The sequence below is a fragment of the Parasteatoda tepidariorum genome, chromosome 5 (genome assembly GCF_982258835.1).
Source record: "Parasteatoda tepidariorum strain Cologne lab strain chromosome 5, Ptep-v5.0, whole genome shotgun sequence".
Classification (NCBI taxonomy): domain Eukaryota; kingdom Metazoa; phylum Arthropoda; class Arachnida; order Araneae; family Theridiidae; genus Parasteatoda; species Parasteatoda tepidariorum.
This window is the reverse complement of record NC_141759.1, coordinates 58,391,599-58,502,295: the sequence shown is the minus strand read 5'-3', so window position 1 is coordinate 58,502,295 and position 110,697 is coordinate 58,391,599. Positions and strand designations below refer to the sequence as shown.

The 110,697-nt window shown below is 28.4% G+C and overlaps 1 protein-coding gene across 1 annotated transcript; it reads right to left on the bottom strand.

The window, feature by feature from the left end:
* Positions 1–9,156: 9,156 nt before the first annotated feature.
* Positions 9,157–70,067, bottom strand: LOC107456971 (uncharacterized). The gene is made up of 4 exons (XM_021146400.4): positions 69,571–70,067; positions 43,224–45,398; positions 11,327–11,484; positions 9,157–9,728 (listed from the first exon to the last, which is right to left on the bottom strand). Exons 1-4 carry the CDS (start codon positions 69,578–69,580, stop codon positions 9,573–9,575), a joined length of 2,499 nt encoding a protein of 832 aa, XP_021002059.3. The 5' UTR covers positions 69,581–70,067; the 3' UTR covers positions 9,157–9,572.
* Positions 70,068–110,697: the final 40,630 nt, after the last annotated feature.

Here is a 110,697-nt window from a genome sequence, read left to right as displayed (position 1 = left end):
TTGAAACAGTTAATGGATATAAAAAGAAAGCGTATTTTCAGTTCATCTGGGATTCTTCTTTTGAATAACAACTTGGTGACTGAATTTTTTTAAAATAATCCATGACAAGTAAAAGTTCCAAAACCTATTTTAATAGCAACTTTCGGAAAACAATCAATAACCCTAAAAATGCATATTTAGAAATTCAAATTTTTGGTCCAATATTATTGTTCAGAAAAAGAAAAATAATAAAAATTTTGTAACTAAAATTAATCTTTATTTTTTAATTAAATTAACTATAATTTCTTTTTAAATCTGAAGATTTCCTCTTTTTAAACTTTTCACAAGTATTCGATTTCCTTGTAGAATATTCTATTTCTAGTAGAATATTCTATTCTATTTCCTGGTAGAATATTCCATTTCCTATACATGAGTAAAACTAAAATTTTTAGATTTTAAAATACATTCATTTTAAAATGTTTTATTTAACTACATTATTCAAAATTCGGTGAAATAATGTTTGCTAATAAGTTCCTTTTGATTTTTGTCAGAACCAATCTACATCGTTAGGAAATTTAAAGCGCATTGAATCATAATATTGTTCAAAGACAGTTCGTTTATAATACGGTGCTAAAATTTATATTTGATTTGATAATATTAATCTGTGTCACTTGAAACTAATACAATTTAATTTAAAATTTTATCAAAGATAAAATACATTTTCACGGCATTATGGTTCAAGATCGTTCAACACTGCACATACACACAGTTTAATACAATACATTATTAAGAGTACAGTAAATCTCCATTATGGTTCAAGGTACAGATAATGCGATCAATGTTGAACCAAAACACAGTTCAATTTAATATATTAAAAATATTTATTCATGTTCATGTATTCTGATTCAGGTTCATATATGATTCTATACATATATTCATGTATTCTATTTCATAATTCAAGGTATGGAAATTATGTTTAATGATGAACAAAAGCGCAGTTAATTTTGATGCATTATTAAGGGTACTGTAAATTTTGCATTTATTATCAAGGTACCAAAATTATGATTTAAAGTTGAACCAAAACACAGTTCAATTTAATATCTTATTAATGGTACAGTTAACTTGCACTGTATTGCGATTCAAGGTACTGATATTATGTATCAACTTTGAGCCAAACGACAGTCCAATTAAATAAATTATTATAAGTACAAGAAATTTTGCTCTATATAATGGTTCAAGTTATCGAAACTGTGGCTTAACTTGAACCATAGCGTAGCTCAAGTTTTAACGTCATTAAGGGTATGGCACGACGTAGTAACCATCAGAGCTAATTGAGCACTTATTAGTACAGTTAATTTCTACCGTATTATGATTTAAGGTACTGATCACATGGTCAACTTGGATTGAAACACTGTTCTTTTAAATGCATTATTAAGGGTGCCATAAATTTACAATAAACTACAACTAAACTTGAACCTAAACGCAGTTCAATTTAATGCATTATTAAGGATACAGAAATTTTGTATTATATTATAGTTCAAGGTACCGATATTAAGTAAAACTTGAATCAAACACAGCTCAATTTAATATAGTTAAGGGTGCAGTAATATACTATGAATTAGATCTCAAAATTGAATAAATTTTTCTTAAACTGGGAAGTATTTTAGAAAAATTCGATAAAAGTTAGACTTTTGTTGGGGGCATTTTCTTAAATTTGATCTTTGCCACATGTCAGGTTTAAAATCAAAAATAGAGTGTTATCAAACGAAACTAAAACAAAGGTTTGCATCATGTAGTCACAAGAAGCAAGTAGGAAAGAAAAACGCCTGTAAGTCTCGTGAACTCGATTGAACATTTCATTTCTAATCCATGCTCACTATAGAATGTTATTTGAAGAAGCCATTTTTTGCATCACTTGCGTAGACTTCCATTGTAGAGCTTCTCAAACATTCACTCTCAATTTCCGGCCTTCAGGAAATCCATCTGACTTTTCATTCTATTTCTTTATTACACTCTTTTAAAGCAACCTCTTCTTCCTTGTCTGTAAAAAAAAGACTGCCATTGAAGACCGCCATTTGCATTCGAGGAGCTAGTATCAGCAGGCGCCACCTATTGACAATGACTAAATGACACTACATTTTTTATTATTGGTTTTGAAGTGGAAACTCTTTACGCTGCTGAACAATGTCTTCGTTTACGATGACACTTCCGAGAAAGGCTTATATACGATGTCTTTCCGTTTAACTTCAAATACTGATAAGAGGATTATATATTTTTCAGTTTTTCTAGATTGTTCCTTTCTTAATAACCATTTATTTTTTTCACAAAATGAATATACATAATAAGTGTCTTTTTTTTTTCTTTTTTTTTTTGCATTTTATACTGAAGAGCAATATTTAGCTGACTCAACACTATTTTACTATCCATCTTACATAAAAAGAAACCAAAAAATATTCCCAATCCCAAAAATCTAAGGTTTTGAAAACATAAAATAAAGATCTATTTCGTTGTATAACGAATTTATAAAGGCAATTCAATTCTTCTTTGAAAGAAACTTTCAAAAATGCATGTTAAATTATCTTATTTATAAGCCGATAAACCAAGGTGAATCGATTTGAAAAGGTTTCTAATTATCTTAAAAATTGCGTATCAAATTAAAAAAGTTTCTAATTATTTTAATGTGTATTTAATTAAAAGGTTTCTAATTATCTTAAAAAATGTGTATCTAATTAAAATAATTTCTAATTATAATAAAGAACGTGTATCTAATGAAAAAGGTATCTAATTATCTAAGGAATTGTGATCTAATTAAAAAGGTTTCTAATTATCTTAAAAAATGTGCATCTAATTAAAAAGTTTCTAACTATCTTAATGTGTATATAATTAAAAGGTTTCTAATTATCTTAAAAAATGTGTATCTAATTAAAATTATTTCTAATTATAATAAGGAACGTGTATCTAATGAAGAAGGTATCTAATTATCTAAGGAAATGTGTATCTAATTAAAAAGGTTTCTAATTATCTTAAAAAATGTATATCTATTAAGATTATATTCCATAGCCATCATCTTTACAATCCTTTTAAAAAGAAATTTAAAAACAATATTGTTATTTGAGGACGATAATTAGTATTTAATATTTAAATAACGAAATAGAAAATTTTATAAAAGCCTTGAATTGTTCACAAGAAAGACATGCTTGAAAACAATCAAAAACTGCTTGGTTACTGGGGAAAACTTAAACTAAGAGGAAAGGCGTTAACCAAAATCCCCTATGAGTTTCATTCTATAATCAAACAAGTTTTGATGATTTTAATTCTGCTTTTCTAAATGGTAAATGTTAGGGTCTGAATCTTCAGAATATTAAAATCCCAATTATAAATTTATCTTCAAGAAATACGAGCAAATAGTACCCGCTGTCCGACCGATATTCAAGAATGTGCTTTTGGGTACAAAAAGGTTGGTTATCCTTAGACTAAGTTATACTACCGTCTTGAAATGAATCATTAGCACTATGTCAACTGCAAGGATAGCCTAATCGGTAGGACATTGGACCCATGTCCAAGAAGTCGTGAATTTGATTCCGCCTGTCAAAAACTCCCTGTGTAGTAAATGGCGATTGGTGCACACTAAATCTGCTGGGTCACAAAGTCCTTCATGCTAGAATAAGAAATTATTCCTCTGAAGTGTTCTGAATTAGAAATTGATCATTCTCTGGTTCAGATCAAAATTGCGATCTGTGGATGAATGAGTGGGTCCGTTCTATATACGGGCTGTGATGCTTGCGTGGCTGAATGAAGTCGTGTTCTTGGCCATAGGTGGCGACACTGAAAAACAAGAAATGAGCCCCCTGTTTCACCAAGCAGACTTGCCGATATTAGCAAGGGACATTAGAAACAGCAACAACAGGTGTTAACTATGTAGATTTAGATAATGTTAACTATTCATTAATATTATCTTAAAAAAATTATTGTTTGGAGAAAAGAATTTAAAATCTTTAAAATGTTTTGATTTTGTAAATGTTGTACTTTAAAAAAATTGTGGCAGAATTCAGGACATGTACGTGCTCGTAATATCTATGGAATCGAAAGTGCGGTGGTCGGTCACGGAGCAGTACTGGGGGTAACCTGAGCTGGGTACCGCTCATTCGGTCACTGAGCAGTACCCAGCTCAGTGATCTGGAGACAATCTCCTTCCACTTCAGATCAGTGTCTAAATTGAGAAATTGGCCTTGTGAATGACTGGTGCTGCCATCTCTCCCTAGGATTCTGATAAAAATGTACTTTCACCCTTGCGGTGGCGTAGCATAATTCACAAGGCCAATAGCTGGCGAGCCTGACTTATCCATTACATCATTAAAAACTGCAACAACTACAAAAAAATTGTCCATTTTACTAGTCATAAAGCCAAAGAAATAATTTATATGAAATGTACATTTTAAGGCAATACTTAAAATTTAAACACATTTTTACATTTGCATTTGTGCAATTTTTACATATAAAAGAACTTAAGTTCCCATAGAAAATTGATAATTTCTTGCATAAGAATTTCAAAAACATAGAAAGTATTAACTTTCTATGCTTTTAACGTCGCAGAAAAATTTATAATGAATTTAAATTTTTTTTCAGTGCATGATTAAAATTACTTCTTAGAGAAATTTAACACGTCATTAATCAAAGAAAAGCAATTTAACTATTTTTATTCTAACTTAGCATTTTATTTACATTTTCTAGATTAGCTTTTAGACTGCAAAATATCTTAATATCTACGTTGACATCGCTAAGGAGAATACGTCTTAATGAGAACGAAGAACAAAAGTTAAACTTCAATTGGGGATTCTTTTTAAGTTTACACTTCTATTCTTTTTTAATTTGTCTTCATTGTAATGAACAAAGAATTTTAATCAATTCCAATCTTTTTTTTTTCTTCAAACAGTGATAAAATAGTGCTTATACATTAGAGCCACTTTAAATATTGATCGCTAAATACTGAGAAAGGATAAACTAGAATAAATAAAAGCATTCTATTGACGTTTTGAATTTTGATAATTTTAAATTCATTATAGAATGCTTTTATTTTTATTATCAGAATCTCTTGTGTGTTAACATTTAATGTATCTAGTATACTAAAATAATTTAATTGAAGATACTAGTCTGTTAATATTTTAAGAATACAGATTCTTTTCAAATAATGGAGGACCATATTAGTTAGCAGATTGAACTTAAGTTATGCGTGTTTTGAAATGTCCATTAAACAATGACTCAAACACATTCAAAACTCTTTTTATTAATATAATTAGTGAACTTTTATGCTGTCAAGGAAGTGTTAATAGACTACTGATAAATTATAACTCATATTCACTCTTGACTCTTTTAATTAATGTAATTTACGCACTCTGAAAACAATTTCTTTTCAAATAATGGGAAATCATTTTTATAAGCAGGTTGAACTATAGTTGTGCGTTTTTTTAATGAGTGATAAATTATGACTCGCATTCACTCTTGATTCTTTTAATTAATGTAATTTACGCACTCTGAAAACAATTTCTTTTCAAAAAATGGGAAATCATATTCATAAGCAGGTTGAACTATAATTGTGCGTTTTTTTAATGAGTGTTAAATTATGAGTCACATTCACTCTTGATTCTTTTAATTAATGTAATTAATTCACTCTTGTGCTATCAAAGAAGTATTAAGGAATAACTACTAAATGACTCATATTCGCTTTTGACTCTCTTAATTAATGTAATTTACGCATTCTGAAAACAGTTTATTTTCGAATAATGGGGAATCATATTCATAAGCAGACTGGACTAATAGTTGTGTGTTTTTCTTTTTAATGAGGATTTTATTATGACTAATATTCACTCGAGAGTATTTACATGAATGTAATTTAGACAAGAATATAATTTATGCCTAATGAATATAACACAAATGAATATAATTTATGCCTTATAGTCTCTTGAAACTGCATTAATTTATTAAATAATACTATTAATAGTAATTAATAATCTTAACGCTAACGTAACTTATGAACTTGTTCCCCATGGAGAAAGTGTTCAAAATCCATTGTTAAATTATCACACTAATTCATTTCTGATTGTATTAATTAATATTTTTATTGTATTAATTAATTAATATTTTATCTTGCAATAGTTAGGGTATTATGAATTATGTTCACTGGAGTGATTATATTATAGAGGATTAAACTGATTGGGTATTTTCCTGCATTAGCTACTACTATGTAAATATTTAATTAAAAAAATTCATATGATTTTTTAAGTAGTAATACAGAAGTTTATATAATGTATTATAATGGGGAGGATTGAAACAAAATCTAACAGAGGTGACAAATTAGTTAGTGCTGACGATACTTTACGTTACGAAATCTGACACAAAAACGTATTTTCTCTGAATAAACACATAAATTTTATGATGGATTCGGATTTATGACCCCTAAAATATAAAGGGTATCCGAAATCTGGGAACTGGAGAGTATTTTAATTAATATAATTAACGCAGTGTTCAGTCTAGAAACTCGTATAGAATCACTGCTAAATTATAACTCATAGTCCCTCGAGACAACATTAACTAATTAGATAATAATAACAATATTAGTACTAATGCAGATTGAGATCTTCTATCGACAAAAAGACAGTTAAATTAAGAGTCATATTCACATGAGTTTCTTTTTATAAATATACCTAACTTACGCACACGCGTCCTGCATACAAAGTGTTAGAAATTGATTGTTAAGTTATGACACATATAAACTCTCTGATAACTATTGGGTAATAAGGGGGCAAGAAAAAATGATACATTTTCCCATTAAAGAGATAAAATCATGCAGCAACAGAAGTTAAAGTTATAAATAGTAACTGAAATAAATTTTAGGAACTAGATCATGACTCAAAACAACAAATGATAAAATTAAATAAGACGATAAAATTATCCTTATCAATTTTACGTTTTGTAAATAACGCAACTAAAACTAATTTAAGGGATTTGAATGCAAAACACATAATCAATCAAAGACTTGAAATGGAATAAATTAATATCTAAGGTGAGAAAAATATACTTATTTTATTGAAAGTTATTAATTTACTTCATACGCAAAAAGTGAAATTAGCATTAAGGGGTCCTAACTTTTACTGCCCTAATGACAATCTCTTGGGACCCAGATTGCAGCTAGCCCTTATTATTTTGAGGGTCAGAAATCCAAATTCATCTTAGAAAAGGTATGTTTATTCAGAGAATGTATGTGTTTATGTCTCATTTCGCTACTGAAAATATCGTCTGCCCTAATTAATTAGCATATTTGAAATCAGCCCTTTAAACCTTTAAGAATGAGTCCTAGAACGGGAAGATTCGATCATTAGATCAAAAGGTAATTCGGGGTGGTCAGTTTTTTTTGTGTGCACTGCACACGTTCTTTAGTACCAAATATACCATGTCTCTTTTATGTAGAACATTACCATTGAGTTAAAGAATAAATGCCCAACAACTTTTTTATACGACAATATATTTGCTAGCTTATTGCTCTTATTAATTGAAAAAAGAGTTTATTGCACGTTCCTTAATATTTAATATATTTCTATTCGTTGTGTTAGATGAACTCATTGATCAACGGAGACGTGGTAGCATATATGAACTACGTCTCCAAATTAGTATTCCTGAAGTTATCTGAAACTGCATTTACAATTAGTTTATTGATAAGCTTTAAAAAGATGTTTCTAGGAAACTAAATAATTTAAAATCAATTAAATTTTGATATAAAAAAAATAGGTTACGGACAGAAAATCGAAATTGTTGGAGAAATCGTACATATTCGATTGGAAGAAAAAGAAAAATATAGTTATGCTATTACTGACAATGATGCATGATCAACTTTGGTAATAGGTGCTAATTTAAATAAAAAATAATAATCTATGTATTAAAAAGAAAAATTAATGTAGAAATGGTAGAGGTTTGTAAAAAAATGCCAATCTGTTTTTCTGTCGGGTAATTCAAAAAACAACAGAAGTGCTCCACCATTGATTCCAAGAAAAGTGGCTAGACAACTATTTTCCTTCTATTGCTGATGCTATGAGCTCTAAAATAGAGTTGCAAAAAACTGATAAAAGAATTTTTTTTTAAAATTTTTGCTTACAATATAGCTTTTATAAAAATATATAGCTTACTATACAAAGATGCCAAATATATTAAAATCTCAATTCTGAATTTTTTGTCGTTTATATTAATTTTCAATTGCACGACAGTACTAAAGCCAATGATGCTTAAATAATTTCGCTTGCAACTGGTATTTGAAGCAAAAAAAATTTTACTAACAGTACTAAATGAAACAAAATTAATGGAGCAATGATACTTATTCATTTAATTTTACAGAATAGTAAAAATTAGTCGTTTTTTTAGGCCAAAAATGATTAATTAATTTTGGTAATGGGAACTATTGGTACTATGAAAACTGGTGCACGTTTAATAGGAACCAAATATACTAATATAGGAACAATGTCTTAAGTTTATATATTTGATTAAGATAAAAACTGCATCAATACAGTACAGTTTTAATATAGATGGTACGGAGAGAAGTTCTTACTCTCCTGTAAAGGAATAAGTACCGAAGAAAATTGCTTGACTGTGGTAAATTTTGACTATCAAGAATGATACTGAAAACACTTACCTTTATTTTGATGGGATGATCTGCTAAAAATGTGTTTTGCTTAATCTAATAACGCGAAGTCACCGGGAAGGACAAAATATGTTAACAAATAAAAAAATTGGAGTTTTCTTAGATCTATTAAGTGTGTTTTCATAGGAATTAAAGTTTTGTGTCTGATATCGTAATTTTGTTGACTATTAATTCATTTTTTTCCGAGCATTCATCTAATTTAATAACGAAACAAATCCATAATATTTTCTTACATTTTTAGCCACAAACCCCCTTGAAATATTTTGCTTTGATTTCCTTACAATGAATAGAAATTCACTTCAAGAATTAAAAAAAGAGAAATACAAAATTCATGTACAGAATCGTTTACGAATTTTAAATTGTTGTTTTAAAAATACACCAACGCTATTTTGAAATTGCGCATGGTTTTATCATAATTCAAAAATAAAATTCTTTATATTAAGAGACTGTAATATTTAAATACATTTTTCATTTGCAAATAAAAACACATCTAAAAATAATATTACTTTATTGAAAAAAAGAAAACAACACAATAAAGCTATTCAAAGACATTTCCATTCCATATCGAAGAAACATCAATTTTTAATAACTTGCAACCTATAAACACTAAAATTCCTTTTTTTTTTTTGCACGCCATTTTCAAAATGGTTGCATGTTTTTGAATTCTCACTAGCACGCGAAACACTTATTTAAAATTATCGTTTGCAGTAGGTCAAGATATTCTCGCCTCCAAAAATATCGTTTTACAGCAAACTAAGGAAACAATATACCATCGGATGGATGGCAACACGTGAAAAAATCAGATGTAGCCGAATTAAAGCAGCGGGATAAATTATCCCAGACTTATCGTGAGCAATAACGCAACGATGCATGATGAACGATCGCCAAAATAACCTCGTTTATTTATTTATTCCCCGCCATTTTGACGTGTGTTAGTTCTGATGGGGTTATTTCGCTGGTAACTGGATGTGGATGGATGGTTCGGCATCGGCATCGTTTCTTCACTGTCCACTGAAAATGAAGTGTCCAGTTCGGGAGAATCTCTATCTTCAATATTCTGTGGCTGAAAGCGATAAATTGGAATTAGATATAGATATATTAATTAGATGTAGATGCATACTAAAAAAATAGGAAGAATATTATACTCAATTAAAAACGCTGTGAATGAAATTATGAGTTTGAATGAAGTATAATCGAGATTATCACGGTTACATTAAAACACGGTGTCAATAGTTGCTTTTTGGTTTTAAGTACAATAAAAAATCATCATCATCATCATCCATTAAATTTTTTATCTATGCAAAATATAATTTTTATTGGGTATTTATTATTTTTTATTATTTTCTATAAAAATAATTTAAAAAAACTTTGAATTATAAGATATACAGTTTTTTTTATCATTTTAAAGAATATATTTTGTATTTTGTTACTTTTATATTATTTTAAATGATGCAAAAAACTGTATACCCTAAAATTCAAAAATATTTTTTTAATTATTATTATATAAAATAATAAACTAGAATAAATATTTACTAAAATTCATCTTTTGCATGGTTCGACAGCCCAGGGTGGGCCTTGGTCTTCTCGAGAAGTTAGAGTTCTCAACAATAAAAAATAAAATTCTAAAAAAAATGATCGTAGATACTAAACAGTAAAGCTTTTTTGAGGACCGCATAAAAGTAGTGCTGTGGTCTATAGTGCTCATGATTCACTCAGTTCAATGTAGACTGTTAGAAAGATGTTATAAAATGTTTATTTGTTGTAAATGTTGTGTTTTGTTTGTACCACAAAGAACTTCTATCTTTCAAAAAAGGAATAAAATCTAAAAACTCGAAAGATACGTATTTTAATGGTTGAAACACAAACTTTAACAAAATTACACGTGGCTGAAATAATATTTTTAAAAAATCATTTAACATAAAAAAACATCCTGATATAAAATAGCGCATAAAATGTTTCACAAGTTAATTATAAAACTATTTTATAAGCAATGCGGAATATCTTATTTTAAATTTCAATACAGATTAAATTTAAGTTGTTGTAGTTGTAGTTAATTTACGTCACAATACAGCTGCACGATGGGCTACTGGCGACGGTCTGGGGAGCACCCCTGAGGATGATCCGAAGACATGCCATCACAATTTTGATCCTCTGCAGAGGGGATGGCACCCCCGTTTCTGTAGCCCGATGAACTGCACGCGAAGTCGAGCACTTTACGGTAGAACAGTTTAACGAGGACCAATACCGCACACCCTCGGTCCCTACGCAAAGATATTTAAGTAAGAGAGAGGGATTGCTGTCATATTCCATAATCTATGTTTCTAGCCTCTCAGTCATGTGATTTACTATTTATTTTCAAAATATAAGTTTTTTTTAAAGTTTTGTTTTAATGTATTTCACTTTTCTCTATAGTTTCATGCATAAGATATTTAATATCTCAGTTATAGTATCGCTTTATAAAATAAATGATCTTATTATAAATTATCTAAGGATTGCTAGTAAAGATTGACGAAAAAGCTGAGATTGATGTTATGTTCAAGTTTTTGCACAGATTTAAAATACGTAAATAAAAATTTAATGTCGAATTTATGTCTTCACGATTATTTGTTCGAAAGGAACTATAGAACTATTAATAAGTATAAATATAAAAAAAATACTTACGTTCGGAAGAAATATATTATTGTGAATATATGTGTTTCCCGCAAATGTCTCATCAATATACTCAGGGGTAAAATTCGTAACCCTTTTTTTCTGTCTGTCTTTATTTTTCCCCCGCGAAGAGCTGAACTTAAATTGATGAACAGCAAACACGATAGTTCCTATAATGAAAAAAAAAATATTTATTCAAAAGAGTACTTAAAGGAAAGTAAAGAAGGTTTAAATCCTTTCCATTAAAGATAAACAAAGTTATCTAGGAATAATTAATGTGCCGCATTATTAGATAGATAGGTACTTTATTTACGTCGCACTAGAGCTGCACAATGGGCTATTAGCGATGGTCTAGGAAACACAGAAGATATCTGATGTGATGAAGATATCCTTGAAGATGATCCGAAGACCTGCCATCGCAATTTTGATCCTCTGCGGAGGGGATGGCTCTCCTGCTTTGGTAACCCGACGACCTGCGAGTGAAGTCGAGCACTTTACGGTAGAACGGTTTAATGAGGACCCATACCGTGCACCCTCGATCCCTATGCAGACTGATCAAAGTGGTCACCCATCCGCTTACTGACCGAAGTCAGTGATGCTTGACTTCGGTGCTCTACTGGGAATCGTGTCTTTATAATGAGTCCACTGCGGGATGCTGGATTATTAAAGAGCAACACTAATGTACTTGAGCTGCGATAGCTCAGTGTTTAAGGGATTGAACTGTCATTGTGATAGTTTGGGGTTCGATCCCCAGTAGTGACTTTAAACCCACAAATATCAGTGGGTACTAGCTTGTCTCGAAAGTAAAGACGGTCTGTGAATTCTGATAACAGTATTTGCACAATCCCACAATCATGCCGTTTGAAGCCGTAACCTCCATGACTCCCCTAGTCGTTGAAGGGAATGATTTACTATTATACTTAGCTGCTTAGTCAAGCATCATTACGTATTGTGAAACTTGTCTTAACAATTTAATTATATTCCATTTAGCGCATTCCAGATTACTCTTGCTAAAACACAACATTCTGTAGTTATGTTGAGAGTATTTTTGACATCATTTTAAAAAAACATTAGGAACATTTATACTTAGATTAATTTGATATTTCCTGGTATTGGCTACCGCTTTAGATATTTAATTAAATGTGGATATTATATATGAATAATTTTATTATTAATATATAATGGGGAACACAAATGTCTCGTTTTCCATTATAAATATCAAAAATGAAATTATAAAGTTATTAGGATAAATTACCAGGACTATAGAGTTATCAGGATAATATTTATGTTTAAATGACAAGATATCATTAATTTTTTTTAATTTATATTTCCCAGAATTTAAAAAGTAAAAAATAAATGAACAAATAAATGCTGCAACCACTTTTTAAAAAATCTGTGAAAGTTGTCGTAATATTTAGCTCATTCACATTAAGTTGTTTCTATACATTTTTGCATCATTTTTTTTATACACCGAAGAGCCATTACCTAATGACGACCCTCCATCTATAACAATGAGCTTGCCCAGGTTTTCATGGTTTTTCGCCCAGGAACAATGTTTTCATGGGGCACATTAGGACTCATAATGCTCATAGAATACCCTGATGTCTGTAAGCTACTTGAACATAGTTGCAGACCAGGTTCACCCATTCATGGCAACAGTTTTTCCTGCGAGGGATGGTGTTTACCAACAGGATAATGCAACATGTCATAAGGGTTGAATCGACGAGGAACATACCAGTGACTTTCAAGTCATGTCTTGGCCCCCAAATTCACCTGACCTTCAATAGAGCATTTGTGGTCCTACTTGGAAAACCAAATTCGTGCTGCCACGCTACCCCCTCGCAATGTAAGGGAATTGCAGGACCAGTTGGTGAGCGTTTGGTATCAGATACTTCAGACTACCTATCAGCACCTTGTGGAATCAATGCCACGGTGGGTGCTAGTAGTTTTGAGGGCTAAAGGTGGTCCTACATGCTATTAGCAGGGTGGTCATAATGTAATGGCTCTTCGGTGTATATAAAAAGTGCAATAATGAAAAAAGAAATAGGACACTTGCAAGGAATTAAGTGTTCATATTATAGAGGATTAAACTAATTTGGTATTTTCTGGCGTTAGCTACTACTATGTAAATATTTAATAAAGAAAACTATTCATATGATTTTTAAGTAGTAATACAGACGTTTATATAATGCATTATAATGGGGAGGATAATTAAATAGTGCAAATGATATCTTACGTTACGAAATCTGACACAAAAACGTACTTTCTCTGAATAAACACTTAAATTTTATGCTAGATTCGGATTTCTGACCCCTAAAATATAAGGGGTAGCCGAAATCTAGGAAATGTGGTTCTGATATTTTGGTCAAGAGAGTGGTCTAAGGTTTGCACCCCTTAATGTTGATTTTACTTTTTGCGTATTTCACCGTATCTCTAAAACTCTTTAAGCGAATTGTACACACAGTTAAATTTTTTATCTATGCAAAATATAACTTTTATTGGGTATTTATTATTTTTTATTATTTTCTATAAGAATAATTGGAAAAAACTTTGAATTATAAAATATAAAATTTTTTTAAATCATTTTAAAGAATATATTTTGTATTTTGTTACTAAAAATTATATTATTTTAAATGATGCAAAATACTGTGTACCCTAAAATTCAAAAATATTTTTTAATTATTATTATATAAAATAATAAACTGTAATAAATATTTACTAAAATTTATCTTTTGCATGGATTTTCATTTGGATAAACGAATTTTGTAATCGTGTGCAAAAAACTTTCAATTCGCTTCTAGAGATATAGAGATATACACAAAAAATAAAATTAACATTAAGGAGTCCGAACTTTGGTCCACTCTTCTGATTAAAATATTATGACCATGCTTCCCAGATTGCCGGTACTCCTTACATTTTCGGGGCAAGAAATCCGAATCAATCGAAAAAAAAGGTTTTTTTATTCAGAGAAAGTACATTTTTATGTCTGATTTCGTAACTTAAAATATCGTCTGCAGTAATTAATTATCATATTTGAAGTTACCCATTCGCAACTTTAGGATTGATTTTAGAAGGTGAAAATCAGATCATTAGTTGAAAAGTCATTCAGGGTGGTCCGTATTTAATTTTGAGCACTGTACATTCTCTGAATTAGCATGTCCGTTTTCGATAGATTTTAATCCTTAAAGTATAGAAGGTGATTACAATCTGAAAAATATATTCTAGTAGGTTTGGCAAGAGAGCGCTTAATAGCAATTGCTTTTTTGAATATTTTACCATATCTAAGAAATTATTAAAGAAATTTTAGACATTTTTATGCAGAATTGTATAACTCGTTTATCCAAAGAAAATTTTCTTGCAAAACAAAAATTTAAAAAAATTTTATTATTTAATTTAATAACTAGCGGATATTCGTTCTTCGCCCGGGGTGAATAAAAAAAGGCATAGAATCAATAAAACAGCACTGAGAAACACTACGAAATTATGCTCTAAACCGAGAGGCATATGCCGACATAATTAAAGAACTTGATGGAAGAACCAGGTAAGTGATATTTTTAGGGGAATTAATGAATCAGAAAAAATAACATAATACGGTAGCATCAGTATGAGTATGTTTAATGAAACAGAACTGCTTTTGTCTTTACTCTATTCTTAACATAACTAATCTGCATTAGATTTTAGTATGCTTGCATGATTTTTATTTCAAATTAGGCAGAGGGAAATAAAATAAAATAAAGCAAAGAATTATGAATCCCATTTTTTTCTTAGAATTTAATAAGTATTTTGGAACACGACCATTTCTCTATTTCACCTTAATTTTTCTGTTGAAATATTTATAAGTAATGATTGAAAAAAATTATTTTAATTCTAATTCATTAAAATATTAATACACTATCTTTGCTACCACTGGAAAAAATATTTTCTCAAACTACGTAAAACCAATTGTAGAATTTTTATGAAAACTGCACTAATTATCATAATTCCAGGACTATATATTATCGTCAGTATACACTGCCATCTGTGAATGGCGATTCCTAAGCTGATTCCTCATTAAATTTTCCTCCATTAATTTTGCTTTTTATTACATGGCTTATTTTATTTCAATTAATACATATCGAGCAATGGTGGCTCAGAGAATAGAGTGTTTGCCTTCTAATGAGTATGAACCTGGTTCGATCCCAGCGATGGCTGGTCGATACGAATTCCAAACCAGGCTCGCACCGTGCACAGCGCTGACGTAAGATATCCTGAGGGGTAGATGGAATGGGTAGAGTCCCCTTGCTGTCAGGCTGACCAAGAAAGTTTTCGGGGTTTTCCTCTCCCTATAACGCAAAGGCGGATTAGTTCCATCAAAAGCTCCCCCACGAAAGCAAATTTTTTCCGATTCTTCATCCAGGAGTTCCTCTGTCTTTTGGTTTGGGTCCAAAATTAGAAAACTATGGATATCAACATAGGTAGTCGTATAATCAAAATTGGATCGGCTGTTCGACGACGGTTATAAAATAAAACATCGAAGTGTTTTTTGAGTAAAAGAATGAACCAAGTGCATTTGTCAACAATCATTTGGTAATGAACCTTATGAAGCCCAAAAACATATTTAATTTGACAGTAAATCAATACAACATTAGAGCAAGCATTTTAAATGGGTATTAGTAATTCACCAATTTCTCTTATTAGAAATAAATGCAAGGCGCTATTTTTCTTTTTTATTATTAACGTATATACTTTTACTCTAATTTAAATTTACTTTAATTCTCTAAATTGTCCCTTAGAATCTCAATCTACTCAACTTTTCATATATAGACAGCCCCTAAATTTGAATTTTTGAATGTCCTTCAACATCTTCAGTATGTTCAAGGACCGTCTATTAAGCTGTAAGTAGGTTCATAATAACATCCCAGAATTCTTTATGAGAGATAAATCTGTTCTTCTCTGCTATCGATTTCTTCTTAAGTGTTAGACACAGCATACATATCACGCAAAACTATCACTTGTCTCTGTTGGAGTATTTTATTTAAATTATTCTTTAAATTGGAAACATCTGGTGTTTCCATTGCACCATTTCGAACAAATATTTCATTGCAGACTGCATTCAGATTTTAATTTGTTTTTATCGCTAGTTGTTAAATTTTTGTGTTTAATAAATTAATTTAAGAATATCTTTAAAGTACTAGGGCACAAGCATTTGATATCGATCACATTTCTGAACGAATCTAAATTATCAAGTTGTAAAACTAAAAAATAAATCAATAATCTAAATAAATATAATTAGAAATTTGATTCCCAATAATCCATTTTAATTTATGGTTTGTATCAAAAATAAAATATTTCCAAAATAAACCGAACCTAGTCAAAAGAATTTTCAAATACATGTTTCATATTTTTTGAAACTATTTAATGGATCAATATTTTCTTTCCCTGCACACCTAATAGTAGAATTTGGAGCTTTTCAAAAATAGAAATTTTCTTTCTTTTTCTATGATTGATTTTGTTCTAAGCAAATTAATATTATCATCGTTAAGCAGCCAATCCATATAACTTTTGCGGCCATCAATCTTCAACTCAGTGGACTATGTAATTTTCAACATTACTCAGAAGTTCAAATAAATTAGGGTTTGGTGTAAATTCGGTAGGTAGGTACTTTTCGCACTAGAGCTGCACAATGGGCTATTGGCGACAGTCTGGGAAACTTCCCTGAGGATGATCCGAAGACATGCCATCGCAATTTTTATCCTCTGCAAAGGGGAGACCGCCCCTGCTTTGGTAACCCAACAACCTGAGCGTGAAGTTGAGCACTTAACTGTAGAACAGTTTAACGAAGACCGATACCGCGCACCCTTGGTCCTTACGCAAGCTAATCAAAGTGGTCACCCGCCTGCTTACTGACAGCAGTTAGTGATGCTTGACTTCGGTGTTCTACTGCTGGGAACAGTGTCTTTAAGATCAGTCCACTTCTAGACTCAAATTACTAAAATATGTAGAAAAATGTACAGAGAGTAAAAAAATAACATTCAATAATTAATTCGAGAATTGTACAAGATTAAACTTGAAGTAAAAAGTACCATGAAGCACCTTCTGCAGGCCAAACAAATGCAAATACAGAATAGAAATTTGACGTACTGAAAAAGTACTGACGTACTGAATTTAAGTAATTAAACGAATTCTTTTTGACAGTTATTGCAATTTTAAGAACTTCTTCGTGATTTTGTTCTTATTTTTTTGCTATAAATAATGACTTTTAATCCATTGTAAATTCGCCTTCGTAGAAAACATTTTGTGGGAACTTACCGTTACATAGGTAAAACCACGAAAACTTCCAACAGTTTGTCAGACACAACCAGTATTCTAAACCCAAATGCGATCTACAGGTTGACACAAACGCGTACTCTAAGGATAGTATCGAAAGCAGTATATGAATCAATCATAAATAGGGGATTCAATATTGAATCACGTTATTGGGGGGTTACATCACTATCCCCTCAACTATGAAGACTCTAGCACACTAATGCCTTAGTATTAAATCATATTTATACCAAAATTTTATTGACACCTAACTTTCAAAGTTGGCCGATAATATTAATTTAAAAAAACATCAACCAACGTTCATTGGTTGACAAGCATAAGTGAACGGGAGAATGCGCCCCTTGCATTTAATTCACTTTTATTATCATCATTATTGTCGTCGTTGTTGTTATTATTATCACTATTGTTATTATCATTATTGTTATTATTATTATAATTATTATTATTATAGTTGCTATCATTATTAAGAAAGAGCGGGTTACTACTGTATGTAAAACTTTTTCAACACTTTGTCGTGGTAGCTCAAAGAATAGAGAGCTCGCTTCCCAATGAAGTGATCCAGGTTCAAAAGTTAACGACGGTTGGCCGATTTGGATTCTGATTCGTAAATATCCAATTCTCTTTCGTAAAAAATCTTTAAAGATAGACGGAAGATGGGTTTGAATCCCCTAGTAGCTGGGTTAACCAGTGGCCAAGTCTTGGGCTATATGGTTAAGGGTTTTTCATAACCTAGGTACATGCTCAGGGCTTGGATGAAAGAAAAAGAAAAAAAAAAAGTAGCTGGGTTAGCCGTGAGAAGTGTGGGGCGTTTTCCTCTCCTCGTTACGCAAATGCAGTTTAGTTTCATCAAAAAATCCTTCACAAAAGCTAGTTAGTCCAAATTCTTAATCCGGGATTTCCGTTGTATTCTGGGTTGGGTTCAAAATCATATGGCTAAATGGAGCATTGATAATCGGAAAAATGGATTGGCTGTTCAACCCCGTTAATAAAATGAAATAAAAACACTTTAGACTGTAATTTATAACTTTTCTTAACCGTTTATGCATTTTTTTTTATTTGATACTTTTCGTTGAAATTTTTTACGTTGACGTATTTAAAAGTAACGACAGAAAAACAATATATAAATTCATAAACTAATTTAATTTAAATTCTTTAGCAATTGATAGAACTAAGGGAACTCTTTAACTAATTTCGCACAATTTGTGTCCATTTAAATTAAATAATATATAGAATTTCGTTGTAGTTAAGGGAGTAAAGAGATCATAATTTGCAAACGAATTATGGAATTAAAGTACCCGGATGTCAGCTATTTAAATTGAAAGTTCTTGGAAAGATAAAAAATTTATTAAAGAGAAAATTACCCACTTTACGAAACTTCATTTGAGAAGATATCGTGTTATCATGTGTCATATTTTACAAATTTTATTTTATAATTACGTAAGTCAAGTAAAAGAAATTGAAATAACATCATTTTACTAGTTTCAAAAGAATTTTAAATCTTGCGAATTAAAGTAAAATATTTTATATTATCGGATAAATAATTTAAAAATAAATTCTTTATCTACTAACTAATAATTTTATGATATTCAAATTTTATATAAACTTTATTTAATGCGCAATTTTTTATTATTTTTCTTGGCTAAAAATTATGTTTAGAGTAATTATTATTTTTATTTGTAGTTAGTTTTAAAAATTACATGATGCATAAAAATGTACATGATGCATAAAAATGCATTAAATTTGAAAATTATGCCATTATATCATGCATAAGTCATATGGAACATATTTTTGAAAATTCAAATGGTACATGATATATAAAAATGTATTAAATTTGAAAATTATGCCATTATATCATGCATAAGTCATATGGAACATATTTTTGAAAATTCAAATGGTACAGAATACATAAAAATGTATTAAATTTGAAAATTATGCCATTATATCATGCAAAAGTCATATGGAACATATTTTTGAAAATTCAAATGGTACATGATACATAAAAATGTATTAAATTTGAAAATTATGCCATTATATCATGCGTAAGTCATATGGAACATATTTTTGAAAATTCAAATGGTACAGAATACATAAAAATGTATTAAATTTGAAAATTATGCCATTATATCATGCATAAGTTATATGGAACATATATTTGCATTAAATCTAAATCTTTTATTTACAAACGCATTTTGTAAACATTTTATATTTTGTATTTTAAAAAATTAAATGGGAAATAATTTTTTAGGCCTTAGTTACCGAGGTAACTAAAAATCCCTATTCGGAAAATAATTAATAGAAATGTCATGATAGTTAAGAAATTTTGGTTTAGGTCCAAAATGAAAATCAGAGCTTGACCCCTCTCCCTCCTTCAAAAAGGGCTTTAGTTCCCCTCTTGAATTTACTGAGGAGAAGGGGGATAAACTTGAATAATTATCTAGACAAGGCACATTTTTCGTTAGACATTCCTACCACTGTACGGCAAGTCAGTAAATTCAATCATACCTTATTCTATGTTTTAAATGTTCTGCTTTTCATCTGTTCCCTATTGTTTAATTGTTTGTTTGTTTTTTAAGTTACCCTTTCTTCGCAACTAGCACTGCCATTAGATATCTGCGTTAATACAGTACGAAAAAAAGTATGATCTTAACTACCGGGATGTGGTAAAAATTACCGTGTTTTTGGCCCTAAGGAAAGTACCAAAAAGCTCGGTAAATTTTACCTAAACACTTAGGTAATGATTTTGTTAAAATTAACAATTAAATATGATTTTATTATATGGATAAAATTTAATGAATGTGGCCATTTTATCAGGGCATCCTATCATGAAATATAAAACAATTTATTGGGTTAAATTTACTTTTCTGTTACTTTTGCCAAATATGAGATGTTAAGAACAATAGTTTTGAAGACCAGAAATTCCAGGAAAACGTTACCAAATGAACTGTAAAATTAAATACTGGGTCATTTAAATACCATATATTTAGGTTTCTTAAACCATATATTTTTTTTAACAGAAATGTCATACAATATAGTAATTTTACCAGAATTTTTTTTCTCTGTGTATCATGACAACTGAAGTATTGTTTTCTGTGTAGTTATAATAAATGAAGTAAAGCTAAGCGAATCATGGGTTAGAGTATCATTCAAGACACATGTGGGAGATTTTCGTAGTTTACTTCTCCATGTGAAGAACACGTACGAAAAGCATTCTAAAAATCCAGTTTCCAATCATTACTTAAATGTTTAGAGCGTTCAGTTGTTAAAATTTCTAAATGTTCTGCAAAAAATTTTTTTGTTTAGTTTATATTTTACAGAGGATGAAACTTTATATCCTCCGATTTCATCAAACAACTTTAAATCAAGCAACTTTAGGAAAACTATACAAACTATATAAGCTAGTTTAAAATGTTCAAAGGACTATATCGCTTATGAGCATTTCAAAGACTTTAACCAAAAACATCATACAGGAAAACATTCGTAAAGAGGTTTTGAAATACTCAAAATGTGCCTTAAACAAAAGGAAAACATACGACATTTGTACCAAAAAAAATAAGTCGGTGTCAAGATAGTATATTTCGATTTCATTCGTAGAAATAGATTTTTATTTTAATAGTTTCATTTAATGTAGAAAAATATATTTCCATTTCTTTTGAAATAATGTAACGCATACATGTTGTTTTAAGGGGTCTTTAATGTGTGTCCCTAATCTTTAGTGGCCCACGCCAATGATATTTCAGTAATGTGCTAAATTAATTCGTTCAATTTAAAATAGTTCGATAAGAAAATGAAAAATATCATAGAATGAGAATTAATTTAGATGATAATTAGCAGTGAAAATTCTTTGACTCATGTTTATAAAAAGACTTATTATTTATTCTGTATAGTATGTTAAGACCTAATTAAAAAGACACTAAGAAAGCGAATTTGAAGCACAACAGCATGTTTAACAGACCAATATATAAAAGATATTTTAAAAATTGCAATTACAAATATATTTCAATTGAAATAGATGCTTTAGCTGAGCAAAAGCAATATCTAAATAATAAAGTCTGAAATCGCATTCATCCCTTTGTAATGTAAGTATTTTTCGCACTGTATTTGTACTGCTTCGAACAGTAACAAAATTTATAAAATGAATTGATTCTATCTGGTAATTTAAAAATGAGCTGTCAATGAAATTGCTTTCTGTTAGAACGGGGGCCCTATCTCGTGATTGCTAGACTGTACTCTAATTTTGTCCCATCAATAAGTTAGGTGCGTAAAGGAGATAAGGCGCAACGTTTCTTGTGAATCCTAACAACTCTACTATATTAGAAGATATATAGATATATTAGAATCTATTTAATATATTAGAATATATTGATATATTACAATGTATTTAATTGAATATTTTTTTTATGTCAGTGGACGTGATCCAACAAATGTGACAGCTGTACTATAACAAAAGGGTTAATTTTGAATTTGTTGGGACTTTTGATGAGTTACAGTACATTACATATATTTTTTAATTATCAATTAAATTAGGAATTGATTATGATAATTAAATTATGATAGCTATGATAATTAAATTATGATAGCTATGATAATTAGATTATGATAAGTAGATTATGATAGACTTATTTAGAGCAGAGGTTCCAAAATGGTGTTCCGCGGAACTTTAGAGCTCCGGGGTTAAAAGAGTTCTGATAGTTATAAATTCAATTCTGTAATTAAATTCAAATGTAATTTTCATTCTTTATTTAATATTACGATTGTCTTTAGGAACTTACTTAGACTTAAATACCAAAAATGGTAATTTTTAATAGAAAAATATAAATATTCTTTTAGCAATCTATCGAATAAATTACGAAAAGGATGTGCATTTATAAAAACAATTGCATTAAAATTTCCTCTCGCTTTTCAAATCAAAATAAAACTACTAAATCGTTAAGTAAAAAAATGTATCTTAATAAAAACTCTCTAATAATGATTTTTCCCTAACAACGATTTTTAACGCTTATAGCAGTTCTTTTCGTTTTAATTTTATTTCAAATTCTACTTGTGTTTAGCTTATGTATTTGTGCCAAAAATAATTTCATAACTAGACTAGACACGTCTCCGGAACTGCGAATTTAACCATTGAATATAAGACTTAATTTATGATTATTAATAATAAAACGATGAAAAAAATTCTTTATTCTTATAAAGTATTTTCAAAATAATGTCTGTTATTGATTTACACGCTCGCAATTGTCTTTATTTAGTCAGGATTATAAAGTTAGGATTCCTCACTAAAGAATCTTAATCCCTTAGGATTCCATAGTCGAAAAAAATTGAAAACCCTAGAGCAGTGATACCTAATTGTGTTCCGCGGAGCCCTAGGGTTCCGTGATAGAGTTAAAAGGGCTCCGTGAGTTAGTACTTTTATAACTAACGATGAGTTTTGAAATATCTGATTATATCTAGATCCAACCTATGTTTCATAATTTATTTAATCTAATATTTGCCATTAGGAAATTATTTTAAGTAAAATGCCAATGAAATAGAAATAGCATTTTTAAAGGAAAATACTATATTTCTAATATATTAAACAACTTATGAAAAAAACAAGCATTTTTAAAATATTCCATTAGTGTTTCTTTTCACGCTTTTCAAATCAAAGTAAATAAATTATTTATTAAAGAAATATGTTACTATAATAACCATTTTCAAAAAAAAGTCTTTTAAGCTTTCATTTCGAAGTAAATAATAATCGATTAATTATTTTCAACTTGCGTATATACACTAGAAACAAATTCATAACTAGACCAGATACAGCACAAGGACTGCAAATTTAACTGTCGGACATAATACCTAATTTAAGATTGTCAATGATAAAACGATGAAAAATCTCCATTCCTCAAATTAAATATCCTCTTTTATAGGTTATAACGTTAACAATTACCTTAAACTTTATAAAGTTGGGGTTCCGCCGAAAGAAGGTTGATTATTTAGGGTTCTATAATAGAAAAAATTTGGGAACCACTGCCCTAGAGGAGGTGTGCTTCTCTAATGTAGCTTTAACTGTTTTTCGAAACTCTGTCGCCATGGAAAATAAAAAAGCCACAGTTTAAGTACCTTACACTTGAAGAAATGCGACTTGAAGAAGAAACCTTGCCGTGAAGAATTATCTGGGCTTTAGAGCAGACAATTAACTGAAATATTTTATAAGTCATTATATTTTTTTAAAAATCGCCAATTTGGCGACATTTTTCCTGCTTGATGAAAACTATCAAAATAACAGCCTTATTCTCAGTTTTTGGAAATTTTTATAAGTCCGGGAAATGCAGAATTGGAGTAAGTTTTTAAATGGTATAAAATTAAACCACAAGAGCTTTTCATTTTCACAAAACTGTGGCTTTTCTACATATTGACGTTTTGCGCCATTTTCAAAATAAGCGGAGGCAGTTCAGGCTTTAGAAAGGCTAACCTTGACTTAACAGTCACGAATAACAGGTCCAAACTCGAAAGGCTAACTTTGACTTAACAGTCACGAATAACAGTTCCAAACTCGAAAGGCTGACCTTGACTTAACAGTCACGAATAACAGTTCCAAACTCGAAAGGCTAACCTTGACTTAACAGTCACGAATAGCAGTTCCAAACTCGAAAGGCTAACCTTGACTTAACAGTCACGAATAACAGTTCCAAACTCGAAAGGCTAACCTTGACTTAACAGTCACGAATAACAGTTCCAAACTCGAAAGGCTAACCTTGACTTAACAGTCACGAATAACAGTTCCAAACTCGAAAGACTGACTTTGACTTAACAGTCACGAATAACAGTTCCAAACTCGAAAGACTAACTTTGACTTAAGAGTCACGAATAACAGTTTCAAACTCGAAAGGCTGACCTTGACTTAACAGTCACGAATAACAGTTCCAAACTCGAAAGGCTAACCTTGACTTAACAGTCACGAATAACAGTTCCAAACTCGAAAGGCTAACCTTGACTTAACAGTCACGAATAACAGTTCCAAACTCGAAAGGCTAACCTTGACTTAACAGTCACGAATAACAGTTCCAAACTCGAAAGGCTAACCTTGACTTAACAGTCACGAATAACAGTTCCAAACTCGAAAGGCTAATCTTGACTAAACAGTCACGAATAACAGTTCCAAAGTCACAGCAGTTATAAAAATATATTATTCTCAAAAAAAGCCTCATTTCATATTACGACGGAGCCTTAAAAAAAAAGCTTTAATTGGAGAATGTGTAGCCCTGGTCCAAAAAGTTGAAGATTCCTATTTTTTTTTCTTTGTATAAAATTTTACCCTATGCAATTAAAAAGGAAATTTGATTACAGCATTGACCATTCTAAAGTATCGTGGTTATTTTCTGACGAACTTTTATATGTTCCTGAATTATATAGTTATATTTAAAAGGAGGAAATAAAAATCATTTTGTAAGACTTTGATCACCTTCTGAGGAAAATGTTCAAGTTAAATCGAATACCCTAAGGTTTTGTGGCCGAAAAAGATATTACTAATAATTGGGCTACAGAGACCGGTAAACCAAGGATTATATTGTTCTTGCTGTGATTTCTGTTGAAATTAATACTTGGCGTGAAAGATAATATTATTTTTTTTTTTTTAAAATGTGGATATCTTTTATTTCTCAGACAGAAAAGAAATGATTTTTTTATTTTTAATAGAATTTGAGTTCGATTTTGTTTTCTTTTCAAAGAAAGAAATAAAAATATTATTTTTTCAAATAGATTTAGAATTTATTTCTCTAAAATCTTTGAGAAAATAAATTATTTTTTACTTTTTTTTTTAAATAATATTCTTTTAATAGTTTCCCTTTCCTTTACGAAATAAGAATTTACGAATATGAACAAAGAAATAAGAAATACGCAATTGAATTATTTATAAAAATTATTCCGGAAGTAATTTTTTAAGAAATTTTTTGTACGAAATAAGAATTTACAAATACGATTTACGAAATAGGAAATTAATTTTCCGTTCCAAAATAAGTACTTATTCGTGAATAAGATTTCATAACTTTCCTTCATTAGTTACCACAAAGGTTTGAAAAAAGAAAAACAAATATTTCAAAACTTTTAAAATCATTTTCGTTATTAATTTTTGTCGGCTTTTTTCTGGCAAAACAACATTTTTTTATATAAATCATTCAGCAATAATTTCTATACTATTCTTAATAAATTTAATATTAAATAAAGTAATACATTGAGTAATTATGTTTTAATAAATCACCTGAGATCATCTAATTGAATCACCAATAGTTTTTCTTTCACCTATTTTTAACTTTTAATTTAGTTTCGATACACGTATTTGTAATCAAACCAATCAGATATATACATATAATGTAATAGATTATAAGTAATGTATATACAATATATTATATGCATTGTATATTTTATATTTAATGTAATATTTTAATAGGTCAATGTACTGTTTTTTAAAAAAAAGTTTATATGATATAATTTAATATAATCATCATAATATTTGGCTAGACAGCCCAGAGTGAGCCAGTGCCTTCTTCTGAATTCTGCTTCACTTCATTATATTTCTGATTTTTGTGTGTGAGTTGGATTATAAAGAAGTCAGTCCCCACTACACCCATCTCAATCTGGGTCTACCCCCCTGCCTGCTTATTGGAGGTTTCTAATAAGAATTTTTTTTTAGTGTGGAATCATCATCTATTCAAAATATATGAGCTTCCCAGTTCATCCGGAAAATTTCTTGAACTTTACAAAGTCTGGATCCTAATAGATTTTATGTACTAGTTCAAAGTTATGTCTTCTCCAAACATTGTTGATTTCCATCCCACTAAGAATGCCTCGCTAAATTGGCAATAATTGATTAAAATGGGCATCAAAATTTTAAAAAACTATTTCATTTATTTTTAATTATTTTTTAATTCTTTACAGATATTTGTCAAATGTTAAACATTAAGGAAAAACTATATAATTTGACAAATTATTGCATATTTTTTAACTGAAATAATGTTTTTAAAATGAATAAGCGAAACTGATTTTTTTTTCAATGCCCACCTAGGGAATGACTTGGGCAGATTTGTTGGCCACTCTTTCAGGGCCGCCATATTAGGCGGGCCAACGTTGCTCCCACAGTAAAGACAGATAGTACAGAGAAGGAAAGAACATCCATGCCTTTCCCGGGATTCGGACCCAGAAACTTTCTGATGAAAGAGCAGTTCCCTAACCCCTACACAGGCCGGTCAGCAACGAGTCAGTTAAACAGATTCATAAGTCACATCAGTTAAACCAAGAAAAAAAAGAAAAGACGTTATTTCCTCGTTTATTGGTGAATTCTTATGAAACAAAATAAATAATACTGTTTTTCCTGATTATGAGTAGAATTCATTAAGTTTTAATCTTTTTTTCTTATATTGAACCTATTTTTAGAAATGAAAGATTAATTATGCAAAAAATAATAATATTAATGCAATTAAAATAATTTAAATATTTGATTATTATATTTCACGTGTTATACTTTCACAAGTTAATTAAAGAATATTATTTGTGATTAGTTAGCTAAGAAAATCTTTAATAAATTTTATTGATAAAGAAGATAGAAAAAGTTCAGTGTAAAAAGATTATCTAATTCATACATAATATATGAATTTGAAAAAAAAAAACATTTCTAATTTATGAATTTTAAAATAACTAAAGTTGGAAATCTCATGTGACTCAACGTTTTTGTTATCCACGAACTCATAATTATTTCATTCCTTGATTATTAAAGTATGTAAATATTATATAAACCCTTTAGAAGTTGACACTTTTAACAAATCAATGTGACCAAATTAATGTTAAAAATTATTTAATATTCATATTTTTTTATTAAGATTTCCATATTCTAACAAAAGAACGACGAGTTTTACGTGAAATGAAAATATTACAGGAATAATTAATAGAATTTGAATATGCAAACTGTTTTTTGATTATCATTTTTATTCAAATGCATGAAACTTAGCCAAATTTAATATATTTGATCAACTAAATTTAAATTTCGGCATAAAACTGCTCATTATTTGAGTAAAAGCTCATTATTTGAGAAAATGTATTTCTAAACAAATATTTATCTCCATCTAACATCGATTTAATAGATTTTTTTCTTTCCCTTTTCTAGTAACTTTTTTTTCAAATTCAATAGAATCGTCCACTGATTCTGTTCATACAATTCCTAGCATATTTCAACTCAGTTTGTTAAAACTTTTATTTTTTAATTTTATTTTATATTTTGAGAATTTCATTTCACTGTATTCATTCCACTGTTATTTCACTAAACACTGTCACTTTATTTATTTCACTGGATTCAATTTTATTTCACTCGCATTTATTTCTTAATGCACTTTTCATCAAATAAATACTCAAGTCAAACTTTGATGAAGGCTAGTTTCAATGCAATATGTTTAGAGATTTTTCTCGGAAAACAAATCAAACTTTAGTTCGTTTAAACATAATAAATTTTTCAAAAAAAACCTTCGTTTACTTTGTAAAAAAAATCTGGAAAATATAGAGATAAAAATCAAATTTTTTGTTTAATTGTGTAAGTTCTCGTTCAAAAGCATCGATCAGAATTTTTCCTTACTCTATTGAGTTACGGAAAATACCAGTTCCTTTCTCTAAAGGGACTTTTTAAATATTTCATAATATTGCAATATTTAGTGCTTAAGTATTCACCCGTGTGATGTTGCGGGTAGAGCCCACTTCTAACTCAGCTTCGAGTGGGGTTCGATTTGAAAAATGGGTGCCTGGTCGAAATGCATTTTATCTATTCGTTTCTTAGTGTCCACTTTAATGTACGCTCAGCAGTTTCAGAAATAGAAAAATCTTAATGTCTAAAAAACGGAAAGTAATTTATAAATCTTTACTTATTGCCTGTAAACTTATAGAATCTCTGGCCTATATTTTTCTGTATTTCCATTTTTAATACTCCTTCGTTTTTAATGTTCTGAAATTTTGCATGAAACTCTTGATGAATAATTTCCAGTAAATTCTCATGTTAAAATTCTCCACAGCGTATATCGTGTTCCTTTAATGAAAGCGGTAAGTTCATAGTTAGTAACATTTCTTTATCTTAATGGTTTTGAAACCATTTACAACTGGTATAGTAAAAAAACCGTGAATACAAAAGCATACGATTTTGTAACCATGTACAATTACAATAATTTCAAAACCATAAGTAAGAAGAAATTTAACTTGGTTAATCTAGTTAGGTTATGTTAGGCTTTTCATTTGGTGATGGACATTGGAGTTAGGTTGTGGTTGAGTTGTACTTTTGCCAAAGACGAAGTAAACACGATATCGGATTTGAAAATGTATGTTAGTTTGAAACGAAAGAGCATCCTGATAGTTCTGCTGCCTTCTGGTGACAATAGTAAAGCTTAAAATGTTCTTTTTTCCCATTTAAATTTATCATAATTTTTAATTTAATTCGTAATTATTATAATTCTTATATAAAACTTACTTTTTGTGCAACTTACCCATCATCAAAATAGTTTAACCATTTTTTGGAGTGAAATAGAGAGAAAGAAAGGGAACAGAAATCTTAAAAAATCAGATATTTCGTACAAAATAGAAATCTTAAAATAAATACTTTTTGATAAAAAAGAGTTACTCTCTACTTAATCTTCAAACAAAAGATAAATTAACTACCATAGCTACTTAAAAGTTTTGTCCAAATCTTTGGAACTATATAATTTATACCGAAGTTTTTATAAGTGTACTGTAAGGGAAAGACATTTTTTTCTATTTAAATTTGATTTTGTTTTTATTCGAAATAAATTATTTGTGTTGTGGTTAGTAAATACGTTTTACTTACTCTTTCTTTGAAAATTTCTACGTTCATTTTTGAGAAATAAAAAGTACGCTATGTGAAATAAAATTTTACATGAAACAAAATTTCTTGTGAAATAAAAAATTTTGTTTTTATATGAAATGAAATTTTTTATTTTCATATGAAATAATTTTTTTTAATTTTTATATGAAATAAAATTTTATTAAAATTAAAAAAATACATAAAAAAGCACTATTATGAACTCATTTTTGTACCATTGTATGAAATTTTTTAATTTCAATTCCATCTCCAGCTTTACATTTATGTACAATATTAAAAGCAATCATTATAGAAAAATCGCAACAAATATTTATTTGCAAAAACTTTAATTAATAACATGATAAATTAAAACTGGATTCATTAGATTAAAAAACAAATGAATAAAATAAGATAAAAATAGGATATATTTTGAAGCCACAATACGTTATTATTGGGAACTAGAATATATAATTATTAAATTTAAATAACTTTATTTCATTAAATTATGTTTCATTTTATTGAATTAAAAAGACGCAACAATTGTTAATGCAAAGTGAAAATACATTATAAGTACTAAATAGAAGCATGAAAATGATTAGATTAAAAAACAAATTTATTATTTGATAATAATTTTAACTAAAAATATTTTTTAACATTACTAAATAAATTTGCAATAAAAAATGTAAATAAATAAATATACAGTAAGTGTTAAGCACTTGAATTAAAATTTTAAAATAAGCTTTAAGAGATAGAGCGAAATAAATGATCCCGTATCACCTTTGGGAATCGTACCCCTGACCTCTAGATTAGTAGACTCGATTTTAATTAAATTAAAATTCCTTTTACTGTCTAAAGAAACAAAGCTTTATTTCATATTTTTTGAAAAGGGACACTATTTTTAATATACATTTTAGAATATTTAGGTCAAATATTATTTACTCATTTTTCAAATGAAGTAATTAAGCAGAGCGAGACCGCAATCGCCATGTCTAAGAATAGGAAAATTCCGCGAAAACTGAGCCCTCTTCTACTATAAAAGGCACGACCGGAGTTCATACTTTTTCGGAAGTATTTTGGGATGAGAAATTTGTCTTGTATTACATGTTTCTGGTTTTGGAAAATCATCGTGGAACGAGGCTTAATTAGCTCATCTGGGGTTGCCATCTACCTTGAAAGATGGAAGTACAATGCTATTATGTATTAAGCAGCTCTGTGGTGCTGCCATTTATGTGTGGATGAAAGTTTCGCATTCTAATAATCCAGGGTCACCAATTAGAAAGCGCGGGACACTTGAAATTCTTTCTATGTTGAAGGAATGAAAGAAATAGAGTAGTATCAACGCTGGAATTTGAGTCCCCCATACAACCAATCATGAAATTGAATAGTCCTCTTGGTCAAAGTACTTATACAAGTGAACGGAACTAAGCGACTTCATATGGTGTTAACCATATAAATAATAAACGAAACGTGAATAAACAGTCAATGAATGATTTTTTGCAGCAGTCAATAGTTTGAATACTATGTCTTTTATGGTTATTTGACTACAAAGTCAGCCATTTTTTCCGAAAAATTTCTAACAGCGTAATATTTAAAGTTTTTAAAATAACATAATTCTCATTTTCAATAAAGATAAAAATGAAATAACTTCTTTTTCCAACATCAAGAGAGTATTTTAAATAAATTTATTTTGGGTAATAAGTTGGTGTTTCTTTGATAGTGCAGGTGGTTTTAATTTTATAAAATGAAAGCAACAACTATTTCAATAAATGACAGCTTACAGTTGCAAAACTGAAGATTGTTTACATTGTATTAAAAATTACAACATTAATTAAAGTATTTAAAATTTTCCCTTCATTCCTGTCAACTTAGCTATAAATATTCTGAGTTTTTTACTATATTTTACATTCCTTTAACCCAGAGAATGTTTCAGTCGAATATTGTTTCTTATTTTCGCTATTTTGAGCATTTAAAACAAGAGAAACAACGACAGTAATTGCTATTGATTTATTTTCATGTTTATAAAGCGTAGAATGCAGATATATTTTGTGAGAATTTTTTTTTATTGAAGAATAATAAATAGTGAATACAGAAAATAAATAAAAGGACATAATTTATTATAATCAGCTTTCAAAAACACTTTTCGACATAGCTTCCTTCATTTATAAAGTTCAAGAGAATTTGTATAACGTCAGCTATTTTACAGATTATCTAAGTAATATGTTAAAGTGTTAAAAATTGTTTTATTTTTAAAATTACCTTAGCAATTAATTACATTACCTACACATTACCTACAAAACATTCGTTAAAGTGAAAATTAGAACTTCGCTGGAACAGCAGCAACTTTTCTATAAGCTTAAATTAATATGACCTTATTTATTCAATTTTCAATATCTAAAGAATCAATCTAATACAATGAAACAATTAATATCTTAGTTGATACAACCAATTCTTAATCAATTAAATAACTATAATAAAAAGTATCAAACAGTTTAAAGTGTTTTTACAATTAAGGAAATTATCAAAATTTCCTTAAATATAATAAATAAACGAAAGGAGTAAAGAAAGGAAGTAAGAGAAACTAACTTTTGAACTTTAATGATACGGAAACTGCTAACATGCACATTACCGAAGTAAAATTCGAAATCTCTCGATTATTTGGGTAATGTGTACACTAACGACTTTCTAGCATTAGTCGTACGATCTATATAATTTAATTCAATATCGTAAGAAAAAAATTCTGTACATTTTATTGAGAACTGTATGCTTTGGAGACAACATTTTATTCAGAAACAAAACAAAATATTCTTGTATCATAACAAAAGCGAAAAAATAACAAACTAAATGCACCAAACACTTTCAGTTATAGGATTAAAAAATGCGTTTTAATAAAGTAAGAATGATTTAAATAACTCTGTTTAAAAACGTTCCTTGTCCTTCAACATACCTTAAATTGATAAAAATGATAGAAAATGTATAAAAATTATCTATTTTTTTTATTTTTGTAAAATTCTAAAATAGCTAAAATTCTAAACTACTTCACTCAATATTCCTAATCTTTTATTTGCTAACGTAATTCTTTTGAAATAAAATGAAGAAACTATTTTTATTATTAAGATTGAAATGTAATTTAAATAGGTAGGTCATTTTATTTCCCATAATCTTTAATTTAATAGCAGTTTACAATATTTAAGTAAAAATGAGCTAAGGTTGAAGTCAGGTGCTGAGAAAATTTTGATTAACCTGTAAAAATCTATAAATAACAAGTTTTATAAAAACAACTCTTGTTTTTAATAGTTCTCTTACGGGTGAAAAATTTATGTTATTGTTTTGAGCTTTATATTTATGCACAACAGATAAACATCAGTAAATGAATTTTATAAACACAGCTTATATTGTATTTATTTATTTAATTTCGCATTTAAAGTTTTCTTTTTATTGCATTCTATAACAAAAGCTAGTATTACGAAGGGTTAGTTTATAAATGGTATAAATCGAAAAAAAAATTTTAAAAAAATTAAAATAATCGAAACTGTATTTTGTTGAGGCATGTTATTGCTTCATTGGAAAGCTATAAAAATGTTCTTTTTCAAATGTATACCAGTAATCTTTGTATATTAAATTACGAAAATATCAATGCTATAAAATTTTATAGCGAAATCAACTTAGGAATTAAAAAATGTATTAATTTGAGTTCAGTTAGAGCCGGATACTCATTATTCACATAATTTTTTTCGTTTTTGAGGCTCAAATTGAGACTTATTTTGGGCTCAGATTAAAAAATCTCTTACTAGGGCGGGTTCAGACCTCCAAACAGCTCGAAATCATCTCTATTCCCTTCGGACAAAAAAGAAAAACAAAATGATTTTTCGGATTTGATGGAGTCTTATTATTGTTATTCTGCTATCCTATTCTGCTATCCTATTATTTCTTTTTGCTATCCTAAGGATGTCCGAAAATTCCCTATTTATTAAGCAACTGATTTATATTTTTGAATATTTCTCTGTTTCATTTTATTCCTTAAGATATGTTCTAGTTATTAATTTTTAATTTCAAAATTGTAAGTATTTTTAAACCTTCTCAAAGTTTAACAAAGTTCAAGTTTCAAAAATATTTACAACATTTAAGTTTAAAATTTGATAGCTAAATTCAATGTGGAACTCATTCTAATAATTAAAAAAATTATTCATGACTCTCTCTCTCTATATATATATACAGTACCGCTCAAAAGTATCAGTACACCTAGAAACTTATAAAAAAATGGCAAAATTCAAAGTGTCATAACTTCTTTAAAAATGATCAAAAATGCTTCTGCTTTAGCTCATTTTGAAGCTTAAAATCTCTACTTTTATGTATTTTTATTGTTTTTAATTAATATATTTTGCGACTATGTACAATTACACTCTAAACAATCATAGAAAATTGTATTAATTTTTTGTGAAGTTTGACGCGATGTACGGGCACAAAGAGGTTAGATACTGTTAATTTTTGTTATACCATTGAAAAATTTGGACTTTTAGCTTTTAATTTTAAAAAAAAGTTTAAAAAAACATGTTTTTTGACAAAGTTATTGTCAAATAAAAAAAAGGCTTTTTTTCAGAATTTAATGATTTTTCAGCAATTATAATGAATTTTAGTGTAATTATAATATGATAATTATAGTGTAATTATAATAGTGTAATTAGATAATATAAATAGTGTAATTGTAATAAGAAAAAATTTGAAAACAAGAACGTACATACATTTTTGTTTTCAAATTTTTTCTGAGAAAAATACGAAAAAATAAATTTCAAAATATTAAATTGTAAACGTCGATTCTTATTACATAGTATATTTTCCAAAAAAAAAAAATTAAAATTGTTATAATAAATTATGAAATAATATTATCGAGAAATATTAAATTTTAATTTATTTTAATTAAAAAATTTTCATATCATATTATAATTACACTAAAATTCATTATAATTGCTGAAAAATCATTAAATTCTGAAAAAAAAACCTTTTTTTTTATTTGACAATAACTTTGTCAAAAAACATGTTTTTTCGGAATTTTTTTTTTAAAGTGAAGGCTAAAAGTCCAAATTTTTCAATGGTGTAATAAAAATTAACAATATCTTACCTCTTTGTGCCCGTACATCGCGTCAAACTTCACAAAAAATTAATACAATTTTCTATGATTGTTTAGAGTGTAATTGTACATATTTGCAAAATATATTAATTAAAAACAATTAGAGTACATAAAAGTAGAGATTTTAAGCTTCAAAATGAGCTAAAGCAGAAGCATTTTTGATCATTTTTAAAGAAGTTATGACACTTTGAATTTTGCCATTTTTTTTATAAGTTTCTAGGTGTACTGATACTTTTGAGCGGTACTGTATTTATATAATAATATATATATATATATATATATATATATATATATATATATATATATATATATATATATATATATATATATATATATATATATATATATATATATATATATATATATATATATATATATATATATATATATATATATATATATATATATATATGAGCAAATCTCTAGAACCTTTAACTTTTCGATTAAAAAAAAATTTTTTTAAAAATATATAGGCACACTATTTTAAACCTCCTCAAGGATTGTTTGAAAATGTATGAAATATTAGAAAATAATCGTGAACATCGAAAATTTCGATGCCCTTATAAGTATAAGCAAAGTATTAAAATTTTTGAATTTTCCTTATTTACACTTTATTTTTCATCAAAAATTATTAGTATCATAGATGAATTGAAGAATTTTAATATTAAGTTAAATTTTTATAAAATGTATAAAAAGGCCTACTTTAATTATTTTCAGTCAAAAAATATTTTCAATTAATAAAATATAGGGAAAAAACTAAGTTCTGATATGTTAAATTCAATTAATTAATCATGTGGTTACGGTTTGACAGGGTTACGGTCTGGACAACCTAGGGAATAGATCGAAAACTTTACTCAGATACAACGCAATGCGATGCACACAACACAGAAAATAAATTGGGCAATGACAAACGTGTGATCAAAATTTTGACTGATTTTAACATTTACTTTTTGGATCTGCGTCAGGTTACGGTCTTGACATCGTTACTGCTACCTCACCGAATGACCGAATGACAGTTTGGGATAAATTCGATTAATTTATAATTACTGCAAATAAAAATATTCATCTATAATAATGATACAAGTTTGTTCTACTTTAAATAAGCTTTTGGAATATCACTAACATAAAACTCGCAGAATTGGATTGTATACCTTTTTTTTCAATTTTCGATGGTTACGGTTTAACGTGCCAAAATTTCGCGACAAACTTTAAGTGTTTGCAAACGTCAATATTTACGAAAAATATCATTCAAGAAAATATTGTAGTACAGCTGGTACACTTAATTATGTTTTTAGTGATTTTCAGTTTTTTTTAAACAGAATACATATTGAAAAAGAAATAAAAAGTATGTTAAACTCTCTAAGCGACACTCCTGAAAAGTCGTCAACCGTAGGATTGAAGTAAGAAATGAAGGTCAAAATTAAGTTACTCGCGATCAAAACTGTACGTATCTTAAAGTTAGTAATGCATAGTTACTCCTGTAATTTTATTAGAATTAATTTTCCCTTATCATGTTATATATTTATAAGAAAAGTTTGAAGACACCATAGGTTAAAGGTTCTAGAGATTTGCCCATATATATATATATATATATATATATATATATATATATATATATATATATATATATATATATATATATATATATATATATATATATATATATATATATATATATATATATATATATATATATATATATATATATATATATATATATATATATATATATATATGTATATGTATATATATGTATATATATATATATATATATATATATATACATTTAAATTAGTAGACTTATCCTTCATTCATAAATTCTAACATAATTTTACAGAATACACATATCCATCTTTCATAGGGTGACTTATTTAAAAATCAGAGCCTGCATACAGGAATAGAAAACCGTTTATAGGTTTTATTCTTCATTCATACAACCTTACGAAATTTTAAAGAATACACGTATCACCTGCATTCATTTGGGGTGGTTCTTTACGAACCAGAGCCCATTCCACTTATACAAAAATAATAAATAATTAAATAAATAAATAAATAAATAAACTGTTTATTATACTGGACAATTAAATTAATATTAAGAGGCTACAAATATTAAAAAGTAACTAAAAAATATTTAACTAATCCAGTATAAAAGGTCATACATCCAAACTATTCCGTCCAGTGGCTTTAGGAATAGTTTATCATAGTTATATATATATATATATATATATATATATATATATGTATATATATATAACTATGTATATATATATATAATATATATATATATATATATATATATGTATATATATATATATACATATATATATATATATATATATATATATATATATATATATATATATATATATATATATATATATATATATATATATATATATATATATATATATATATATATATATATATATATATATATATATATATATATATATGTATATGTATATTGATACAATATCAGAAAGCACTCTGTTTTGCGGATATAATCGTGTGAGCTGAAGAAAAGATTATATCTGTTTTTTTTCAATTTTTTTAATAAATTTAATTCTTTTTCTTTTTTCTTTTTTTTTTATGTATATAAACCATTGTTTGTTATTTTTTACTTATTATCCTCCCCCCTTTCTTTTTATATGTCTATAATTTTTTTCTTTGTTTTATTCTTCATTTTGAACTATATATATATATATATATATATATAAGATTATACAATTCTCCGTAGGTCAATGTGAGGGGGGAAACCTTTTTTCTGTCTGAAGAAGACCCTTAAATAAATGTTTACTGTAGTAATGCAAAAATATCGCAATATACTCATAAAATTCGGAATAGAGAATCTTAAGAAGAGTATTCGAGTAAAATAAAATTACGCGAGAAAATATCTAGAATATAACATCATCGAAAATAAATAAACAATAAAAGAAAACGTAAACAAGTATCTGTAAGAATGAAAATATTGAATAACTTTGGCTGTCAAACGGCTTTGACTGAATAAAAATTCCTCTTCCTTTGCATGACTGATTTAAAAATCTATAATTAATAAAAACAGCGAATCCTATAGTTAAAGTTATGTGAGAAATTGCAGTTGTAGTGTAAGTAAATGTGACATTAAAATTAATTTTCTATCGTAATTTCCGCGAATCCTATCTTAACAAGTATGTACTGAAATATTGTAAAAAAGAAGAAAAGGAACTGAAGGTATTGAATTAAACGGGATCTAGAACTATTATAAATAGAAAAGTTTATGATCTATTAAAAAAGTGAAATAAAGTTTTACAGTCTTTTTAGTAAACGTAATGTATTTATGTTTTTTTTATTTTTTTCATTAAGGTGCAAAAACATGATTTTGAGCAAAATTTTTGAATGTGAGTTTATTATAAATTTATAATCCTTGTACTTTTAGTTTTCTAATAATACTTTACTTTTGCTTGTACTCTAATTATTTACTAAGTTACATCAGTTTTTGTGTAAGGAGATAACAGTGGATAGGCTAATAATTTTAAGTCTTTGAATGCGTTTAACTCAAAATTAGATTTCTTTTCACCTTTTACACCACCTTAAACACGATGTCTCATGTTGTTTTTAAAATAATTATCTACAATTTTTCGTAAGTTCTTATTATTATAGCACACATGTTTTGAACAACAGACAAAGAGGAAAATGCAAAAGTTTATGCATATTTTTTCGCAAAGAAAAGTGCAGAAATTTAAAAAAAATTTCTCTTTTAACTACATTGATCTCTAACTCAGTAGTATATGCACTTGCTTTTACTATAATAAGTCAAAACATAGTTTGACTGCCTTCTAAATAAAATCATCCATGAATTTTTTGTTTTATACGATAGAAAATTGCGTATATGCAAAAAATATTTTATTTTTGCCTAAAAATGGCTATTTATGAACGCCATTTTCAGACATAATAAAACAAATAAACTAGTTTTTAAAAATTTTATATTAATATTTAATTAAAGAAGTTGCCGAAACTAGTCGGATACCTTAATTATGTATTTATTTTTCCAGAATACATTATAAAGCTCAAAAGAGCAAGATTATTTCCTATATATTCTTTATACATTTCATTTACATCTTTACAAGTTCAATGTATTTGAAACTTGTTGGTTCATATAGATTGGCCATTTACGAATCACAAGTTAGTAACATCAATTTTGTATAAGTTTTTAAAAAAATGAAATCATTTGAGAATAACTTTTAGCTCTCTCTATTAAAAGCAAAGGTTGGAATTGCCGCTGTTGTTTTGGGTGCTCAACTTTACGTTACGTTTTATTTTGTAACGTAAAACAAGGGAAATTAAATTTAGAAACAAAATTGGACTTAGAAAATTGAAATTACTAAGGTGTGTAGGAAAATGTACTGGGAATGCAATGGAATAAAAAAAATGAATTCTATAATCAGATCAAGAATTATTAACTGTTAAACTTCGAGTAAAAAACATCATTCGGGCCGTTGGTCAAACCGCCGAAATGTTTGTAGATATAAAACGCATTTTTCAAGAAGTCCCAACTTGTTCGAAAGATAAGGCAAGTTTTAAGTGATTTTTTTCCTCTTTTTTTTTAACTTTAAACAATGATTGTTTATTTATTGTTGTAGAAATTTTTTTCATCTTTCAAGGCTCCTTTGTTTTATAAGCTCATGAATGACTCCATGTTGAGAGTAACAAAAATAAGGGAGGAAATATTAGAGATATTCGATGTAGCCAGATCTAAATCTTAACATTTATATTAAAAATTTTAGCATGAAAAATTTCATTTACGAAATGTTCGAATGATATAAGTCTCGTTAACAAGATAAATTACTGATTCATTTATTTCTTCTTATTCAGTTGCACAATCTGTATTCCAAAGTTATTTTTTTTCTAACGGAGATGATTATTTTATCTCCAGCTATCGTATATATCATCATGATTAACATACTAACAGAATGTGTTTACATAAAATTATGATTAACATATATTTTATTAAGAATATGTTCTTTTTGCTGGATAATATCAACTTTTGAAGAAAAAGAAATAATGTTGAAAGAAAAAGCAGTCACGGGCCTAGTGGGCGAAGCGAGAAGGAGCGAAGCTTCCTAGTAATATTGTAAAATTCGCTTAGCTTAAAAAATTATTCGAAAATTTTCCTAAGTACATAATATCTATCTGTAATATGTGTTTATTTTGAACTATAACCCTTATAAACTTCTGTTCATATTCTCTTAGTAATTTCAAATAAAGGATTAAACATGATTAAATGATTTTTCAGCAAATACTTTAGTAACATGCTAGATTTTTTGATAAAATTAATTTCGTGGAGAAATAAGAAAAAAGTTAGTCAGTTTTATTTTTAGAATTTCTTTTCAAAGTATTTCCGAAAAATTAAGATACAATTTAATTTTAGATACAATTATCAGTTTCAATCCTTTTTTTCTGAATACTACAAGCAGAATTGAATATAATTTTATCTCTTAATAGAATTTACTATCAATCATTTATTTTCTGCATAGCAAGGGTACTCAATTTTCCAAAGGAACTCTGTGCTAGATTGCAATGTAAGTTTCACCTGTCAGAAGCAGAATTTATCGCGATATTATTGCTTAAAGAAATGTATCGCAATAAAATACCTTTACTACCGAAATTTCCCCTATTATCGTGCGAAAGTGATGCTCTCAATGTTTTTAGTTTTAGGTATGAAAAAAATGTATTTTCCTTTTTAATTCACTTCAAAAACGCAGATTTGTCATTGTTTTCATTTTTTAAGATCAGTGAAATTACTGTTTTTATTATCAGAGCATTTACATTATGTATAAATACAAAACGAATTTATACGATAAACAAAAATAACTCCAAGAAAATGTTTTGAATTATTATTTTAAAATTTAATATCACTACCAAACGAAATATGTAAATGTAATCAGAAAATGTAATCAATAAAAATTTAATCAAAATAAAAATGTAATCATAATAAGAAATGTTTCATTGCTACATTTTAAAGCATCATTCCACAATATATGACATTGTTCTGTTGCATTTTCTTCATTTTTTATTTTTTTACACCGAAAAAAATTACATTTGTAGTATTAAAACATTATAATTTTGATTCATATATTTCAGAATAATACTACGAAAAGATTGTCAAGTAATTTTAAGTAACCAATAAAACATAAAATATTCAATAATAAAAAAATAAAATATATTCTTTGCAAAGTATTATATTTGTATTCCAGTCACTTAAATCGAATCTCCCTATACTTTGAAATAAATATAGACGAATTTCTCCCCTGAGGTTATGGGAAAGAAAATATGGGTTCGATCATATATACACAATCTAGAAAGAATTTCTTTTGATAAAATAAAAGAAAAAAAATCAATATCATATATGTATTGAAACAAAGGGTCATAAAATTCTTATTATCTATATAATTAAATTATTGTAAGCCTTTGCATATTTTGATAATTTTACTAAAATGTAGAAAATAAGAATTTTTTATGAGTATGGAAAATATTCAAATTCATTTGATTGAAAATAAATTTAAATTACTCACGAGGAAGGAATCAAAATTAAGAAAACAAATAAAAGTTTCAAACATCAACTGGAAAATCCGTAAAGATCCCCTGAATATTTATTTTCAGAATATGTATTTTTATGCACACAGGGGGTCACAATGTAACATTTAACTGGGGTGAAACAAAAAAGGCTATCGAAATCTGATAAATCACAGTACTGGAAGGCGTGTGTAAGAAACAATAAGACAAGTTTAATTGCGGGAGGTAATAGAGAGGAGTAAAAAGACGATTATTTGATACACCTTCATCTTTTATTCTTTAATTAAACCTGTTTTATTATTTATTACATTTGTGTACCTCAACTGTAATTTATCAATTATCGATTGCGAGTTTTGTTATTTTCATCTCTCAAATATTTTCGACCCTTCTTTTTCTTTTTGATTTTTGATAAGGGTCTAAAATGCACATAAATAACTGTTTTTACAGAAGACTCTGTATGTATTTGAATATATAAAAGATGCATATGTATATGAATGACAGTTTTTTACATTTGATTGATTAACGGAGAATTTAAAATTTATTTCATAAATATTTTTGCAATACGAGTGTCTCAGCAAATTATTAACGTAGTATGTTAAATCTTCTTTTAAGCAATATGGTTTTCAATAATCTATTCTTTTAACTAAATATTTTTACTTGTAATCTTAATTTCATTATCCTACCGTAGAATATGAATAAATAATGGTTAATGTCTTAATTTGCTACGTTATGTAAAATTGTGGTGTGTTAAAAATGTTTTTAAAAATTAATTCAAAAATGTGATAATGAATAAATGAAACAGTAATTTTAATTGTTTAGACGGTTTTATACGGTTACCTTAAACAAACATTCAAATGAAAAAAAATTCAGAGAAGAATTTTGATAGAAAATTAGCTTACTCATGTTTTAAAAAAATTGTAAAAAAACCCATCTAAAGGTTAAATTGAATCTCTTTCTCCAACAATTATAAAAATGCCACAATTTGAGGATTATACAGAAATAAAGCTTAAAGTTTAAATCAAATACTATAAAGGTGTTTAAAACGGTCAATTACATGGAGAGAAAAATTCTAATAAAATTCCCGTACTGCATGGTAATGACATTTCTAGAGAAAAAAAAACATAATTCTGATAAATAAAGCCAGAATATGCGTAAATTTAAACCATTCGTTTGGTAATTTTTCCCCTTATATCGTAAAGATGTACCAAAAATTCTGATTTTCAAAATTTTAGTTCTTTTTACTAAACATTTAGTAAAAAATAGAAAACTGAAAAATAAAATTAACTGAATAAATGATTTTTATGCCATGCGCCAAGGTATCATGATAAAAATAAAAAAAAATTACCACATATGCTAAATTTCCTCAAAAATTATAAAACCATATTTCATTTTTATTTTTTCCAAAATCATTATCAAAGCACTTCGGTAAAAATTACCGAGCATTTTTGTGTTCTCCTCGAGCCAGGACCGCGGTAAATTTTACCATATTGGGATTGTTTTGACCATACGTTTTTTCTCAGTGTATAAATTTTCTAATATACGAGTAGTGAGCATACAAAAAGTTCAGAAAAATGAATATCTGGACAACAAAAACAAAATCCATGTACAAAAATTAAGCTTAAATAAATTATATTCTACTTAAAGATATAAATTATGATATCCAAAGAACAGCTTTCTGCTCATAATGAAGAAGAAAATATTGAACTGATCTAGTTTAGACCATAATAAACCAATCTCAATCCAATTTAGCGTCATCTAAATCACACCACATTAAATTTTCTAAAGATTATAACTGTTCTCAAATTACAGTCTGCCTTTTTCCATTATTATGTTCTTCGATGCATTATTTTAAATTTAAAATTAATTGAAAAATTTAATTATCGAACCATTAAAGCACTCTAATGTAAAAAAATAATAATCTCTTAATACGAAAGTCTTTTTTTTTTTTTGTAATTTTGCTTGTTTAACTGTTTTTGATTATTTTATTATCAAAAAAGCGCTATAAATATACACACACACAAGAAACGTAAAGCGTAATGAAAATAAATAGATGAATGCATGTATTTAGGCTTCGTAATACTAGCTAATGATAAGAACACAATAAATACCTGTTAAAAATCCCAAAAAGATTAGCGCTGCTATCAAAATACCAGCCAACATTCCACTAGAAAGTCTAATATTAGGTTTTCTTGGACGCGTCGATCCTGGTAAGTCAGGCAACAAAGATGGTTTCCTCTCTAGAACATAATTATTCGTTGAGTTATTTTTACCATTATGTTGCTTGGTATCAAAATTTAGTCTCACGTGAGTAACAGTTACTGATTCATGAGGACTAACGGTTATAAGTGATGGTGGCGTTGGAAATCTGTGACCTAAGCTCGGATGGTCATTAAATATCTCAGGCTTCTTTAAATCGTACACAGAATCTCTATTTCCATCATTTATCTTGTTTTCATTAAAACCTGAACGCTTAGGGTTTACTTCTATAAGTCTTTCTTTATCCGGTGAAAATGAAGAAACCGATACTTTTTCACTGGTATTCAACAATATAAAGTCATCCGGCAAATTGTTAACTGGTTCCTTTGTAGCTGTTACAGGAGGATATTTTGCAATCCAAGGAGTATCGGGGAAAACAGGAGGGAAATAAACATCATCATGTTTGATTTCTTTTGAAAAATCCCTACCGACTTCCTTATTTTGTTCATAAAATGGCGTTTTTGAAAAGGGCAGGACTTGACCACCTCCTGGAGTGTCTTTGTACTTTATTTTGCCTTCTACGATTTGGGGAACTTTATTGATGGTCATATCTTTGGCACCTAATATTTGATGAGGGTTGGTATCGGGTTCTAAGTTCATATCATGGAAAATTTCACTTCGAGGTTTCTCATTATCTACGAAAATATTTGAATTTTCTGTCGAAGATGTTTTCTCAAAATTAGAAGAATTAGTTTTCAGATTTAATGGATTCTCTTTTTTGGGAGTATCATTGCGAAGAAGAGGCACAGAGGTATCATTGTTATTTTCATTTTGCATCGTAGATGGAACAACATCTTGTACTGAGGGATTGTTGGACTTTTTAATTTGCTCGCCAGTTGTCTTTTTGTTTGATTCTAAATCATTCCACTTTGGTTCATAAAGTATTCTAGATCTATTCTGGGGGATATGACCCACAACTTTTCCGTCCACAAACAAAGTTATTGTTTTCATAAGCTCCTTATCCTTATTTCCGGATATTGACGATAGGGTTGAAGTGCTGATGTCTTCCTTATCCGCATATTCTACACCAAGTGTTTTAAAGATATCTGGCCCATTTTTAGCTTTTTTCTTATCATTAGAAAAGAAATTTTGATTTGAAGGTGTCTTCTTGATTTGGTGATTATCAATGTTACCTCTTTGAGTAGCAGTTAAGTTCAAACTTTTCGTAAAATTTATTCGATCGACAGGTTGCAAGAAAAAAGTGTCATAAGCTTTTAAATTGTCATTTATGTACTTGGAAAACTCACTATCATCATTTAATGCACTTGAAGGATTGGGAGAAGGATTTAACTTAGGTTCGTCTTGCTTTCCTGATCTGATACCCGTGTAATTTAAATGTTTGTCAAGTTTAGTATTCAAGGAATGTGGAAATTTCAATTCTATGTTCTTAGCAACATTTCTCAAGTTGCTGTTTGGAATGTTTGAAATTATTCGCTTAGGAGTCCATTTTTCACGGACGATGGTGCGGTTTATTGATGATGGTGAGGTAACTTCCCTAAAAGATTCGGCTCGTTTTCCTTGTTGGCTGTCTACTAGTTTAGGTTTAGGGATTTTCCGTAAACTGGCATCTCTAATATAACCAGTAGTTTGTATGGCAGGGTTTACAATATCTGTATTTGAGACTTTAATACTTTTTCTCAGGGGGATGTCAAACGACGTTGGTTGCTCAGTGACCACTACTTTGAGTGGGAATCTTCTTCTATTGGTTGAAGGACGTAAAAATACTTCTCTTCTAACGGTACTAGCTCCCTGACTATTTTGGACAGGAATCCATGGTCTGCCATCAAGTTCGGTATCTTTGTTTTGACTTCTGGATGAACGGGAGCGATTTGGGGGAATATTTCTTCCAAACCCATGGGCGTTTCTGAAATGTACCGGTATGGGTGGAACGTAATCTTCGTTATGTGATGGGAGGAGGGAGAAGATACTTCTTCTGTCGAAACGTTCTATTTGGTTTTTGACTCCTTGACATGTCCCATATAATACTGTGTCAGTTATTAGGACGAAAACGATTAGCCACTTGAAAACTGGAAGAAAGGAAAAAATGGTGTTATAATTCAATAGAGACTACTTTTACATTATTTTTGCCCTCGTGAATTTAGTTTAATTAAATTTTTATTTTATCCTTCTTTAGCTGTGAAAATAAATTACCACCTAAATAATGACGTGATGTGTTAATATCACATGTATTGTACATTATAATGAAAATTAATTAATCTTTGGTTGAAGTTTCAAAACGGAAAAAGCCACAATACACTTCATAAGCAAAAGTAAATTTGGCATATTGTCATCATAATTGAATATATATTTAAAATTAATCTGTTCTAGTTGTAGTTCATCTACGTCGCACTAGAGCTTCACAGTGGGCGAATGGCGACGGTCTGGGAAACATCCCTGAGGATAATCCGAACACATGCCATCATAATTTTGATCCTCTGCAGAGGGGATGGCACCCCCGCTTCGGTAGCCCAACGACCTGCGCGCGAAGTCGAGCACTTTACGGTAGCACAGTTTAACGAGGACCAATACCGCACACCCTCGGTCCCTACGCAGACTGATCCAAGTTTGTCACCCACCCACCCACTGACTGCAGTCAGTGATGCTTGACTTCGGCGATCTGCTGGGAACCGTGTCTTAATGATCAGTCCACTGCGGGACATTTTAATCTGTTGTCATACAATCACTGTTTCATTAGTTGTATGGCAACAATTAATACAGATATTCTTTTCGAATATAATGCGTTAAAATGATTTTTTTGAAAAATCACAATAATTATAGTTTTTTTAACATACTATTGGAAACTTAAATATCAGTTATTTTATTTTCGTTACTTATGAAAATAAAAAATTATTCCGTTTTTAAAAATTTTAAAACTTGTATGTTTCATAATTACCAACTAACATTAGTTTTAGATCATTTGAATTTTTTTTTTTGTCAGACACGGAAATGTTGCGATTCCGAAAATATGAAATTGTTTCATTTTAGTTTTAATTTTTAACAATAAATTTCATGTGATGAAAATTTATTTCGTTTCTTCCACTTATTTATTTATTTTTATTTATAGAATTTTTCATGGATTATTTATTTTAAGCATAATTATAAATTAAATATAAATAATTATTCGTTGAAATTAAGATTTTTTTCACCGCGAAAAAAACCAAGTTCTTTTTAAAAAACTTCACTCCCAAAAACTTGCTACAAGAGTATTATTAATTAAGATTATATATTACGATATTAGGTATTATATTCGGAAATTATGTATTATATTAAGATATTAGGTATGAGGATATTTGATACTTATTATGTTGGGATATACGATATTAGGATATTGGGTATTATTTTAGGACATACGATATTACTATACTAGATAATTATTATATTAGGATGTTAGGCACTTATTATATTAAGACATTGGCTATTATTTTAGGATATACTGCATTAGGATATTAGGTATTATATTAGGATATACTATATTAGGATATTGGATGCTTGTATTAAGATAATGGTTATTATATTAGGACATACTATGTTAGATTATAAGGTACTAATTATATTAGGATACAAGGTACTATATTAGAACATTAGATACTATATTAGAATATTAGATACTTGTATTAAAATATTGGGTATTATATTAGGACATACTATGTTAGAATATAAGGTACTTATTATATTAGGATATTAGGTACTATATTAGGATATTAGATACTATATTAGGATATTAGAAACTTGTATTAAGATATTGGGTCGTATATCAGGATATACTATGTTAGAATATTTGGTACTAATTATATTATGATATTAGGTACTATATTAGGATATTATATACTTATTACCACAATCCCAGTAGATACTCTTGCCACAAATCATTAAGCGTTACTGACGAGACTAATAGAATGAGCGGGAATTTCTATGCAGCACCTACAAGTACCGTGCCAATTATAAATTCTCTCAGAAGTTTAGAAACTACGAGTGACTTAAGCGTTTAACTTTTAATGCAAAATATTTAAGCACAGAAAAAAAAATAAGCAATCTTCATTAACCAGAAAATCCAACTCTTTTTTTTTTCTTCCACAAAACTACGCATGCTTTAAAAAGTATTTCTATTATTGCTTTAAATCTCATTTCATGGATTATAAAGTTTACAAGGAGACAAACTTATGTCTTCGGAAATTAAAGCTTAATCACACTATTAACTTTTGTGAGAAATTAGATAATCGCAAGAGTAAACAATCTTCATTAACAAAAAAAAGTCATCTCTCCTTTACCACGAAATTACGAATCCGTAGAAAGTTACTATCACATTGCACTGAAGTTCATTAAAATAAACATCACAAACACTGATATTACGTCTTATATTTTGCAATATTTCATGCAAAGCAGCAACGTTTTCAAGAAATATTTCCACTATTATTTCACGTTTCGAAGCATAAAGCTCGGATGTCAAAACGTCGTTTGTTGTTTTAGTTTAAAATAAGGTGTTGGCAATTGAGGTGAGACGACCTTGTTACTTCGGGCGAAGAATTAAGCCTGAGAATTTGGCAACACATCGATATGGCTTGCGACGATCGCTTTTGTTTACCTGGTCTTTTGTTTCTTTCAAATTAAGCTATTAAGCTCTATTACCTATTCAGCAAAGCATCGCTTTCTCCTCATTTTTGAATATTCTGTCTACCTTTTCATTTTCGTTTCAGTTAAGAATTTAGGTTAAACTCTTTTTTTTCTTTCGAAATTTCATTTTGTTATTACAGTTGCGTATCTTAGCTTGTTTTACTGTAAAACCTCTAGAAATTGAGCACCCTCGTAATCGAGAAAATTGTCTGACTCAGTTAAAGGAATGGTAATTGAAAAAAAAACTAATTACTAACTGTTTCAACTAAATAAATACGAGGGTTCGGTGAATATATACGTTAATATATACTCAAAGTTTGTAAAATGGGTGCTTTAAATTCATTGTATAAAAGTTGAGAATATGTGTACCCCTGTCTCGTACCGGCTAAGTTGCTTTTAGAAGTTATATACCAAGGATTTCCAACTTACATGTGGCCGGGGGCAGCAATTAAAACCACCAGTCAAATGGCGGGCCACAACTTTATGAAAATTTTGTATGGGACTCTTTTATGTTTGAAGGAACATTAAATTTTACTGTCAGATTTTTATCAAAGTTTTTTTAATATTAATAAGCAAAATAACAATGCTTGTTACGTATCATTTTGAATCTTCTCTTAATCAGAAACTTAGTGACAAGATTTCTTTTTCTTTTAAATTTAAATCTGGGATGAATTAACATTTTGTCCGGCTTATTAGAAATTCTAGCAACAAAAAAAAATTCTCGAGCATTTGAAATATTTTTTTTTCCTTTTCCGCTCATGTGATATTCAATTCAAGGAATTTAAATAAAATATAATATTCTTTCCCTCTTTTATGCGTTTTAAAATTCACTAATATTAATAATTTCGTTTAAAATGAGTGGTTTCAAAAAGTTAAATGAGAGAATTTCTTCGAGAAAATTTCTGATAACGCACATGCTAAATTATATTCACAAAATATGAAAACAAACGAAATAAAAAAGAGCAACATACACGATTATTTTTGTATTTGAATTTAAATATTTTCTTGGATGCAAAACCTAGAGAAATACATTTTTTTGCACCTTTGGTATGTTAAATTTTACAGAAACGAAGAAATTAGGTTTTCTAAACGAAAGAAAAGTATTTTAAGCCCATATAGATTTGTTACGAAAATTGTCCGCAAAAAAACGACAACTAATATATTTTAGTTAGCTGGCCACAAAAAAAGGCTTCACGGGCCGGATGCGGCCCGAGGGCCGCCAGTTGGTAATCACTGTTATATACCGATATACATTACGATATACGCATAACGAACAACCGATATACATTACGAACATATAACATTAATCCAACAACGAGAAAAAAGATCCAAATAAAACTGGTTTTAAATAATTGCATCTCGACAGACTTTTCTGATGCACTTTAACTTCAATTTCATTCATACTTTGAAAGATTACAGTGTCTTATTTCCTCAGTTATATGATATCTGAAATCATATTTTTACAACCAATCATTCCTACCAAAACTATTGTTAAAAATTCTTTTAAATAGTTACTAAGGAGCAACTTCGTATTCAATTCATAATCTGTAATAATTCCCTGAAATTCGATACACGATGTATAGATTATCAAATTTTAGTCATCTAGCCTACCTGGTCTCAAGAAAAAGAGCCTACCTGGTCTGAGGAAAAGTTTGTTCCGATGCACAACTCTATCTTATATTTAAAAAACTGACGCACTCAATTAATCAAAAGCCCTAAAGAAATGTTAGTCTTCTGTGTTCTACACGAAAATCAGTCCATTTTTTTGCTGTATTATATTGTCCATAAAAACACTCAAGATATCTGTATTATATTGTATAATATTGTAGATAAAAAACAATAGTAATTGATAAGCATATTTAAACTCAACTCCATTTAACAGTAAAATTTGCCTCTGAGTACGTGAAAATCTGATCTTTAAATCAAAATTTATTTTGTTATTCATGTTCAAGCTTTTAATTCAATAATGGTTCCTATACATGCAATGAATCATCAGAGTAAAAAGGAACCTCAATGTAATATCTACATTAAATGCCATTATTTAAACCTTTTAGCAATTTAAGGAACATCAATCACAAAAGTCAATGACCAAAAAACTTTGTTTGCAAAACAAACAATACAACACCATTTAAATAGATTAATTTTACAGTGGAATGACCCAAAAAAAGCCACTTAATTGAAGATATAGACGCATGTAATGGAAAGTTAATGCCTATCTTCCTCTAATTCCATGATTGATTGATTATTTATAAAAAGGATGTTGCGGCCTATGCTGTGATTTCCTACTGTCTGCTGAATCCAGACAACCTTTGACTTTTCTAGAAGCTCTAATATCTATTCAGCCTAAAGGGATTTATAACACAAAACGAAAGTGAAAAAATAAATATGTTTTACATAAACAATTCTTAACAGAAATCATTTTGTTTTAAAAATAAACTTTAAAAAAAATTACTAAGCACTATTGTGTAACTTTGTTTTTAATCTTCATATTAATTTTCTATTTATAAACTTCTTTTTATTAGGTTTACGCCGTTTCTTATCAAAACTCAATGGGTAGAACAATTTTATTGTTTTCATCAATTTTCTTTATTTTTAATCAGATTATCTTTCTAATTGTCTTAATATTTCTTGCTACTGAAATGGTTAATCCAAGGTCCAAAGTATTAGTCTATCAGATTATCTTTTTCTTGATAATAGTGTTATCTACTTAATTTACTTAATTACAATACGATACCAACAAAAGCATAGCAAATATGTCCCACATATTCAAGTACATAGCTTTTGCATACAGTGCGTTAAAAAATTGTAAGAGCGTTCAAGTTTTATTTCATAAGAAATTGTCGTTATATGCATATTTTTGGTGTGTTTAAATATGGTAGATAAACACATTTCTTTCTAGTTGCAATTTTTTAAATAAATTGTAATTTTAATTACTTTTAATCACTTTTTTACCTTTATTTATAATTTTAATTTATTATTAATTGCAGTAAATCGTAAACAGTGTTTTTTGAGGCATATCAGAGAAAAATGTCGACACAGACCTGGTTACATAGTTAAAATATTACTCATAATTCAAGATTATGTTTTAAATATATGAAGTAATTGATTCCACAGATAAGTATAAAATCGAAATTAATTCCAATAAATAATTAATCGTAAGCTTATCTTTTTCGAGTAGAAATTTCATTATAAATCGAAATATATCTATAAAATATAATTACACTATACAACAGAGTTTAACGTTTTTTTTATGTTCCTTATTTGAAGTCACGTGATTCTGTATGGATAAAAGATGCTTAATCCATGCATCTAAACTAAAGTGATGCATCATATGAGTGATTCATCATATAAGTAGCCAAATTTCTAAGGAATTCACATATGACATGATTCCTAAGGCATTATAGAGCCATGAAACTTCGTGAAGGTAGATTAGATTTTTGTTGTCAAAATTGTTTCCTGAGTCACCAAGATTGCTAAAATGGTCAACAAATTGGTGACTATCCTACTGTCAATGAAAACGTTTGTCCTTTACCTAGTTAAAAAGTTCTGAAAGTAACCAAACTAAAATGTTGATTTCTTAGAAAATGGTGTGGAATAAACTAAAAATAATTACGAATTTATGATTTTCAGCTACAAATATACCAGAAACATAAATTTTCATCTAAAGGATATTTTTCACGCTGTACCATGAAAACAAAATGAAGATTATGTAAGAGAAATAGTTAATATTATAATTAATCGCAATAAATAATAGACTATTATTTTCTGAGGTATACCAAAGAAATTTAAATATAAATCCAGTTACATGTATTGAATATTACTTTAATATTCTATATATGCATATAATCTATATATTCTCTTAATTCTATATATTCTATTTATCATGTATACTAATATAATATCACCAGTCATATATATACATTACAAATTAAAAATTAAAATTATTGATTATTTTATTTAGACTTATTAATTCATAACAAATTGCAATAAATTGTAAGCTTACCAAAAAGGCTTAATACGAGAAATTTCAGTATATATTTAGTCATATTTAAAAGACTTATACTTCAAATTTATTAGATCTTATGCAAAATTAATTAATTTAATAATTAATTTATTCCAATGAATTGTGAACTAATATTTTTCTAGAGTGTATCAGAGGAAATATTCGATTAAATTTCGATATAGTATTTCTAACATTTTACTTAAAATGCTGCATATAATAGATATAAAAATAGTTGCTTTATGTGCAGCAGACAGAATATTTTTTATTTAAATCTTATTTCAAGAAAACCAAAAATAAATCTCATTAATTCATTATTCCTCTATCTACCATACTTCAAAATTGTAAAAATCGAAAAAGAAACAAACAAGAAAAATAACAGATGTGTCGACATATTGAAACTGAAAATGTGATAAATTTCGTTCGACCATAAAGTAGTCGTGGTAATGCCCACTCAATCGATAAATTTCCTTCCTCCACTTTTCGCTATAAATTTATCAAATTTATCTTGAAATTGATGTGGAGTGTAAAAATAATAAAAGGAAATATTGGAGGTGTTTTTAAGATATGAAGAGTTCTTTTTTCTAGTACCTGATTAAGGTTGCAAAGCCTATCAAGCATTCTCTTTAATAATCCCGTTTCTTAAAAATACTTTTTAGCAACTTTCAAACTTTTTAAAATTAATGAATTCTGTTATAATTGATTTTTTCTTATCTTAAAAGGATTGAAACTTCATAAATATAGAAAATTTTATTTTAAATAAAACAAAATCTGCAATTCATTTTACCCCGAATTTCTTTTTCTTAAAATTTATAAGAAAGTTAATTTTCATCATATTTGCATTGAAAAATTTAAAACTGTTATATTTTATAAATTTTTATCATGCTTTATACTTAAACCACTTTTTATACTTATTTATTATTCTAAATCATTAAATTCCTTCAATTTTCATAAAACTAGATATAACTTCACTGACACTATTCTCACTAACAATTAGTTATAGATGGTGCTCCATCAAGAACACTCTTAAATATACATTTTACGAAACCTCGTCAGAAATACAGACAAAAATGCAAGCACATTATGTATCGCTCTCTAATACTTAACCGAGGGAAAAACAGGCTGTTGACAAATCTGATTGAGAAAAAATGCATGTTCAAAACTACCAGAATCTGGTAAAACTTACCATGTTTCAGCTTTATCAGAACACCAAAAATCTCGGCAATTTTTACCGTAGTAATGTTGGTAAATTAAAAATAAAACATGGTTTTAAAATTTGTAATAAAATTTAGTAAATGAGACAAAGTTTGGTAATCTTATCATTACACCTTAGAGCATGGCAGAAAAAAACATTTATTTGATTCCATTTACTTATCAGCTTCGTATTTTTTATTAAATACGTGATAATAAGTATAATTTTGAAAACCAGAATTTCCGGTAAACCGTTACAGTATAAGCGGAAAATTTACTGGCTCAAATGCCGTATATTATGGTTTTATTAACCAGAGTTATAATTTTTTTTACCAGAAATGTCATTACCATATAGTAAGGTAATTTTACCACAATTTCTTTCTCCGTGTAGAAGAGAATCCAAAAGCAAGTTAACAGTTGTAAATACTGTTAAAACTGTATGCTGAGCAGGGGTAGCTTAATGAATAGAGCGTTCTCCTCCCCGGTTTGAATCCTAGCGTTGACTGGTTTATTCAGATTCCACTCCCGGCTCGTATCGATCACTGCTGATATAAAATATTCTCTGTGGTAGAGAGATCATTGGCTAGAATCCTATTGCATCAGGCTAACCATAGTAGGTTTTCTCCTTGGAACGCAAATGCAGGTTAATTACAACAATAAGTCCTCCCCAAAGGCAAGTTTGTCCCGATGCACCGTGCACAATGCTGACGTATTCTCAGGGGTAGATGGATCATGAGTTAGAGTCTCCTTGCCGTCAGGCTAACCATGAAAGTTTTCGTGGTTTTCCTCTCCCTGTAACACAAAGGCGGATTCGTTCAATCGAAAGCTTCCCCAATAAAGCATTTTGTTTCCGATTCTTGAGCCAGGAGTTCCCTTGTCTTCTAGGTTTGGTTCAGAATTACAAGGTTACAGAGTTGAACATTGATACTCGTCAACTCAAAAATGGGTCGGCTTTTTCAACACCAGTTATAAAGTGAAATGAAACATAAGAGTACACCAATCATAATAAGTAGTTATCAATAGCTAGAATCTAAAAACAACATGTCAATTCCAATAGAAGTCAAAAAGTTGTTTTTCTAATGTGGTGTTTGACTATTTAATTCCAAACCCCTAAATCTAAGAAATAATGCCTTTTTAACTATCACCTAAGAGAAAAAATTTTTTAGACAAACATATATTCTGCATTAATTTAAAGCTCATAGTTCTAAAACTCTGCTTTGTTTCATCTATAAAAAATCTAAATTAGATTTTAAATTCGAAACAACATTTTTAAGTAACAATTAATTTCGGAAACTACCATTTTTGTGACATTTAGCAGTCGTAAACTTTGTTTTTTACTTAAACGAGAAGTATTGATTATAGTGGACGAGCCATTTATTACACATTTTTAAATAGTTTTTGTGACAAAGTGAAATACGTTTACTACGCTTTTATTACACAATGGCTGAAATACCCATTCATCGACCGGAGTAAAAATAAAATTGGTATTAGTTAACACTTTGCTATCATATGAAACTTAAAAAACTTCAAGAAAAGACTTTAATTCGATGAATAGTTAAAATATCTGAAGGTTATTAAGATGAGATAGTACTTCCGAATTTCAAAAAAAATCCCTAAAATTGAAAAGTAATACCCAAAAATTTCAAAAAATGTCCAGGAAATCTAATAAAAACTGTTTTTAGGTTTTCAGTATTTTCCTTCGTCGTAAATAAGTAGAAAAAACAAAAAACTCCCAATGCGGTATATTTTTTACCCACATTCAAGAGATAAGACATTTTTCAATATTTTTCATCAAAATACACTATATATACTATTTATAAGAGTTAGTAGTTTAGAATAGCTGTTTTTAAATACTTCATAAAACTAAGTTAAAAACTAAAACAATTGTAGGGTAAACCAACCAGTGAAAGAACATTTCATATATATTGATTAAAAATAAGAATTTGAAAGTTTTTCTTTAGATTGATTGGTAACAATAGCTTACTGTCAAACAATAGGAAGTCATCTAGCAATGTTTTGGATTACCTGGTCAAATAGACTTCTCTGGAAAAATTTTCGAATTTGTTATTATCTCTGCAACACCTTGTTTCTTTGAAAAAATTATAAGGTGAGTGTTTGTATTTATTTGTTTGAAGTGGAATTAATTGCATGTAATAGTTTTATGTTTCTCACTGTGAAAAAGAGAATTCAAAATATAGTTATTGAAGTTACGTTTTATTTTTTTAAGCATCATAGCATAATGAAGTAACTGAGATAAGGGGGTGTTTATTCACTGGATCACCAAACAATGAAAAACCAGTGAAGGAACAAGTGTTCCTTTACTGGATTTTTTTCCTAAGTAAAAGATAAACTGTGATTTTCTTGTACATTTAGTGGTGTTCCGCATCAAAAGTATGTTAAAAACACGAAAAACAACTTCTTACCAGTGAGGAAACAGGCATGTTCCTTTACTGGGCATAGATTTCCCAGTGAATGAACAGTATGCGTTAATATGTTGACACTTTAATTTTCAATTCTTGATTACAAAAAAAGCTAACATTTTCCAAGTATTTATATGTTATAATTTAAAGAATAGGTTTGTTTTTAAATATTTGTATGGCTTATAAATTCATAAAAAGCATTAAAAAATAACCAAAATTAAGTGTTCCTTTATTGGATGTTCATTCACTGGTAAGAGCTGTTCCTTCTCTTGGTCTTCTTACTACTTGTTATTTGAACCTCCAAAACTTTAAAACAATATTATGTAAGTTCTCTAAAATTTTTTTACAAAATTTGCAATTAGTAACAAATATGTTGACCCTGTCATTTAACTAAAATTACGAATTTTGAAATTAATATGATTTTTTAAAAAGCAAGCAAAGCTTAATTGTTCCTTCACTGGTTAGTTTACCCTAAGTTGAAAAAACAAAAAACTCCCAATACGGTATATTTTTTGCCTACATTCAAGAGATTAAATATTTTTCATTAAAATACTCTATATTTACTATTTATAACAGTTAGTTTTATGAAGTATTTAAAAACTACTATTTTAAACTACTAAGTTAGAAACTAAAACAATTGTATAGATAAATTAAAATTCTGACAAAAAATGTAACTTCACTTTATTATCATCTTTTTTACTTCTAACTTTATTATTTCATTCTTCAAAGACTTCTCTAGTTAAAAATATTTATTACATTTCTAGTTAAAATCAGCTAATAATAATATGCGCAACATCAAAATTATGTAAGAGAGAAATTTTTAAATCGAGGAAAAGAAATATCTCTATTAACAATTTTAAATTTTTTTCAAAATAATAATAAAAGAAAACTCCATTACGAAAAGCATTTTCTTGGAAGAATTTCTCTTAAACATTTACGAGTAAAGGAATATTTCAATCGGAAGTGAAATTGCCCCCAGAGATTTATAGTATTCAGCAATTTTTATGCATGACATAAACATGAACAACGAACAGTATAAGATGCTGATCATTTCTCATTTTTAAAGGAACTCTACTGTAAATAAACAATTTTTTGAAAAGTCAAATAACTGTTTTTTAACTTATGTATTTAATGAAAAGCACTACAAGCTAAAAGTTTACTAATAAGTCCGTAAGTATATCACAAAAATATGGACATTTGTATTTTGATAAATATCTTTTTTAAATGGAAATTCGAAATAAAATTTCCATTGATTTCTGTGTCTAAAAAACATTTCAGGACTAAAAAAAATATCAAACCGATGTTTCAATCAGCATTATTCCAGAAAAAGTAATACATATTGTCATGGGTAAAATTATCTAGCTTAAATAAGTCAAAAAGAAATGTTCAGAGATACTATTGTTTCTATTCTTTTTTTTAACTCCTCCAGCTAAAAATTTTGCATTTACTCTTGACTAATTACAATAAAAAATTTTCTTTTGACTAATAAAATTATTTAAAAGATGCGTAATTGGAAATGGAAATCGAAACATAAACGATATAAACAATTTTAGCATTGGGGTAAAGTTATTCGTAGCTTAAAGCTTTTAAAATTATGTGGTTTATTTAATATCAAACTAATTGAAAGATTAAAATTAACTGTAGGAAAAGTCTTTAATAATTTTGCACTAAGAAAAAATGTATGATCAAAACAACCAGAATATGATAAAATTTACCGTGCTCTATGGTAATACTGATAAGCTTAGCAATTTTTACCGAAACGCTTTGGTAATGATTATGGAAGCATTTATGAAGAATTATTTCATAATATGTGGTTTACTTAATATTATGAAATTATTTGGTTTATTTAATATCAAACTAACTGAAAGATTAAAATTAACTGCAAGAAAATTCTTTAATAATTTTGCACTAAGAAAAAATGTATGATCAAAATAACCAGAATATGGAACAATTTACTGTGTTTATGGTAAAATTTACCGTATGAAGTGCTGTATGGTAACACTGATAAGCTTAGTAATTTTTACCGAAACGCTTTGGTAATGATTAGGGAAGCATTTATGAAAAATTATTTCATAATATGTGATGAAATTTGGTGAATGAAGTAAAATTTGGTAAATTTATCATAATACCTAAGAGTTAGAATATAGCTTAAAAACCATTTATTTGCTTACATTTGTTTTTATTTTTGTATATTTCACTAAATGTCTGGTGATAAAACTATAATTTGGAAAATCAGAATTTCAGATAAACCATTACCATATCAACTGAAAAACTAGCAAATGGATAGTTTAAATACGGTATATTATGTTTTTTTTTTACCATAAGTATTTTTTTTTACCAGAAGTATGTTTTTTTTACCAGGAATGTCATTACCGTGAAGTATGGTAATTTTACACGAATTTTTTTCTCCGTGTGAAAAATCTAATGAATTAAAACACGAAATTGCACAATAATATTGATCATTATAGTGTTTCTTAACTGACCGTCTGTAACTTTTCCTATAATAACGGAATATAAAATTTATCTACATGATAAGGCGCCGACACACAAATGTCATTCTACAAAAACATGTATTGAAAGGAAATAAATAAAATTATCGATTTAAACGAAGATGAGGGGAGATATAAAGACAGCTTCTTGAATACCTTTATCTAAAATTTATTTAAAGATAACTTTAATTTTAGCAAGAATATATTTTGTTTATACGATTAAAAAACTGTATGTTTTATAGATATCATACTTTTCGATGATTATATTATCTATATGAAGTGATATCGTTAGAAATCTGTTTCATCTTTTACTGAAATAATATCTATCGTCATCTGCCTCAATAACAATTTTATTTCGTTAAATTGTTGATAAACTCATTTTCTATTTCAAAACTTTCATCAGGAAAATAAAAAGGTTCTCGCACTAAAGACTTTCTAACTTTTGCGCTATAATAACAGTTTGTGACTTTGGTTATTTGTAAAGGAGAAAAAGTTTTTTTAGAAAATTGTACATGTAAGCAACACTTTTATTCTTATCTAGCCTGATCTGACTTATTTTTATTATGTTCTTACAATTTAAAACGTCTTAAACAACGATTCTATACTTTTTACGGGACTTCACTTATATCATGTTTTTTAAAGGTAGTTTCAATTTATGGAATTTTTAATTACTGAGCAAAAATTACTAAGCAGATTCAAAATTTACTTTGATAATATATAAATATAAAATTTAATACTGTTTATATTTGGTTCTTTTAGATACTATACGTACTTTACTATACTTACTATACGTACACTGAAAAAAGTATGGTCAAAGCTACCAGAATATGGTAAAATGTACTATGTTTCTGGCTTTTTGGAAACACTGAAAATATCGATATTTTTTACCGAAATGCTTTGGTGATGATTTTAGCAAAATAAAGTAAAATAACGTTTTATTACATGGGTTCAACTTTGATAAATGTGGTCAAATTTGGGAATTTTATCATGATAATTTTAGAGTATGGCAAAAAAATCATTTATTCGGTGAAATTTACTTTTCATTAAAAAATTCTTCTAATTTTATTACTTCGGTTAAATTTTGATTAAAATTACTGATTTTTTTTTACTGATTTTTTTTTATGCGTATATGCAAAAAAATCATTTATTTTTACCTAAAAATGTCCATTTATCAAAAAATTATAATAATAATATATTTTTTGCTAGTTTACGCATGATAAAACAAACTAGTTTTTAAAAATTTTATATTAATATTTATAAAAAAAGTTGTTGAAACTAGTCGGATACCTTAACAAGCTTTTTAAGAAGTTTTATCATGATAATTTTAGAGTATCGCAAGAAAAATCAGTTATTCTGTTAAATTTACTTTTCATTAAAAAAAATGTTTTAAATTTTATTACTTCGGTTAAATTTTGATTGAAATTAATGACTTAGTTTTACAGAGTCTAGCGTATATACAAAAAGTAATCCCCTATTTTTACCTAAAAATGTCCATTTAAAAACAATTATAATAATACTATATTTTTGCTAGTTTACACATAATAAAACAAACCAGTTTTTAAAAAATTTATATTAATATTTATAAAAAAGTTGTTGAAACTACGGATACCTTAATAAGCTTTTTAAGAAGTTTTATCAATACAAACAGTACTGGAGGGACAAGGAATTTCTTTATTGACAATGATAAAGTACTAATATGTTTTAGTAATTGTTATTTTTCTTCATAAAATCTTATAATTTGAACAGAGTTTATTTCTTTTTATCACTCCATATATAATTGTATTTCTGGTATTTTTCTCAAAGAAAATATTTTTGGTTTTCATTACAGAAAACCAAAACTGCAGTAATAAGAAAACAATTTATTTCATGTTCATTAGTATTTCGGTAAAAAACATCAAAAGTAGACTTCGAAATTATAATCTTCTTTAGAAAGATTTTCTCTTATTCATTTGTTGTTATTGAAACTTCTACCAAAGCAGAAAACAATTTTATTTTTCATTTCACTCCCTTAAATTCTAAAGTTTTATAGAAAAAATTCCTAACTAAGCATAAATTAAAATACTTTTAATTAAAAAATAAATTCTCTTGTAGTGTATGGTAATAATATTTCTGTAAAAATTACATAACTTTGGTTTATAAAACTAAAATATACAGTATTTAACCTACTCATTTGGTAAATTTTTCCATTCATATAATATTGGTTTGACGGGAATTCTGGTTTTCAAAATTATAGTTCTTATTTCCACACATTTAGTAAGAAAATACAAAACTTAAAAGTAAAAATAACCTAATAAATGATTTAATGCGATGTTGCAAGGTATCATGATAAAATAACCAAGTTTTACCATGTTTGCCAAATTTTATCACATATTAAAAAAACTATATTTTATTGTTAATTTTACCAAAATCATTACCAAACATCGATATAAATTACCGAGCTTTTAGGTATTCCCACAGAGCCAGAAACACGGTAAATTTTACCATATTCTTGTAGCTTGACCATGCATTTTTCTCAGTGTGTAAGAACAAGTAAGCTTAACTTCCTGAAATAGTAAACGGAAATATATAAAGCAAAGTAACAGGTAAACGAGCTTGAAGTCAGTCTCGAGACAAGGAAAAATACATTTGCCTTCAGTCTTATTTTTTAATGCTAAAATCATGACCTTGTTCACTATATTGCAATATTAAAAACTAAAATGCTATTTTAATTTTTTCATTTGCCATTTATTTTCTGTGTGTTTTTATAGTCCTTTAAAATATAAAATTTCTTAAAATGATACGATTCGTTTAAGGTTTAAAAGCATTGAAATGTCTATGGATTAAAGTCAACGAAAAATATGTCATATATTTATAATATCTATCGTGTCTATTTTAATTTTTTCATTTGCCATTTATTTTCTGTATGTTTTTATAGTCCTTTAAAATATAAAATTTCTTGAAATGATACGATTCGTTTAAGGTTTAAAAGCATTGAAATGTCTATGGATTAAAGTCAACGAAAAATATGTCATATATTTATAATATCTATCGTGTCTATTTTAATTTTTTCATTTGCCATTTATTTTCTGTATGTTTTTATAGTCCTTTAAAATATAAAATTTCTTGAAATGATACGATTCGTTTAAGGTTTAAAAGCATTGAAATGTCTATGGATTAAAGTCAACGAAAAATATGTCATATATTTATAATATCTATCGTGTCTATTTTAATTTTTTCATTTGCCATTTATTTTCTGTGTGTTTTTTATAGTCCTTTAAAATATAAAATTTCTTAAAATGATACGATTCGTTTAAGGTTTAAAAGCATTGAAATGTCTATGGATTAAAGTCAACGAAAAACATGTCATATATTTATAATATCTATCGAGTCTAATTCATGTGATATTTATACATCTTCATCGATTTAAATATCGGGCTAAAATATTGCTGAACTAGGTGTGACTGTTATTTAAGTACTTCCTGTAACTAAATATTTGAATTAACTGTAATTATATGTATAACTAGTTAAAAATATATGCTTATAAGAATTTTCAAGCTTTCATAGTGACATAGCATGCTATGTATGTACAGTGCGCAAAAAAGTAAACGGACCACCTTGAATAGCTTTTGAACTGCTCGAAGACTCCCCGCGTAGTAAAGGGTGACTGATGCACGTTAAATCTGTCGAGTCGCAAAGTTCTCTATGTTCCCATTACAAATCAATACCTCTGGGGGTACTGATCCAGGAGTTTCCTTGTCTTCTGGATTGGTTCAAAAATACAAGGCTACGGAGTTGAACATTAGTAGTCGTAAACCCAATATTTGGGTCAGCTGTTCAACGACGGATATATAAAAATATGCTAATTAATTCATGCAGGCGATATTTTAAGTTACGAAAATCGACACAAAAACGTACTTTCACTGTATAAACATATGTACGTTCTTTTTTTTCAATGGATTTTGATTTCTAACCTGGTAGTCGCAGTCTGGGAAGTATGGTTCAAATAGTTTGGTCAGTAGAGCTGTCCAAAGTTTGAACCCCCTAATATTGATTTTACTTTTTCCGTATTTCACCATATCTCGAGAAATTTTTAAGCGAATTGAAAAATTTGTTTAGCCACAGATAATGTCATGCAAAAAATAAATTTTAGTGAGTATATATTATTCTTTAGTTTTTTATTGATATTTTATTATTATTTATTATTTTTTATTATTTTTATATTGGGTGAAAAAATTTTGAACTGCAAGTTATACAATTTTTTACATCATATTAAGGAATACATTTTTACATGGCAAAATACAAATTTGAACAAAATCGGTCAAATAGATCAAGAGAAAAACAGTGAAACATTTGAACCCCATAATGTTAACTTTAATTTTTGCGTCTTTTTTCATATCTCAGTAATTTTTAAAACGAACCAAAAAATCTTGAAACGCAATTTTGAAGTTCATTTACCCAAAGAGGCAAAAATAATTTTAATAATTATTTATTAAGTTTTATTATTTTATTTTATAATAATCGAAAAAAAAAAGAATTTTATGGTATACAAAATTCTACAGTAGAATGTAATTTTACACTAGAATGTAAAGAATGTAATTTTCAATGGCAATATATGAAATTTAAACAATAAAATTGGTCAAATGGTTCTTGAGGAATCAAATTTTAAATATATAACTTATTTAAGACACTAGAAAGATGGAAAATTAATATATACCTATATTGCCCAAAAGCAGTCAAAATGTCTGGATTGTGAATGAGTAAATAAATTTGTTTGAAATTAATTTTTAACATTTTTTATATTATTTACAGTTATATAACAAGTTATTAGTAAATATTAACAATAAAATAATTTATATGTTGTATAAAAAGTCACAAAATTCTAAGAAATTGTGTCATTATATACATCATTGTTTTTCTAATTGAAATTAAAAGCAGTTAAGACTTCCTTAGGCAATCTAGCGTTAAAATTGAACTCAGAATACCATTTGATCGATTATGCTTAAATTTTATATTTTGTCATTTTAAACTACATTCTTTGCAATGATGTGAACTTTTTCATACCACACATACAAATTCTTACGAAAATTCAGCATTCGTAAAAAATTATTAAAAATTAAATAATATGAAGTCACATTTATAAAAGAGTATTTTATAATTTTTTTACGTGTATTTAACTACTTAAATAATATATTATCAAAAGATTACGGTACTACACTGTTATAATTGGATATTCTTAATACTGTGTTTGGAAAGGATTTACTCATAATTATCCATGTAATTCCAGATTCACAGACTCAGCAAAAGAAAGTTTTTTAAAAAGAATAATAGAGTAGGAAAGAAGATTACTGAGACAATTTAAGGAGATAAAAAGAATAATCTACTTATAAGGTTATTTTTCTTGCCTACCGTTCTAACGAGATGCTAAAGAGTGTTTAATTCATTTTGTTTTGTTGGTTTCTTTAAATAATGATCGATATTTGAGTAAACGTTATTTTTGTTATTAATGAAAATATTTGTATTTTTTAAGCTAAGTTTAGGTTAAATTGTTAACTATTTATATAATGCTTAAAATATATTTATTGCCAAAGACAACTCCGCGTGTAGTAAAGGGGCACGTTAAATCTGTCGAGTAGCAAAAGTCCTCCATGTTCCCATAAGAAATCAATATCTCTGGAGGTACTGGATTGGAGATCGATTGTTCTCTGATTCAGGTCTAAATTACGATCTGTGGATGAATGAATGGATGTATGAATGGGTGTCCTATAAACGGGTGCGACGTATGGTGTGGCAGAAGTCGAATTCTTGGCCATAGATGGCGCCACTGGAAAACAAGAACAATCGCACCCCTCTGCCTAAACAGGCATATATCAACAACAACAACATTGCCAAAGACAAAATTAGTCATTTCTTCTTTTTTTTACTTAAAACAAATTTTCTTTCACTAAATCCAGAATGGGATGCCTGCAAGTGACGTAGTGTGGGTATCTCGAACCTGATTGGTTGTTGAAACGTGGCATTTGTTATGTTAGCAATTGTTCTTTTTATTCCATTTCGAGTAAGCCAAGCCGTTAAAGTATCAATTCTATCAAGTTATGTATTCTATATTCTTATACAAATATTTTCTTCACAAAGATTTCGATTCTCTTACAATATATTTCTTACTTAACACAAAGACAGACACGAAGATATGTAGAACATAAACTAATTATGCAAAAATATATCATGGTTACAGTAAATAAATAATAATTAAAAATTGTATTCCGACAAATTTGATGTGCGATACGTTGCTGTTTTTAATTAACTTCCAGTTAATTAACATTCTAACTCATGTGGGGAAACTTAGCTCAAAACTTTAACACGCCATTTTGCTTATAAGCGATCAGCTGGCGATAACGTCATAGGTCACATGTGTGGGTGTCTGTGATCTTCGTTTTCTTGAAGTGCAAAATCCCAATTAGGGATAAGTTTTTATAATCAAATCTATGTTTCATAACTATTTTTGTAATAAACAGCTCGAATGCAAGGTCTATGACCTATGTTCATAACCAGGTACTCAGAAAAAATAATATACATCCTTAAACTATATGATATCGTGCACATTTGATAAATTAATTTAAAAGGTGAAGTTTCATATCAGAATATTTTTAATCATTTCTCAGAAATTAGGTAAAACTTTATTTATATGAGTAGGAAGCACACTCTGAACTACAAACGTTTCGTTTCTGAAATTGCGAAGGTGGAGCCAGTATTTTTTTTAATATGCTGGCTAATATACTTTTAATATACGTTGACTTTCAAGTAAAAATCTATTTGACGTCGTTTTCCAAGAACAATATTTTTTTAAAAAGTTAAAGTTCAGTTTTTAAGGTGAAAGTTTTGGTGACTTCTTAAAAAAAGTTCAAATTTAAATGTCACCAATTTAAAGATAGACACATTTTAAAAATATAGATTTACTAAAGAAAATACTAAAAATATAGGTTTCGTGGAGCAAATTAATTTTAAAACATTCCTTGTAAAAGCTCAAGCACGTTTTCTTTCGAAAAAAAAAGAAGAAAAGTTTTTATTTGTTAGTCAATTTTTGAAAAAATCTTATGCAAATTTTGAGACACCTTTTTTGAAACTGACATTCACAAAGTTTTAAAGATGTATGTTTTTTCGACCATTTAAATATTACATTGAAAAAAGAAATCTGGTAAAACTATCAGAATATAGTAAAATTTACTGTGTTTCAGACTTTATAGAAACATCATAAAGCTCAGTAATTTTTACCGCATTGCTTTAGTAATGATCTTGGCAAAATTTACAACAAAATAAGGTCTTAAAATTTGAAAGAAATGACGTAGAAATGAAGCAAGAAACTACACACGTATGATTAAAATTTGGGAATTTTATCATGATACCTTAGAGCATGGTATAAAAAACATTTGTTCGGTTAAATTTACTTTTCATACTCAATGTGTAATAATAAAAACTATAATTTTGAAAACCGGAATATTTTTGTAACCAAGATTACGGTGCTTTTTACCAGAAATGTTAGTACAATACAATACGGTAATTTTACCAGATTTTTTTCTCAGTGCAATGTTCCGCGAAATGCTAGATGTTAATTAAAAGCATTTATATCCTTACTCTTATGTGTAATACTTATTCTTAATATGTAGATTTGTATGCATGAGGAAAAAAAAATTTTTTTAAAAATAATTTTTAGTTCTATTTAAACATTGTAACTTTAAAAAACAACAAAAAAGATTCTTATTTTAATATGGTTAAAAATACCGAATTAAATAAGTTAAAATGACTTATTTCTAAGAATGTTTCGTGCACGTATGATTTAAAATAGAAATAAAATGGAGGAAACACTTATGTAAATTTATTTGTTGCCTTAATTATAGAATAGAATAGAGAAATAATAGAATAGTAGTATACTTAATATAAATTATGAATTATAGAATATTTCATCGAAGACTTAATCGCTTTTGATACAAATTCTACATCATCTACAATTTCAGTATTCTGAAGTTTTGTTTTTCATTTCTAATTTTGACATTTGTTATTCATACATTTTACAATTGCTAGAAAAGAGCTTTTCAAAAATATTAAATTCATATATATCCTATATACCACTTCATAATTTTTTTTCGTGGATACTAGCATAATAATTGCATTGAGCAAAAATTTATTTTTCTTTTGTATCATTTTTTATGTAAGTTTTTGCTTATGTTATATTTATTTATTTCATATTAGTTTATTTGCATACTAATAAGTTTTCATTTTATTTTTAAAATATTTTTGTTACTTACGGTAATTAAATCTTTTTACCCTAAATTTAACACACATTCCTCTTTACACAACCTTTATTTATATTTAATTTATTGTGTCTAAATAAAAAATAATTTTAAAGGAACAAATTTTTTTTAATGAAAAGTAGTGGTAAATTTCTTTCTTCTATAAAATTAAATGATTTAAAGTTTTTTTATTTGTTAGTGAGTATTAAAATAATTTTAATGAGGAAACTTCAAAGAATTTGAACATTTCTCAAAACAATAACTTTACATAAATTTAAAACCCACTTTTACAATAGAGCACTCTTCAAACCATCTACCTGCTGAAAGTTTCGATTATGAAAAATTCCTTTCAAAAGTGAGCTTATTAAATTTCGAAATTATGACACTTTTAAAGAACTTCTTAACGGTCATTTTTAGAATAAGATATGATTTGACTCTAACATGTAAGGCATCATTTTAAAAATAGAGCTCTATTGAAACTATTTGTTTACTAAAAATATAAATTTCGTGATTCAGATTCGTGAAATTAATATTTAAAACGCTCCTTGTAAAATTTAAAGCGCATTTTCATAAAATAAAACTCGACATTTGTCTGCCATTTTTGAAAAAAGCTTAACTCTTATACAAATTGCTCGACCACTGTACTGAATATTGACATTCATATAATACGAAAACATATAGGTTTCTCTGAACATTTAAATATAATTTTCTAAAATGTCCCATGTACGTTGCACTGAAAAATATTCTGGATCAAATTATAGTATAAAGTACCTGCATTTTTTATACATCATTCGTAAATTCTCTTTTATCATAAATCCACTTTTAACGCTAATTATTATGCCGTAATTTTACAGCAATATTTATTTAATTTGATTTATTCGTGATTTTACGGTACTTATTACTGTTAAAATTAATTTTAAAAAATTTTAAAAAAATAATAATTAAAAAAATATGATATGCCATAATTTTAAAGTAATATTTATTTAATTCGAGTGATTTGTGATTTTACGGTAATTATTACTGTTAAAATTACGACAAATCATTTTTTTTATTCCGTAACATGTTGCAGTAAAAATGTATTTAACGGGAAAAGCTGTATTTTTTACCTTAATTTGATTTTTTATAGTGTAGGTGTTAATTGAAACACTTGGCGTGTATTCTTGATAAAGAAAAATTATAACTTATTTAAATAATTTTCAGTTAAATCTAAACTTTGTAACTTTGAAAAACAATAAGAAAGAATCTTCTTATTTTAATATGGCTAAAAATGCTTAATTACTGTTACAAAAATTTATTTATTAGGTTTCTTGCAGATATGGTTTTGAATATTAATTAAAAAAATCAAAACAATCATGAGAACTTATTTTTAAACTCAAGTAGTGGTTATAAAACATTTTATCGACATCTTAAAACTTTTTTTATAAAAACACATTTTATCCATCTACAATTTTAGTTTCCGAAGGTTTTATTATTTTGGAAATTGTGATTAGTATGTTTTAAATTTCAACCAAACATTTTAAAATTTTAAGCTTTAGAAGTAAGTTTCTCAAAATAAGAAGTAAGTCTCCTTTTATGAATTGATTTTTTGGCATACACTAACCATTCTAATTATATAAACTACAGAATTATTCTTCAATATAATTTATTCTTCTATTTATGTAAATTGTCTATTTATTTCTTATTAATTTATTCACTTGCCAGAAATTTTTTTAATTTGTTATTATTGTAATAAAAAAATATTGTTGACATTTTTTTTAAAATCATAACATATCTCTACTTTTATAATGTTCTAAGTCTTATTTATCATATTTATGCAACTCATTTTACTGTATCTCATGAAAAATTAGTTTTAAAAGAACAATTTTTCAAAAATGAAAAGTCAAAGTTAATTCAAAAATAAATAATTAAAATAAATTTAGAAAAAAAATGGAAATAGAATAACATAAAATTATTATAAATGAAATCAAATAATCAAAGTTGTAATAAATCATAATACATATGAAATAAATGAAATAAAATAATATGAGATTTAAAAATAGATATAATATTAAATAAAAACAAAACATGATATATTATAAAATGAAATAATTTAAGTTTTTAATTGTTGCTTTTGTTGTTTTAAGTCTAGAAATTTTGTTATTTTTTGAACACTTCCAAAGTTTAGTTTATTTTCTAAATAATTAAATTTATATATTCAGTATGCTTTTTTAAAAGATTTTAATGCCAAATTTAATGACACAAATTCGGGTGAATAACGTATATTTTTTTCTTGAATTATAATTTCTCTTAGACTGCTTGACTTACTACATAATGAATTATTAATTAACTATTTATAGTCAATAAAAATACAGTATATCGTAATGAAAGAAATATTATTTTTGTGTTTGGAAACCAACTCCTAAATAAAAAAAAGTAAAAACGTCAATTTATAGGCAATTTATTATATTTTTATTAAATTAGATGTCCTATTTTGAAGACTATTTTACTTATTCATGATTATATTAAATGAAGTGATACTTAGTGTTAAAGATTTTATTGAGTAAAAACAATGTTTAAAATCGCAAATAGTAACATTTATTAAAGCTTATATACGTTTTGATGTCGTATAGTACATCTTCATCAGTAGAATAAAGCTAGTGGACACTAACTATTCGGATAGAATAGCCAGATACGGTAAAAAGTGTGAAAACATTAAAAATTGTCAATTGAAAAGATTTTTAAAAAAAATATCCAAATATTTGATCAATATAAAGTGATCATCAACTAATGAATATTTGTTTTTAATGAAGTGAAAAGCTCTTAAATCCTGTTCAATATATGAAATACATTTAAGAATAATAATGGTAGTTAAAAATGCAGCAGTGTAAGATTAAAATACATAGAAAAAATTTCCGACCCAAAGCTCTCGTATATACTGAAATAAATACAAGTAACTACATAAATATAAGTAAAATGTGCATTATATCAAACTGAAGCTTGTATATGTTTTTAAAAGTTTTACTATTTGTGGTATTTTAAATGTTCTTTTTTACTTAATCGTTAATATAAACTCTCATTATCGTTATATTAATTCTCGTTCGTTAGAAAGTGTTCCCTACAATTTTTCTCACAATTTAATCTTTCCTAAAATTTGAAAAATTTACCTTTTTTCTAAAATTTGAGCACACTGAAAAAACTATTAATTAAAAAAGAGCATAAATATCATCAATAGACTCATAACTTACCTTTATTCATTTAAGCATTCCATTAATAATCTTTTTTACAGGCGAAAATCTTTTTTTCCGTCCAAGCAGACGATATTTTATTTTTCACGCATTCATAATGTTCGAAATTTGAATGATATCATAATCCACAAGTCAACTGATTTCAACGAAATGGAACAAATTCGTAATTTAATTTTAAAACTCAATTAAAGATTAAAATCGTTTTATCAATATCCCATGTCCTCTGATAATTTCCTTATCAAATCAGCATCAGAAACTGAAGTGAAGCCAAACAGTTATTCCACCGTTTTGCACCGTGACCAGCATAGCATATCGTTTGCGGTTTTTGTTTTGTTCTTCAGAAGCAAGTTAGAAATTCGCATTATCGTCACGCTCTAGTGTTGCGCACCAAGAGAATGGACCTATCATAAGAACTCAAAGAAACACTGATGAAAAACCTTCTGAAAAGTGTTTTCATTTTACTTTGATTTGCTTTTTCACACACGAATTATCATCCCTCAAAAGAAAGAAGAAGAAAAAAACAGCAGTTAGTTCTGCATCACTTTCGCGGGTATTTAAAACACCGAATTCGGGTTTAATATCTATTGTCGGAAAGCTGAGAAAAGCGAAATCATTTCTTTGAAACGTCTAATTTTCTTTTGTTTCTTTAAATGAATACATAAGTACTTTTTGTAAATACAAATGGCGTCGACATTGCATGTCGGATGGATCACATTTTCAGTCGTTTTCACAAAGCACTTTCTAAGTACAATCTCTTTACTAACTTTCCATTAAAAACAATATGCAATTTAAAAGACATTTTGCTTTATGTTAAAATTCGAAACACTAGTTACAATAGTAATCAAGAAAGAGATCAGATGTTATTCCTTTTATTTCAATTACTTCCGCATTTTTCATAATTCTTTCATTCATAAAAGTTAATTAAATCCGGGAAAATAGACATTTAATAATGTGAAATGCTCGAATTTTTTACGAATACTGCAAATGAATGTATTTCTAAACGAAGAAAGAAATTCTGGTAAAATGTATGGTAATGACACTTCTGGTATAGAAGACCTATGATTCCGGTTAATAAAACCAAGGTATACGGTATTCAAGCCTTTATTTGGTAATTTTGATCCGTCTGCTTACATATCATAATGGTTTACCTGAAATTCTGGTTTTTAAAATTATAGTTTTCTTTACCACACATTTAGTAAAGAATATAAACGAATAATTAAATATAACAAAATAAATGGCTCTTTTTCAATACTCTTAGGTATCATTATAAAATAACCAAATTTTATCAGATTTACCCAATTTTATCACATTTTATAAAATCATATTTTATTGTTAATTTTAACAAAATCATCCCAAATGCGCTGCGGTTAAGATTACCAAGCTTTTTAGTGTTCCCATAGAGGCAGCACACTAGAGCTGCACAATGGGCTGTTGGCGACAGTGTGGGAAACATCCCTGAAGATGATCTGGAGACAACATGCACACGTCACATCCCGTTTTACAGGGAGGACAAATGCACACACCATCTATCCATCCGCAGATCGTAATTTTGACCTGAATGAACATGATCAATCTCCGATTCAGTACTCCCATAGGTATTGATTTGTTATGGGAACTTGGTGGACTTTGTGACCCCGACTGATTCAGTCCTCACGGGGAGTTTTTGCCAGTGGGAATCGAAATACGCTGACACGGGTCCAACGCCCTACCAGTCAGACTGTCACGGCCTTAATAACAAGGTTTAATTTTACTATATTCTTCACCATACTTTTCTATGTAGTATTCACCATACTTTTCTCCTCCCTATATGAGTTTAATTTTTCCTCCTTACTAAAATTTGTAGTTAGTTGTTACTATTTAATTAAAAATGTAAACTTAGGTGTTATGAATTATTAAGTAATTATTATTAATTAATTAATAATTAATAACTTTTAATAATAAATTAAACTTCAGTTGAAATGATTATTAAAAGTTGTTTATTTTATGTGTTACTAATTTTTCGTAATTCTAGATTGTTACTAGTTAACTCTTACTAGTTAATCTGTTACTAGTTAATCTTTAGTTAAGCATTACTCATTCATTCTTATATTTAGAATAAAAACTATATTACACTTTAAACGTTATTTAATTTAAAATTTGCAGACATTTCAAATAGTTTATACTTTAATTTGCTTAAGCGGAAATAGTTTGAATTTATTATTACTTAGCAAATAGTTCATATACTGAGTTATGCAAGTGAATGCTTTGTTAAACCCATATATCTTTTTGCAACATTCTTAACTATCGTTTGATTAAAATTTCACTATACTTCACGTCATTTATTATTTAAATTTGTCTCAGGTGAGTGGCAACATGAAATAAATTATCTTATACGGAAATCTAAAAACCATCATCCAAGCAGATAATTTCTAGTTTTCCTGTTACCGATTGCAAGGCGCACGCATCAAATATTATTAGTAAAAATTAATTACTCGTATATTGATTTTTATCATAGCTTGAGCGAAATTTTAAAGAAATAACTATTAAACCTTTTTACTTAAAAAGCACGTGATTTTTTTTCCCTTTATATAATTTAAAGAGAATTTCAGCTTTTGAATGTACTGCGCACGAAATAAAAAACGGAATGCTTAAGTAACTTTCGATCTAATTTCATTTACGAAATCTGGCAGCAAAGCGTACTTTCTCTAAGTAACTCTGCTTCATTTTTGACGGATACGGACTTTTGACCATCTAGAAGGAAGATATGCACAATCTATAAAAGATGATTTGGCCATCATACTGTTAATTTTACTTTTTTCGTAATATTTCGGGAATTGCTTGAACAAACAGGGGCTCTGAGATGGCGAATTAACACTAAGTTTACGATAAAGAACATTTTTTAACTTTATAGTTTTAAAACGGTTACAACTTGTATGGTTAAAAAACCATCAAAGCAAAAATATGCAGTTTTTTAACCATTTACATCAATACCATTCAAAACCATAAAAAAGAATTTTAACTGGATATTGGAGTTCGGCTTTTCGTTAGGTATCAGGAATTGGAGTTTAGTTGTAGTTGAGTAGTGTTTTATAAAATGCACCATCGAATATGGTTTAATTAGTTTACTTGGTTGCTTTGTTTCACTTATCATACATTTTTGCGTAAAGCAGCTTTATGGAGTTGACATCTATGCTTGAATGAGAATATCGTATTTTAGTAATCCAGGGTCACCAAATTGGGGAGTGCAGGATACTGTAATTTCTTCATGTGTTGAAAGGAATGAAGGTGTGAACGCTTGGACTCGAATTCCCGTTCTCTTAGTCATCAGATGACAAATTAGCCCTCTCGGTTGTAATATATACCCAGCTGTAAGAAACTGGCTTTATTAAATGGCTTTATTAAGTGGCTTTATTAGTGGCTTTATTAAATGAGCCAAGTTGGCTCGATAAAATTCTAGTTGTTTGTCCGTTTTAGGTGAAAGCAGTTAATAAACGGTTCTTTTCACAGTTGGCAGTTTGAATACCATATTATTTACGGTTATTTGACTATTTTGTTCGAATGTGGTAAAATAACAATTAAATAAATTATTATTTAACAATTTGTTCCGGGAATTTTTTAAATGTTCGCAGTTATAAAACTCTTTTCCTAAAAGTATTTCAAAGTAAAAATAAATTGTTTTAATAGTTATTTATAATATTTATTATATAATTTTTCATTATGCAATACTTATTATATAGTTTCTAATTAATGAGAAAAATAATAAATTATGAAAATATACGAAAATTATACGATTTCATACTACGTAAGTTTAAATGACAATATTCAAAGACGATCGGTCAAATAGTTCTCGAATTAAGAAACTGAAAATACGACTTATTTTAAGTTTCATTGCTTAAACACCATTCGTTCAATCTCGTAAAAGTCGTGTATTTTGTCTTTCAAAATTACTAAGTTTAAAATGCTGTGAAATTTCGTATACCTTTTTCAATAGTCATTAAAGAAAATAATACAAAATATTAAAGAAATAAAGTTTAACATTCTCAATTATTTTTGCGAAACATTATTATTATTGTTTTAATATTGTCAGATGATATGAAGACAAAACTATTTATTTTTAATTTTCTTTCTTTCCTCGCGTTTGTTTATACGCTGTTCTTAGATTTTTTTATTTTTTCATATTGTTTTAAAATATTTTAGATAAAATTTATTTATTTTCTCTCTAGGGTGATAAATATATTCCTTTTGAATTCTTTACGTTTCAGCTTCAGTTTAATAAAGTTAATTATTAATGTAGCTCTAAACTAAATTTTATAAAGTTTATTCCAGCTTTCAATTTTATTATTATGTCCCATATGATTGCAAAATTATTCTTTGAAATGCCATACAGAATGACAATTACTGAAATAAATATAATTAACAATTGAAATATAAATGAAAGAATTATAGAAGCAGTTTATTCATTTGTGAGTTAAAGTATCCGACATGTTTCGACAACTTTTTTTTAAATATTAATATAAAATTTTAAATAACTATTTTATTTGTTTTATAATGTGTAAAAATTTACAAAACAAGCAAAAAAAATATTTATATTATTATTTTTTTTGAATTGCCATTTTCAGATTAAAAAATAAGACATTTTTTGCGTATACGCTAAACATTGTAAAAAAAATTTCTATTGTATAAAACAAAAAATCCTTTGAGGATTTTATTTAGAAGGCTGTCAACTATGTTTTAACTTATTATAGTAAAAGCAAGTGCATATACTACTGAGTTAGAGTACAATGTAGTTAAAAAATTGTAGAATAATTTACAGAACAATTATTAATCAGAAATCTGAAGAAAAAAAAAGAGAAATTTTCCTCTCTGCTTAATGATTTTCCTATAAATTTATAGTAATTGTTTCATTTTTTTTATTTAAAAAAAAGTGCACTTTAAAAGTGCACTTTTTGAAATATAAATAATATATATCAAAAACGTTACATTTTTTAATGTCTCATGCCATCAATATTTATACTGTTAAAAATGACTTAGTTAGATGAGTAAAATGACTTAAAAATGACTGAAACAGTTTGTCCCTATAGCATTTGATAGATCATAAAATAAACTATACCATAAAAGAAACTTCGTATTTTTATTAATCCTGTGCTTATTCGTCTTAATCCTCGTCTTATTGTTCTTAAACTTATTCATACTCTACTTCTATTTGCATTCGTAGGGATGTTTTGATGGAAATAACCCGCATTTGCGTTACATAGAGAGGAAAACCATGAAAGTCTCCTTTGGTTAGCCTGTCGGCAAGGGGACTCTAAACCATGATCCGTCTACTGTGTTTGGTGTGAACAGGGTGAGGAATTCTTATCGATCAGCCATCGCTGGAATTCGAACCCGGCTCACCTCATCGGAAGGCGAACGGTCTATTCCCTGAGAACGGTCTATTCCTATATATGCGATCTTTTAAATAAGATTCCTACATAAATAAGATTCCTTCACATACGCTTCTAAAAATTATTATAAATCTATAGGGTAAAACATAAACAGCTGATCTTTTAAACTAATATTTGCTTATTCTTATAATAAATCTGTTAATTATTTTGTATGAATTATATTGATATTTTTTTCAACATTTAAGAAATGAAACTCTTAAAAACGTTATTGTTATTTAGTTGCACTTAAGGAGAAACAAATTCCAGAAAAATTTCATTACCAGTGACGTTTCTGGAAGCAAGAAAACCGTAATTATGGTTAATAAAGTCAAAATACACCTATTTAAATTATTCAAATGATAATATTTCCGTTCATATTGCATCGGTTTATCAAAACTTCTAATTTTCAAAATTATCGAACTTAAACCACACATTTAGTAAAAAATGCAAAACAGAAAAGCAAATTTAACCAAATAAATGGATTTTATACCATGCTCTGAACTAATGGATGAAATTGCTAAATTTTACCTTATATACCAAATATATACCACATATATACCACATTTTATAAAACCAAATTTTATTGTTAATTTTACCAAATTCAGTAACATGCAGTAAAATTTATCGAGATTTTGAGTGTTCCCATAGAGTCAGAAACACGGTAAATTTTACCACATACTGATAATTTTGATCATACCTTAGAGCATGGCATTAGAACCATTTATTTGGTTAAATTTACTTTTCAAAGTAAAATAAGTACAATGTAAGTAAAATAAAAACAAATATCATATAGTTTGGTTCTTATTACCAAAATTATGATTTTTTTTGCCAGAAATGTCAATACCGTACACAGTACGGTAAATTTATCAGAATATTTTTTCCCCATGTGATCTTATAGCTATAGTGCAGTGTTTCCCAAAAAGTGGTACGCATACCCCCAGGGGTACGGGAACAGTTTAGCAGGGGTACGCGTTCTTATGCGAAATATCTTGCAACAAACGAAAATTTAAAACATTTCATTTAAAAAAAAAAAAGCTAGTCATGAAAATTTACAATTACGTATTTTTCTATTGGCTATTTTTTTCACAGTTAACAGTTAATAATTAGTTGTGTCAACAGCCATTTGTGATTTTTAACTTTTGTGTAATTTTTTTATTGTAAAAAAAACATTCATTTTTTATTAGTGGTACACAGCGTTACGAAAAATTTAGAAAGGGTACACAAAAGTCATAATTTTGGGAAATATATAGTGCTATAGTGGTACCGATATACAGCTATAGTGGTAACTGCTATAGTGGTACCGATATACAGATACAAAAATTTACTTAGAAAAACGGGTTTTTATAAGGTTTTTTTATACATTCACCACACAACAATAAAGGTATAACAAGCTCTTTGCAACGTGATTTTAAATAAATGATGGTATATAAAACACTCATTAAATTGAAATCTTTATGTTGGTAAAAATTTTTTGTGCTTTAGCAAATCATGTTTAAAATGAAATTTTTTTTTATGTTATCTTGACTGATTTAGAAACACCTTGCTCTATTTAATGTAGTCAAAAAAATAAATTCAGATTCAAATTCTTAAAAAAAAGAAATAATGCATGCAAACAAAAAAAAAAAACTCTCGAAAGTTAATGTTCTATTTACAGGGTTAAGTCATAGAAAAAATCTCGTTTGGGCAAACAAAAAGCGCATTAGAACACAAAAAATTTTATTTTTTTCAATTCTCATTTAACTGCTTACTAGAGCATCATCATGTGAAAAAAAAATTCATTATCATTGATGTTCCTTTAAAGTGTATAAACTCTGATTTTTTTCCATCTATTTATTTCAAATTAAAAATCACTTAGACTTATATTACATTTATACGTTCTAGAGTCAATATTTTTATAATATTAAATGGGAAAATTTAATAAATTAATCTGTAATGGATCACGTGCAAAAACAACTCTTTTTCTAGAATGTGGAACAATTTTCAACAGAAACTCTTCAGATTGTTTTACAAAATTATATTTCTGCAAACAAAAACTCTATTTCTGGATTATTGTTGCTCTATTTCTAGATTAATCTGTAATATGAAAAGCTCTACTTTCAATGAAGGAAATCATGAGAATTACAAACATTTTCATTATTATCAATAGAATTTTACGCTAAATTTTCTAATAAATTTTGAAAAATTGCTTTCAAATTAGGATAAAAACCTTCACATTTTTTTTCACTCCATTAGTTTTTTTAGAACACAATATCTTTAAAATAGCAATATGTCTAGTGATGCATATCAGTTTTATTATAGATATCCATTTCTTTTTAATGCACTTTTTTACAGTTTTTTTTTCTCCTTAGTGAAAGTATAAATCTTTTTAAAAAATGTAATCAAATGCTAAGCATAAATCTATGATTTATGTAACATATTCACCATCTGCGTGTTAAAATTTAACAGCATGGTATCATTTAAATTAAAATCCATCTTTCATGCATCAATGGTTATATGTAAATGAAAGTAAATATTTGGTTTTAAAGCTCTATTTTTGTGAGAATAAGCAATTGATTTCAACAAAGGCATAATTCCATAAAACTGGCGGCGACGGTCTTGGATGTTTCCTAGACCGTCGCCAATAGCAACTCTAGGAGCCATAGTGACTCAGGGAATCGAGAGTTCACCTACCGATGAGGTAAACAGGGTTCGATCCCAGCAATAGCTGGTCGATACGAGTTACGCACTAGACTCGCACCGACCACAGTGCTAACGTAAAAATATCCTCAGTGGTAGACGGATCATGGTTCAGAGTCCCCTTGCCGTCAGACTAACTGTGGGAGATTTTCGTAGTTTTCGTCTCCATGTAACGCAAATATGGATTAGTTCCATCAAAAAGAGGTAAATTTTACCCAGTACTTGATCAAGGAGTTCCCTTGTCTTCTGGATTAAGTTCAAAATTATAAGGCTACGCAGTTGAACATTAGTAGCCATAAACTCAAAATGTGTGTCGATTGCTCAGTGACGATTATAAAATAAAATAGCAGCTCTAGTGCTACGTAAATAAAGTACCTACTTATCTACCTACCATTCGAATTGTACGGCGCTCAAAATAAAAGAAAAGATATTACTCTGAATAACTTTTGTTTGAATGATCGAATTTGCACAAATTAAATGCCAATCATATTAATAGTTTGAAAGATGAAGCTTCAAATATTTTAATTTGTGCTAACCAGTGTGCTTTGTTAGTGAACCAGATTTTAAAAAAAGGTACTTTATCTGAATAAACGTTTTGTTTTCGACGTATATAGTTTTTTAACTATCAAAATATGAGAGTGGTTACAAGTTTGGAAGTTTTTTGCTGATAGTAATTAATTAAAACATTTTAATTCCCGCACTATTAGAATTTTCATTCCTAAATTACGGTAAAATAACGGGCACCAGTGTGCTTATTTATGGTTAGTCACATTTCCTTACCTTTGCGGCTTTAAAACCGTTTACAACTGGTATAGCTAAAAGGCCTTGAATGCTAAACTCTTCTGTTTTGTAACCATTTACAACTAGAATAGTTTCTAAACCATAAAAATTAAAGTTATTATTTTTGTTGTATTAAGTCTTTTAAACTAATAGAATTTTCATTCTCAAATCACGGTAAAATAACGGGCAGCAGTGCGTCTATTAATGGTTAGTAACGTTTCCTTACCTTTGCGGTTTTAAAACCGTTTACACCTGGTACAGTTAAAGCTTTGAATACAAAATTATACGAATTTGTTACTTTTTACAACTAGGATACCTTCTAAACCATAAGAATAAAACTTCAACAGACATTGCAGAGCTGTGGGTGCATTGCCATTTATGCGTTAATGATATTTTTGTATTTTAATAGTCTTAGATCACCGATTAAAGAGAGGAGGATGCTGTAAACTTCTAATGTACGAAGAAATTGAAAAAATTTTGTGATGTCAACACAGGGGTTCGAACCCCTATTCTACCTTTCGCAAGATAGACTGATCAACCCTCTCCTCTACAACATGTACCCAACTCCATGGAACAAAATGGCTTCATTAAATGAGCCTAGTTTGCGCGGATAGAATTCTGGGTGTTTAATCGTATTGTAACGGATAGTTCATAGCACACCAGATGACGCCAGCCCCTCTATCCGAAGGAAAAAAACAATAACACTAGAGTTACTGTTCTGACTTCCAAGTGTGAGGGTGTTACCCTCCATCCTCTTGTATCCTTCCAAATGTTGTATAAAATTTAATGCCCCGAAGTGTAAATATGATATGTGTAATATGTTTTATACGTTATATATAAATGTGTTATGTTATAATAAGTGTGATGATGTTTCGTTTCATTCCCTTGTGTCCTTACAAATTGGAGACCAACTCGAGGCCCGGTCCACTCCTTATTAACGAAAAGTATATTTTTATTCAGTTTAGTAATTGAAACGACTGAGTTAATCACCCAGATTAACTTACAAAATTAATAAACGTAACTTACTTTAATATATAAATATTGCACAACAGATGCAATGACTGAATTCGTAAACAAATACATTGTTTCAAAATAAGGCAAACAACGTTAAAGAGCACAAAAATATTTATAAAATACAGATAGCTGTTTCGGATGCTCAAAGGGCAACCTTCATCAGTGCAACAGTCCTGTTGCACTGATGAAGGTTGCCCTTTGAGCATCCGAAACAGCTGTCTGTATTTTATAACTGTTGCATTGATGGAGGTTGCCCTTTGAGCATCCGAAACAGCTGTCTGTATTTAATAAATATTTTTGTGCTCTTTAACGTTGTTTGCCTTATTTTGTATTTTAGCACAAAGGTCGCCCACTTGTGTATTTAAATACATTGTTATATTTTGTACCTTCTAAAGAGCTTATCCAAGTTCAATAATATAAATGTGCTACCCTTCATCCTCTTGTATCCTTCAAAATGTTGTATAAAATTTAATATAAATACGGTATGTGTAATATGTTTTATATGTTGTATATAAATTGTTATGTTTTAATAATAAGTGTGATGATGGTTTCTTTTCATCCCCTTGTGTGCATACAGTATTAGATAAAAAAACAAACAATAAACGTTTTTTCTTGCACAAAACAATTTGAATGTCACTTTTTTGAGATTATTTGATTGTTTTGCTTGAATATGATAAAATAGCAGTTAAATAATAATAAACTCAATAATAAACTATTAATAATTAAATATTCAATAAACGAACTCGATAATTAAATAATAAACTTAAATTAACATCAAGTACGAAAGAAAAAAAATACCCTTATGACATAAAAGTAACGATTTGTGACTGTCATTTGCGACAAGAGAAACAGCATGTGATACATTGTAGGATCACCACCAGGAAAAAAGATAAAAAAAATACTCGAAAAGATATAAATACTATTTATCGGCGGAATGCTCGCATCAATCAAGAACTGTAAAAAAAAATCAGGAAAAAAGTTATGCAAGGAAATAGTTATTAAAGGAACAAGTTATTTAGTTTTGGTAATAAAAAACGTACTTTTATAAAGAAAACTTTCAATATACTGTACCATGTTTATAAAATAAGTTATATTTTGGTGATTCTGAAAATAGGGCCTTGACCGTATTCTACTAATCTTTACATTGAGAAATAGTTAATCTGAACTCTTTTCTTTCTTTTTTATTTGTGATTTCTTCTACTTTTAATATTTAAATATTTTGTAAGTTCTGAAAAGAATCCTATTAATCTTTATATTGAGGAACTTTTTATCTAAACTCTCATTTAAAAAATAAAAGTTTAGATTAAAAGTTCCTAAATTGGAAGATCAATAGAATGGAATTGCGATTTTTTTTCTTTTTTTAGCATTTAAATATTTTGGCAGTTCTAAAAAGAAGCCTTAGACTTATTCTATCGATTTTTGTATTTTGGAGATTTTAATATAAACTCTTATTTAAAAAATAATAGTTTAGATTAAAAGTTCCTAAATTGGAAGATCAATTGAATAGAATTGCTATATATATATTTTTTTAACATTTAAATATTTTGGCAGTTCTAAAAAGAAGCCTTAGACTTATTCAATCGATCTTTATATTTAGGAGCTTTTAATGTAAACTCTTATTTAAAAAATAATAGTTTAGATTAAAAGTTCCTAGATATGAAAATCAATGGAATGGAATTGTGATTTTTTCTTTTTCAACATTTAAATATTTCAGCAGTTCTAAAAAGAAACCTTACCTTTGTTCAAACATTTATCTTTATATTCAGAAATTTACAATCTAAACACTTAATTTTTCAATAGGAATTTCTTTTAATTTGAGTATTAAAATATTTTGTTCCAAAAAGAAGACTTAACCGTATTCTGCATTTAGAAGCTTTTCATCTTAATTTTTTTAATTGTGATATTTTTCAATTTTGAACATTTAAATATTTTGACAGTTCTTAAAAGAAGTCCTAACCGTATTCTAGTACTTATCATTACTTTAAATAACATTATAATCTAGACTCTTGTATTTTTAATTGCGGCTTTTTCCACTATGTTTAACATTTAAATATTCCGCTAATTCAAAAAAGAAGCCCTACCTAAATTCTATTTATCTTTACTTTAAGAAACTTTTAATTTAAACTACTGTCTTTTTAACTGTGAATCTATCTATTTTTAACATTTAAATATTTTGGCAGTTCTAAAAAGAATCCTTAGCTCTATTGGTCTTTATATTTAGAAACTTTTAATCTAAACTCCAATTTTTCTTATTGCTATTTTTTTTTCTATTTTTAGCATTTCAATACTTTGGCAGTTCTAAAAAGAAGCCCTACCGATATTCTAATTATCTTTACTTTAAGAAACTTTTAATCTTTTTTTTTCTAAATTGCTATTTTTTTCCTATTTTTAACACTTAAATATTTCAGCAGTTCAAAAAAGAAAGCCTACCCATTCATCTTTACTTTCAGGAATTTATGATCTTTATTTTTTTAATTGCTGTTATTTTCTTCTATTTTTAACATTTAAATATTTCGGTGGTTCAAAAATGAGACCTTCGCATTATTCCAGTATTTAGCTTTACTTTTAGAAAATTTTAATATAATCTCTCATTTTATTTAAATTAAGATTCTTTCCATTTTTAACACTTAAATATTTCGGAAGTTCTAACAAGAATACCTAACCTACCCGTATTCTAGTAATTATCATTATGTTTAGGAATTTTTAATCTAAACTCTTATTTTTTCATAACGATTTCCTTTACTTTTAATATTTAAATATTTCGATAATTCCAACAAAAGGCCCTACTCTTATTTTTCTTTAGTTTTAATTTATCTTTACTTTTAAGAACTTTTAATCTAAATTCTTAAATTTTAGTTATATTCTATTAATTTTTAAATTTCGAAACTTAAAATCTAAATTTTTATTTTTTTTAATTGCTATTTTTTGTATTTTTAACATTTAAATATTTAAGCAGTTATAAAAAAAGCGTTAACCGTATTCTAATTATCTTTACTTTTAGGAATTTTCAATCTAAAGTCTTATCTTTTAATTGCTAGTTTTTCTTCTATTTTTAACAATTAAATATTTCGGTGGTTCTAAAAAGGAGACATACACTTAATTTAGAACTTATCTTTACTTTTAGGAACATTTATTCTGAACTCTGATACTTTTAAATGCGATTCTGTCTGTTTTTAACATTTAAATATTTTGACAATTCTGAAAGGAATCGTTGTGCGCACTAATGAGGAAACTTTTAATTTAATTTCTCAGAATTTATTTGTGTTTTTTTTTTGTATTTTTATTATTTAAATATTTTAGCAGTTCTAAAAAGAAGTCTAACTAATTATCTTTACTTTCTAAAAAAAGGCCTACTAAATATCATTACTTTCTAAAAAAAAACTCTTTCTAATTATCTCTACTTTCTTAAACAAAGCCCTACTAATTACCTTTACTTTTTTTTGAAAAAAAACCTACTAATTACTTTATATCTCCCTCTATCCCAATTTTCTTTACTTTTAGAAACTAAACTTTAAATCTAAACTCTTATTTTTCGAATTGGGATTTTTTCTATTTTTAGCATTTAAATATTGTGACAGTTCTAAAAAAACCTATCCTAAGAACTTTAAATCTAAGCTCTTAGCTTTTAATTACAATTTCTTCTACTTTTATTATTTAAATATTCCAGCTGTTCCAGACAAGAGCTTCACCCTTATTTAGCATTTATCTTTACTTTTAGGAACTTTTAATCTAAACTCTTATTTTTCTGAATGCGATTTCTTCTTTTTTTAAATATTTAAAAATTTGTCAGTTCTAAAAGGAATCTTAAGCTCTATTCCATTGATCTTTAAATTTAAGAACTTTTAATCGAAACTCCTACATTTTCAATTGCGATTTTTTATATTTTTAACACTTAAATATTTCAACAGTTCTAAAAAAGCCTTTACCCGTATTCCAATTATCTTTACTTTCAGGAACTTTTAAGAACTCTTATTTTTAAATTGTGATTTCTTCCATTTTTAATAAACCGCACTGTAAAAAATTCCAGATCAAATTATGATATAAAGTACCTGCCCTTTGGGTGCATCATCCGTAAAATCTATTTTACCGTAAAATCTATTTTACCGTAAAATCTATTTTACCGTAAAATATTATACCGTAATTTTAACAGTAATGTTTATTTAAGTAAAATGATTCATCGTTTTTATGGTAATCATTACTTTAAATAAAGTACCGGCAGCCGGATTTGCCGGTATTTTTTACCGTAATTTGATTCGAAATTTTTCACGGTGCAGGTAAAATCATACAATCATTAGAAGTGCAGCATCAAAAAATAAACCTCATCAATGCCAAGAAGGACGAGACATTAGTTGTTAAATAAATATTTAGTATCGAACAAGACTTTGTGTATGTTTTAATGCTTAGATTTTGAAACTATATGTATCTTTATATAATACTAGCCGCCTAAAGCGGCCAGCTGTCCGCCACGCTATGTTTCTTGGGCCCTAGCACTGCTAGTAGAGACACGATCCTCTTCCAATCTTCTTTGACGTTTCTCAGGTGTTTCTCGGACCCTAGCACTGCTAATTGAGACACGAACCTCTTCTAATCTTCTTTGACGTTCCTCAGGTGTTTCTCGGGCCCTAGCACTGCTAGTTGAGACACGATCCTCTTCTAATCTTCTTTGACGTTTCTCTGATACTTCTTGGGCTCTAGAATTGCTTGTCGAAATTCGGTCATGTTCCATCCTTCTTTGACGCTCCGCAGACGTTTCTTGGGCCCTTCTTCTTCTTTGAGAATCTCTTAATATTTTTTTCTTTGACAAAATACAAAGTTTTTTGGAAGGCGGTTCTGCCATGTCAGTAATCGGGTTTTGAAGAAGTCAACAAATACTTTAGAACAACAATTACTGTGAAAGCAAATCATGAAACTTCAATATTAAAATCTAAGTGCCTACCTGCAAACTGAAACTTTCTGAAAATAACTAATTACATTTAATAAAAACTGTTAAAATAAAGAATAGAAACACCTAAGAGATCTAAGGTAAGTGTGATCGTTCCTTCAAAAACAATTAAATTCCTATTTTATATATTATATAGCTACAACGCTTAAGAAAAAAAAACTCAAATGCTAAATACATGAAAAGAACACGATAACGAATTAATTTTTTATGGTATCAATTTCTATTTCTATATCATTTTTTATGGTATCAATTTCTATTTCTATATCGCTACAAAAATTATCGTCTTCGCTTAAGAAAACAAAATAGAGCGTGGAAAGAAGAAGAAAGACTTCTTATAACAATTATGAACAGCGACAAATATATCAAAGCGAAGCGTTCTATTTACGCATCGAATATGCTGCCACATTTTTAATACAAAAGTTAAACTTTTCTCCACTTTGATAAATGTAAACTAATGTGAACTTTACAATTAAATTATTAATTCCTTCGTATATTATTGGTTTAAGTTGTCGAAAATTAATATTTCAATTGTAAGGTTCGCATTAGCATACATTTATAAGAGTGGAGAAAAGTATATGCATTTTTTAATTCGCGATCGCAACGCTCGAGTACGCCGTCTAGCGGGAGCCTGTAAATATCGGACATTAATTTATCACGTTTTCATTTAGTTCCATCAAAGTCATTGACTGAATCAGACGCCATTTTTTAGCAGCAAATAAGAAACAAAATTTCCCTAAGGAAAAGGCCGAAGAACTTGAAAAAAATCTCCAGAATATTAGTAAATCTTTCAGGAACAGAACACGCCAAACATTTGAAGAAAAATTCCTCAATAATTTTTAATTTCTATTATCAACAAACTTGCAACTGATGACTTCCGATTTCGGATACTGTTACAGATGTGTGTATTAAGGTAAAATGCATTTCTTCTGTCTTCAATTCATTACGAATTAAAGTGAAGTCAACATTGCTTTCATCATTCTAGTGAATAAATATGAATTCAGAACATACAGAATTGTAATAGTTATAGCATATTTTTCTTCGTTATGGAATAGTATATATTTCTGTATCCATATAATTCGGAAAACAACAATAAAAAATTATCCAAGTTACTTGAAATAGTGCCATTTGTGCTGATTCTTAATTAATTTAAATCGTTTTCTTGGTAAGTTTTTTTTAATTTTGAAAGAATAAGTTCAACTAGAATTCAGCTATTCTGTTTTTAGCTACATATTCAAATTCATATCAATTATAAAATTTTGCTGTGTAGTATGTTATCTAAAAGTAATGAAGGTATAAACTATGTATCTATTATTTGAGAATAAAGTTTTCAAACAAGGAACTTATCATTTTGGAATTCTCCGGGAATCACAAATCAGGTAAGTGCAATGATTTTTACAATAAAAAATTTGCTTGTAAATATTTTTTTTTTCATTTCATGATGGTTCTCTACAGAATGGTTTTTTACGTCTGATTAAGAACTATAAGAATAATAAAAAAAGAAACAATATGAAAGTTTTTATTTCAATGTTAAGAATTCTTAAAATCGTTTTTTTTATCCTAAGAATTCTTTATTTTCCGTTTTTTAGTTTATAATTTTTTGATAAAAATTGTTCTCCAAATACTTTTGAAAAATTAAATGGTATAACATTATGTGTTTATGTATACTTCTTGTATATTCCAATGTTTGAAATAATATGATTCAGAAAAGTATGGAATAAAAATTCGGTACTTACTTATTAACGCCACCGCCGCTACAGATTTGGCGGTTTTTAAGTGCCGCCAATCTACACTTAAAATTTTTGCGACAATTCATAAAATAAAACACTTTATTTAAAATCAAAATAGTTAATCGGATTTCGGTGGAAAATGAGCCGATATAGAGTTTAGCATAGATTCGAAAAAATCATATCGCCATATGAACTCTGATGAATAAGATTCCAAATGAAATAACATTTCCAAAACGTACGTTTACCAAGATAAAGTTTTATGTTGTGGGAATTGGTACATTTTCGTTTTTTCGGTAAAATATTTCCCTCCTGAAAAAATAAAATTGCATCTTGTTTTGTTTTTGGCAAATCCCAAAGACGAATATTCGTAGCACTAAAAATGGCGACAAAAAAGAATTGTTTTTTTTTGTTTTTGTTTCGTCAGCATTCTTTATTTTACGTTTCTTAGTTTCTAAATAATGATTTTTATTGAAACTTGAAATTTTTTGATAAAAATTGTTGTCAAAAACGTTGTTTACAAAATTAAATTTCATAAAATTATGAGGCTTATGTATACTTTTTGTTCATTTTAATTTTTGAACTAATATGATTCTTAAAACTATGGAATGTAAAGTTTAAATGGGCCTTTCATGTTATATCATTAAATTTAGTAAAACTATTTCTCGGGCATTAGGTTTTAACTCTTATAAGAATATACATATTTTTTTCTGTTAATGTACAAATATTTTTCCGATGTGTTTTGGATGTTCCTTCTCTAATAAAAAGAGATACCATTTTGTTTTCGGTTGTACAAGAAAGAATATCAAGCATTTTTCTTTTTTAAATTTAATAAGCCACATTAAAGAAGGAACGTTGCAATGCTACACGCTACATTAACGACGTCTTCAGAGTAACTGAATGACGGTTCATAGAGAAATCGCAGGTATGCGTCTCATACAACAACGCCCCCTATAGTTCGTTGCGATCGCGAATTGTTTTATTTTAAATATTTTTGCATCCTTAATTTAAATTTATTTTCAAGTACTTCTATTATTAGCGAAAATATTAAATTATGGTTGTGAACTCATCAACTTTGTTTGTTAATGTTATGGCGAAGCAATCATCGGCATTGGTGAGCGGTAGTGAACATGGGGCTTGGCGCCCTAGTATATATATATATATATATATATATATATATATATATATATATATATATATATATATATATATATATATATATATATATATATATATATATATATATATATATATATTGATAATTTTAATATTGAAACAATTGTCAAAAGATTTTATTTATCTCTTCATAAAAGAACATATTTCATTAACAAGGATTAGAAAATAAATTACAAACCATGCTCTAATTCAAAACAATTATTGTTATGTTTCTTAAGAAACAATAAAAATTTCTCTTTTTCAATCATTCGTGCTCCTCAAAAAATTTATTTTCTGAAAAACTTTTATTACGTTGGAGTGTCACTTAATTATCAATTATTCTCCTGAAAATTTTTAGAATTCTCAGTTTATCATTCGAAATCTCTAATTAGTCAAATTAATGAGTTTAGAAGTTAATTACTTCAAGGATTCAATAAGCAAACTTATATTTCGAAATTAAAAGATAAAATTACTAAAATTAATCCCAACACATAGCTTTTGAATATGACTATGTCATTTTGTGAAGAGGGAAATAATTGAAATCTCTTATAAATAATAAATGCACTAAAACTTCAAGGCTGGATTTAATTGAAGAAATTAATTGTTGCACAATTAACATATTAAATGGTTAATTAATTTTTCCTCCTTCTTTTCGAACGTTCTTTGCTATACTTAAAATATAAAATATTATTTTTATTTATTTTTAATTTTATCTGATTCTTCTTCTTCTTTACTTAAACTGCAGCTGATTAATGGCCATGATTGCCTAAGAAGCTCTCAACTCCTCTTGATCTATTTATTCTCAGTTACTTTTCTAGAAAAGCTAACTCTCTAGAAAGCTAGTATATAGCCTATCTCTCCTCTTTCTCCCCACTGACTTGTGAAAAGTTTTTTTAACACGCTTCTTCTATCTAATGGCAAAGCTTCTTGAAATTTTGAATTTTCAAGAAGCTTTGAAATTATTCTCCTTCTTGAAATTATTCACTTTCACTAAATTTATTGTATGACTCATAATTGTATTTTATTCTTCTTCGATTTCTTCTCAAACTATTCTACTTATTAAAAAGCTTTTCAAGAACAAAAAAAATAAAGTTTTTAAAAAAAAAACTCTGAAGAAACTATACATTTTGAAAATGATTATCTCAAATACATTAAATTATAACTATCTTCCATTAAAAGTTCTTGAAGTATAGAGCTGATAATTACTCGACAATCATTTAGTTTAGAATAAAGTTCTAGTACGATTTGAATCCTGAAGAAAACCTTGATCGGCTACAATGCCGACGGAAAATATCCCCAGTGCTGGAAGGGTCGTGGATTAAACCGTCAGGTTAACCCTTGGAGATTTTCGGGTATTTACAATTTATGCCATCCTTACTCTTTATATAATCTTTGACGCAAATACTAATTGGTTTCATCCAATAAATGTTCCCGTCAAAGTAATTTATTCCAATATTAGATTTAGTTTCCTTGTTTTCAGAGTTGGGTTCGAAAAAGCAAAGCTACGTAGTGAACGCGGGTAATAAAATAAATAACAAAATATTACATTATATTACTTGACAGTTACTTAAAAGCAAACTTTTCGAACGTTGAATGACAGATTGAGTTTTAAAAAAATTTAAATGCATCGGTTTTGTTATTGCTCTCGAAACAAATGGAAAAAAAATGAGCAGAATATTTCTTCTGAGTCCTTTCGTTTTTTCGTTTATTTATTTACTTTTACCCACTTCGAAACAAGTCAAGGTTTCCGGTCAACCTTGGTATCAACATAAGAAAGACGAACAATCAAGTTTTTAAGCGTTTTAAATATTGAGAATACTAAGTTAAGTTATGACATTGACATTGATTTTGACATTGCTCTTATTTAGTGCACTTTACTGTCTTTATGTATTTAATTTAAATGTAAGGGAAAAAATTAAAATAAGAGGCACGGTTACAATAGAAAACCAATGAAAAGAGTAATATATATATATATATATATATATATATATATATATATATATATATATATATATATATATATATATATATATATATATATATATATATATATATATGGTTACAATAGAAAACCAATGAAAAGAGTAATATATATATATATATATATATATATAAGTTCAAAATGAAGATAAAACAAAGGAAAATTACAGACATATGAAAAAAGGAGGAGAAAAGAAAAATAATAATAAAAAAAAATAACAAAAAAACTGAAGAAAAAAAAATGATAAAATTTTTAATAAAAATCTGGAAAATAAAAGATATAATCTTTTCATCAGCCCACACGATTATATCCACTTTCATTTTCCAGATTTTTTTAAAAACATTTTATCCTTTTTTTTTTCCAGTTGGTTATTTTTTTTTATTATTATTATTATTTTTCTCCGCCCCCCCCCCCTTTTTTTCATATGACTGTAATTTTCCTTTGTTTTATTTTCATTTTGAACTTATCTAAGGAATTCTGTTTATTTGCAGCTTATGCGCAATAAATGAAACTTATTGCATTTCTTAATTTTCTTCGTGTCTTTTGTATTTACTTATATTTGTTTTGTATATATATATATATATATATATATATATATATATATATATATATATATATATATATATATATATATTATTATTATTATTATTATTATTTTATTATATATACATATATATATACCACTTCTATACTATTAACCCATTTATTCATATTTCACAAAAAATACTTAGAGAATTATTTTATAACTTTAGAAGTGTTTAGGTGATGCAATTTTTCATGCATATCAATAAATTTTAAAGCTTTAAGAAATTTGAAGAACTGGCAATAAATTACGAACGAAGAATAGTGCCTGAACATTTTATATCGAATAATGTAGCAATAAAGTTTGTAACTTTAAGTTATTTTGGTTATCGTATGCAATTTATGAAATTGGGTTATCGCATGCATGATTATATGATACAAAATAAAATCCCTGAAGAAAACCTTTTAATAAAAAAAAAGTACAGGAGGTACTTAGAAAATTGCTAGAAACTTTTTACATTGACGAGATATTCAAATCAGATTCAAAACAAAATTTTGAAGAAAAAAAAACTGTACTTTCGGAGCATGTATGAAAGGAATACTTTAGACATTCCTATCTTGAGAAATTTTTATATAATAATAATTTTTTTTTTTATTATTAATGAAAAATTACTCTAAAAAGGTTTTTTAATGTTATCGAGTATTTCTTCAATTATAGTAAAAAAACGTAGTCCAACAAAAAATAGTTTTTTTTTATAAAAATGCCTATATTTCTATGAATATGTAAATTAAGTTTAAAAAATTTTTTGCAGTTATTGCACATAATAACTAAAACAATTTATGCAAGTTACAAGCGTATCGGTTAGATTTAACTTTGATTATAGCAATCTTTTGCCTCTAAAGCTTTGATCAGGGAATGAAATAAATCATTAGTATGCATTAAAAGGTCCTTCTCTTATTTATAATCCGGCATATTTCTTTTATTTAAATAAATTAATTGATTTTAGATCAGATAGGGAAATCCATTACTTAATTTAAATTTTTCAAGACAATCATATTAATCATTATTTCGTGCTCCAATCATGCATGACGATTTTGCCTAGTAATGCATAAATCCAACCTTCACCTGATGACTATTATGCATATAATTTTTAAAATCAAAACTAAATATTTGCAATATGGCATATATTGAACTTTGAATAATGTTTTTTCAACAAAAATAATGCGCCTTTTTAAATAGTTTAGGTTATATAAAAATTGGTAAGAGAGTATTAGCGAAGCGACAAAAGCAAAAAATTGGAATGTCTTAATAACTGAAAAACTGAGAGTATAAAATTAATTTGTGTATATAAGCGTTAAATTATATGCGTTTCTCGTTCCTGTAATCTCGCTCAATCTTTATAATATTAGTATAATTGTGAAACCGTAACTCATAACATTTTTAGGATTACATTTATTTGACCCTAAACTCCTTTAGAAAAGGAGAGCTTTCAACAGTTTTTGTGTGTATCATCTGCTTGTTTTCTTGCAGCATTTTTCATAGAATATACTTTAGTTTAAAAAGCTAAAAAAATGTTAGTATACTTAGGCTTACTTTCCCGAAATAAAATTTCAGCAATCTTAATTTGAAACTACCTTTCATCAAGTTTTATCTAGCCTTGTTAGTCTGCAAAAACGATTCAGGGGCCGCAATGCAATACAAAGAGATGGACACACATGAATTAATTTGTAACATTGATTTTAACCCTTTTAATGACGACATTTACAAATCGGTGATTCCGGGACTCTCAGGCCAGGCCAGACGATTTTTCGCTGTTAAGCCTAAATCCATGAAATTACCGAAATATGAAAGCGTTCTATAAAAATGTATTGTAAAGTTGACAAATAACATGTACTGAGCTGCGCTAGCTCAGGGGATAGAGCGTTCGCCTTCCAATGAGGTGAACCGGGGTTCGATCTCGGCGATTGGTGGTCGATACGAATTCCGCATCCGGCTAGCACCGACCACAGTGCTGACGTGAAATATCCTCAGTGGTAGATGGATCATGGGTTATAGTCCCCTTGCAGTCAGGCTAACCGTGGGAGGTTCTCGCGGTCTTCCTCTCCATGTAGAGCAAAAGCGGGTTAGTTCCATTAAAAAAGTCCTCCACGAAGGCAAATTTCTCCCAATACTTGCTCCAGGAGTTCCCTTGTCTTACAGATTGGGTTCCAAATTACAAGGCTACGGAGTTGAACATTAGTAGTTGTAAACCCAAAAATTAGGTCGGCTGCTCAACGGCGGTTATAAAACAAAATAAAATAACATGTACTGTATACATTTTTATTGACATCCTTTATTTACTTAATTTTTTATACATTCTTACATATTTTTTTCCAGTATTTACCTTACAATTTAATGACTTTTGACATTACAAAGACAACAAAAAGTTGTTTTTGACCCCTAAATATGTTACGTAAAAATTATTTTTATTATGACAAAATTTAAAAATTTTAGTATCAAGTATGAAAAACACACAGCCTTACGTAGCAATTCTTGCACTCGTAATGTCCCATTCGCCGTATTATCGGATTTTGCAGGAGTTCTAACCCTTTTTTGCAGCTTCTTTTTAACAAAGATGCTTTGTGATCAAAACTGTTGGAATATATTACAGTCTCACTATCACTACTGTCTATTTCAGAATAAACATCCGAAATATTTTGCATCTTTTATGCTATTTCGAGTTTAGTTAAATATTTTCGACGCTTCGACATAGCAACAGTAAAAACAGAAATATTTGACCTCAATAAAATCTAGCAATCGACTGAAATCCAACAACCCAACCCAACTGTGTTAGCTGCGAACTCTGCAAACTAAAATACCCAATGCTCTAACAAAGATAAAATTCTGCCACTTACTGTAAGCAAATACCACGAGCTCATTTAAAAAGCCGTCAAAATAAAGCTTGTGATACGGAAACCTACCATTCCCATCACTTTTACGCTATCAAAACTCGCGTGCATGAGAGCCTGTCAATTTGAGTACATGCTCAAATCCACATGTATCTCAAATCCTATGGGCATGCAATAACAACTTCCAAAAAGTATATTTTATTTTATATCCTTTGATGAACAGCCGACTCAGTTTTGAGTTTACGACTACCAATGTTCAACTCAGTAGCCTTTGAGTTTGAATCCAATCCAGAAGACAAGGAAATTCCTGGATCAAGTATTGGGAGAAATTTGCCTTCGTGGAGGACTTTTTGATGATGGAACTAATCAGCATTTGAATTACATGGTGAGGAAAACCACGAAAATCTCCCAGTTAGATTGATGGAAAGGGGACTCTAACCCAGAATCCGTCAACCTCTGCAGATATTTTACGTTAGCACTGTGATCGGTGAGAGCCGTGTGCGAATTCGTATTAACCAACCATCGCTGGGATTCGAACCCTGGTCGCCTCATTGGAAGGCGAGCGCTCTATCCCCTGAGTTGCTTCCGCAGCTAGCCAAAACGTTTTGAAAAACGTCACTCTCACAAATTTGTGATAGTCAGGGGTGAGCGAGAAAGCGATCTGGCACGCAGGAGTGTCTGCCTCAGAAAACGTTTACGTTTTATATTTCAAATCCCTTTTGCTTCTTCTCATAAACATCTGACAAGTCTTGTAAATGGGCGACTATTTTCGAATCACTTGAAATATGTCGACTGTAATATCCTTTTCAGTGTATTCTTGAAGCAAATGAAGTATTTAATCAGGTAGTAACATAATTATTTAATAAAGTTTTACCTTTGAGTGATTTTGTTGTTTATTTTATTTTTCAAATCACTTTTTTTTTTCATTCATGCCTTATAAATCTTGAAATAGGGCGCCTATTTTTGAGCGCTTGAAACATGTCGACTGTTATTTCCTATTTGTATGTTTTTGAAGCTAATGAAGATTTTAAAAAGTAATTCTTTTCCGTTTCGGTTTCTTGGGATTATTTGTTTAACTTAATGGATAGTTTCATTGCGAAAGGATACTTTATTAAAATTTAAAAATTAAATGAAATTTAAAAAAAATAGTAATTGTGAATTTCACTAATGGCATGACAAATATAAATGATGAAATCGTATTACTATTGCAATTTGCCTTTTTTTAAATTACTACTTGTTCTCAAATGACGACACGGATAAGTAACAAAATGCTAATTATGATAAGGAGCAATTTATTATTATATGATTAAGTAAAATAGTTCTAATTAATAAACTTAAAAGTATTTTTTGAGTACTAGTTTTGGCTTGGATGCAAAAAGTTTCATATAACTTGTTTTGCAAATATCTTATTTAAAAACTGTAAATGTAGTTTCATTTCAGTAATCTCTTACGTATGAAAGTCTTCTTTTAATTGAATTTAATTAAATAGACTGCTTATTTTCTTTCATTAAAAAAACATTCAGGTATGTGAATATATATATTTTATCTATTTTGCCGTTTTTTTTAGTTGGTGTTATAAGTTCAAATTTATTTTGAACATTAATTGCTTTTTTAAAAAGAAAGTAAACTGGGTTTGGACAGTATTTAAAATAAAAATAAGAATGGAAGATAAACCAAAAGAAATTTTAAACCCAATAAGCTAATTCAAGAACATCAGAAACGCAACGGAAAACTTTTATTTTAAAAAAAATAAGAAAAAAAGTTATTTTAAAATAAAATAAAATAAAAACAGTAGAATAGTTTTAAAAGCAAACTGTAAAATTAATTTTAAAGCAATTTCGACGATAATAATTAGTAAAGCAAACTCAGCTCCAACGTTTATTTACTAAACAATCTATTTTGTAAAAACTTTACATCTAATTGAAATTTTAAAAAAAAAATCAAATTCAGAACATGTTCAGCGAAAAAAAACTATTTTAATGCTCTATTAACTTCTCTAAATCTCGAGTTTAAATGAATGACTGTTGATTCTTCTAGTTGAAGTTGAAGTAATTACGTTTTCTCTCCCAGCTTTTACTATACGCCATTATTTTCCCTTTAAAAAAAAAAAAAGTCGTTTGGTCAATTATCTCGGTCAAAAGCCAACAACTACAACTGTGACACTCGAGCTTGCTTGATCTCTAATGATAAGTTATACGAATCATCTACAGAAAGTGAACGGTCGAAATCCGTCCTTTCTTTAACATTGATATAAAATCCTCGTTTATTTCCTTAAAACAAAATGACTGGAGACTTATGATTTTTATAAGGTCATTGAACTGGTCAAGCTCCGTTTCAAATTTGTATCATGAAAAAATGTGTGAATAAGAAAATTGTGTTTTTATTAGGAAGTATAAACAGACTGATTAATAGTACAATGACATTGATCAGAAATATGATTTGTTGTGGAAATATTTTGTCTTTTCTATTTTTATAAATAAAAAATTAATTGCTTAATCTGTTTCAAAAAACTTTCGATAAAAAAAAAATGCATTTATTATTACCTGAAATAGCGTTATACATATTCATTTAGAAAATCTCATTAATTAAAATAATAATTACAAAGCCTTTTATCATTTTTAATCATCTTTTATTAGTCTATATAATTGATGTTGTTAATTGATGTTATTTTTAAAGGCTAACTTTATAAAGTTAATAGTAGTATTATATAAAGTTAAAGATAATACAATCAATTACTATTTTTTCAGGCCCGGGATACCCTTTTCGGTAGGGCACTGGGCCCAAGTCCGAGAGTTCGTGGGTTCAAACACCGCCGGCCGAAGACTTCCTGTGTAGTAGGTGACTGATGCACGTTAAAATTCTGTCGATTTGTTGTTGTTGTTGTTAATTTACGTCGCACTAGAGCTGCACAATGGGCTATTGGCGACGGTCTGGGAATTATCCCGGAGGATGATCCGAAGACATGCCATCACAATTTTGATCCTCTGCGGAGGGGATGGCACCCCCGCTTCGGTAGCCCGACGACCTGCGCGCGAAGTCGAGCACTTTACGGTAGCACAGTTTAACGAGGACCAATACCGCACACCCTCGGTCCCTACGCAGACTGATCCAAGTGGTCACCCACCCGCACACTGACCGTAGCCAGTGATGCTTGACTTCGGTGATCTGCTGGGAACCGTTTCTAACGACAGGTCACTGCGGGACCTGTCGATTTGCAAAGTCCTCTGTGTTCCCATAACAAATTAATACCTCTGAGGGTACTGGATTGGAGATCGATCGCTCTCTGATTCAGGTCAAAATTACGATCTGTGGATGAATGAATGGATGTATGAATGGGTCCGCCTTATAAACAGGTGTGACGTATGATGGTGGCAGAAGTCGAATTCTTGGCCATAGATGGCGCCACTGAAAAACAAGAATCGCACTCTCTGCCTTAAATTTCCTCGGTTTCACCAAGCAGGCTCGCCCGTGTGGCAAGTGGCATTAGAACCAACCAACCACTATTTTTTCTTAAAATTTCTAAATTTTAATATTATTAAAAACAATACTTTTGAAACAATGGTCTCTATAATAATAGCTGTTTGAATTAAAGACATCAGTTTATTGTGGATTAGTGGTAACAATAATTACAATGTAACGTGTGCTGTTTTCTGCAATTCCAAAATCTTTTTTTTTCTTCCAATGCCCACCTTCCAATGACCTTTCGTCATACAGACATTTGAAGGGAAAATTTGTTGGCCACTCTTTCAAGGCCCTCATATTAGATGGGCCAATGTTGCTCCCACAGTAAGGACAGATAGCACAGAGAATGAAAGAACGTCCATGCCTTGCCCGGGATTGGTACCCAGAACCTATCAGATGCAAGATTAGATTCCCTAACCCCTACACAGGCCGGTCGGCATTCAAAAACGTATCTAGTTTTGATTTGAAAATTTTTTTAAAGATAGGGAAGTCTTGTTTTATATGTTAGTATTTTAATATCAATCTAAATTTGAAATCACTAAAGAAAATGCTTTAAATTCCACAATAATTGAAGATTTGTTTAAGCGATTATTACTCAATAATGATCCACTTATTTCTCAACAGAGTAATACTTATTAAAAAAAAAGTATTGAAAGATCTTGATCCAATTGTAAAAGATCTTAGTTTTAAAAAAGTAATTAAAATCATTGGAATACACAATAAATGTTTAGCATAATTTTTGAGTTAATGAATTTAAATATGAAAATTATTAAATTTATAATTTACTTTAAAAATCGACCATAAGAAAACAGATTTTATTTCTGTTTATTGTTACTCTCCATAATGTCATAAGTTTAGAATAATATATAAGCAGTTACTAAAACACCATTAAATTTTTTGCTGTATTGCAATAAATGTAACTTTTTTGCAGTAATATTTAGTATTAATTTGACATATTCATTTTTTTTACACTTAAACACCGCCATTTTGAATATTTAATTACTAACATTACATTCTTGATCAGCGATCTCGAAAACTCGAATATTGATAATTTTTGAAAAAAATATGATTGAGTTATAAACTTTCGCAGTTTTTTTCCGATTTACGAACCACAGTGTGTTATTTTAAATTATTCTTATGATTATTGAAATTCAAAAGCTTTTAACAAAAAGTAGAAATTAGTTGTATTTACTTTACAAATTTGTACTTTCAATAAAAATATCATGATTAATTTTTTAATTACTGTTAAATTAAAAATTCGAAAAAAAAATTACTAAGCCTACTTTTTTTCTATTTTCTGCATTTTTATCAATACAATAGATAAGGAAAATTTCAGGCAGATATTTTTTGTTTTATCTAATTCAACGTGGATTCTTTTTTAATTTCTTTTCCTTACGAGGGGAACAAAGGAGATCGTAATCGCATTCGTTATTCGTAAATCACAGTGAAATTGTAAAATTATATGAAATATTCAATTTTGCATAAAGACTTTAAGTTACTTTGAAATTATTTACAGAGTCAACGAAAAAAATGATTTTTAATTTTTTAAAATTATGAAAAATTAATAATAATAATGAATGTATAATTATTTCTGCAGTAATACTTGATAGAAAGGTATAACTAAAAGCCACCCTTCAAGATGCAGAAAAACTTCTAACCACTCTGTATGGATCACATAATAATAATTTTTAGGTAAAATACAATATTTTCATTTTTTTTTTCTTCTTTTTTTGTGACTTAGGAAATGCTAATAATACAAGTGGTTGCACGTAACTTTAAAACTAAAAATTTTACTCTTTCCTGACTAAAAACTTCATTCGCTTCAAAAATATAAAAATATGAAATAACAGTCGAGGTGTTTCAAGAGCTTCCGAAAATAGGCACCCATTTTCAAGACTTACCAGACGTGAAAGGAAAAAAAAAACAAAAATAATTTGAAATAAAAAACGTAAAGTTGCCAACGAAAAGTTGACAAATAAAAGTGAGAAACAGAACTAAAAAAAAACTACAGCAGAAGAAAGAAAAAGACATCAAAAAAAACTTAACAAGGAATATCACAGTGGTTGAGAAGGGCAAAGTGGGGTAAAATGCATTTCCATCCGGTATGGAGAAGTAGGGTAGAACTAATGTCGTTAACAAAGCAATCAGCATGAAGTTGATGTGTCTGGGGAGGAAATAATTTTAACATTGTCAAAATTGTATTTATGCTTAAGATTCTAACAATGTGAAACAATTGATGATCCCTGGAATTCTTGAAAACGGAAAACGATAGATATTATGGTGTACCCAAAAAATTTTAAGTCTAAGTCTCAACTTTTGCTATTTTTTAAAAAGAGAATGAAAGACAAAGCTTGGTAGCTATATATATATATATATATATATATATATATATATATATATATATATATATATATATATATATATATATATATATATATATATATATATATATATATATATATATATATATATATATATATATATATATATATATATATATATATATACACCTTATTGTCTGTAAACTTACGCTAACTTATAGTATTTAAATTTAAATAGAGAGTTACTCTCATGGAAAGAGAGATCATTATTCCCAAAAATAATCAAAAACATATTAAATAGTGGTAAACAAATTGTTTCATTATTAGCACTTATAATGATTAAAAGGAACATTCTTGACCGTCGTTACATATTATTGGAATAGATATGTAAAATTAGATTTGAAACCTTATTAAACCATGACCTCTTGAAAATTAAATTGTTATTAACAACAGAAAATAAAAATTTAGTCTGAACGTATATTGTACACCGCTTTATTTATTTATTTATATTTATAAAAAAGACTTCTTGAATGAGTCAAATTTAAGAAGTTTGGCATTTGCATATAAACAAGCTGCTCAGAAGTTCCGAAGAATTCATAATTTTGGTGCTGCCATCTGTAGATCAGTTTATTCATAACATAATAAATAAATTTATATTTGAATGTTTTAACATTACTCTTAATTAAAGAAAAGGAACATTTTAAATTCTACATTAAAAATACTTCAAATAGAGGGCTAAAAAGTAATAGAAAATAGAGTAGTAGTAATTTACCTTTAACTACAGTGCTATAATTAAATTTGCGTTCATAAAAACTTAGAAAGAATTTTAATTTAATATTTTCAATAAGTAAAATTTGATAAACATTTGATTGTAAGAAAATTTACGTCTTTACTAAAATATCTTTAAATTCAGTATAATTATTATTATCATTAAAGCCAAAAAATAATAAAAAATTACTTTATTTACTAGATTTTTTAAAAGTTTAAGCTATTCTATAAAAAAAAATTTAAAAAAATAAAGGAAAAAAAAGCAAGTTTATCTATAACTCTAAAAGATATGTCCCTGAAACTAATGACTTCATTTTAATTTTTAACTATTTTAAGTGGAACTCTGCTCCTTGTAATTTTTGTCCCAAACTAATGCTATATTATACTGCGATTTTTTCCTCTGGGGATCTTTCCTTCTAGTTTTTCTTCTTTTTTCTTCCTTTCTTTAGTATTTTTTACGTAATTTTCTTGTCTTTTATTAACATTTTGTTTTCATCCTTGATCTTGAAAACTATTTTTAAATAATAATAATTTTAAATCAAGGATTTAATGTTTGTTCATTCATAAAAATATTTATATACCAAGTTTTTTTTTTTTTTTTTTTATAAGCTGATGTTTATTCCTTAACCACTAAAAGAAAGCATTATTTTTTATTATCGCTCACTAACCTCTTTTTACCATTATTCGAAAACACCTCAATAACATTATTTAATTTAAAAAGCTTTTTATTTATTTATTTATTAATTTGGAAAAAAAAATTTCCCAAAAAAAGTCGACCCTTGGCCACATTTTTTTAAAAAAGAATGTGGCCAAGCTGAACAGAAATTTAGTGCTGCCATCTCTTGCTAAATTTATTTGTTATAAAAAAATTTTACTTATAATAAAATTAATTTATTTTTGAATGCATGATTTTTAAAAATTCTCCTTAATTAAAGATTCAAAAATTTCAAACTTTAAAATATTCCAAATACAGTATTCAAAAATAATTAAAAATATAATAGTAGTAATTTCTGCTTGACTTTTTAGTGCAACTGCTAAATTGGCGTTGCTTAAATATTAGAAGAAATTATAATTCAATTTCATCGATAAATTAAATTTTACAGATATAATAATCTTACAAGTATAACAATAAATTTTATATTATAATTTAACATTATTTCTACTTCTCTAAGTAAATTCCTCCTGATCACTATGGCGTTCCTTTACCCCTACAGTTTCTCGCTATTTTTTGATCTCATTTTATTTTTTTATATAAATTTTTATTTCTAATGTATATTTTTATTTTTTATATATATTTTTATTTTTTATTCACATATTTATATTTTTTTTATATTTCATTATAATCACTGATTTTAAATGAATGATACTCACTGATTAAGGGAATAATAATAACAATTCAAATAATAATTCGCTGAGTCCAAATATTAATTTAAATCTGTGAATCAATGCCTTCGTTGATGATAACGTTTGGACTTAACTTCTTTTAATGGTAAGGTTTATTCTTTACCTTCTAAGTAATCATTACGTTACGTTATTATTCCTGATCACTCTCGATTCCTGAGATTTTCCTTTTCGGACACCCTATCATATAAGTGACTCTCTCACTTGTGTTAGTGTTATAGTAAGCACTACAGTTAAATAATGTTGTTATTGTTGTTGTTTTCGTATGCCTGCTAAGGCAGAGGGGTGCGATTGTTCTTGTTTTCTAGGGGCGCCATCTATGGCCAAGAATTCGACTTCTGCCACACTATACGTCGCGCCCGTATATAGGGTGGACCCATTCATACATTCATTCATTCATCCACAGATCGTAATTTTGACCTGAATCAGAGAACGAACAATCTCCAATTCAGTCTCCCCAGAGGTATTGATTTGTTATGGGAACATGGAGGACTTTGCGACTCGGTCTTCGGCCGGCGGGGTTCGAATCCACGAACTCTCGGACATGGGCCCAGCGCTCTACCAAAAAGGCTATCCCGGGCCTGTCTTAATAAGTTTGTCGACCGTCGGGTTCTAGCCCACGAACCGGCCCTACAGTTAAATAATAATAATAATAAATAATAATGCCGTTAAATAATAATAATTAGTAATACCGCTATCTCTTTGAATCTCACGTTATGACCTCATTTTTAACTCAACTAATGCTTTCTCAACTTCTTTCCTCACTGGCGTGACAGCCCTAGGTGGGCCCTAATATTTCACAGAATTTCATACCTAGCCGTCCAGCTCTTGGCCAAAGATTTAATGCCTTTTTTCCCCAAGATCAAACTTATTAAGCAATTATTACCTTTTCTTTTGATAGATAGGGAACATAAGGTCCTGGGCCAAATAACCAAAACAAATATAAAAAGAAAGCCTCGTGATCTTGATGAAATTCGCTGGCGATGTTGGTGAAGTTTGCATAAAAAATCACATTTGGAATGAATGAATTTAAAGAATTTCTAATAGTGTATATTACACATCAAAGGAAAATCGTATAATTCGGTAAGGGAAAAGAAGGTCGGAACTTGATTCAATAAATTTTCAAAATCAACAATGTTAGGTATTTACGATTAACATTTTCATCTAACTCTAAATTGTAACAAATGCTTAGAATTTTATTGTTTTCGTTTTAAGTATTCAACTTTGAAGCTCACGTTTTTCGTTTAACCGTTTGATGCAGAATTTTCATTCAACATATTTTTCATACTTTTTTTCTTCATCATTTTTTTTGTATTTATTTGGACAAAATAAGAAAAAAATATCATATTTAACATTTTGATAATTTATAGTAATGAAATACCGAAATGAAAGAATAAAAATTGTACAGTGCACAAAATAAAAAACGGACCACTCTTATCGCCTTCAACGGACCACCTTTTGATCTAATGATTGTATTTTCACGTACTAGAACTCATTCTTAATTATTCGAAGGGACTAACCTCAAATTTGCTAATTGATTAGTGCAGACCATATTTTAAGTTACGAAATCAGACAAAAAAAAAACATACTTTCTCTGAATAAACATACCTCTTTGCTTCTGACCCCCAAAATAAAGGGGGTAGCCGCAGTCTGAGAAATATGGTCCTAATAGTTTGGTCAGGAAAGCGGTCCAAAGTTTAAACCCCTTAATTTTAACTCAAATTTTAGCGTATTTCACCCCATCTTGAGGTCTTTTTAGGCAAATTGAAACATTTTTGCTCACAGTTATACAAATCATTTAACCAAACAAATTCCACAAAAAGAAACTTTAAAAAAATATTTATTATTTTTTATGAATTTGAAAAAAATTTGAATTTTAAGGTATACAATTTTTTTTACCATTTTAAAGAATAAAATTTTGCACCGTATACGCAAAATTCAAAATTTGGGAGAAATCAGTTGAGTACTTCGTCAGAATTCCAATTTTTAAAATTCAACGTTTTTGAAATTCGATTATTCAAGAATGCCGATTTTATTAAACTTTTGCATTTTGCTATGCATTTAAAAAAAATGATATTCAAAATTTTTATTAATATTAAATAATATAATAAAAAATTATAATTATTTATTAAAAGTTAATTTTTGCATAGAATTATTGGATAAATGAATTTCATAATTGTGTTCAAATTTTTTCCATTCGCTTAAACACTTGTCGAAATATGGTAATATACGCAAAACGTAAAATTAACATTAAAGGGATCAAACTATTGGAACCATATTTCCCAGATTGCAGTTACTCCCAATATATTAAGGGTCAGAAATCCGTCTAAAATAAGGTATATTTATTCGGTGAAAGAACCGTTTTGTGTCTGATTCCATAACTTAAAATATCGTCTGCACATTTCAGTTGAACCGTTAAGATTGAGTCCTAGAACGTGAAGATCCGATCATCAAATCAAAAGTTTGCAATGAAAAAATAAGCTATTGAAAAAGAATTATCCAAGAATATTATCTTAATTGTACCGAAATGAATGATTACCCGAATTTGAAAAATAACTAATTGTACTGGGAAATTATTTTTTTTAAACTTGAATACACATTGTATGCAATAGAAGAATATGGAATTGAAGAAATAAATACGAAATAATATTAATTATTATTAACGAAAAAAATTAGGAAAAAATAATAATAGTAAGTCTGATTTACTGCGCATGACCCACAACATAAAACCCATAACATAATTTAAAAATACAAAGGAAACAAGAAAAAAAATATATTTAAAGAGAAAAAGAAAAATTATAACTTTTACGTTCGCTGCCGGTCACGTGAGGATGTGATGATAATTATTGTCCCACTGTAGATCAGTGTTTTTTCCAGAAGCAGATTAACTTTTTATATCAAATATATTGAAAAGTTCTAATAAAACATAATTATGTGCGTCATACCGATTACTAAGTAATATGCAGGTCTTTCCTGATAGATTTCTAGACTGATTACAAAGTAATAAGCAGGCCTTTCTTTCCTTTTGACCACTTTGATTTCCTTTTGATAGGCCCTAGAGGTCAAATTATTTCGTAAATCTAGCAAGCATCTGATCTTGCTTATCTATACCTGCCATAAATTTATTATATAGAATTACAGGTAGAGGTTTCGATATAATTTTACCTCTTTTGTTCGTTTTTTCCACCATATCATTTTAATATTAATTGGAAATGTAAGTGTCGTCCCTTTTATATTGCCACTTTGCAATCATCACACCATTAGCATACTTTGCTACAGTTTGCCCTTTTTTCAGGGTTTTTTTTAGGTTTACCTCTTTCGGAAATGTCTTCCTGTTTTTTTCTGATTGTCCCAGTGCCATGAGTTTTTTTTATCTGCAAAGACATTTTGCCAGATCATAGCTGTTTTAATAATTATCCATAAATACGCCATGTCCTACATCCAGCATTCCCTCAAGTAAATTCATATCGACTTTGTGTGTATGTCCTGTTCCACCTGAATCATCCAACATACCTGTGTACACCGAAGAGCCATTACATTATGACCACCCTGCTAATAACATATAGGACCATCTTTAGCCCTCAAAACTGCTAGCATCCGCCGTGGCATTGATTCCCAAGGTGCTGATAGGTAGTCTGAGGTATCTGGTACCAAGCGCTTACCAACTGGTCCTGCAATTCCTTCACATTGCGAGGGGGTGGCGTGGCAGCACGAATTTGGTTTTCCAAGTAAGATCACAAATGCTCTATTGGATTAAGATCAGGTGAATTTGGGGGCCAAGACATGACTTGAAAGTCACTGGAATGTTCCTCGACGATTCGATCCTTATGACATGGTGCGTTATCCTGTTGGTAAACACCATCCCCCGTAGGAAAAATTGTTGCCATGAATGGGTGAATCTGGTCAGCAACTATGTTCAAGTGGCTTACAGACGTCAGGGATTGTTCTATGAGGATTATGGGTCCTAATGTGCCCCATGAAAACATTGTTCCTGGGCGAGAAACCATGAAAACCTGGGCGAGCCCATTGTTATAGATGGAGGATGGTCATAATGTAATGGCTCTTCTGAGTATACCATAAATTTCAGATCCATACCATGAGGGGTTATCATCATGTACAATTTGATGCCATATTTGTGACGTTTATTTGGTATATACTGTCTGAATATAAATCGTTCACGCCACAATACCATTGATTCATCTAAACTAATCTCTCGCCCTGGGTAGTATATTTCAGATACTCGAGCGTTGAACAAATTCACCATACTTCTTATTCTATACAGTCGATCCTTTGGAGGTTGTGTATTCTGCTCCGGGATTTTTGCGAAGTGCAATGCCCTCAGTAGCAACAAAAACCGATTCCTGCTCATATTTTCTGAGAATGCATGTAAACCAAACAGTGAATCTGTTTTCCAATAATCTTGTATACGGTTTATTCGTATAGTTCCCATACGTAAAATCAATCCCACAAATACCAAGAATTCCTCTTTTGTGGTGTCCTTCCAGGCATTGATTCGAAAATGTTTCTTTTTTTCACGGTGAAAAAGTACGTTATGAGCATAATCTTTAGTTTCAGCAACTTTTTCCTCCAGGATACAGAAATGGCGAAAGAAATCTATAGGATTGTTACCTGAAACAGGTTGGAGCAAACACTCGGATTTTATGAAACGAAATTTCTTCATTGATGTTGAAACGTTTTCCAAAATTACCTTTTCCACCATAGCTGTATCATTCTGCTGGCATGCAGCCTCTTGCACGATTCGCTCTTCATCGTCGTCATCAGAATCCGAAATACCATGGACATTAGTGGGAGGAACAAATTCGTCGTCACTGTTATCACTAAAATCACTCGGGTACTCATCCGATAGTTCAGCCAACAAATTTGCTATTAGTTAGAGCCTTTTTATTTTGAACCTTTAGAGTTAGTTAGTTAGAGCCTTTTTTTCCGGGAGCGAAGGCCCTGCACAATCATCTATCTAACTCATATCACAAGATTATTCTCTCAATAAAAAATGAAATATTAATTTAGAAACCACGATTATATATACGTAGTTTATAATCATCACTCCATGCCAATACCAGCAGAAATACCCTGCATGCAATGCTAAATGAACAGGAGAATGAAAGATTTTCCCGCTCCAGCTCGTGACTGGCTACTGAGACATCACCCCACACCACGCACTGGCGCGTGGCTGGCTCCTTAGTGTTGACGTCATGTCACGCGCTGGTACGTGATCTGGAGTGATTATGTTATTAAAAAAAAAATTTAAAATTTGAAACAAAATTTAAGAGCTGAAAAATTAAATAAAAAAAGATATAATTTCGTCGTCAGCTCACACCACTATATCAGCAAAAAAGAGTTCTTTCCTTATTAATATAGCCAAAGCTAAATATATCAATTCAACAGTATGAAGAAGGGAAATTGAAACGAAAACAAATCATATTAAGCGAAACTACCTACCAAATACTATTGCTCACTAAATATTTTTACTTCAAGTTCATTTATAAATTCTAGAACTACCTACCAAATACTATTGCTCACTAAGTATTTTTACTTGTAGTTCATTTATTAATTCTAGGACTAACTACCAAATACTATTGCCCACTAAGTATTTTTACTCCAAATTTAACATTTATTAATTCTAGGAATAACTACCAAATACTATTGCTCACTAAGTATTTTTACTCCAAGTTTAACATTTATTGATTCTAGGAATAACTACCAAATACTATTGCTCACTAAGTATTTTTACTCCAAGTTTAACATTTATTGATTCTAGGAATAGCTACCAAATACTATTGCTCACTAAGTATTTTTACTCCAAATTTAACATTTATTAATTCTAGGAATAACTACCAAATACTATTGCTCACTAAGTATTTTTACTCCAAATTTAACATTTATTAATTCTAGGAATAACTACCAAATACTATTGCTCACTAAGTATTTTTACTCCAAGTTTAACATTTATTGATTCTAGAACTAACTACCAAATATTATCGCTCACTAAGTATTTTTACTCCAAGTTTAGCATTTATTAATTCCAGAACTAACTACGAAATACTAATTTTTTACTCAATTGTGCTCCGAGTGCATATTTACTTCTATTTATCAGCGTAATTTCTAATAGTCTAATAATTTTTGGGCAACAAAATAAACATAAATAATAATTTGCTAAGTTACGGTTCTAACGTTTTTTTAAGATAAAGAGATAAATATAACAAAAATTAAACAGGAATATCTAACTTTTTCAATAGCAGGAATACTATGAAATTATGCACAAAAAATAGGTCATTTATTTCGTTTAAGAGGAAGTTAGCAACATTTTTTAATTAAAAGATATACACGTATTTAATTTTAAAATGTCTTGTTTTCACAAAAGAACATACATTTTCAGTATAATTATTCTATCATATTGCTTGTATAGACTAAAAACATGTGTTAGGTCAGATTTGTTATTTTTGACACAATTACATTTTAGAATCTAACAGCATTATTTCTACTTGGCTATTTTATTCAATTAAGTAAAAAGGTAAAGGAAAAAAAGCGCGTATCTTTCAGTGATTAGCGATTAAAAAAAAAGAAACTAGTAAAAAAAGTTTATTCAACTGAATTTGAATAGAAATAAACATACATCTGACATGCGTCATGAAAATCATTCTGCTTTGGGGTACACAAAAAGGTTGTTGTATTTGGCTATTTATCGCCAAAATTATTTGTTTTTCAAAAGAGAAAATAAATTCGATCGACAAATATTTTACAAATAAAGACGACATTGTTTCCAAATATAAGTTATTATTTTAAGACTAAGAATAAATATTTAAAAATAAATTATCACTTTTGTTGTGTTCACCTGCAATGAAAAGATTTTACTATACTCTAATTTAAAAAAAACATCACTGTTAGTTTAAATATTTAATTTTAATCCCAAAACAATGTCAGTAAAAAATAATAATATTAATTTTTAATTGTTATTTACCCCTTGAGAGTTTACCTTTGTGTGAATACAGGTTCCATAATTCTGAGACACTAGTATCTTTCTATTCTTCTTATTTTTTTACTAGCTCTTCTTATTTTTTTCGCCGTTTTTAATTATTCGTTTTTTATTTTATATTCCGTAAGAAATTTCGACATAATGTTTTAAAATCATTCGTTTTGTTCTGCCAGAATCTTTTTTGTTTTTTTGTTTAAGTTAGTATTCAGATAATTAGAATGAAATGTCATGTTGAGAAAAATGAGAGAACCTTTTTACTTTCAATTAAGGTTCCAGGGTTAAAAGCTGCTCGTGACATTCATGCTGTGTGTGGGGAGGGTTGTATAATTGAAAGAAACACTCCGGAACGGAAAGACTGAAACTTAATATACACCTATATTGCACAAAAGCAGTCAAAATGACTGCATTGTGAAAAATTAACTAACGTGTAAAGAAATTTGTGTAAAATTAATTTTTAATATTTTTAATATTATTGACAGTTATATAACAAGTTATTAGTAAATATTAACAATAAAAAAAATTATATGTTGTACAAAAAGTCACTAAATTCTAGGAAATTGTGTCATTATATACATTATTGTTTTTCCAATTGAAATTAAAAAGCAATCAAAATGACTTCCTTGGGGAATCTAGTGTTAAACCCTCACTGCGTAAACTTTAAAAAAAAGTTGAAAAGGCTTACTAATTTGCATCCACAAAATAAAGTAGTATAGTCTCTAGCTTATCTATTATAAGTACTTAGTATATCTATTAGAAGTCACTTCGTCACTTTTCGGTACAACTAATATTAAATAAAAAAAATCCTGACACCTTAAAATTTAGATTTTTAGCTGCTAAATAACTTAATTGTTAACCCTTGTGGATCATCTCAATAACAAGGATAAAAACATGCCTGTAAATTTTGCTTGGGGATCGTTACTAAGTAATAAGTCCATTTATAGTTTCAATAAAAACCTCATTTGCTTCATAATTTAAGAAGAGGACGTAATAGCATGGCTGGTAGGGTGGTAGGCTCTTGTCCGAGGGGTCGTGAGTTCAATCCCCGTGTACAAAATGGTGGCTTGTGCACACTAAATCTGTCGGTGTCACAAAGTCCTCCATTTCCCTTTAACGAATCAATAAATGTGGGGGGTACTAGATCGGAGATTTATCGTGCTCTGGTTCAGGTCACAAATACTATCAGCGGATGGATGGCGAGTGAATGTGTCTTCCTTGTAAGACGAGATGTGATATATATATATATATATATATATATATATATATATATATATATATATATATATATATATATATATATATATATATATATATATATATATATATATATATATATATATATATATATATATATATATGTTGTCTTCGGATCATTTAATTTTATTTTATAACCGTCGTTGAACAGCCGACCCAATTTTTGGGTTTACGACTATTAATCTTCAACTCCGTAGCCTTGTAATTCTGAACCCAATCCAAAAGACAAGGGAACTCCTGGGTCAAGTATTGGAAGAAATTTGCTTTCGTGAAGGACTTTTTGATGAAACTAACCCGTATTTGCGTTACATGGAGAGGAAGACCACAAGAACCTCCCACGGCAAGCCTGTAACCCATGATCTGTCTACCACTGAGGATATTTTACGTCAGCACTGTGGTCGGTGCAAGCCGGATACGGAATTCGTATCGACTGGGATTCGAATCCGGTTCGACGCATTGGAAGGCGAGCGCTCTATCCCCTGAGCCATCGCGGCTCTCTTCGAATCATTGGGATATTTCCCAGATCATCGTCAATAGCCCATTGTGCAGCTTTAGTGTGACGTTTAGCTGCTTTAGTACGAAAGCCTTAGTACCGCGGTATCATAATTAAAGTAGAAAAAAGTCAATATCCTTCGAAAGCTCAAACATGGCACACATTTTCAAGACACATGTGTGTCCCCTAACGCTGTGTGTAGCATGATGGTTGGTGGTTCGACCCCTGCCGTATCCCTGAAAGTATATTGGCGATAGCTTTCCCTAATTTATTCTATCTGCTCTTCAAATTAGCAAGGTCATATAAATCGTTTTTATTCAAGTCCGCATAAGTATGTGTATTGAACAAATCGTCGCTTTGAAACTAAACCGTGGTAACTCAAAAAAGCAAGTTTTTCAGGGGAGCGATTTCTAACTTTTCAAGAAGGTGCATCGCGTTAATGTGATAACGATTTATCTGTTCTCTAAATTAATTTTATGGAACTTATGAAGATAACGCCGTGTTTCTCTAAAAGGGTAATTCTTTTTACACAAAATGACCTAAATATCTCATTTTTTCGATTTTTTTTAGTTACTACGGATTAGTTTCAAAGCGACGAAATGTCCTTCCGCTATAGTTTCGGGGGATTATTTGTTTCAATGAGTCTGAAATTTCAACTTGTAAGTATAGTTATGCAATAAATATAGTTATGCAATATTTTTACCTTATACTTCATGATCCAAAGTATTTCGCACTGCATTTCTCTACATTCCAATCATAGCACACCATTGCTATATTTAAACTCTGGATCTATGGTCTTTATCAGGATTAAACCCACAATCCCCGTACCTTCACATAACTATGTTTCATTGTTATATATGTATTATCTGGATCTTCGGTCACTACAAAGACTGAACCCACAATCTCCATAAACCAAACCGTTACATAATTATACCCTATTGCTATTCATTCGCAAGCAGGTCGTCGGGCTACCAAACCGGGGGAGCCTTCACCTTTGCCGAGGATCAAAATTGTGACAGCATGTCTGTTCAAGGATGTTTTGCAGGACGTCAACTATAGCCCATTGTGCAGCTTTAGTGCGACGTAAATAAAGCGCTGCTATAGTTACATGCTGAATCTTTGGTCCCAATCAGGAATGAAAATCCACAATCTCTGTTCTCTAACTATCAAGTAACTATGCTCCTCTTTTATTTATATGTTAAATATATCTCAGAATCGTTGAATACTCTGTTTGAATCCGTAATCTCCGTATTCCAGCCATCGTATAACCAGGTCCGTTTATATGTAATAATCATAGGTTCGAACATAGAAACCGAAAGACTAAAAGATTTCACATACAGATACGTCGTTGT

What these genes read in the sequence shown, in the direction of transcription:
- LOC107456971 (XM_021146400.4), bottom strand. An exon ending in CTTTTTGGGATTTTTAACAG is followed by an intron (nt 11,485 to 43,223) that starts GTATTTATTGTG and finishes TTTTCATTATAG; the next exon opens with GAACTATCGTGTTTGCTGTT. An exon ending in ATAATATATTTCTTCCGAAC is followed by an intron (nt 9,729 to 11,326) that starts GTAAGTATTTTT and finishes TATCGCTTTCAG; the next exon opens with CCACAGAATATTGAAGATAG.